Here is a 119,594-nt window from a genome sequence, read left to right on the forward strand (position 1 = left end):
TGAGTTTACAATGAATATAAGAAAATAAGTTAGAATGTGACTTTATTTTAATGTTTAAATGTTCTGATTAGGTATTAGTTTATCTTGATCCGTTAGCTCCAGACTCTCAGAATTAGGGATGTAACCAAATAAATGGCAATTTTTTTGTTTATAGAGGGTTTGGACTTTGGTATCTGAAGTGTACTTGTGAATAACACATAACTGGTCAAATTGAAAATAAGCAGGTCCTGATATCACCTCTGGCTTGCTCATTAGGGATAAATTCATTCATTTAAAATCTATATCCTGAATTTATATATTTCTGTAAAGCTGAATTGGGACAATATCCATGTTTTATACCAATAAATCTGAATTTAATTAAACTGATGTTTGTTTTTATTTATTTATTTTTTATTTATATAATTAAACTACTAAACTGTAGTTCAGGCTTACAGAATTTTTGACTCTATAAGACTTTGAATAACTTTAGTTTCATATGTGTATCATGTGATATGATGCATCATAATTACTTTCTATTTTAAAAAAGCAGAAAGCTACATTGATTAACTATATTTAAGAGCAATACAAAACTTTAACATCTGGTGTCAAATAGACCTGAAAGCTACAGCAATCTACTTTCAGTTTTTCCTGATGGATCTGCTGTAATCCTCTCAACCTCCAGGATGAGAGTCTCAAATTAGACCCACATTTATTCTGTTCTTTAGAGAAGGAGAACGCTAAGCATGCATTTATATATGACTGTGCTATCCAATTTCTTTGGAGTGTTCATAACCATGGTCCTTTCTACAAAATAATATGAGTTTGTGATCAGGACCAGGGTATTATTCAACTGTAGATGACTGTAGGCAATATCAGGTGATTGTTCACCTGCACTAGATACATGCATAGTAGACAGATAGATAGATAGACAGATAGAAGTCTGGAACAGCACCCTCCTACCTCAACTCTCTCCTGAAGGCTTACGTTCCCTCACGCAATCTGCGATCAATCAACGACCGATGCTTAGTAGTACATACTCAGCGTGGCTCAAGGTCCCTTTCAAGAACATTCAAACTAACTGTTCCTCATTGGTGGAATGAACTTCCAACCTCAATCAAGACCACAGAATCTGTCACTATCTTCAAGAAACAGCTAAAGACCCACCTCTTCCGTGAACACTTAACCAACCCCTAAAAGAACAAACAAACAAAACAAACAAACAAACAAAAAACAAACCTTTACTCTGGCACTTACACCTCTACTCTGTGCACTTTGCTTCTTCTGGAACTCAATTAATGGATCTTGTATGGTAGCACTACTTGTATTGTTCTCTGCTTGATATTGCTTTGCTTGTATTTTCTCATTTGTAAGTCGCTTTGGATAGATAGATAGATAGATGGATGGAGGGATAGCTGGATGGATGGATAGATAGATAGATAGATAGATAGAAGGAAAGAAAGTCAGTAGAAAAGCTAATTGTCAGCTAGCTTACTTTAAAATGGGCACATTGAATAGTGGGTGTGAATGCTATGATGCTGTGCCCTCTGGCAGTCCTGGTCCCTAATGGCTGCTCTCTCTGGTTCAGTTGCCTGTATGTAACAATATGCAGTTTCACTTGAAGACTTGGCATCATAGCGCTAAAACAGATTATTTTGTGTACTGTGAAAGCAAAGCATATGCTGTGTGATTCACAGGAAATTACTGTTAGGAGAACCTCACCCCAAGCTGTTTAATTTATTACACTGGCTGGGATTTTACTCCTAGATTGTGAAACTATGTCCTCAATAAATGTGAGGTATTATGTGTTTAAGATGTACTGTAGTTTTTAGAGCAGGTAAGGCTCCCAAATGGTGTAGAAACTGAATCGTTTCAACTGAGCATGATTCAATTATTGACTAGTATTATTTAATAGTTTTTCATTAATTATGCAAAACTTTGTAATATGACATTAACACAATCATTTTAATAATCTTAATTTTATCACAGAACATCAATATTCAGTTACTGTGTTGGAAAAAAGTTTATTACTTTAAAAATATATGCTTTTGCAAGAGCATGCACATGCAGTATGTGATAAGAATAAAGCACCTTTTCTAGAATATTATTGGAAGATTGGTGCAATTGGGTGCCATATAGACTTTCTAATTCTTTAAAAAATAAAATAAATAAAGTAAAAAGAAAAGAAATGTGTTAAGACATCTCAGGCAACAGTTTCATTTTTACAAGGTTTCTTTGCTGTCAATGGCTGCATTTTGAGATTTTTATCATAGAATTGCCAATTAAACAAACTGTGGTTAAGTAGCATACATGCTAATAACATGAAAACATGTAGGACTTTGTTGAAATTCTAAGATTAATAATGTGTTAATATTAATAATGTACTTTTAATAGATAATGAGGGTGACTTGGGTATAATTTCAAAGTTACCTCATAAGTTAATATCACTATCATTGGAAATAAAGGGCGAAAATTATTGAGCTTTTCTTCTTCCCATGATCTTCATGAAATTCAGGTGGTGCAACTTCGACTGGAACATGTGACAGGGTAACATTATTGAGTGAATATTATGAGACTAAAATATACATTTTCATAACCTATAATGTATGAGTCATGGAAAAGGTTGTTTCAAGCATGATATGCTAAATGGATTCACACATTACTGCACAAACTGATTTTCTTGTTGTACTATGGGAGCAGGTCTGACCAGGATTCAGTAGAAATGGAAGAAGTGTGGCTAGTTGGAAACATTCCCCAGCAGTATCGACAAACAGAAACATAATTAAAGCGAAAAAGGCTAATGATAATGGGCCATGACACTTTTTAATGGATTCTCATTAGGACTATTTCTGTTCATGTTAGCAGCTGAGGAAAAAATAATGATAATGTTGCCTTCAGGCCAATCATGTTGGTCAAATTTAAACAGTCTTGGTTGGTCTTGGTGTTTTCCACTCCCTCTGAAACTCTGAAATAACATGCTCCCTTTGATATGAGCTGCATGACCAGATGTGAGGTTGTTCCATTCATTTGTTATGAGTCCTTTTTGTTCTAAGGGCTAATGTCCATGTGTGTTGGACTCTGCTGTGCTGTATTTAAAGACTATTGGGCAAATGTGCTAAAAATTGACACAGTGGAGCAAAAGAATGATGGGCTCTGAGTTTGCATTAGTTATGTGGTGGTGATCCTGCATAGAATATTCCTAAATAATACAGTGAGAAAATGTCAGATTAGATTTTTGTCACAAAGAGATGAATAGATCAGAGGATTGTTGGAAAGTGGAAGAAATCAGGCTGCGGATTATTGAGGCAGGAAAACCAATAACCTGTCCTGTCCTCTTGCTGTGTGTATATATAACCATCCTTGTGTTGGGAAGACTGTAGAAGATGGAAGACTGCTGGGCATACAGTATGAGGAATAGAGGTGAGCTTTGCTGATTTGGATTCAGCACAGGTTCTCTTCAAGCCTGTCATGCTGGGCAGTGGAATTAAATGTTTGCTTCCCTGGTGTGAAAACTACACAGTGCTACAGGCCGGTCTTGTCCATGGCTATGCCTGTAGGGAAGGTTTGCATTGACTGTTGGGTGCCAGTGGGAACCTGAGGACTTCTGTGCTCTAAGAATATAAATGAGGATTCTATTGAAAACCTTTTGTTGTTCTGCTTGGAATGAAGTATTTGTTACTCCAAAAAAGGAAAAGCCGGAACAACATATAGATCCTTATTTTGTGGATCTGCACACAATACAAGAAATGCATAGAATTTTAAATATTAGTAACACTTTCTTAAAGACAGTGTTACATGATGCCTACATAGACCATTTATGACAACTGATAAAACAAAGCATGTTCCAACAGTCTTTGAGTATAATAATTACTGTTTTTCCCCATATCAAGCCATATTTAACCAATATCACATGGGCAAGAGTGTGGCTATACTGAATATCGTCTATTTGTAAAACAGCATGATTGCAAGTGTGATACTGCTTGTATACAACAGTTTTTTAAGTAAAAAATTGTTGGCCTCCTGGTTGGCACAACAGAAAACCATTTATCCTACCTTCCGAATGATCATAAGTGAAACATTTACATTTCAACACAGACGAGCGGAGTGATCCCGAGGATCCAGAGTCTATCCTAGGAGCACTGGATGCAAGGTAGGAACACTCCCTTATTAGAACACCAGTCCACTACATGGACTAAGCCTTTATAAATATTTATTTAGGTCTATGTCACATCTATGTCATCAAGGGTTTATGTAGGAATTATGTCTAAATTATACACCATTCAAAATCATAGACTTTATCTAGGCCAAGTAAGAGCTTCATTTTAATAACTCTGATTGATTTGGCAAAAAAAAACAACAAAAAAAAAACACTACCACATACTATAGCTCGAAGCTACACTGTATGAAGTTTAATATTATGTGATCTGGGATTCAGAATGGGATTTGGGATTTGGGGCTCCAACAAACTCAACACTAAATCAGGATGACAAATGAAAGGAGCATGGAGCAACGTGCCGTTCCTGTTGAAAAGTGGCACCTAAATCCCTTAATCTCTCCTCCAATCACAAAACTTTCCATAACCAGTGAGGCAAATTAGTTTTCGTTGGTCCCCCATCTGTTTTCTCAACTGTTTATGCTCAGGCACAGCTTATTTCTTTCACTACAGCACTGAAATCACAAACAGGTCAGTCAAATTGCAAGCAGGTGATTTAGCTTGTGATTTCGAAATAGTAAATAATTTCTGAGCTAGTTTGGAACAGCAACAGTTTACAAAACACTGATTTAATAGAAGACTGCATGGATTGTATAAGAATGAATGATGAGGATGTCGAAGATCTCAAAGAAGAATACCTTTACAATTTTTTTTTAGTAATTTTTACTAATACATTTACTAATGAATTACAGCATGGCAGTGACAAAGTACATGAAGCACTTCGGGTTCGTTAGAGTCGAAGTGAACCCCGAACAATATCAGCACAGACATTTTATACTCTGTTTTAAACCAGGTTTTCTGTATGTAATGTAAATGAAGTTTTATTCTAAATGTAAATTAAGGATAGCATTTGATGTGATCACTTTCCGTTCTCACAGTACAGATGTTGTTACAGGTGTGACCCCAAACGGTGAGATGATAGGATTATCGAGACAGATTCAGAGTCTTTCTGAATGCTAATTACGGTCATGTAGCCCTTTGTTCAGGGATGGTTCTTGATGTCCCACTGCTGCTCCCATGCTATAAGTGAGTGAATGTCACATTAGGTGGTATTATACACATATTGCTGAGACTGAAGTGAATTATCCCTTTGATAATTCGGCCTTTTTGGGGAACAAGCTTATCCAAACTCATTTCGGGGTGGAATCTGCTGAGACGCAGTCTGTAATATCTTACAATTAACTTGTAAAAAGCTTCTAAGTTCATTAGGCATGACATTAGCTAGTTGATTTCCCAGTGTAAGCTAACATTACCTGACTGGCTACTATAGTATAAATTTACTGCTCTGCCACATGAGTCAACTTAAGAATATTAATGATTGGTAGGTGATCTCAGTCAAAACAGGCCATGACTCACTCTATAGCTATGTATTAAATATATATAGCCATGATTTTTATGAGTAAAAATGACTTGAAATGTGTTTTACCCATTCTTTAAAAAATAATAGGACCTTTAATTAAAAGTCTGTCCTTGTTTACAGGAGCGTTTGATTATTTTTCTGCTCTGACACACTCAATAAATCTGGTAATTAACTGGTGAGGTGAACCAGTATTAGTCAACAGTGACACTTTAATCACAGAAATACAGTAAGTTTGTCTTGGCACAAAAATGAAAAACAGAATTTTCACAGAGTTTGTTTTATTAACCCATGAGCATGCTGCCTGTTTACTTTGATTTTCACACCTCCTTTGTTTTGGTTGGTGTACGGTGGTGGACCAGGACCTTCCTAATTATCACCACACACAGTGTGGGTTCCCCATTCATGCTGGCTGACATTTTGATTCAGGAGCAGGAAAGAGAAAGCAATCAGCAACCAGCCTGGAGCATCCAGCAGTGATCGCCATCCATTTATGACATGTTTATGTCACTTCCCCACACTGCCATCATGATGCAGGAGCTGCTGTTCTGTCAGAAGCGAGCCTCTGCCTTTGCATGCTTCACTGGGTTCTGAAGTGCGCTTAAGGATGCTACCACACAGCAGGCCACTACTTCCTGTGTGTGCATAGCCTTTAAAAATGTCTGCAAAACAGCAAGTTAAATAAAGAGCAAGTTAGCTTGGGTGAGAATAAGTAAGAATAAACAATGTTGCTTATTCTCATGTGGAATGTTGAAGCTCCACTGCAACTAAACAGAAGATTAAACTTTGGCTTTGGTAGAGAATGGGTCCCTGCTGTAACACCACCCCTGGGACGACTTAACAAATATTTCTTATTTTACCAGCAAGAGTGTAAAATTAGCTTGCAAGACCCTTTGTCTCACTTTGACAGTGAAAGCCTTTTAAATTGAATAGCAGTAAAAGCTTGAGGTAATACAGATGCCATTATTTCCATGATAGTGAAGAATATGCTATTTGGATGCAATTTTACTCACTGGTGAGTTAAGTAATTGGTAATTGTATAAGAAACAGAAACTGAATGTAGAATACAATGCAAAAGCTGAACAGGATAGTGCTTTCAAAGTGTAAAAACAGTTGAATAGCCTGAAACATATTACATATGTTTATATTGAAGTATTTGTGATATGCTTAGTGATTATATCTAATAATAATTTCACATTAAGTTGACATTATTGAATAATAAGTTGACATTATATATTTTTTTATAACATTATATGTTATTCCTGTGGTTGTGTGCCATTTTTCCATTATTGCTAGTGCAGTTACAATGCTCTTTAATGGCCATTTTTCCCTAAAAATAAAACTGTTCTCACGATAGACTCAAAGTTTCAGAATATAATATAAGTGTATGAATTATGGCAAATATTCAGCTCAGCTATTTGAAGCTTTGGAATCTCATTTGTTTTAGCAGAGTATGCAGATGAGGAGCTGAGAGAGCTGGACAGACTAAAGGAGTGCTTTATCACTTTCCTCAGGTTGGCTAAATCCCACCTGCACCACTATCAGCATGTACAATGGTATTGTAGGTAATGTAAGAAACCAAAGTAAAAAAAAAAACAAGACCCAATGAAATAATTTTAAACTAGAAAAATGAACTCAGAATTTCATCAATCCATCCATCCATCTATCCATTTTCTGTACTTCTTATTGTGCACAGGGTTGTGGGAGAGCCTGGACTATATCCCAGGAAACTCGGGGCCAAGGGTGGGGGACACCTTGGACGGGATGCCAATGCATCGCAGGGCACAATCACACACACACCCATTCACACACTACAGACAATTTGGAAATGCCAATCAGCCTACAATGTAGGTCTTTGGTAGGAAACCTATCAAATCTGTGTCTGGGGTAGGAAACCAGAGTACTAGAAGGAAACCCCCAAAGCATGGGGATAACCTGCAAACTCCACACACAGGGCGGAGGCAAGAATTGAACCCCCAAACCTGGAGGTGCGATGAAAACATGCTAACCACTTACCCACTGTGTCCCCCTCAGAATTTCATTGCAAAGCAAATTTTCGATGGCACTGATGATAACGCGTTAATTGTAAATATTTATATGCATATGCAAGTGGTTCAGAGTGGATTTGTCCTTTAAGGTCTTATTAAAATATACAGAAACTGCTTTTAGATTATATTTCTATGCCCCTGAACAAATAAACATATTATCATTGACGAATGCACTGGAGCATGAGTGGTGAATAATCAGGTTATTAGGCTTGTCCTTCATTTGTGGAAGGTGACAAGCTTTATGCCACACTCTAAATCTGGAGATTGCCTTAAAAATAACTTGCATCCCATTAGATGCAGTATCTCATACAAGCCTGAGTGATGACCCTGACAGCAGGAAAGCAGAATGCTGTTTCTATGCTGTTCAATACCACAGGCTGGTTGAGAGGAGGATGCATCATGTGATATTATCTATATATATTATCTATATAAAGTGAAGAGAAGATGAATTCATAGATATCTTCTTCTCTAGTCCAGCAGATATGACATGAATGATGAGCCATTGTGTCCATCAAAAAAAAAAGTGAATATAGCATATTTTAATGCAGTTAATTATGTGTAGCTTTTATGGACACAATTATACACAATATTTTAAACGATTAATTGTTTTTACATACGCTTTTCTATTAAGTTGCATATCCCCAGCCTAGTAATCTATGGTGTGACTAAATATGTCTTCTGTATTTCCTAGAGTTGAGGTACTTGATCCGGTACTCGGACTAGAGTCCAATTATGAACGAACTCAGACTTGTCAACAAAGTAAACAAGAAACAAAAACACAAAACACAGAAACAGAAAAGAAAGTGCACCTGCGTCTCTCTCTCCCTCACAGGCACTTCCAAGCCACTCCTTTATCTCAGAATCAGTGCCAGGTGTGCATCCTCACAGCCTGGCTTCTCCCTCCTCCTCCTCGTCAGGTTTATATTTATATATCTATCTTTATTTATTTTTATTCACAATTTTTAATGGTCTTTTGACCTGGAGTTATTTAGTTCTTTATTTTTTAAGTTTTTATTGTTCTTTGTATTTATAGTTTGAAAATTGTACTAATCTGAACATTAGAAATAAATACAAAAGTTTAGATTGTGTACATTTTTGGTTGGTGTCAGATTATTTATAACATAATAGTGATGAACGCTGGTTGGAGGGGCCCCCTGAGAATTTTTACCTAGGGCCCCAACAGACTCTAGAATCGCCCCGATAACAAGAAATTATTGAATGACTCCCTGCCTGACCAGGGGCTTTCTGTGCACACACACACTTGAAACATGCACACAGAAAGCCCCCTCATCATGCGAGTACGAAATTGAGTACTCTTTAGTGGCTTATTATGCTCGGACGGTCAAATTAATACACGTACATCAGGTTAAAATGCAGGTCTGGCCAAGTATTCATGCAAACGTAGTCGGTTGTGTCTCAAGTGAATGTTTACAGTTGTGGAAAAAATCAGAGGTGTCTCAATACAGTATATTAAATCTGTGTGTAACGTGACAGCAGTCTAATAAACTTGCTGCTGTCTATGTCATTAATGTTAATCAAACAACAAAAGACAGAGAAAATCACTCACTAATTTGACTGAATGACTTCAGTAAATGTAATAAGAATCACTGTATATGTCATTCACTGAAGTAAATTTACTGTACATAATTGCTTTATTCAATTTCCATAGTATTTCTAACTACTGATTGACCTACCTGAGAAAACGTATCGTTATCGGGAAATAAGATCGCCTACCCCTAAACATAAGCATTTTGTCCAGTCTTGAATTACATGCAAAATGTGAAATGTAGTAAATATCACAAACCCTGCTGATAGGGATTTTTTTTTTTTTCATTTTAGAAATTAACATGAAAAAAGTTACAAGAACAGAGCTGTGTTCAGAAATGAGTTTGTTGTCATTCATAGACAGATTAAAAGCATTAATAAAGCATGAAGCTTGTTGTTATGACATGCTGCTAAATGTAACACTCTCAGCTTATATAACTGTGGAGGAGAGACATCAAATAACTGGAGGGCAAACACACAGTTGGAGGTCAGAAGAAACAGTTCAGAGACTGCCTGAAAGCCCCCTCAAAGACTTTCACATTGATACTGGCAGTTGGGAGGCACGTGTTCCCAAGCACCCAACCAGCAGCAAGCTCACCAAAGGAGCACGTGAACCGGAAGCCAGATGATTCATGGTAGCAGTACAGAAGTGAACCATGCACAAGCGATGAACATCAGCCTCCACTAGCACACTGTCATCCTAGGTGGCCTACATGTAGAAGAAGGTTCCTGGCTCAGATTGGCCTCTTGCACCACCCTGTCCCTAACTCAAAGAACTCATGGCCATCTTTGACTCACGAAGAACGAACAACAGGATTGTATACCTGAACTATCAGCAACCTTTGGATTTAGAGCAGTGTTGAACATAATCATCTTAAGTGTTGACTCAATCATCACTTCTTTTATAAATGTATTTGCAAGGCTCAGCTACTTCAATTCCCAGTTCATTATTTAATTATTAATCTTAAAGCATGTTATTTAGTAACTACTATATCATAACAAGATGACATGTGGTTACAAGAGTGAGGATTGTAAATCTGGACCTAATCCCCGATTTGTCACCTAATGATGATGGTTTTTGGCACTTGTTTTGTTCAGAGGTCCTTGAACCCCCCCCCCCCCCCCCTCCTCACACACACACAGCACAGTTTTGTGTTCATTTTAGATCAATTCCTTATTTGAATTGATTCCTTATTATTCCAATATGTAAAGCCAAAAGATGTGTTGAGGCAAGGCCTGTGGGTGTTAAATTCCCCTGTAATATGAAATAAAATTCTCATGCCATGTTGGTTCATTTTTTAACATACTAAATGAGTAGACTGACCTTAGTGTAACATCTTTACTTTTCTCTGTGTTTCATCATCAATGGCTTTCTGGAGCGGTTAGAGGTCACACTTGAATTTCTATTTTCTCTTTAGTTCTGAGTCTGCAATAGCAAGAAGAGTACTTTTGTTCTTTTGATAATTGACCAAGACTTGAACTAATTGCCTCAGAAAAGATTTGGTCATGGTGTGCACTGTCATACTGGGATTTTATATTGTTAGCAGTTTCTTGTAACTCTGTTTCAGTTCCTCTCCAGACATATGACACACACAGGATGTTTGCTTCACAAGGGCCATATCAAACGACATGTCTTCTGTATAATTAATCCAAATACAGCTCTACAGTCTTAATTTTTAAATTAAGCTCTTCTCTTTCAATTGGTCTGAGGGGTGCCACCTGATAACAATAAATCTTACTGAATAATGAACAAACTGAAGGCGAAATGTTATAGACGAGCCTGTTTCATGAGTCATCAGAACAAATTTGAAGTATTTCTTTTCTGACACCACCCCAAGCCTAAAGGTAAGTTATACATGGGTACATAGATCAGGACTGAAACAATATAAATAGACACCAAATGTGTCTATAGTTGATAGTGTTGACAAATTGCAGGAACTTTTAAAATGTGCTTTTATTCATTCATTCATCATCCTTAACTGACAAGGGCCTCAAACACATGTTAGGTAATGTGCCATATTACACTTATCAATATCAAAATATTCACCCTTTTGTACACATTTTGTAGTATTACAACTTGAAACTGAAATGCACTTAAATGGGATTATATTTCACAGATCTACACAAAATAACCCATAATATTGAAGTGGGTTATAAATAAATTTTACAAAATTATTTACAAATAAAAATGGTCAAATTTGTAACTGCACAAGCATTCAGCCCAGTTGCTGTGAAACCCCTAAATCAGGACCGTTTCTATTCATAGGTGAACTTGGTGGTCACCTAGGGCCTCACCAGCTTGGGGGTACCCCAATGCCCCCCGCCCAACTCACCCACCCACAAGAAAGAGAGTATCTGGCCTTGGCATTCAGGGCTGTAGTCCTGAAGATTTTTTCTTTAGCCCACAATAGTTCTCCACTTGGAGCGGTTGGTCACTATGTAACTGAGCTTCAGTAAAAGAAGACCATCTGTAATTTTATATCTTCAGTGAATGGAGGCAAGACCAATCAGACAGGATTTACAGGAAAATATGTGAAAGTACTTGTGTCTTATTGACTGACAGTCTCTCAATTCTGCCAAACACAGTCAGTGTGAGGGGAAAATGGATATATACTGATTTATTGATTTTTTTAAAAAGTAAAGGGATTGAAACTGTAACACTAACATCCTCTGATTCTGAGCAGGAAAACAAGGTGTGTAAATGTATATATGAGTTCCAAGTTCCGTGAGCATGATATAGGCAGAGCATAATGACAGCTTACACACTCTGCATGGTATTGTAGCAGCTAAACCTGTACAATGATAACTTAGTTATGCCTCCCTATGGCTAGCTACACCAAACTAGCCTAGTCTCATTTTAGATTTTTATCTTTTTAATATCATTTATATAATTTATTGCTCTGGTAATCCTGCAAATAGTGATAACACCTGATACATTATTATTATTTTTTTTTTATAAATCCAACTTTTTGTCTGATCATGTCATACAGTGACAGTTAAGTTACCATAGCTTCCATAAAACAAAGCTTTACTAGCTGAGCTGAGAACGTTGAGCTGGAGAACTGTCCGTTATTTTTCTCACATTTTACTACCTGTACCATTGAGATGGGAATTATGGTTCATATCAAATAGGTCCATCAGCAAGGATTTTAAGACCAGATTATGAAAGTTTACTCATTTACTTTAGTTAGCCGTTTTCAAATCTCATTCATGAAACTGCCATTGTGTTATGGATTTTGAGAATTTGCCATCATGTAGGCCTAGTAATAAATGGTGCACTTATATAGTGCTTTTATCCAAAGCACTTTGCACTGTGTCTCATTCACCCATTCACACACACACACACACACCAATGGTAGCAGAGCTGCCATGCAAGGTGCTAACTTGCCATCAGGAGCAACTTGGGGTTCAGTGTCTTGCCCAAGGACACTTCGGTATGTGGAGTCATGTGAGCTGGGAATCGAACCACCAACCCTATTATTAGTGGACAACCCGCTCTACCACCTGAGCCACAGCTGCCCCAGTAATGGAACTACTAGCCTTTGTAATAATGGAACTACAGTAGGTAAATCAAATTCAAACCCTTCCTTCTCCCGTTTTCACATTTTTTAAGCAATTAGCCCTCACACACAAGAAAAAAAATGCATGGAAACTATTTAGAAGTACGTTTTCAAAATTGTTTTATAGAGACGAATCTGGGCTCAGCCCTGAATGATTAATAGTCCAGCTAACACCCCTGGAGAGTACAATATGTTGTTTTAGGGGTGCAATGAAATTTTGGTCTCCAAAAATTTTTGACAGAAAATGCCATTTTCGGTTTTTGGCTGAATGAGAAAAAAGGCTGAAAATATGAAGGGTGATCATGTCAGCAGTTTGGAAATACTTTAACATTTCTGATAAGGACATCAAATTTGCCATCTGCAGTGCTTGTTCCACAGAAATTTCAAGAAGGGGTGCGGTGCCGAAGCACTTCTCTACAACAATTTGTACACCACCCGAAAACACAATATCCCGTTCAATATGCAGAGTACAGCAAAACAACAACAATAACAGAGTAGAGGCCCTCTGCCATTCTATGTTTTGCCTGTTGTTTTTGTTTTGTTGTGTTAATTTCAATAAAAATGTGATCATTTCATTAGTTTGTAGTTTTTCAATTCAGATTCATTAAATTCATGAAATAAATTAAAAAGTCTGTATTAACAAATTATACAAAAATAATATTTTAAAATGGGTTATTTTAAAAAATCATTTTCTGTTTTCGGCCAAGAATTTTCCTTTCAGTGCATCATCATTTTTATTATTACTATTACTATTATTATTATTATTATTATTATTATTATTATTATTATTATTATTATTAATAATAATAATAACAACAACAATAATAATAATAATAATAACAACAACAACAACAACAATACTATTAATATTATTATTAATACTATTAATATTAATAATAATTAGTTTGCATGAGACTTTCTGGTATCCCTGTTGATAGTGGGCACTGCTGTTAGAAAAAGAGATAGAAATGTAGAGGGCTTTCCCATGGTGGAATCAATAGGAATCTCACCTAGGGCACCAAAATGGCCAGAAATGGCCCTGCCCTAAATCAGTTCGTTTGGAACAAGACATGGTTACAGTGTCAAATGTTTAGGTTGCTAATCATTAGCACATATTTTCAGTAGTTGAGGTGAGGGAAAAAGCAGTGTTTGAATATTTCAATTAAAGACCATTTTAATTTAAAATACAGGTTTAAATTCATTTGTTGGACCAGATTATAAATGTTAAAGTTCAGTTTCACCCTGTGGGCCATATGTTTGCCACCCCTGCTGTAGGATATTAATCAGGCTTTTTAGTACTTTTTAGTACTAGACACAAGCAACTACAGGCATGTATAAAAAAAAAACACTATTGGTGCACATGTGCTCAAACAGAGATCAAAAACATGAGGAACACATAAAGAAAAAAGGAACACAAAACATGAGGATAAAATGATGGATTGCTGGGTTGACAGATTGAATGCATTGTCTTTGAGTTGAGAATGGGACTTACTATTCAGAGGTTCATAAATAGTCTTGAACAGGTGTGGTGTAAAACAAATGAGCTGAAGAATGGTTTGGTTGCAGGGCACAATTCGAGAAAAACTGAAGCAATAACAATCATCTATAAACTGAGAAATCCCTGCAAGACACCAATATTGCATGAAATACAGCTTGCCAAAAACATCTCCAAATGACGTACTGCTTTACTGGTGATTTATAAAGCACCAGTGGAAGAAAACAGTTGGCTGTTGTGAGACTCGTAAATAGAAACCGACACATCATGGAAAAGATTCATTTTATACCTAGATATTTTTAAGCCAAGCTCTAAAGATGCTTTCACTAATATGATTTTTGAAATGAAGTTGAAAGCATGTAAATGGGCCATCAATCACATGCTCTGTTTTTGATCAGGACTTCAAAGTGCATTGTGGTAGTGGCCATTTGTCTCCTCTCTGTCATCTCTCTCCTGATGATACAGACTCCTTCATGATATACCCCCTTTGTGGCCTTGATAGCCTGTGACAGCTTTAAAGTTTGCTGATGCACTCTTTCTGTATGCATGGCATGAAGGATTGCAGTGATCGAAGGTACATTAGTATTCTGTTCACCTCTGCGTGCCGTGTGTCGGTGAGTTAGGGTTCAGAGATACTGTGTTTATCCCTGCACACAAATAATCAGTGTTTCTAAGAGTTTATAGTATCTCTAGTTGTATTTTCTTTAAATATAATAAATATTACATTAAACTGGTGTATGCAGAAGAACTGACATATTACTCCAGTCAGTGCTGGCAGTACTTCACTAGCTTTCAGTTCAATATAGAGTAAATTTTAATGTACTTAAATTTGTTTTGAAAGCTATAACTGGACTAACACCTACCTATATAACAGAATATGCTAATATGTTTAACTGAATATGCTGCTGTCTAAGATAATCAAACACAGAGCGGGTTTATGTTCCAGGAAGAAATGCAAAAGAAGTTGTGAAGCTGCTTTTAGTGCAGTTTAAAACATAACTTTAAATTGTAGGTTTTCGCTAGTTTTATATTAGTTGTGTCATTTAACAGTTTTTTTTATTAGTGAAATTGTTTAGAGAGGTCACGAAATGGAGACGAAGACAGAAACAAGTGCAGGTTACGTAGTTTAATACCAAAAACAACGAGTCCAAAGGGTAATGCAAAATCCAGGTGTCTCTAATTAGAAATGTGTTTCTGTGTGAGTTTGGGAGTTCGGTCATGTTTGTAGTGCGCGGTGCATTCTGTAAAATGGGGTCGCTGATTTGGTGTGATATGACACAAGAATACAATTCTCTCTGAAATTCTCTTACACTACTATAATTTTTTAAAAAATAATTATTTATTTTTAAAATTTGTTTTACATTTTTACTTTCTGCTTCTTCTTTTCTGTTGCCTTTTGTTAATAAAGCACTTTTGAGCTGCATCTCAGTATATAAAAGGTGCTATATACATTCAGCTTATTGTACTATTATTGTTGCAATTAGGTTTATGGAACAGACTGGACATCTGCATGCTATTTAACAGACGTGGAGTATTAAACACGGCCCATTTATAATTTAGAATGCCATGTTTGCCCAAGTCAGTTTTTTAAACTCATTGCTGGTTACTTGGTTTCTCTGTCATGGGGTGGAATTCAGTAGCTACAGTGTTTTCTCAGTACTGTGTTTTTCTTTCTTCTTTTTCCCCCCTCTGCAGTGGTGCATCAGTTCTTGCCACCTGAAAATGATCTGTAATATTCTCAGGCTACAGGCAATCAATATTAAACTGACTGGTGTGTTTTGTGGAGGTTCATATTCCTCAGCTGCCCTTTTTCTTTTTCCTACATGAATTATCCATAAGTTATTTAGAAACAAACAAAACAGAGAATGCCTGTCTTTCAGAGAAAATGTGTGTGTGTGTGTGTGTGTGTGTGTGTGTGTGTGTGTGTGTGTGTGTGTGTGCGCATGCGTTTGTGTGTATCCCAGTGGAGTTTGTGAAAGGTCAAGTTAACAGCAAGAGCTGGAGATGGGTCTGTGAGTGTTATGAGTCGAAATGTCCTTTCACTTCCAGTTCCAGAACCCTGTTCTGACATGAGGGAGAACTTCAGCACACCATGATTTCACTTAAAAGATGTTATCATGCATGTAATATCAAAGTTTGAACATCCTCACACAAGAGATGTGATTAATTAGTGTTTATTTAAAAGACACATTGTTCTCTCTTTCACCTTTTAATTATCATACCAGGAGGGAATCTCGCCTCCAATCCAAATACCTTGGTATAATTACTGTATCTTCTTTTTTTTTGTGTTTTACTGAAAGCAGAAAAATTATTCAGGGTCTGGATATTTGAGGGATGGTATGAATGAGCATCAAACCTTCACATTTAATAACTAGTCACACATGTGCTATTTTCTAGTGCCTTTCTAAAAAGTTTCGCAATAAACTTCTGTTGACACAAGTAATGGGCCATAAAACATTGTGTAGAAAGCTGTTGACAGTTCAAAACAATGAAAGCCTGGTCTTTAGCAACAAGGCAACAAGTTTAGACTTGAGTTTTGAACAAAAGTAACCTGTTCACACTGAAAATGTGACATGGTTAATGCAGTGCATGTCGGGAAACCATAAACATATCACTAAAACACAGTTTCAAGAGACCCTCTGGGGTCTTCCAGTTCCTGTGCTTCCTCGCTTAAAAGAGTGAATTCTCATTAGTGCTTCTGAATTGCATCATTTATTAAGTGAAATATGAGATACACTCGAGGTTATTCTGAAGAAATATAAGGCAAATATGTACTCTGTACAAGATTTACTACTAAACTGTGGGAAAAGTGGCATCTAGTGTGTGTGACATTTGCCTATTCAAGGCTCTCATTTCAGACACACACTGATGAATCATACAGTACATCAGACTAACATTTGTCACAATACTGAATCTCACTACTAACATATCACTATGTCATTGTTCAACCTCAACTGTGACCCTGCCTCTCCACCTGCCGCTCTTCCTGCTCTGTCTGAACTACTACCTACCAGGACTGCTTCTGTCACCTGACCTGACAAAATAACACATTGAAGCAGGCCATATGAACATTGAGGAAAAACATTTATGACTTAGTTAAGTATTATTACCATTATTATTGACTCTACAATAATGTAGAGCATTTTAAGTGATTTACACTTTGACTTGTAAAGTACCTCTTAATATCCACTTGTGTGTGTGTTTGTGTGGTTATATATGAATATATTTTAATTGTTTGATCAAAATTAGTGCTAGGGACAATTCAGTAGTTACTGGATATTAGTAGGGACATGTTCCTAGCATCCCTACTAAATTTTATGCCCCTGGTTGGAATCATTTCTTTGAGAGTTGGCCCATGTTGTCATGATTGCATCACATAATTCGCTGCACATATTCATGCTGCAAATCTCCCTTTCTACTACATCCCAATCATGCTCTGTTAGATTCAGATTTGGTGACCAGGAGGCCACTGAAGTATACTGAATTCTTGTCATGTTCATGGAACAATTTGAGACAACTTGTGTTTGTGACATGATGTATGCTAGAATAAGATAAGTAAATAATCGCCATAGATGGATACCTGTGGTCAGTAACAATACTCAGATAGGCTGTGACAATCAAGCAATGCTCAACTGGTATTAAGGGGCCCAATGTGTGTCAAGAAAACATTCCCCACATCATTACATCACTTCCACCAGCCTGAACTGTTGACACAAGGCAGGTTGGATCCATGGATTCATGCTATTTGCACCCAATTCTGACCCTACCACCTATCACATTTCACAGCAGAAATCAAGATTAATCAGGCCAGGCTATGTTTTTCCAGTATTCAACTGTCCAGTTTTGGTGAGCCTGTGCCCTCTACAGCCTGAGATTTCTGTTCTTGGCTGACAGGAATGGAAATGGATAAGTTATTTTGCTGTTGTAGTTCTGTTGTGCATTCTGAGATGCTTTTCTGCTCAGCATGGTGGTAAATAGTGGTTATTTGATTTACAGTTATTTGATATACCTTCCTGTCATCGTGAAGCTGTCTGGCCATTCGCTTCAGATCTTTCTCATCAAGAAGGGGTTTCAGCCCACAGAGCTGGCACTCAGTGAATGTTTTGTTTTTCACACCCTGTGTTTTCACATTCTGTGTAAACTCTAGAGGCTGTTGTGTGTGAAAGTACCAGGAGATCAGCAGGTTCTGAAACACTCAAATATAAGTTGTGATTGCATATGTACAGTATTTATCCTATTGCTGTGAAATGGTTTTTTTTTTTGCTATTGCCAGGATTTGAGGTTTCCAAATTCCAAATTGTCTATCTATTGTTTAGTGATAGAAATTTATCTTAGGTAAAAAGTCTCACATACAATACACATCACATATATCAAACAAAGACATGATAGTTCTTAAGCAAACACCTTTAAAAAATAAATAAGTAAATAAGTAGAAGATAATGATCAATGTAAACTATTTAAACTTATTTAAAATGGATATTGCAGTGTGAATGAAATAATTCCTGTAAGCCTTTTTTTGGCCAAAGGTGCTCTCAACCGGCAACCTAATGGAAGTAACTGAAAAAAACAATGAAGAGGATGAGAGGGGTCTGTAGTAATGGAAACTACTTAACTCTTCACTGCACAATTATAAAGCTCTGAAGGTTGAATCTGTGAGCTCCAGATTATTTTAGATCCCTGCCTGATTACCCTTGTTAGTTTTTTCTTGTTATCATCTGAAAGTAGATTATACCAGGATTCAATATTAAATGTAATACTTGATTCAACAAGTGACTGATACACTGCAATCAAGATATCTTGTCTCACATTAAAACCTTTTAACCTTCTCAAGATAAATAAGCACTGTTGAGCCTTCTTATAGACACTATTGACATGTGAAGGATAAATGATTATCAATCTCAGTGCCCAAATATGTACAGGACTCAACCTGATTCACTACTTGCCCTCTCAGCCTAAGTGGTTCAGAAAAAGGGTGTAAGGTGTAAGGGTGTAACACAACTCTTTAGTCTTACTGATATTCAGCTTCAGGGAACTTTCTTGGAACCAAAGGACCCTAGTATCAATGTATTGCCTATATGTAACTAGGGATTGTTCATCGGTCATAGAAGCCACCAAGGCCGTGTCATCAGCATATTTCAGGAGTGGCATTCCATTGATGTCACACTTGATTTCATTTGTATATATGGAAAATAAAATAGGTGATAAAACACAGCCCTGTGGGACCCCAGTATTTACAATGATACTACTAGATTTGAATCCATGCATGTTGGGATCTGTCTTTTAAAAAGTCCTTAATCCATAACATAAGAGTTGCATTAACTTGTAATCTCTGAAGGTGGTCCAATAATAAATAAATGTTCCGTGTGTTAAAAGCAGATGTAAAATCCATGAATAAAATCCTAACAAATGAATTCGGAAGGTCCAGGTACCTAGTCGCTGTCTTCAAAAGATTTAAACTGGCACCCTCAACGCCTTGTTTTAATTTGTAAGCAAACTGGAGCTGGTACAGAAACTCTTCTATATTGGTGGGTAGCTCCCCCGCTACCACCCTCTGCATACATTTACAAAGACTCGCGGTGAATGCCACAGGTCTAAAATTTTCCATCTCAGTGGCATGAGGTTTTTTTTTTAGGGATGATGGCAGTCTCCTGCAATGCTCTAGGGACATAACCACTGTTCAATGACAGGTGGGCTCACCATCCCACCTAACTGGGCCGAACACTCTTTCGATATGCGGCTCTCAAGTCAAACCGGAGGATTGATCTTGAGGGGTCATCCAGCCCAAAACTTCTGGCATTACCTGAAACAGGGCTCATCATATGTGTGATTTCAGTATGTTACACACATTTTGTACAATCAGTTCAAGTACTGATTTGTCACGATAAGAACTAAATGTTGCACACTCCCGTACACACCCCCCTCCTTTCAGTTGAGTCTGTTAGGGCTAGTGTGAATGCAGGGTATTTCTGAGGAAATATCTCTTTTCATATCTAAAGGGGGAATATTGTTGAAGACAGACATCCTACCATGGTAGAGGCTAAGGGCCGGGGAATGGAGTGGTTAAGGCCATGTCTCTTTCGAGCCAACAGTGCTGCGCTCTCTTGCCTGTGGCGCATTGGGTGTGCACTCAACTCTCATGCAGTGGACCTGAATTTGAATCCTGATCCTGACTACACATTATCATACTTATTTCCCCACACAGCCCAGTATCCTTCAATAAATCCTATTTACCTTCAGTTCTTGTGTGTATGTTCTGTATTTGGGTACTCTCATTTCTGTGTTCCCCATAACAGAACGATCTGGCCAACATGGACCCAGCAGAACCAGCTCCCCCACAGTCAGCCCTGTCCCATCCAGGCAGCGTTATGGATCAGCATGAACTACAGCTCTGTGCACTCACTGAAAGCCACCAGGCCATGCTTGAGCTCCTCACCCAGCAATTCATCAGCATCCTCCCCAACCAGTCCAGATGCCCCCTGGCCCACAGCCCAGTAGGCATGTACTGGTGGTCCAGTCCTCTCCCAGTCCACCGTGTCATGAAGCCCACCTTCCAGACCCTGAGCCCTATGCAGGTGACCTAGGAAGATGTAGGTCCTTCTGAACTGATGAAGCCATGGTGCCCTAGCCTGGGCCATTGCCATGTGGGATAGGCAGCCAACTCTGGTTCTCTCTCTCTTCCTTCACCGCAGAACTTCAAAAGGTTTTTCAACCACCCTGTCCAAGGGAAGGAGGCCCTTTCAGTACCCGCTCATCTGCAGAAGAACCCATGCAGAAAGGCCAGGGCTGGCTCATCCCGGCCAAGCATGACCACCAGTTCCAGGTTGGTGTGTTCAAATATTGTGGCCAATCAGGCCACATCATTGCCACCTATCCTCTTCGTCCAAAAGGGGGGAGCATGCCAGTAGAAAGGGAATTACTGGTGAATCGAACATCTCCGATCTCCCTCTCCCATCTTCAAATTCCAGCCACCCTGCACCACAACCAAATCTCCATCCCCCTACTTGCACTGGTTGACTAAGGCACAGAGGACAGTTTTCTGGATCTGTAGTTAGCTTCCCAGTCTGGCCTCCCCGTGGAACTTCTGGACCCCCCCATGACTGTTAATACACTGGATGGGAGATTCTTGGCCAAGGTCATCCATCACACCGTTCTGTTGCTCCTGGTTCTCTCGGGTAACCACCGTGAGCAGGCTTGTTTTAAACTCATCTCCTCCCCAAGTACTTCCTTGGTTTTGGGCCGCTCCTGGTTAACCAAACACAACCCCAGATAGACTGGTCAGCCAGGAGAGTTATCAACTGGAGTCTTATCTTCTTCTCTTCCAGCTGGATGGCATCCCCCAGCACATTGTCTCTGACCTGGGCCTTAGTTCATTTCTCAAGTTTGGAGGACTTTCTGTAATGCTCTTGGGGCCACAATAAGTTTGTCCTCTGGATTTCACCCCCAGACCATTGGCCAGTCTTAGTAGCCAATCAGGAACTGGAAGCTGCTGCGGTGCATCATTGCCAACAACCCCACCACTTGGAGCTCCCAGCTACTCTGGATTGAGTATGCCCATAACTCCCTAACTAGTACCACCACTGGCATGTCCCCCTTCGAGTGCTCCCTGGGCTATCAGCCTCCCTTGTTCCCAGACCAGGAACATGACACTGCTCAAACTCAAACTCCCCAGGGGCCTGTAAGATCTGGTTGAATGGGAAGGATGCACTACAGTGGAGTGCATCTGGATACCCTGATCCTTCATCTTGAACCTTTCTCCCATCCGCAAATTACACAGGCCCATCCAGATAAATCTAGCCAGTTGCCTGGAGGCTCCCATTGAGAGGGGGGTACTGCCATGATCTGGGTTGGAGCCCTGTGTATTTCCTCTTGTTTCTATTTGTGTGCGTTTGTGTGTCCCTGGGCGTAGCGCTCCACCTCCTGTGCTTCATTAGACTCACCTGCTTTTCATCTACTCACCTCATAAGCAGCATATATATATAAACCCCAGTTTTTCATCCAGATCGTTACGGCTTTCAGGGAGGTAACTTCTGGCACTACTCGCATTTTCTTTCCATGTAAGTGTTCACAGTTGTTTTCCATCGTCCCTTTCTCTGTGCTCATCGTGTTTGTCTCCTCGTGTTCCAGGGCTACGGCTCATGCTTCCTCCTGTTTACTCCAGGCTCACTTCCTGCTACTCCTGATCCTCCATGGCTCTCCTGCTCTGCACTCAGCTCTCATACAGTGGACCTGAGTTTGAATCCTGACTACATGTTATACTCCTTTCCCCAGTTACCTTTAATAAATCCTGTTTACCTTCAGTCCTTGTGTGTGTGTTCTGCATTTGGGTCCCCTCATCTCTCTGTTCACCATAACAAAATGAAACATTTTAGCTCTTATCTGGTCATAAACATCTACATCACTTAGGTACGCTCAGTGTTTCACTAACGCTATTTTGTTAGTTAAATTGCTTTCACTCGGATCCCATTGCCACACACACACAGACGCACACACACACACACACACACACACACACACACACACACACACACACACACACACACACACACACACACACACACACACACACACACACACACACACACACACACACACTCAGAGAGACAGAAAGAGAGAAAGAGCCAGCATGAATAATTTAAATAAGGAACACTTTGATGTTTCATCGGCAGTGAGCCAATGATTCCCTCATCACATATTCCAGAACACCCCATCCACTTTTTCCCCATCCAGATATGGCCTTCATCTTGACTGACCTTCTTACTCTTTTCTCTGTGTCTGAGTCCCAGTTTACCGTAAAACCCTGACCTCTTATGTACATGTTATGACATCACGTGCCCTGTGTAATGATGTCAACTCAGGAGAGGTTTGTGTTTAATTAGCTGTGACCCCTGAAATCTGCCTAGCACTGCTACACAGGATTAAAGTCCAAAGGAGCTTATAAAGCCTAAACAGGTCAAAGTAATGCAGTAACACTTTCATGTAGTTGCCTGAACCAGCAATAATCACTTCTTAAAAAGAACAAACTGAATCGTTGTAATCTATAGTTCAGAACTGAAGCTTTGGAAAGCAGGAGTGAAACTGTGAGCTGATTATTCATCCCTTGATTTAAAGCAGAGTGCAAAAATGTGCATACCCTTACTTGAAAATGACTAACATTTTAATGCAACAAGACAAGTGAGGTTTCTTTCAGATGTTCCTTCATTATCACAAATTTACAATTCAGTCCCTCCAGGATTTTGCGATCACAGAAATTAATGCAAAATCAAGCAAACCCAAACATTTTGAGGCACTTGCAATTATTCAAAATCACAGCAGATTTTCTGCAGATTTGGGCCAAGATGTGTCATATGACGTAATCAAAATGCACATTCAACCAAAGCCCTCTTCAGTTCACATGTGTTGAAAATGAGTACAGCTAAAAGTTATCATTTACCAACCAACATCACTGAGAAAGACCGTATAAAATAATTCCATGCAATTGCACTTTTGCCAATTCAAGTAGTTTTCCACGAAAAAAGCCAAAAAAAAAAAAACCTCTGCAGTTGCCTAGCAAATTTAAAGATGCATTTTGGTCACAACAATCATGGAAACTCGTGTATGGACTGATAACTGTATAAAGTGAAATATATATATATATATATATATATATATATATATATATATATATATATATATATATATATATATATATATAGATATATAGATAGATAGATATAGATATATACATACACAAACACACACACACACACTACACACTATATATATATATATATATATATATATATATATATATATATATATATATATATATATATATATATATATATATGACCACCTCTCACAGTGTGAAGCTGTGAAGCTCACGCAACATCTTGTTAGCATACAGTAGTGTACAAGAGGCAAGAAGACGCAGTTCAGTTGCAGTGGTAAAGAATGAAAATAAAGAACTTTTCATTCCACTTTATTAAAGAGTGTGAGATGATGTATAGCCGGATGCAATTAAAAGTTCAGAAATATGACCCATTGTATATACACATGATAGGCTTTGAGGTTTTTAGTTTAATAGAAATAGAAAACACACAGGATGCAAGCTATGGGGGTTGTGGCATGTGTAATTAACGTTAACCTCTTAATTAAGATGTTAACCCCTTAAAGAAAGTAAAGACTAAAGGTTTAGAAGGTTCTTAGAAATGAATTGATTCCTTCATTCATTCACATCAGCCTGGAACACTTCAAATGTATCATGCTGTTGCAAAGTCTTGCCATACATTAGCATCTGAGTAAGTTACAAGTTTTACATAATCTTACTGATTTTCTTATTTTCAAGCCTTTCCTTGATTCTTGACTAATCTTTGGATTCTACCATTTGTTTTGATATCGAACCTATTATGTTCTGACCTTTGCATATGTCAACAACCCTGACTTTAGATTATGTTAATAAAAATTACAGGTACTAAATTATTTTAATTGTACCCAATATTATATGCTTTTCCAGCCATGTCAGAAAGACACAAATTCATAAATCTTACACTCTCAAGCACCCCTACTATGGCCATACTATTAAAAATATTACTTATTCTTTCAGTGTGAACAGAAATGCTCACAATGTATCTAGTAAAAACCTTTTTGTGAATTAGCTATGTATTTTAGGCTTGCAATTTAAACTGAATTATTTTAACTGAAATGAATTATATTATACAGTCACCCTTGGGGGAAAGGTGACAGCTCTATTTCAATATAGAAATGTGTGCTTGTTACAGGTTTTTGATAGTAACACCACATAATTTATTTAACTCCAAACACAAGCGACAGAATTGTTGCTCCAGCAAAGGACCTGCAGTCCCAGCAAGAGACTAATTTCAGTTTACCACATGTCACTTAGCACTCATATTTACATTTATTTATTTATTGCACACTTTTACCCAAAGCAACATTATAAGTGAGGCAGAATCCAATCCATGCATAAAGCTGTTAAAGAAGCTGAGTGTAATCCCAGTGCTGAAGGCTTTTCCATCAGTTGAAGTGTGTTTTAATTTCTATTTCCAGTCCATCTAGCATGAAATGTGCAATGATACCAAATTACAACAATGATATTTGCCAATAACCTTTCTTTCCATTTCTTTAGCCAGTGAAAATGCATATGCAAATGTTTATATCAAATGCTGCATTGTTTTACTCATAGTAGGTTCTATTGTGTAAATTTTGTATATGAAAACTAGAATGAAAATATTCAATGACTTTTTTCATGATGAAATTTTTTTATTTTTTAAAAATCACTCTTGTATCCAAAATCCATGAAGAATACTATATTAGGGCGCACGGTGGCTTAGTGGTTAGCACGTTTGCCTCACGCCTCCGGGGTTCGAGTCCCGCCGAGGCCATGTGTGTGCAAAGTTTGCATGTTCTCCCCGTGCTGCGGGGGCTTCCTCCGGGTACTCCGGTTTTCTCCCCCAGTCCAAAGACATGCATGGTAGGCTGATTGGTGTGTCTAAAGTGTCCGTAGTGTATGAATGGGTGTGTGAGTGTGTATGTGATTGTGACCTGCGATGGACTGGCACCCTGTCCAGGGTGTACCCCACCTTGTGGCCGATGCTTCCTGGGATAGGCTCCAGGTTCCCCATGACCATGAAAAGGAGTAAGCGGTAGAAGATGGATGGAATACTGTATTATGTTTTCCCTCAACAAAACAAAAGTAGACAAAAATGTCAAAACAGTAGACGTTTGTGCACTCACTTATATACAAACAACTTGAAGCAATTATAGAATTGCCTAAATCATACTGTCCAGTATCACTTCTCTACTCTCTATCTAAAATTCTTGAACATGCTATATACAATTGCCTCTCTTTCTTATCCACAACAGCATCCAGGATTCTATCGTTTGGTTTCAAAGTAGCACACTCAACAAAAACTGCCATTTTATCTGATACAGAGAAGCTTCATGCCACTAGATCAACCAAACTATCATCAATCCTCATCTTCCCTGACATCTTAGCAGCCATTGACACAAGACTCTTTTGTCCATCCTCACTAGTCATGGAACTAATGGCCTAGCATGGCAGTGGATTGCCTATTACTTGGAGCTATGGTAATATCAGGTGAGTTAGGGGATCCACATCTGATCTATCCAGTGAGCCACAAGGCTCAGTGTTGGATCTTCTTCTGTTCTTCTCCTATACCTGCTTTCTCAGTGAGGTCATATCCTCACAAAATTTTCATACCACTGCTATGGTGATGACATTAAGTCATCCACTGTTGTCCTCTCTCAGACACTCCTGTTTTTGTGTGGATCTCATCATATCTGGCAGACATATCGTCAGGGATGGCAGATCATCACCTGAAACTAAATCCCAGCAACACTACGCTGCTGTATATCCCTAGAGATGCAACATCAAGATCTTGTTATCTTCCTGGAGAACTCTTGGATCACACCATTTGGCAACTCGTGCAACCTTGGGGTAATTCTGGACCACTCTCACTCTGCATGCCATCTGATACCTGCAACTGATCCATAAAAGCTGCAAGGCTTGATTTACATCTCCCCAAGTTCTCCCACATCACTCCATTTCTGCATTCCCTGCACTCCCTGTAGCTGCCTGCATCACATTCAACACACTGATGGTTGGCTATAAAACAAAACATGCACCAGTCCCTACTTATCAGACCCAAACTAAACTATAATCAACTGACTAAATATAATCACTAGAATGTATTTTTTAAGTCAAACTTGCCTCCCATATTTGACAGTAGTGTGTGAATTAATGAAATGGTTAATGAGTGAAATAAAAACCAATATGATCAGCTCTGGCTACTTTTAAATCCACACTGTTTCAATCCTGTTGCTACAAGAGTGTTTTTGATACAGTGTAGTTGATATGAAAAAGCATACCGTTTTTCATATCTATTGTTACTGTTCCACTGTAGATATGAGAATAACCTCTCATAAAGCTTGTCAATCAGATCCCTAATTTTATTGTGCATTTTTTCCCATATTTAATATATATTTCATATTTAATCTCATATAATAATAATATAAAAATGTTCATAATGTGCTGTAATTCCTACTTTAATTCCCACCAGATTTTTTGTGCACTATTTTAAACAGATTGCCTAATATGTCTTCATACACTTAATGAAAGTCACCTTGCCACAAGACTGAACCACATTAACATACTGATGAGACATTTAATTCCATGTGTACAGTATAAATGCTTTTTGGTTAATATAGTATGTGATCTAGTGTGTGCAATAATATGCTGCATTGATGCTAATGAGCTCATGGAAGAAAATTCATGCTCTAAAACAGGTCAACATTTTTGGGTGCATTACCCAGGGCAGGTCAAGCTGCTACAGATTACAGAGTCAGCCATTTTGACTCTACTGCACTAAGACAATTGAGCTTGTATTTCAATGTTCTTCTCATGATTTTCTGTGACCCAGAAAGCAGTGCATAACTCACAGTTTGAAGCTAAATGCAGAGATATAGAAAAAGCAATGGGAAATGACAACAACGTGGGAGCAATGGTAAACCTGTGCTGGTGGCAGTGACCAGTGAAGATTAAAAATGGGAACAAACATGTAGAAAATAAGAACATATCTCAAAATCACATCGTATTTTAGGTAAACAGAGAGTTCTGAATTAATAAGTTAAATAAAAGAGCCTAAATTTGTTTCATGAAATAGACACCGATATATAAACATTTATAAATATAAACATTTCATACAGTATATCATTCCCAGTGCTTGAATCTCCTCTAATGTCTAAGCAACTTCAACTAGACCACTCATCTACAGGGCCACTAGGGCCACCCATCTACAGGAGGTTTTAAAAAAGAGTGTTAATGCCCTATTTGGATAGTCTGCTTTTAGACATTCCACAAACTGTCAACAAACCACCAACAGACTGTCATCAACCTGCCTATTAGTTGATACTTAGCGATATATTAACAGATGTTTATCTCTATTTCAACATGTCAAAATATTTAATTAAACTAATAAAAACCAACTGATACTGGCAAGTCTTCCTGAAACCATTTACTTAAATGTACTTAATCACTTTTACAGGTCAACACAGACTCAAAGTGATATGTGGCTCTTCTGTGTCAGACAGGGACTTTGATGGATGACCAGTATTCCTTGGACTAAGTTACAAGGCTTTTGAACGGCTGTCAAAGTTGACAGCTCTGTTCCATGAAGGCTCTCTCAAGTGTGGACAGTCAGAGGATGCTGTCAGAACAAAAGTACAGCTCATCCAACAAGGAACTCCTACCGAAAGTGGTACCCTATCCTCCTGTTTTAAATCAAATTGTTCTGTTCTGTTCATTTCGGTCATTAGCCATTTCACCCAACTGGTAACAAAGGAAATTGCACAGAAACCAATTTTTTCCCCAGTTGGATTTGATGTTTTAGATCAGACCATAAAACACCTTTCTGTTGGGAAGTAAAACCTTTTAGCTATTTGTTTTTTCATTATTAGATTTTTTTTTAATGAAGTATTATGAGACAAAGAAAGCTATAAAAAATCTATTTCATCTATTTAATCGATCCTTCATGACTCCGACTGACAAGAGGAAACTATAATGTATTGGTATTAGCTCAAAAACAGATAATGTTGCTACTATCTCACAGCTTCAATGTCGCTGGTTCAATCCTGACCTTGGATTACTATCTGTGTAGGGTTACACATGCTCTCCTCCCTGTGTTTGGGTGGATTTTTTTTGGGTTCTCCAGTTTCCTCTCACCTTCCAAAATCATGCTGTTAGGCAAATTGGCTATGCTAAATTGCCCCTAAGTGTGAATGAGTGTTTTAATGTGTGCGCATGTAGGGTGTGTCAACCTACATCACACCCAATGTTCCCAGGATAGGCTCCAGATTCACTACAACTCTGACCAGGATAAAGTCATTGCTTAAGATGAGTGAATGAACATACATTCTAAAAAAGGATCCATCATCAAGCATCAATTGGTTTGTCCGTCTGGAGGATGCTTTAAACTACCACAGAAGGGTTTCAGAAATGTTTCTAATAGAAGAATAGTAGAACCAATTTAGAATGCAATAACCATTATCCATCTGAGTAACCCTCAAGGAACTCCTTTTTCTAAGAGTGTACCACAGTTTATCTCACTTTAATGATGTTCTCCAACCAATTTAGTTATATAGTGGCCACTTTATTTTGGCCTTCATGCCCTGACTGCACTCTGACATAACCTATAATGTGAACCTAGATTGACTTCCTGGCAGATGCAGGAGCAGGTAAGAGAGAATAATTCTTTCCTATTACTCTTAAATCCCTAAGCTTGAGCATGGAGACAGCTTCCTGTGAGCCAAGCTGCCATCCGTCACATTTTTTTTTAACTCAATAACTCCTATTTGCTGCAGTGTTCCTCCCACCTGTGGACAGTTTGATGATGCTTGTCCAGGCCAACAGCTCCTCATTTCTCTGTGTATTCACAGATATATGCATCCTAGGCATTATATTAACCCTGTGGCTTTATTATAAATCTATTAGTTTGTTACTTTGTATGGCAGAATTCAGCCTTTCAATCTAAATAAGATAAAAGTCAGAGGCAAAGTGCTATATGAAAAGGCAACAAAAAAGTGGAATTGTGTCTCTTTTGATTTCAGTTATCTGGCGAAGTTCGGATGTTCCAGATGTTCAGGGCATGTGAGGTTATTATGCTGGGCTTCTGTTAAATTAAGTTGATGCTTTGTCTCTGGTTTCTATTTGCTCCTGGTTTATATATTGTTATATTTGTGGCAACCTGGGAAAACCCTATATATGGTCATATTTTGACATTTTCTGACATTTCTGCATATAATTCTGAAAACTATACTGAAAGCTGAAATGTATTTCTTTCTTTTCTTTCTTTATCTCATTACCCCCCAAAATGGAAAGGAAAACTGTATTTCATTCCAATTCCATTGAAAGACACCAGGCCTACCTCTATATTTATAACTTGATGTACTTATGGAAAACAACATTACTGACCAATTTTTAAAGAATTATTGTAAGTTTAAAATAGGAAAAGAGTTTGATTATCAGCATCATGTAGATCAGTACCTGTAACTCACAGCATTTAAACACGAGCCTCATTGTCGTCTCTGCACTTGGCTGGTCTCTGTTCATACTTACAGCAGTGGGAAATTATTTTTTATTTGGTCATTTAAACGTTTCGTCTGCTGTCATCTGTCCAGAGTGTGTGCAAAAGTATTTTTCTCTACTTTGATGATGATGTGACGATGCAGGAGCATCACAGAAATTTTGAGAGTCTGTATTTGATTACAAACTGAATTGATTGGCCTTATTTGGCTATGGTGTGTAACTATCCTAAAATGTGATCAAATCTTGAGAAATTCACACTTGGCTAGCAAAGTTTTAGACATCTTTAAGCAAACTGACCACACTTACTGCAGTGTTTTTTAAACTCACTCCGTACACATTGTGATCTTTGCAGGCGGACACCATTACAAGGTTACAAAGTAGCCTAAATAAAAACATTTCAATGTCACTTGGAAAAGTATATTTATATCACTAAACTGCCTTATTCAGTGACATTATCATATTCCCAGTGATAGTAATTCATTAAGAAAATGTCATTGACTCTAAATAAAACTAGTAATGGCACAAAACAATGATAATACAGTAGGACTCCTGTGTCTGTGGGGGATAGGTTCCAAGTCCCCTCAGTAGATGCCTGAACCTGTGGATAGTAGTGAACACTCCACAGTAAAATCCCTAGTGTTGAATTAACACCCAGAGTGTTCATTTGTATCCAATGGACTTATATAAACACTGTAGGGTATCAACACTATGGGTGTTAAATCAACACTGGGAATTTTGCTGTATATATACTGTACTGTACATACCCATGATAAAGTTTAGTAATAGCACACATTTATTTTTCTTTTTTCACAATTTCATGGATAGAAGATTCTTTCTTACTGTACATCCTGTCATCCTTTTTTTTCTTTCCCTATTAAACTGAGAATATTAACTTTTTCATTTAAAGGAAGCACTTTACAACTTTTTTTTGGCACATCCAATTTGGTAGCAATTCGAACATTGGTTACTTAAACACAAGCACTGAGATACTGTGAGAGTTGAACTGATAACTGACGCGGCTACTAAGTAACGGCTGGGTAGCATATACAGCATGAATACGCTTTGCAAAGGGATGATTAATGTTCTGGGCAGAACTGCAGAATATTTCATCATGTTATTCAGAACAGTGTGCCATTTGAAATTATGAAAGTTTACTGTATTTCTGGAATTTTTTATTACTTTTTTTTGGACAGCAGTTAACTGCGGTTAAGTGTAACTGAAACAGTGTATATGTGGGCTTTTACTGTACATGCATTTTAAAATATATAATGATTACATGTTTGTATGATGCTGCAAATCCAGTCAGCTGACCTGTATGATTGATATTTTACTGCAGCCACATCAACAGCTGTTCTTAGGAAATACAAAATAACGTTATTACTTCAAAGGGGTGAGATTGTCTATTCTTGTGGGTTCACTCTCTTCATAATAAAATATATTCCCCAGAACAGTCTCTTTTATATGTGTACACAAATCCTTTCACTTGCTCTGCCTGACCTATGGGAAAGCCAAGAACAACATGCTTTATATTGCTGTACTCCCCAGCTCAAGGATGAAATGTGAGACTCGGAAAAAAAGACAAAAAACACTAGACACTTTTAGACCCAGGAAATAATTTGAAAGTACTTTTGTGTGTCTCTTGGAAGCACAGCTGTTGTCTTGATGCTAAGCAACGAGGTTAGGGCTGGAGTAAAGAAGCTCTTTCATTTCTAACTCACTTTAATCTCCTCAAACACTTCCAACTATTCAAAGGGTTTAGGGAATCAAATCACATTTTTATCCCAGGGAAGTGTCGTGTTTTGAATTCTCTACTTTATAAAAGTCTCAAGATGAAAGATACCTGGGTTGCACTTGAAGGAAACTTTATAAGCAGAAGTGAAATGAGGAAGGCATACAGGGACTTAAGAAATACACACAGCATTGTTTCTTATAGCAGTTAGAAGGTATGCTGAGGGCCATGCTCTGGGCAGCTATGGCACAGCACTATCACTTACTGTGAGGTCATACTGGAGCGTTAAGTGCACAGTCAGGGGGATTAGCTGAGGCACACAGAACTTGATGAAGATGTAGCACTGTGTCCTCAGCTGCCACATGGAAGTCAAATGACCACCATTTCACAATATCGCTGCTTGGCCACTCTGTTTCCAATGATCCAAAGTGATTCCTCATTCCACCAAAGCCTGTGTGGCATCCAGAGGGGGAAATGAATCAACAAAAGTGGCAGGATTGCTGGTTGTTAGTGTCACCACCATTTCCAAGAGAACCACTAGCCTACTTAAAAATGAATGGCTCTATTCACATCTATTCCGCATCTCATTTTTGTTCCAAGATTAAGGGCACATTGAATTTTAATGCCTGTGTTGAGATTGAGGAAAGCCATAACTATTGAGCTTTTCTTTCTTTTTCTTTATTTACAATTTATAATCATGTATAATTAGTTTTCTTTTAAAGCTGGATTGTCCTTTATATAACTGTTTGGCAAAAAAAAGTAAGGCAAAGCAAGCTAAAGATTATTGTTACACTGTCATGAGACAATTAGTTTTGTTATTTCACATCTATCTTGTAAGCAAATTACTTTTTAGGCAACCCTTCACACCAGCTGTTCCATGAATTTCAATTAAATTTCTCAGAAAGCTTGCATCCCCAGAGTCTAAAAGAAATAGGTTTAATATTTTAATATTTCAGGTGATGGCACACCGAGACACGTGCTAGAAGCAGGACTGGTTCATTTATCTTGTACAGGTGATAAGCAAGCATAAAGTTATGTGATAATCATACTGAACTAGATGAAATATCATATGTTTTTTGGAAATCAGGAACAAACTGCAGCTAGAGTTCTGCTCAGTAAATGTTCAGTTACATCTTTTCTCTAATTATGCCTGTTAACCATTTACTGATAGATTATGACTTAATGTATGATGGTTCTGATTTACATTTACGTTTAGTCTTTTGATAAAAATACAGAAACTCCCTGGTCACTTTAATTGGGACATCTTTACCTCTACTCACTCATGCAATTATCTAATCAGCCTGTTTCCACTCCTATCAACTAAGAATGGGAATGTCTTCTTCCAATTGTCAACTGTGCAGTTGTGGTGAGCTTGTGCTCTCTGAAAGTTTAGATTACTGTTCTAGATAGGCAGCAGTGGAACCTGATGTGGTCTTCTGCTACTTGTCTGAAGTTTCAATATGTTGTGCATTCTGAGATGCTTATCTGATCACGGTTGTTAAGAGTGCTTATTTGAGTTACTATAGCCTTCCTATCAGCTTGAACCAGTCTGGCCATTCTCCTAAGACCTCTCTCATCAACAAGGGGTTTCTGCCCACAGAGCTGACACTCAGTGAATGTTTTTTTTTTTTTTCACATCATTCTGTAAACTCTAGAGACTGTTGTGTGTGAAAATCCCAGGAAATCAGCAGTTTCTGAAATACTCAAACCAGCTCATCTGGCATCAACAACCATGTCACAGTCAAAGTCACTGAAATCACATTTTTTCCAACCATTCTGATGTTTCATGTGAACATTAACTGAAGCTCTTGGCCTGTTTGCATGTTGTTATGGATTACGCTGCTGCCACATGATTGGCTGTTTGGATAATTGCAGGAATGAGCAGGTGTATAGGGATAACAAAATACAATAGGTTTAGTCATATTTTACTCATTCAGTTGTTAGCTTTAATCTAGAATTAGTTAACAATTTAACTTTAGTAACTCAACTGTTTTAGTGTTTATTTCTCAAAATTCCCATATATGATCTTTTTATGGAATAATTCCCTTACTTTTATCCTCCTTAAAAGTCATGCCATTTTACAAAAGCATATTGGCTAACTGCATTTCTGCAGTGGCTTAAACTATCATATGGTTATGGCTGTATATCTTACATGCCGCTAGGTATGCTAGTAATAGCTACTAGAGGCATATTAGTCTAGTAATACAGACTACAAACGAGTTACAAGTATGACAGCATGTTTCATTAGAAGACTTTAGTGGTATCTTCAAGCCTCAATCTCTGAGCCTCTTGCCATGTGTACCTGACAATATATCACACAGCATGTTTTAATTAAGTGTCCTGTAGAATAACCTTTGCAAAGTACATGTGCAAAGATGAGAGGGAAAACCTTTGGCAAAAAAAGCTGATTCTAAGGCAAATTTTATTTATTCATATATTTTGAGTATAAGGGTAAATTTATTGCTTGTCAAAGTTATTGTTTAGTCTTCATTATGAAAAAAAGGGTTGCTGGTGAACATTTTTGTCTGAGCTTTCATCAACAAAATGAACACTGATGTAGCATGATAAATGTTTATATCAGTATCAGTTTAGTGCTTCCATGGAGAGGCTCTGTACTCTAGCTCATTTTCAGGTTTCATTGCAAATTGCACATGTTCTGATTTTATTTGAATTCAGGCTATGGATTGGATTGAAAATTGTATCTCATAAATACATAATCCTTATCAGTTAATTGCAAATTTCCTGCTCCTATTCTATTATAAAGCCCCAAGTTTACTTGTTACTATGCAATTTACATCCTCAGTTCAAAATCTACAGAGACAGGAATGGCTTTGAAACCCTTTGGTAATGATAATAATCTGCTATTTATTTTGCAATTTTCACAACCTTGTGTTTAAAACCTAGAGAGACAAGAAAGACTTTATAAATGTCTTTGATGAAAGATGTTAGGTACTAATCCAACAACTGTTTTGCAACCTGACTCACAGTACTAGATTTTAGTTTGTAACACAGCTGTGATCACTGCTGCCATGTCTGCACATTTCAGATAATAATGTAGAATCAGGGACTGATTTTATTTTTCTTTTCAATAAGGGAATGTTTATGAGTGAAGGCTTATGCATAGCTCAAGCAATATGTAAGGTAACTTATTCAGTGAATCAACATTTCTTTTTTTAAAGTAAGGTGTTGGTGGTTTATTTTCACCATGTTGGATCTAAAGAGTCTTGAGAGATTTGACCAGTACTGAGAAGAGTGCATGAAAAGTTTTGGCATCCTAAAATCCATCGTCAGCACCACTTGGGCAACATGGTCTCACACTTGCAAGTATGTTAGCTAATCAGTTGCAATATTGGATTCAAGTGAAATATTTCTTGCTCATTACAGTGACTGAATCACATGATATTACTTGGCAGTCACATTTGAATCTAGCAAAAGAAACCTTTACATATCATTCTTTCCAACTACCGAGACAGTGTGATGGAGTAATCAATCATACTGTGATGGCGGACCTGCAGCCCTCACACAAGGAACACGCGCTCCTCGCACAACTGCCAACATGGTGCTGAACGGACAGCGCCACTTCAGCACCTTGAGTGTTTTGGACATCGCAGGAGCACATGGCTGCAAAGCGCTGCAGCAGAAACCCACACAGCTGGCAGAACATGAGTGGCACGGCCATGCTTCACTCTTCTTGCATGAGCCAAGAGGATATAAAAGGGCACAACCCAGTAACATGTCTATCTCTCTATGTCCTCCAGAAGCAGATGAAGATAACAACAATGATGAGGAAGACAACGCTCCCCAGCCTCCCTGTGCTCTCTGACTCGATGCTACTGCAGCCCGCATACCACCCCACATCCACTCCTTGAGCCCAGATGGACAAAAGGTCCACATCTCCAAAAGGTGGCTTCAACTGGAGTGGCACACCGCCACTGAGCAAGCAGCTGGCAATGGATCATTTCATGTGTGCACAGAGATATTAGGGAGGTTCCCATGGATGAAGTCCATCTCACCATCCAAGCAGGGGAGTGGCCCCTAGTCGTTGGGCTCATCCCCAAACTCCTCGTCCCCCTGCTATTTGGACGAGACTGGCCTGGGTTGCCCACAAGGACCAGAGACACTGCCACAAACAACCAGCAGCACAGGCATGGGTACTGTGGGCCTGCAAAGCCCAAGGAGAAGAGGACACCGATGCCAGAGCTTCATCAGTTGAGACACTTTCTTCCTCTAACCATGTTTTGTTTCACCAGGTCAGCCAGGAGGGAGACCTTGGCCACATACAGAAGGAGGATGACAAGTTGAGGCACTGCTGGGGCCAGGTGCGGCAGATAGATGTGTTAACCAATACCCTGACCAGCGACTACCTGCTTAATTTTTCCTATCAAATGGAGTGCCAAGGTCAGATGTGCAATCTGCTCATGATGCCCCACTCCAAAACTCTGATCTTAATACATCTGGCCCACACACACCTGCTGGGAGGACACCTGGGTTCCCAAAACACCCTGGAAAAGCTGTGGGACAGGTTCCTCTGGCCCAGCATAGATGCTGAAATCCGGACCTTCTGCAGACAGTGCCCTCAGTGCGCCGAACCCTGGAAACTGCCCCCAATGCCCCTCATCCCGCAAGGGAACTCGTGCTGCTGTTCAGCCACTTCAGGATTTCCAAGGATCTGCTAACAGTCCAAGGTACATCATTTGTGTCTAAATTAATGGGTGATCTGTGTCGGCCGTTGCAGGTGAGACACCTGAGGATCTCTGTTTAATACCCCCAGAAGGATGGCCTAGTCAAAAGGTTCAAGTGGATGCTGAGGGGGGTGGTGGATGAGGAGGGACAAAAGTGGACCGACCTCCTCCTTCCCTACATGCTCTTCGCCATCTGAAAGAACCAGAAGGCCTCTACCGGCTTCACAACTTTGAGCTCCTCTTTGGGCGGTGACCCAGAGGACTACTGGATGTGGAGGTGTGGGAAGAACAACCCTCCCCCTTCCGCTTCCTAGTCAAATTTGTCCAGGAAATGCAGGAGTGGATCAACAGGGTAAAGCCAATTGTTCAGGAGCACATGGAAGCCACCCAATGAGAGGGTCTACAACTGGCCGGCCCAGCCCTAGGATTTCCAACCAGGCAACCAGGTGCTCCTTCTACTTTGAAACACTCCTGAAAATTCCTGGCTCGCTGGCAAGGGCCGTACACAGTCCTGGAGAAAGCAGACCCAGTGAAATACTGCCTGCAACAGCCCGGTAAGTGCACAAACACTCAAATATACAATATTAATCTATTTAAAAAGTGGATCCAGCCTGCTCCTGTAGTCTCCGCATTTTCCACTGTTTCTCCAGGTCCCCCCGAGCATGCCTTGGTCCAGTAGGGTGAAAATCTGAGCCCGGCACAAAAACAGGAGCTGATAGAATTGGTGGACCAAATTGCTGGCATCTTCTCCACTGTGCCAGGCCTGACACACCTGGTGTAGCACGAGATTAAGACCCCTCTGGTAGTAGTGGCAAGACAGCAGCCCAGAGACTCATCATCAAGCTATTGAGGAGGAGGTCAGCCGAATGCTTTGAGACGGGATCATCTAGGAGCCTGCCAGCCCCTGATCCAGCCCCTGATCCAGCCTCATCATGGTAGTGCCATAGCCTGATGGCAACATTCGGATATACAATGACTTCCAGAAACTAAACTAACTAAACTAAACTAACTAACTAACTAAACAGTTCACATTATGGTGGAGTGGCTGGGGAGAGCCTGATTTCAGTGCCCACTGGAAACAACAACTTCTTCAGCTTCCATGGAGCCCCAGCAACCTTCCAACATCTGATGGACATTGTCGTGAGGCCACACCGGCCATTCACGGCCACGTACCTGGACTACGTCATCATTCAATCCACACCTCAGAGAGGTACTCAGAAGCCTCTTGAAAGCCAGGCTGACCGCCAACCCAGTGCCACCTGAGCCTGATGGAGACACAGTACCTGGGGTACTGCATTGGCCGGGGCTTGCTGAAACCTCAGGAGAAAAAAATAGAGGCCATGAAATGCTACCCCCCGCCCATGTCCAAAAAACAGGTACATGCCTTCCTGGCTGGCTGGGTACTATCCAAGGTCTGTACCTAACTTCTCCTCTTTAGCTTTCCCCTCTCAGATCTCACTAAGAAGGACCAATCAGACCGGGTGCGGTAGACTAATGAGGCAGAGCAGGCATTCCAGGCCCTCAAGAAGACCCTTACCAGCTCCCCAGTTATCAGGAACCCCGACTTTGACCTGCCATTCATGGTGCCTCAGAGACAAGGCTGGGAGCCATTCTGTACCAGATGTTCGATGGAGAGGAGCACTGCCATGGAGAGAGAAGCCCTGGCAATCAAATGGGCCATAGAAGAGCTCAGGTACTACCTGGCCGGGCACCACTTCACCCTCATAACTGACCACGCGCCCCTACAGTGACTGGCCCAGGCAAAGGACTCCAATGCCAGAGTGTCCACCTAGTTCCTCTCTTTACAGGACTTCTCCTTCCAAGTGCAACACCGGGCAGGGGTCCACCACAAGAAAGCAGATGGCATCTCCCATAGACACACCCTGTGGGCCCAATGCCTGCCAACAGTAGGCCCAGAATTGAGGAGGGGACTGTGATGGCGGACCTGTAGCCTGTGCACAACGAACCCAATGTGCTCCTTGCGCAACTGCCACCAGGGTGCTGAATGGACTTCAACACCCAGAATGTTTTCGACAGCACGGGAGCCCATGGCTGCAAGGCAAGGTGGCAGAAACACAGACAGCTGGCGGCAAATGAGTGGAGTGGCCGCTCTTCACCCTCTTTCCGGAGCCAGGAGGATATAAAAGGGCACAACCAGTGCATGGAGGTGAGCAAGGTCTCCATTACATTACCTAGTAACAAATCTGTCTCTCTCTCCTCCAGAAGCAGATGAAGAAGACTCCCCGCCAGGACCCATGCTCTGCTTCCATTGCTCTGGGCACTGCCTTGATGCTGCTGCAGCCTGCATGCCAGTTCCCATGCCAGGAAGACTGTGCCCTGCACCTGCACTCTTCACCTTCACACCTCTCACCTCCATTCACTAATTTCTTATTAAAAGGAGCACTTTTCCCCACATCTGCCTACTGTGTGTCTGTGTTCTGCCCTGCCTCAGCTCAGAGCCACACATACAATTTGAGATAATGTAGGGAGTGCGTCTCTATCAGCAGACATCAGAGTTGAATTATTACAATGTGAAAATCTGCACCAGTGTCATTCTGTCTCAGTCTCACACTAGGTGTATGAGGCATGTAAGGACAATGACTTTATAATTAGGAGTGCATGAATGTGTTTCTCCCTTGACAAGGAAATTTCTAAGGAAAAATGATCTGCTTGTTACAGATGATTGTTTTACTGCACCACTTAAAACAAACAGCAAAATGGGAAAATGAAAGAAACAACATATACTGAAAAGGCTATAGTTTCAATTAAATTAAATTCAGTTTATTTATATAGCCCTTTTAACAAAGGATATTGCCACAAAGCAGCTTTACAGAAACCTGGATTTACATTTAAAATTTAGCCCATACTGAAACATGTTTGCATAAAAACCTTTATTTAAAAAAAGGTCTTTCCAGATACATGCAGTGTATGATTTTTTTTTTTCAAAGTTGCTCAATTTCATACAGACTAATCAGTTCTGATGACCACATTTCTTTCTAACATGTCAAGAGTCACATGTGTCAGCAGTCAAGACTTCCTGCTAAATATAAGATGCCACCACTGCTAAATATAAGATGCCACCATCTTGGCAATGAACTGTGGTGATTCCACAATTGAGGTGCCATTTCTTTCCCACTAATATTACAGTTACATACACAGTATGTATGTATGTAAAGTAACATATCCTTCATAACATTCTATTGAATGATCAGATTTTAGATAAATTCATAATACACATGCATATATTGCACTTAATACTCAACATTTCTTCCTGTCAATGTCTACTTTAACATCCTTTTCCATCATATCCATCCATTTTTATGAAAAATGTCGATTTTAGTTGTGTTCACTCATGACATTTAATCAGCCCTGTTAGCTGTACACATTTACCTCTATCAAATATTTGGAATATTCCACACATTTTGAATTCTTTGATTTTCTTGAAGAGTGTCTAAGTTGAGACTACTGTGTAAAGGAACATTCCAAAGGGAGGCTTTTATTTCCATGTGGGAGATGAGGGAGTTCTCCACTTCACAAGGATCAGTTGCTTTATTTTTGTTAATATGAATTTATCATGGGAAAGTAACTGATCACAGACTAGCACTCCTTCCTATTTACACTCGATACTCATGGCCATTCCAGAGAGGAGACTTCCTATGCTGGCTTCCTGCCATCTCTTTGATTGACAGCCTGAGTTTTCTGCTTGATGCATGAACCCTGAAGATCATTGCAGTCTTTCTACCATAGACTTATCCACACTCAATAGCCTGGCTACATAGCCAATTTACTGCACACCGAGACTCCACATACTGTAGACCTTAAAGAGTCACCACCATGGTTCCATCTTATTCCTTGTTGTAATTCCCATTAAATTCTATGGCCAAGAGTCCAAGAGACCAAAAGTGGCCATACTTTGTCGGTTGGAGGAATGGCATTACTCTCTCTCCTGTCAAACTCTGAGTTGCAGTATGAGCAGAAGTTTTAAATGATACAGTGGCAGACTTTACCTGCATGAGAAGAAGCACATGCTAATGCAGATAACTAAATTGAGAAGATTAAAAAAGTCAGTACATTTTAGGAGCCTCACATGAAACACCTATTGCATCCCCATGAAATTTCCATAAAAGATGACAAATAAAATTCTCATAATTATCAAACCTGACCCTATAATAAAAGTCCATATGACACTCAGATTGCATGTTTCACAGTTTCACAGTAATGACTAACCTTTAAAAATCCAATAGAAACTCACATAGAATGACAGTATTCTAATGGGTAACCCAAAAAATCCAGTTTCATTAAGAGATAACATGAATGTAAGATGAACTCCCATTAAGAATCCCATATTCAATGTGTTCAAATGTACCATGAGAGTTCACCTGTATAACCATTGGTGCTTCTTATGGGAATTCCATGGGAATATATCTTAAGAACATAATAAGAACAACAGCTTTCTCCCATTGAGCAGCATGCAAATTTCATAAACCAGTGGCTTAATATGGGCATAATGAGCGTGTTCTCAGTTTGGCTAGTGTAAATATGGAACTGCATGGCTTGTTGATGCTGCTTAGATGGTTATGACAGCGACTGAGTCATGGTGGCAGCTCCCCAGGGAATGAGAATACGGGTGCTATGGTGTGAAACGACCCCCTACCTTGTGTCATCTCTTCCTGTCTTTGTAAGAACGTGGGGCAACATATTGAGGCTTGACCCAGAACCTTGTCAAGTCTCCACACAAACACACACATACACAGATACATGCATATATATTTGTGCATTATTCCTTACTTCTCTCAGATCACCTGAGATATAATAGCACATGGGACAAACATATGGTACCAAAACAGGACACAGGGACACAGCTACCTATGAGCAGGTTTTACAACCTTAACTGCTGGATCCTGTAGACTATTGATCCGAAACCCATTACAGCACTGTTTGCAAAAGCATTTCCTTGTTTACTACTCTAGACTCACTAGTAGTCTGGCAGGCTGAGAGATGTGGCACTGGGCTTTGGCTTTTATTGATATCCTGACTGTGCTAAAGGAAAAATCGCCTGTGATCTCGGCAGGATTTGATACAAAATATTTAGGACCTTCTCCAGCCTAAGCCATTCTAATTAATGCACCTTACCATAATTAACATTCATCCATTCATCTTCAGTTATCTTCACATATTTTCATCTTCACATCTTCGACAGGGTTGTGGTGGATCCAATCCTTTTCCTGAGAAAAATGAGCATGAAGCCTGCAGCTATGAGGCAGTTTTAAATATTAAATACATCCAGTAATTTTATTATATATTCACCAATCATTTCTCCAGCAGTTCTAGGAGCTGTTCAACCCATGCTATGAGAAAACCATTGTTACTGGAATCTACTTCAGCGAAGTGAGTGCACAGATGGACATGCCTAGTCTCAACTCTTTCTACAATCCAGGATTTTCTTGTCAGTAAGAGCAATTTGAAAAAATAAAGATGAAGACATTGTGAGGTGCACAATGTACATATATATTTTATTGATTGGTCAAGACTGAAATTCAATTGGGTAGACTTCATTGTAAAGCCTTAAACACAAAGTACAATACTTTTCTCCTACATGTCCCCTGTGTCTTTGCGTGATTGTGTGTAATCTCGTGAATTTTAGACACCATCACAAATCCGATCATTGTAGGCAATATCTGAAATGTAACATTATCAGCCATACTCATTTGATATAGCAAACTGTGTTGTTGGCTCTTGTTCTGTGTCAATATTTCTTTACAGAAAGCCCAATTCCCTCAGCAGAAGGAAACCAGAGATGTTACACAGTCCATTCATTGATCAAACATCATGGCATCCTTCTTTGTCTGCTGCCTTACTGAACACTGTGGAGGTGCTGGTGCATAAAATTAAAGTAAGTCAAATTGGTGCTGGTAATGTATTGATCGAAGACCTCTAGACTGCTGTATTCCATGAAAACACAGAACATAAAATAGAACAAATTTGTTCTCGTACTTAACACACACACACACACACACACACACACACACACACACACACACACACACACACACACACACACACACACACACACACACACACAGAGTCTCTTTACCATTTAGCACTTTATGTTCAATTGACTCAGGCCACCTTTACAATTTAAAAAAATAAATAAATTAAAATTCAATTTAGAGTACCAAATACTTCCTTCCAAAATGCCTAAATAAATGTCATAGTAATATAAGTGTAAACTAGATAGGTAAAGTTCACCATGACAACATTTGATGTTGGCTTGACAAAGCCAGTCTGAAAGTTTAAAATTGATGTCAGTTAGAAATCTTAAGGTAATGTGCAGTTTTAAGAAAGGAAGAGCGACAGATAGATAGGGTGCCAATACTTGTAGAGTTGATTGGATAGGGTGCCAATACTTGTAGAGTTTATTGGATAGATACTGACTGTAAAATACCACCATTGCTATTGTAAAGAAAGAATAGGAAATGCAGGAGCAGTAGTAAAAATAATTATCCCATTACCTAAAAAAACAACAACTGGAGAGTAGCAACATCAACGCTTAAAAGGCCACAATTGTGCTGTGTATTTCTATATACTGCTGAATACTATGCAATTACTCGGTTATACCAATTTTCTTTAGAATTTACAGCAAGCTCAATGACCTTTATTAAATTTAGAAAAAGTGAAATTTTCACTCGACCTTCACATGTCTTTGTAGCAATTGTAAAAAGCATCAGCTTCCTGTCTCTCTTGGGGAATGGCTTTGTCTGCCTGAGTGGAACGAACAGCTGAAGGTCACGTTGATGGCTGACTGCCTCGAGGTTTGCAAGTCACTCGAACTATCTAGGCCTAGTTTTAAGCCCACAGTGGAAAAAAAAAAAAACCTTTTTACACATCTGTCCTATCTATTCCCTGTAGTGTGTGAGTGCTCTCTGGCTCAGGAACAGAAACAGATATAACATAGAGGGCAAAGCTAGACAGGAGAAAAGAATAAAATAGAAAGAAAGCAAAATAAGAAAGGGAAAATTGATTCACGCCAGTCTCTCATTCCTCACTAGTAGTCCTGTTCATCAAACCTGTACCTGAGCTAGGAGGATGGAAGGATGCCCTCAACGCTATCCTGACTAACAATGTACAAATATGCACTCTTAGGGGATGTGCTGTAGATTGAGAGAGATAGAAGAGTAATATGTCTATGGAAGTGTTTACTTTGTATCTGCTTGTGTAAATCATTTTATTTGCTCACATCTGCCATCATATCTCACTGTCTTGCATTTGCAGTCTAAATGATGAATGAGAATCTCAGCTCACGATTCATTTTACTGCTATACAGAAAAGATGTCTGTCCGGAATTCATTTGTGTGTGAGTTCTCAATGCATCTGTTAGATCAATAAATTAGATATTTGCAGTAAATAAATTATAAATAGAAAGGTCCCCCATAACTTCATAATTTATATCAGATCTGAATATTTAGGAAGCCTTTTCATGTGTCACATTTCAGTGCAGTGCTCAGGAAGGAAGCTACCGTATCGATTCAGTCACTTGACTGTGTCACAATTCAATTACATTTCTTTGTTCTTCAGTTGCCTCCCATAAGATTGCTTTGAGAGTTTCTCCTTAGGGAATGGTTAATTTATGCGTAGAGAAATAAACTCATTCTCATCCTAAAGGTGAGCTCTGTCATTAATCTCACTCTTTGCATTGTTCTTTTGTAATCCAAATGAATAATTAAATCTTCAATTCTGTTACTGTCATCTGGGGATCAAATGCAGTGGCTGTATGGTTCCTAGTTAATGGTTAAACAGTGAGATACTGCAGGATTTTGAGCTGCAGCGGTCTTTTCATCAAGTCTATAACCGCTTTGAAGGGTCCCACATGCCTTGTTTAGCTGCTGGAGTTCCTTGCCTGCTCAGGTTTGGGCTTGTTTTTTCATTCTCCTCCACTCATGAACTTTTGCTAGCTCTGTGAAGTGTGTGATTAGAAAAAGTGGGTGGCCCTTTCAGAAGTTTTAAAGCTTCTTTCCCCCACACAGTTCCCCTCAGTAGTGATCTATGTGAAGTTCTGCCAGAAAAATCCACAGTGGTAGACGTTGCAGAGTGAATGTTCTCTCTCTCTCTCTGTGTGTGTGTGTGTGTGTATATGTGTGTGTGTGTGTGTGTGTGTGTGTGTGTGTGTGTGTGTGTGTGTGTGTGTGTGTGTGTGTGTGTGTGTGCTCGCACAGAGAGATAACTAAAAAGTGTGCTATTAGATCGAGGTCACAGTTCAAACTGACTGCTTTAGCCTCTCTGGTCCTGGATCAAGTGAGTTCTGTAATGCCATGGAGAGTGGTGTGTGTTGTATAAAATGCTGGTGCAGGTGGACAACTTTAGTATTCTGCCTGCCTTATAGCTTCATTATGAACTCTATCAGAGAAGAATTGACAGCAAAGAACCTTTTAGTATTGTACTCCAGGGTTTAATATATAATGCATGTTTTAGGGATTTTTTAAGTGTGCATTTGTGATGAGTTTAACACTGCGGGTGATAATATAACACCACTCTCTGCACATTGTTAGGCTATGAATATGCCACATTGAGCAAAAGCAAACTGAAAGTGTACAAAGGTGATATATCTGAATGGTTTCACAGGAATGTTCACAGCTGATAATTAACACCATCTTCAAGGAGTATCCCTGATTACACAAGTAATCAGTGTGTAATGTTACTGTATTTTACATATTATGTAGTATTCTGTAGTCCCGCATTGAATATCTCAGTCTTATCTTTCTGACAATTCATGATTTTATATAACTGCTTTCACTTGCATGCTTTACACAACTATGTCATACAACAAGTGGGAATCTTTAGCCCCTTTCACACATACACTTTTACACAGGAAAGCAATTGCAGTTAATCAGGAAGGGGTTATGTGTGAGTGCAAGACAGAATTGAAATCCAGGTAAGATTGATGCATCACTCTAGTTCTAAACAAGAACTAATACAATCAAAGGGAAATTTTTGGACAGCAGGAAAGATGAACTGACACCTTTTGAGTTTCTGATTAACATTAGCAGACGAATGCAACAGCAGCCATACGTCAACAGTGATAAATAGAAATGTCTGGAAATCGGAGTGATTCATAAATACTGAAAATAATATCGTTAATCAGACGTCAAAAATGTCATTTAATATCGAATCAGCAGACACTGAGAATGTGGCATAAAGACATGAGAAGACACAGCTTATAAACAAGCTCTAAATTAAGAGAGACCAAAAGCATCTCATGCTTGCACAAATGGTTCAGGGTCTAAAAATACTATCAAGCTAAAATCTTTTAGTAAAATTATGTGTAAATGTTTACATAAGCTAAACTGAAGAACAGTTTTCTGCTGGATGTACAAAAGCTTCAGAAAGGCTGAATTTCTTTATAGTCACAGTACACAGTACATGTGTACTGTATGTTGATCACTCATACAGTTCTAAGTGTGTTCCCAACACAGCTCAATTGTTTTTAGTGATGATGCTCACAAAACTCCATAAAAAGTCAAGTGCACAGAGGGCTGGGAACATGAAATGCCTACTAAATGGTGAGAGAAAAGGAAGAAATGGAAGGTATTTTGACTCACTTCTATGCCAATAAAAAGGTTTTGCAGTATAACAGCACCTGAAAAGGTCAAAATCTACACACAAATAACAGAAAAGGTGAATTACGTTTGATTTAAGAGGGGTGAAAAGAAAATGGTGTGACATGAAATTGGAGAAGAAAAAAAGATCTACTCTGTAACCAGGTAATCAAGTGTTTCAGTTGACATGCTGGAAGTGTTGCACAACCTTAGAAGGAGACACTGTGGCAAATGTAACATTTACAAGACAGCTTTCAACCTCTAAAAAATATCATAATGTTGTTTATATATCATTTACCTCATAAATGTGACCTGCACTGAGACCTTTGTTATGGCTTATGGCTACGCACAGATAGACTGATCCAACCTTCATTTATAAGCTGATATTTCTTTTGCCATAATTGAATTAATAGTTTTTTTCAAATTGTTTAAATAATGCCAACTTTGTTTCGCAACATTTTCTTGATGGTACTCTTAGTACCTGACTTAGTGAACTAGCAGGAGCAAAGCTGTTCTGTAAGATGATCTAGATGGGGCATCTACTAAATGTTGTAAACATAATTTAAAATAGCATAATACATATTTTAAAATGATATTCTATATATAAAAATGGAGAATTGCAAATTATATGATTTGAAGTCAATCAAGTTGCAGCTCCTGTGTAAATTTACATACTTAGGGGTATGAGTAGGATACAGATGTTTTTTTTTTGTTGTTGTTGTATTTCTGAAATAACCAGATAATCATGAATACCAAATTTCTTGTGTAAATGCTCCTATGAATGATTTCCAAATAAATCTGTTCATATCCAGCTAGATAAATGAGGGCCATTGTTAGGAGGGGATAATTCAGAAAGAAAAACATGCATCAGGTTTTGTGTTTATTTATTTATTTATTTATTTATTGGATAATGGGACCTTTATGGCAAATGAGAATGTAAAATACAGTTTAAAGGCTGTAAGTGTGAATGGCAAAAAGCTATTCAGAAAATGAGAAAAGATAACAATGTCTTAATAAATTCTAAGAGCTAACAATGTATCAGCTAATATTGTTGCTATCTAGCTTTAGTGGTATACTCGCTAACCTTAATTGCCCTGCACAAGTCACATTACAAAAATTGCAATATCATGCAATTAATTAATTAATTACTTAAAATTATTATAGTGTATCGTCTCAACAGCTGGCAAACCCTATTTTTTTTTTACAATTTTTTTTTAAGGTTTTTTCTTGTTGTGAGCCCTGTTTCTCAAGAAAAGCAGTGTATACATTTTTCTTAATATTTAAGATATTATTCCACAGTCTGCATGCAGTACTCTTTCAGTTGTCTGTATTTCACTGGCAGACATGTCACTTCCTCTCTCACTCTTTCTCTTATACATTCTCGGAGTGAGAGAGAGTGGTGTGGTAGCACTGGGATTTCCTCAGCGTGATGTAAGGCACTCTGGCAGCTGTCATGCGTTCACACAGAGAACAAATGAAATGTGGGAGCTTGCTTCTCTAAAATTAATAAGAGACAGGCACACATTAAAGGCTGAGTGGTGGGCTGTGTGGAGGTTGCACTTCTGGAGTCTTGCCATAAAATGTCAGTTTTAAATTTCAATTTACATCAAGAGAGAGAACATAATGAACGTAGCATTCTGAGAAACTCCAAAATATTTAATACTTTCATGGCACATAATACATTCATCAGTATAGTATACATAGTAGTAATCTTTATGTCGTCAATTTTCCTTTGAAAATTGCAAGGATAGGAAAAGACGTGGCATAATTACTATGATGTCCTTCTCGGTCTCCAGGTGTTGTGGATAAAAAAAGGCTTAAAATGAGTCCCAGAGAGACAGTTATTGTGGACTTGTAGCATGGCTTCTCTCACATGAATGTTTCAAAATGTCCTATCTCCGTTTCTTTGCTCCATAGAGACAGGTTTGAGCACTGGTGGACATACGATAAAGCTTTCTAAAGGCAGCGCAACAAGAGAGCTATCGGAGGAGACGGATGAGCTCTGTGAACACAGTGTGGGTGAAAGCAAGTGAACTGGAAAGAGTTAGCTTTAAACATCACATGATAAAATGTATGCTTGGCTTTTTTTAATCAGCTGCTTCACCCGATTGTGTAGGACTATTATGTGTGTTTAACAGATGTGCCAAAATGATTTAACAAAGCTTGATATACTGCAGCAACATGAAAGAATTTCCATACTAGAAACTCACAACTGACTAAAATGAAATAAAATTAAATGAAATTAAATATTGGTAAGCCTTAAGTTTGAGAGGTGACATCAACTACATGTATGGTAATTTCATCCATCCATTTTCCATATTCTACACAGGGTCACATGAGAGCCTAGAGCATATCCCAGGAAACTCGGGCACCCTAGACAGGATGCCAAGCTATCAAACCTATCACACACACATTCCAGACAATTTGGAAATGCCAATCAGCCTACAGGGCATGTCTTTGGACTGGGGGAGGACACCAGAGTACCTGGAGAAAACCCCTGGAGAATGCAAAACTCCATTGACACAGGGTGGAAGTATGATTTGAACTCCCAAACCTGGAGGTGTGAGCCAAACGTGCTAAACACTAAGGCACCGTGCCCCCCTGGTAGTTCCACAAACAATAAAAATTTATTTAAAAAAAACCCTACTAATGAACTCAAAACGTTCTGAAGCACTCTGTTTTATATAGATTTTCCAATTCATCTATTAAACAAACAAACAAATATAAGATGTGGAAGATGTAGTACATGAAAAATGTAATTTTGGAAGTTAGCTAGCTAATAACATTTTTCTAACAGGCTTTAGCTTGATGGTATTCTGAGGCCATTTATGCTAGGATTAGATATTTTTTCAATAATAAACCACTTCTGTAAGTTGCTCTGGATAAGGGTGTCTGTATATGTATATAGACATACTGTAAATGTTCACAGTAGTACTAAGCTTTTGTACTATGTATTGTCTATGTATTGTGTTTTTCATAATATCAGTGTTTACAGTAGCTGTAACAAAGAAAAGAATGTAAGACAGGAGAAAATATCTTAGGCTCAGAGTGTAACCAGCAGATATTTACTTCTAATCAACCGAAGATAATAGCTTCCAATCAGGAGTTGTGTACAAGTTATTATCTATGCAAAAAAATGATTATAACGATAAGATTAAATACAAGTGTGATAATAAGGCTCAAGATAATTATAGATGTTTAATATATATGTCATGACAACTTTATCCAGAAATACACTGAATCTTATAGAACCCTTAGGCATATTGTATTTGGACTTATGAACAGGGAAGAGATGTCTGTGGTTACATAATCCCCCAGACTAAAAAAATAAATACAATTAAAGCAGTTTTTCATTTTACCAAGAAACCAGAAAATGCAAAAAGTCTTCTTTTTTTTTGTGAAGAGTGAAGAGTTTCCTGTGGCAGAAATGGACACTGGAGACTCCTATAAATATTTAATAAAACTCTCCTAACAGAAAACTTCACCATATAATGATTATGTATGATTATACATTTTCTTTAGAACACATTTTTAAACTGTTTATTATTAGGTTTAAGTTATGGAACATTTTTCTTACAAGTCCCTGTGTAGGCTGTTGCTATAGAAACAATTATGTATTAAAAGCATTAGGGAGCATCAATATAGGGTCCTATTTGATTTACATTTGATTTACAACCAGAACTACAGGTGCATTTCAAAAAAATATTGTGGAAAAGTAATTTTTTTCCGTAATTTAATTCAAAAAGTTGAACTTTCATATATTCTAGATTCATTACACATAAAGTGAAATATTTCAAGCCTTTTTTTTGTTTTAAGTTAATTAGCTGATTAGAGCTCTCTCAGGTTGACATTTCTGTATTATAAATTCTTTATTCTAATATTTTGTGATACTGGATTTTTGATTTCCATGAGCTGTAAGCCGTAATCATCAAGATGAAAACAAAAAAAGCTTGAAAAATTTCACTTCACGTGTAACAAATCTAGAATATATGAAAGTTCCACTTATTTAATTAAATTACAGGAAAAATGAACTTTTTCATGATATTCTGATTTTTTGAGATGTACCTGTAATGTTAGAGTTGTGGTTGTAGAAAATTAATTAACCCCTTCTGATCAATTTGTTTTAGGAATTCAACAATACTGTGGTATAAGGAATGTAAAGATTCCATATATAATATAAATAAAAAAGTAATTATGTGCTTAAATTTTTGCAATGGGCCAAATCAGTTTTAGCTTAACATCAGTGTATACTAAAAAACTTAATACATATCAAAGCATGCCCTGAAATTATTGTTCAATGCCCTAAAGCAATGTTGTACAATTTAATCAGTTTCAAATGATGAAGGCGGAAAACAAGTGTGATGGTGCAAACGAGACAAGTGACCCCTGAGATTCATCTGAAGTTTTTAAGAGATCCAATTACATGAGAGTGATAAAAAGACAAACACTAGCGGATGAACCTTTGTCTGGTGTTCCGCCTATACAAAACGCTATTTGCTTACTGCAGTATCAAGAGAAATAAACCTGAACCCTCCTTTAACTAGTATTGAGGTTTGATCATGCTTTTTGTACTCAGGCTCGAAGTAAACACAGACTGTAGTGATCACAAAAGTGCTGAATGCTGAAGGGCTTATCACATCATTCTGTTTTCAAGGAGTTACAATGCACATTTTCTTTGCAGGTAACACCGTGGTGGGCACAGCAAATCCAAAAATAACACAGTGTGTGTAATTGATTCTCCACAGGGTTCACCACAGCATGCATTTGTGCATCCTGAATTACACAAGGATAGGCCAGAGAGAGCCCTAGTCACGAATCCCAGCAGTTAGCATGCTAGCAACAACAGAGGCTTTCAAACAACAACAGCAGCAACAACAATAACAACAGCAACCTTACAAGACCTTAGAAAACCTTACAAGACCAGAAGTGAACTGTGTAAACACCTCCAATAACACTAAAGTTCTGAGAGGGTGAAGGTCAATACTTGTAATTCAGCATGCTACAAAGAGAATGCTAAGCATTTAGATACCTAGCATTCTACATAGTGACTCAAAAGATTGGAGGCTGCTGTGTTTTCCTTTTTGTAAGAATAAAGCTGATTGCATGGACCCTAGGTGTTGCATATCACTGTGTGGACTCAAACTAAAAGTAGAGTTATTCTCTTGACTCCACAGTGGTCTATTTACTGAGCACACAGCAGTGAGAACCAGATATAAAACATTTCCTCTTACCCTAGGATAAGCTGACACTTCAGAAGCTGTATTGAAGCTAACTCGCATAACCATAATCTGGCTAAGTGGTCTCTACTTTCTTAAAATTCCATATGATCCATAGCAGTGCCAAGAAATCCATTACTGTGAGTCCCTGTGACTTTATTGTTTTACAGTACACAAAACCACTTTACATACTTTAGCAGTTATATCTTCTTTGTACATTAGTAAGCATGCATTTATGGATACAACATGGATCTAGATGTGGTTCACATAACCTTTTTATTTCAACTGTAGATATAATTAAAAATGTGGTTATATAATACTAGCACCAAAAAAAATGTAGTAACGTGTCACAGAAGTTAGCATGCTAGCAGCAACAGTGGCTTTCAAACAACTGCCAGACAAGACTGCAACTAAATTAATGGCATGAACACAAAAATGGGTAAGATCAACCCATATAAGTAAATGGTCTGCACTTGTATAGTGTCTTTTAACCTTAGTGGTTCTACAAAGTGCTTTACATTGTTTCTCATTCACCCATACACACCAATGACAGATGCTAGCCTGCTATAGGGAGAAACTTGGGGTTCAGTGTCACTTCGGCATTTGGGCCAGGAATAGAACCACCAACCCTGTGATTAGTGGACAACCCACTCTACCACCTGAGCCACAGTCGCCCAATATAAGTCTCTTGGGATTGGTGTTTCAGACACAGGATAAGCATAGTTTCAGACTAAACAATGCTAACATTAATGTTCTTAGTGTAATGAGAAAATAAGGAAAACCTTCAACCATCTTTTTCTATAGCAGTAGCCATCCATGGCTGGGAGATGAGAGAGCAAAACTGTCTGTGCTGTCTCTTATACTCTCTCTTACCTGTCAATCACAGTGGCACTAGTCATTTGTGATAAACTGGGAGCTCATCTATGCAGAAGAGGGTAGATAGAGATTTCCTCCAAGTGTGTTGCACTGCCCTTTGTTGCAGTATGATTAGCAGTTTGAAAAGATACGGTTGGATAGCTTCATGTGTCTTGGAGGAAGCACATGCCAGCCTTCACCCTCCCCAGTTGGTGGCTGTGGTGTGATTGAGGAGAGCTGGCTAGCAGATGGCTATTGACAAAATTACTAATTTTTTTTTTAAAAAAGTTTGTCTTTTATTCTTTCCCTTGTTTTTGTTTTTTTTGTTATTTTTTTTGGTGTAGGACACTATGTTTGAATGTGTCCTATTGTAGATGAATGTACAAATGTGCAAATTAGTACATCAGCGAACCATTTGCCACTTTGTTTTTGTTGGCATATCTGAGCTTAGTTTTGTAGTTTTGTTGAAAATCCTAATGCATGAAGTGTCAATTTATGAAAGGCATAATTTACAAAGGCGTGTAGATTGTGGAGAATGGATCTGTTTTGGAATGTAGCAAGTAGAGAAGTCATTACCTCTATTCTGAACTTATATCATATGTTGTTACATTTACTTAGTATAATTAAAGCATTCCACCTCAATTATTTTAAAATGTTACAGTTTTTCCCAAATTCTACACAGACAAAGTCTAGTCTGGAACTAAATTAACCCTATAAACAGTTTATAAGGTTAGAAAACCTTTAGACTGTGTCTGGGAAACAAGCTTTAAGTATATCACTCTGGGAAGTTTCTTATGATATTCAGTGAGGGCTCTAAGTTCCTAATGAACCCACTTGAGGCTTTGGCACTAAAGAAGATCTGCTAACTCTACTCACTTTCAAAGCAATTTATTTACCTTGAGTTTACTCTCTGTCTGTGCAGATAAATCTCTCTCGGGCACTGGATAGTAAGACAAATGAGCATCTTATATTCAGTCTAAAAAAATGAGGCAGTCTACAGTATAATATGTAATTAGTATCCTGTATGGCTAGGGACTGGACTAATAGTTTAGGCAGGTGTGGGTGGTTGAGTCTTCAGTTGAGATTGTGAGTTGAGTATCCAGATGTTTCATCATCCAGTTGGATAATAATAAGATATCAAATAGCTCCTGTGGGATAGCGGTGAAGCCCTCCAGCTCCAGCTAAGCTCTTCAGTCTTTTTTCCCCTCGCTTGTCTTGCATGCACTAAGCTTAATAACCATGAATGGCTGAATTACTCAACGCTGTGCCCTACAGTAAACTCTCAGGGAGAGAGACTTAGAAAGATAGAAAAGGAGAGCGGGAGAATTAGAAAGAGAGAGAGAGAGAGAGAGAGAGAGAGAGAGTCACATGTCAGATTCAGAGTTAACTTCAGTTATCACTTTTCAATACATGGTTGGCAGTTCAATTTTGCAGCTCTGAGCTTAATCCTAAGATGTACACATTATGAAGGAGGAAATGGGGATTTACTCTGAGAAATTTTCTTATGGTAAATGGCTAGAGGGGTTATGTGGATGAGTGTTCAGCACAATTAGCTTAAGCTACAGGACCAATAATATGGGCTTATACAACCATTTACAGTACAGCTATGCTAGTCTGCTTTCATTTTATCGTTATGTTGCAGCAACAGAAATGGAAAATTTAATTGCATCACTGGGAAATACTATGCAGATGCAGGATTTTTGTAAATATCTAGATAGAGGCAATTGGCTGATGCAGTCTAGAAAGAACATGTACCAACCGAGGGAGTGAAATATTGTGCTCATTACTGCACTAAACCATTTAGCAAAGTGCTGACAATATTGAATGTAGAGAGAATGTGAAGCTTTGTGAAATGTATTTCATGTTATGCCGTATGCTTATCTTTTTTTATATCTTCCTGCAGCTCATATCCCATAAGTCTCCTTAGTTATATCACATAGACTCACTGAGGCTGAGATTTTATATGGCCAGTCAGTACAGACTAAATCACTGAGAATTCAGACCTGTTAATTGAGGATCTTTGAAATGGGACTTTTTCAATCTTGCTAGACCGCGATCTCTTTCTCTTTTTAACGTACTGAAATGGAAAAATAGTCCAGCATGACCTCTGAAATTAAATGGCCCATAATTTCACTGATATGTGCCAGTGCACATCAGAAGGAAATGGTATTTTGTGAGAAAGTGGAACGTACCATGCCCACACCTGCCCCTAATTTCAGTAGAGTGATCAGATTCAATAATTACTTCCATTAGTGTTTCGTCTTTGACTGCTAATCTGTTTCCTACATGTGTCAATCAAGATGGTGTCCATAGTAATTGTGTTCATTGTGTTCATGATGTTCATTTTCCCACATCTACAATCTGTGGCTTTCATTCTTTCTTCAAAGCAGACATACCTGCAAATATAATGAAATGAAATGTTTCTAAGTATCAAAATAATTACTATATAGAGAAGTAAACAGTAACACAACCAATATTTTTTTTTTTTTATCAAATCATTATATGTCTTTATGTTTAAAACTGATGTGTGAAATCAAATGATGACTTCTAAGGAAATTGTCTGGTGTGTCGTTTCAGTCTTCCTGGAGAACTTGCTACAGTTCTTCGATTTCTGAAGGTTAAACCCAAGATGGATATATTTTTTTTAAACCAGAAACAAGATATTTTACTTAATATAGTTCATTACTTAACAAAAATACAAGACATTTTCTGACATTTAAAAAATGTCTCTTTATAAATGTAAATGAATAACTTGTTTTGTAGATAGCTAACTGTTTTACTTAACAGTTATAAGAGTCAGAGTTGTGTTTGTAGATTGTCAGATTGAGAGATTTGTAGATTGTTGTTCAAATTAACTTGCCATCATAAAAAACCTCACAGTTCATGTGGCTATGATACTGTTTCCCCTTCCGAGTTGTTTATCATTACATGAAGACATCCATGTATTCATATGGTCTATAGTCTATGATATTATAGACACTATAATGGTCTTCTTAGGCATGGTTTGGGGTGTTATTTTCTTTCTTGCCTGTTTAAGGTAAGAAAGAGCAGGTAGAGTTCATAATTTGGAAGGTAACACTATGGCAAAATGATTAGCACATGTATATACAGTAAGTCTAAATTCGAGCCATTGTTAAAGAGGTTTATGGCTCCTAAATGTCCTGGCACAGGAGCTTTATGGAAAAGAATCAGATTACAGGTACATTTTGTAAAAAATGGGAATACTATCAGGATTACATTTTTTTTTTTTTTAAACTAAAGAAATTAATCTTTTAACACAACACAATATAGATAGCTGCTTAATTACAGTTCTGGTTTTATCTTGCCAGTCGTGGCTCATATGAGCAAACTCCTGGTGCATGCACAAATAAATTTTGCACAAAATTAATTTGGTAGAAATGAACACAAATTGTTCTCTGAAATTCTTTTGTTAGGGGGACCATACATCCTCTTTTTCCTGGATAGGTCCTCTTGTTCGGACATTAAAAAAGTGTCTGGCAGGAATTTGAGAAAATGTCTGGGAAAATGTCGGCTTCAGTTTCATTATGACATGTTTATGGTCTAATACTGCAACATGTGTGCCCCTTCTTGCACACAAATTGGCCGATTATAAAAGACTTGCAGCAACTATTGGCCAAATTCCTGCCTCTCAACCATTAGCCTACCCTCAGGGAGTGTGCGAAGGTGAAGTGCTGTTGTGTACGCCGTCAAACAGTTTCTTGCAGATAACAGCAATGACAGCTGTCCTGAGTCGAAACAATGCCCATGGCCATACAAGGTCATTTTTAATTTCATGTTATCACATTGCTTCGTATTACATGAACATTCAGTTGTGTAAATGATGGCGGAAGGTACACTCGTGGCATCTAATATTTTATTTTACTCCATGGACATTCAAAGAGTGTTGGAAAAAATTTAAAATGTGGCCAGTAACACTGTATTGAACGCAATTGAGACAGCCCCCCCCCCCCCCCCCCCCCACACACACACACACACACAAAAGGTGTCCTCTTTTTGTATAAAAAATAAATAAAAGTAATCTTTTATTTATTTGTTTGTTTGTTTATTTATTTATTTATTTATTTATTTATTTATTTATTTATTTCATTAAGACTAATCCAAACATTGAACATGTTTTAAGCTCTAAAATAAGTTCTAAATAAAAGTATTTTCGATCACATTACTTTAAAAACAACTAACTTTATTCTTTTGACTTTATTTACACATGTGACCTTGAAGGAATACAAAAATAATCAGATTATATTACTTTCATATTGTGACACTTGGATTACGTTACTGATTATATTTTTTATGAAGTAATTTGTAACTGTAACGGAATACATTTTTAAAGAGACCTCCCAGGAAACTGTCGAGTTTGAAAAGGCAGAATGCTAATAAACCTAATATTTTGTCCCCCATCTATTTGTTCACTTGCCGTGAACCAGCTATCTGAAGTTGCTGTGGAGAGGACTATATAAGATACTCTTCAGGACTGAGATGTCACACATGAAAGTAAGGGGATAGCCATTTTTATGCAGTGTGAATTGTGTTGTGGTGGAAACTGGTGCTTTGTGATCACGGTGCTCATATGTGAGCTGTGTAGTTAGGAAAGATGTACCCTTGTGATTTCATCATAGCGGCACTTTTTGTGCAGCCAAGCAGACAGAGGTTTTCCGCAGCTATTTACTTTCATTAGAGTTTTGAGACTGTGGGTAGTTGCTTGCACCAGAGGCACTAGAGCAATGTTTTCCTTTCTGCGAGCTTTCTGATGACACTATCTGTATTGTGCAGTACCTAATAATCTGCATTCATGGAATAATTATTGTTAGAAAAGGAAATATATGGATACTTTTTAGATGCAATATAAATGCACATTGCAGGATTATGCAGCTGAGGCTAATCAAAGATTATTTATTCAAAGATCAGTTTTAATTTTTTTTCTTAAATTTGGTTCAGGAAAACCAAAGTTCCATTGACAAACAGCCATAATGTTGGTGAACGTAAATGTGCTTCTACATCTGAATCCACAAACCAGTCCAGTCTGAATGTTAGCCCACTCTATCGCACCTGCTTATTGAACTCACCTTTTCCCTGTTAAACTTCATTTACTTCCAAGGTCTTCTAGTCTACTGTGCATTTCTGAGCATTGTTTTTATGTTTGTTTTTCATAGTGTTTGGCTTTTTTCTGCCCTTCATTTTGATTGCCCTGCATTGCTCAGTTTGCTTGATCTTCTACCCCTGCCTGGTTTTGACATGAGTTTGTCTGTGATTTGGATTGCCTCTGCTTCGTGACACTGATGCTAAAACTACCCTTTTGATTGGGATGATGAGTCCAAAATGGCACTCACAAATTTTTACATATCTTTCCTCACAGTGAAATGATTAGCATTATTCAGGCCATATATTTAATGAATAATAACTTTGCATCAATGCCCAATATTAATTGAATGACAAAGTCTGGTAATCATACTATAATAATTCATGGCCATGTTCTGAGAAAACACTTTGTTTCATGACCACCCATCCAAACATTATCTTTAAAGCATCTCTATTTCTATTTATTTTCTATTTACTTCCTATTTCTTTTTTCTTTGCATTTGTTCAGTAAAACTAGAGATATTAAACTTCCATGTACAGTAACTTAAAAAATGAAATAAAAAAACAAATATATTGTGTACAAAAACATCGTATATATTTTTTCCCACTCAAGTAAATTGAGAAACAACATGCCCTTTTAAAAAAATTCTCATAAAATTGAAAAACAATATTGTCAAAGTATGTTTTGATTGAAGAGAATTATTAAAAAATTGTGATGAAATGAGTGAATTTGCTCTCAGGCTGTAGAAACTATGTTATTGATTACTTCCTGGTTCCTTGGGCTATTAACTTTATGATGTGAAATCCTTTGTCATCCTTCTACAAAGAAGCCCTATTACTCAGAGCAGCCCACAAAATGCAGAACCAAAATTGGTCTTGGTGGCTATGAACACTGTCTGTATGTTTGGGTACTGCATCCAAGAATAATGTCCCAGATACTCACTGTAAAATATGGGGCAGGATGATTGATGCTTGGGGTGTTTTGTGGCTGTTGGTTCAGGAGCTCTTGTAAAGATTCTGATATGTGCCAGGATATTTTAGTCCAAAATCTGGTAGCCTCTGCCAGCAGGTTAAGATTTGTGTGTACATCCATCTTGTATCCATCTTCCAATAGATGACAGAAACTAATAATAAATCTAAATCAGCAATGAAATTGTACTCAGTAACACAACATCAATGTTTTTCACCCACAGTACACAGACACAAATATATAAAGGAGTTTTAAGTGTTCTGCATGAAGGAAGGTCTAAGATCTTCAACAAGTGTCTCCAACATTGTTAGATGTTACAGTAAGATGCTCAGTAGTGTTATTCCCTCCAGGCTTCACAAATTGTTGCTGATAATTTTATATAACAGTGAGGAAACAGTGTTATAATAACAGTGAGGAAACATTTTAAAGTTATTAACATTTTTTTAATTAAACATCTTCAAAAATAGCATGAGGGAAATACTACTACTACTACTACTACTACTACTACTACTACCACTACTACTACTACTACTACTAATAATAATAATAATAGATAAAAGTAAACTGAATGATAGGATATTTCAGTCCAAAACCATGTTGCCTCTGCCAGGAGGTTAAGGGCATTAATATCAACTGTAATATCAAAGAAAAATCTAAGCTTATTGAAACTGTTTCACACATTTGGAGTCCCTTTATAAACTGAGAGTGGACAATGAATAAGTCATTAAATATAATGATTTAGTTTTTTAATGAATTTGTTTATTTATTTATTTATTATTTAATAGCCAATTTGTGGGTAACTATAATTTAAAAACTGGCTGTGTATGTTGTCTTTGAGCCCAAAACATCACTCATGAAATGTGTAATTTATTTTATATATTAAATTAGCTTTTTTTTTTTTTTTTTTTTTTTTTTTTTGAGGATCCCATAACTTCAGTAGAGTCAGAAAAACAGTTTTTCGTGCTATCTGGTGCATTGTCTGTGCTACCATTTTATATAACTATAGGCCAATTTCCATCCAGTATTTTCTGTTAGTCAAGTGTAGAAGTGGCTTGATGTAAATTTGAAATGGTTAAACAGCTCTGGCAGGACAGATAGTTATAGAGATTACTTAGTGTAGGCTTCACTAGCATGTGATCCCTAATGCTAGAGCCACAGCACAATATTAGATGCATTTAGATTAGACATAATTTGTTAATAAAAAAAAAAAAGGGACCCTTGAATTTCAAGTCTATTACGTACTTTTTAATTGGAGTCCCATGATTTACATTTCAATGAAGCTTGTGCTTGAGAATCTCTTTGACGCACAATTACCAGTTTAATCTTTTAGACAAAACAATCCTATCATCTTTTGAATGACACAGTACATTAAGTTCACAGCCCTTTTCACGTTTATTGAACTGATGCAAACTTGTTCGCGAAATAATATAGAACAAAAAAAAACTGTCCTCTATCTGAATTTAGGGGGGAAAGTGTCAAACAAGCGGCACACTGCATTTCTAAATCACAAACTATTTGTACATGCAGCAGTGTTTCTTGCTGAGATCCGGGAACACTGCTTCGCATCTGATTTCCATGCGGGTACAAAGCAGACTCGGTCTACAGAGCTTGTACCGCAGTGAAGCATGCTTCTCAGGGAATCCCACTTGCGAGACCGACTTTATGAGCACGACACTCGGCCGCTCTGGCAGCAGAGCAGAAACACAGGACCATGAGCAATTCTATGAAATCACTTTATTCTCAGTGTGTGGTGATTCCATTTTAGGGGGAGTGGTACACTGTTAAATCAATCTAAAATGGGCATGCAGTGGGGGCTAACAGGTAAAAGCGATTAGGAACACAGGAGACACACAGAAGTATCTTTAACAACCTTGCCTACAGCACACACCATATGCATGCATACAATTTGCCGACAAAGAGAAAGAGAAGAAAAAGAGAGAAGGAGAAGAGATGAGGAACAGTTTTCTTTTTCCACAGTTACAAAAGAATGCACAAAAAAGAGGAACAGATTTTTTTTTCTCTCAAAAATACAACACCAGAAAGACAGGAACAAGAAGAAGTTACAGACATAAAAACCACAGCAAGAATCATTTATCTTGTATCAGCACAGAGGACACGGATAAGGACAGTGCAGAGAAACAACACACATTTACATTTAAGTCACAAGAATGGAACAGCTCATAGTTTTCTGTCAGGCAGTTTTTCGATGTGAACATCTGAATGAAAAGGACACGCTGAAAGGTGAGGGCTAAACTCATAATGTGTGTGTGTGTGTGTGTGTGTGTGTGTGTGTGTGTTACTTGAACTGTATTTTGACATATCTGTTGGTTTGGAAACTGTCACAATGCCATTTGGATCACAGATTATTGGAGGGGGATCTGAGTGTTCAGCTCTTATGGTGAACTTGGATGTCAAAAAATGGAAGAATTTAAAAAAGCGAATTGTTGTCACATTCTGGACAGTAGCTTAAGCATAAGTATGGAGACAAACACAAGTATACAAACTGCAATACGTTAAATAATGCAAAGTAAAATTGTAATACGTGATTATGTGGTGTATTATATAATGGAAAAAAGGACTAAAAATATAAATAATTCTACATTAAAACATTCTGTCACGAACAGGCCCACTCTTTGGTTCAAGAAAACATAGTGTGAATGGGCGGTGATGGAACTTTTCGGGCAGTGTTCCTACTGTATTTTAATAATCACCTCAAAGGACATAATACGTGATCAACAACAAGGACTGAAGCTGAAGGCAGTTTATACACATATTCCAATAATACACAATAAGTGTTGTGCTCTAGACATAAGTATATTATGTTACACTAATTCTTTGTTAATGGGAGGATTTTCTATATTGCAATCATTTCAAACAATTACATAGCTTACTATTTTGTGTAAAATGGACTCTAAATGGTTAGCACAGTACAATCCAATATATTTGTTACTCTCATTGGTACATGGCAGGACAGATAACCATAGAGATTACTTTGCAGGCTTCACTACCACATGATCTCTAATATTAGAGCCACAGCACAGTATTAGATGCATTTAGATTAGACATCATTTGTCTAATCTAAATGCATCTCTGCTTTTAGCAGCTGCATATAAATAAATAAAAATTTAAAAATCTGGGAAATCAACCTAAGCCAGATGGAATGTTTGGAATTTTTGGAATGTTTTAAGCACTCCAGTGGCAGCTGATAGCTAACTACATTAGCCCTCGAAATGTCACGCATTACACATTTTCATCCGATAAGATTTTAACCGTGTGATGACTGATGAATTCACCTGAATATATAATAGCACATAGTTGTGATTTACTGTAATACAAACATCATCAGTATTATTTGAAATGTACTGTAAGCCTGTTTCCATACATTATTCAAAGCCACTAAACTGTTTTTTAAATTAAAAGAAAGCATCACAATATTTCCACATTGGTCATCCCTGATATCTGATCTCTCATCAATGAGGAATGCAGACCCACTCTTTTTTCCCCCTTCTAATCAATTACTACAAATACATCACCAGAAAAACACTGACTGACAACAACTTAAATAAAAGGCGCAAAAAATCTTAAAAACACAGACTGAGGCAACATCAAAAGAGCACGGCTCAGCAAACCCAGCTTTCAGCCCACACTGAAACTCAAATAAAATGAAATTCTCTGCTCCCTACTTTCTTCTGCAATATACATTTTCTCTAGATGCATCTCAAGTCTTTAGTTTGACTGACACTACTAAGACAACACAGCATCTGTACACTAACATTCTTGAATTAATTATTAAGCTTGAAATATACAATGATGAAGATTGTCTGTTATTGCTGATCTGGGACAAGATTCCCGTAATTAACCAACGGACACAGGACATCTTCATTCAAAAAACAAATATTGCACTGTTGTCACTGTCTGCTCACTTAAAGTGTACACACAACTGAGTTGTGGGTAGAAACACATATGTAAACACTGAATTACTATATTCATTATTGTACAGAGATAACAATGAAGATTAAATATATGGATTTATATATATATATATATATATATATATATATATATATATATATATATATATATATATATATATATATATATATATAATTTTTCAGAGCCCTATTGGTCCAATTGTAGAATTGTAGTAGTATGCGCTCTATGTCATCCTTGCATTTTACAGTAGGAGCTAAGCTAAGCTATTTTGATTCATTATAGCACCTAGCTCTATGCTTTCACTCATCATGACTACATTAGTATGCTTGAATCCACATCAACACACTTTTAGAGAGTGGTACAATGAGTTTACACACAAGGGATGTACTGTCATTTCTAAAGGCAGAGCGTTACATATATATGGTAGCGTGTATGAGTCAACGAAATAAAAAAAAAAACAGAGTTATTGCCTTAAATATCAGTGTATTTCATCTAAAAATTCAAATGAAGTTGTACACAGTGCATTCACAAAATCTTCATGCTTAAAAAAGATTATTTTCTTTCCCTTGCTTATTTCCATTTTCCAGGACTTCCAGCCATTTACAACAATTTGAAATAATTAAATGCTATGATAAATGGTATTATGATACTTTACATACAATTATACACTTCTACCACATGAATTTAACAATAATATCTTTAACAGAACAGCAAACTTTAATCAAAAATACGATATGGATTGGAGGACTTTCTCCAAGTTAAAATTATGGCTTTTACTCTTAGTAATTGTGTATATATTGATATATTCTGGTATTCATATATATTCTTTTTATAAGCTATTTACAAACAAAATATGTGCTGCTTGGATAATTACTGTTGTTGTTCCATCACCTGGACTCTGCCATTAAATGTGTCTTTAATTTGAAAAGGAACATATATTTGCGAATTTAGTGCACAATTTTAGGCATGATTTCTGGATCTGACACTCCAAATTAAAGACTACAGTCATGGCACGTTCACTGAGTCCAGTAAGTTTGGAACTAATGAGTGAAGAGTAGGGAATAAGGGGGTGTGGGGATGGATGTTATGAAATTTATGACAGGTTTAATAACAACACATTCTTGACTGTGTTACTTCTTATTGAACATGTCTAAAAGAGGACCTGGGAGGAACTTCATGACTGTGTCCACAATACTTTCTTCTTCATCCTCATCATCACCGCAGCCGGCAGGCACGGCTTTCTTTGGGCGAGTGAGACTGCCTTCAGACGCCTGCTCCATAGCAGCCTGAGCCTCAGCCTCCTTCTCCTCCTTCTTCTTTATACCATACTAAACATCCAACAGACAGAAATTAGAGCAGTTTGAATCTAAATTCCTTCATGCTGGTGAAATGTAATATGGCTTACACCAGGGGTTCTCAGTTTTTTTGCAGACAGGGATCCCTTTAACTCTGAAATAATTTAGTAAACCGATTTATTTTATGAACATAATCCAACTATTCAATTATTAGACTCATTATTTAAATGTATACAGTAATTTATTGGTGCCAAACTTTCTACCAGCTGAACACATTAGGTCTAAGTTGAAATTATTAATAGGCTAGTAGTTTTTAAGTTGTTGAGTTTTGGATTAAACTCATTTGATTCGAGTTACAAGTCAAACAGGCTAATATCTATAATAACTCAATAATACATTTAATAGCTTTAATGACGGTGAGTTGTACTTTCTATGACTGCTAAAAAAAAAAACCTCACAGACCCCTGATGGTCTCTGGACCCCCCTTTATGATGATGGCTTAAACAACCAATGTATAACTTGGCAAATTCATGTCCATAACTGTAAATGCATGACTTCATGCCTACAACTGTAAGCCCATGACTCTAAGTCCATGACCAAAGCCTGTGACTGTATGTCCATGACTATAAGCTCATGATGTTGGCAGACTGCCACTTGGCAAAGCTGCCCAATTCCTCCACTGTTCTCACAATTAGCTTAGTGGTTCACAGAAATTAATTTATACTACATGCATTTGTTAATTTTAAATAAATGTTCTGATTAAAATGCTATGCCAAGTATTGGCAGGGAAGGCCACTTCATTATACATGTGTTTTAGATGACAAATGGTCCACTTGCTCTCTGAGAGTCAGTGGCTCAAAATGAAACCTAATTTATTTTGGCTTGCCTTAGGTTTTAGTGTTATTACCTTTGGGGGATTTTGTGTGCATAGATTTGTGTATATAATATCATAACTGGGATAAAACATTTAGAGATGACTCTTAGGGATAAAACATTTAGAGATGAATTTATTTACTTTGCTTGTTTTGAGACATTATAATATATTGTATATTATATTTTGCTTACATACAACATATAGAACTGTAAGGCAGGAGATAGGGACAAACATTTTTATCAAACATTTTTATCTATTGTGCCTAGTATTTGATGTTTTTAATGTTTTTAATTAAATTATACCTTCTGAAACTGTTGTATAGCAGCAACTGCTGTCCTTCCTGATTGATGTCTGATTTCATTCCACCCAAGTGAAAAATAAACATGACTCTCCCGTGGTACACATAACTGTATATTAAAGACACACACCTTTTCTGTCAATGACTAGTATTTAATAAAATTTTGTTTGTTCAATGGTCTAATAATTGCTTTCCCATTAATACTGTAGGGGGTGAGCCTTGGCTTTTAAGCTCTTGAGAGTTATATTAAAGCAGATACCTGCCAGAACCTAAAGTTCAGCAAACTTGGAGCTTCCTCTGTATTTCAGTCACATCTTCAGAAAATGTCAGGATGCAGTCAGAATCCTTGTGACAAATTAGACCCATGGGGTGAGCCAAAGAAATGCCTTCATTTATCCTCTAGATGCACACTATGAGGCTTTGCATATAAATTTATCTGTTCTAATCAAACTCTGTTAGCTCACAGTAGGAAATGATTCACCATTTCACGCTTCCATGCACATAGTCCATTAACTCTAAAAACCAACATAACAAAATCCTCACCAATTAACAACTGCTGCTAAGTTACTCTAACAGATGATACACACAGTATTGGGCCCACAACCAGTCCAAAGCCTATTATTGATTTAACACGTACACTTCCTTCAACCTGCAATGAGACAGTCACCACATTTGAAAGTGTGTTAATGGGAAGTGAGAAGCCTAGTATAAAAAGAGTGCACATCTATTCAAAGTAGGGAGTCTCACTGTTGGCACACAGTGGGAAGCCTATTTAGCATTGTAAAAACTGACTTCTCTTTTTTTTTATTTCTTAATGTTTTACTGTTCTTGCTCTTTTTTCTAAGGTATTTTATTTCTCCTTCATTTTGTAATTGTTTACTGAGTGGCATAAATCCAATACAAGTCATCAAAGTACAATATATGGCCAGTTATATTGACACCATACAGTATAAGGCTCTTCCCCAAACTGTTGCCACAAAATTGGAAGCACACAACTGTATATGATGTCTTTGTATAGTGTAGCATTGCAATTTCCCTTCACTGGAACTAAGAGGCCCAAACCTGTTCCAGCATGACAATGCCTGTGTGCACAAAGCGAGCTCCACCAAGATATGGTTTGGCATGGTTGGCGTGTAAGAACAAAAGTGGCCTGCACAGAGCCCTGACCTCAACCTCACTGAACACCTTTGGGACCTTTAGGCCTCCTCGCACAGGATCAGTGCCTGACCTCACTAATGCTCTTGTGGCTGAATGAGCAAATCCCCACAGTCATGCTCCAAAATCTAGTGGAAAGCCTGCCCAGAAGAGTGGAGCTTATTATAACAGCAAAGGGAGACTAAATCTGGAATGGGATATTCATAAAGCACATTTGAGTGTAATGGTTAGGAGTCCACCAACTTTTGGCCATATAGTGTATTTCACAAGAATATAACTAATCATGAAAAATGACAGAAAAACTGTCTTAAAGTCTTACTCATTTAATATTATACTTGAGTGAAATTTATTCAAAGAAAAAAAACAATATTTTAAACAATGTCTCATATTTCACAATTTGCACTTTTCTCACAACTCGATTTGTTTGACATTTATGAAGTTATGAAGGTTAAAGTATGAATAAATCAAACCAACCAGATCACCAGTTTAATGTTGTTTAAATCCATACTAATTCATCACAAGATCATTTTTTTAAGTAGGCAAAAATTTATTCTACAAAGATGATTAGTTGTAGTATTTATACAAATTGGTATAGATTTGATTGGATGTTTAAAATCAAATTAATAAATAAAGTTAGAATGAACAGAAACTCAGTTTGGACATTTAACTAAGCATTGCACTTATGTGAATATGTTGGTTTATTGTGAATCTAGACATACTGTGTAAATCCATTAAATGAGAATAATAGCATTAACACAATTTTTAATTTTTATTTTTTATTTTTATTACAGATATATTGCCACACACACTGAATGTTAGTCAATGTTTTCATCTGTTTCTATACTTTGTTTTGGTTGTGCATTGTGAATATGTATAAATACTTGTATGTGAAATGATGTGTATTTATTCTGTATATTTAATATTCTGTATTCTTTGGCTACTCCAGCACCCAATTAGTGGATTAAAAATGTATCTACAGAATGTACTACTGAAAAATTTAGGACAGTATGGGAAATAAAAACAGAGGAGTGATTTGTAAATGTAGTCTGACTTGTATTTAAGCAAAAATCGTATCAAAGACAAGGCATTTGATGTTTTACCTAATCAACTGCATAGTTTTTTGAAGGTAAATATTTATTTTGAAAATGATGCATGCAACATGTTCCAAAAACATTGGGACAGGGGCAATTTAGGACTAATAGTGATGTGACAAGTTGAAAAAAGTAGGTGATGTGAAACAGGTGAGGTAATCGTCTAATCATAGTATATAAGGAGCCTCCAAAAAATGCCTAGTCCTTCAAGAGCAATGATGGGTCGAGGCTCGCCAATCTGCCAACAGCTGCGTCAGCGAATAATCCAACACTTTGAGAACAACATTCCCCAAAGACAAATTGGTAGCATTTTGGGCATTTCACCTTATACAGTGCACAATATAATTAAAAGATTCAAGGAATCCGCAAATCTCGGTGCGTAAAGGACAAGACCGAAAACCACTTCTGAATGCACGTGATCTCCGAGTCTGTAATGGATATCCTGACATTGGCTCGGGAATACTTTGGTAAACCTTTGTCAGTCAACACCATTCGCCACTGCATCCACAGATGTAGGTTAAGGCTTTACTATGCAAAGCAGAAGCCATACATCAACACTGTCCAGCAGCGCCGCCAACTTCTCTGCTCGGTCTCATCTGAGATGGACAGTAGCACAGTGGAATCATGTTTTTTGGTCCGACGAGTCAACATTTCAAATAGTTTTTGGACAAAACAGCCGTTGTGTTCTCCGGGCCAAAGAGGAAAAGGACCATCCAATCTGTTATCAACATCAGGTCCAAAAGCCAGCGTCTGCCATGGTATGGGGGCGTGTCAGTGCCCATGGCATGGGTAACTTCCACATTTGTGAGAGCATCATTAATGCAGAAAGATATGTAAATATTTTGGAGCAACATATGTGCTACCATCCAGAGCAGGACAAAGCCAAACCACGTTCCGACTGGATTACAAGCGCACGATTGCGTAAGCAGAAGGTTTATAATGTGTTTTTAGTACAGGGTGAATTGAATTTTCAAATTTTCCTTTTTTTTTTTTGCAATTCCATACTGTCCCAACTTTTTTGGAATTGGGGTTGTATTCATCTCAGTATTAATACAATATAAAAAAGGATTTGTTGATAATTGACAAGCTAGGGCATATATTTTTGAAAATGTGTGTCAAAATAGCTAATCTATGGCCAACTTTAGTCAAGTAAAGTACTGTCAGTGAGAGAAGAAATTTCTATTTCCATCTCTGAAGTCATACTGTAAAAAAAAAGAGAAAAAAAACTGTGTGGCAGTTTTACAGAGGCGGTCAAGGACAGTCAGTCTCTTTGTCTACAGCAAAATGCTCAGCAAGGCTAAGCTGTCACTTTTCCCCTCCTCTGGATCAACACAAGCATCCCCAGGTCCTTCCTACCTGATACACAGACTACCACTCAGCAAATATTTGTATGCTTACCTCGGCACATGTCTCTCTTTAGCAGCACAAACATATCTATATGTATGAGTCATACTGTGCTGGTAACCTTGAGGCTATCATATATCATATAGAAATGCACTGTACTATATATTATGTGATGCTAGCATAATTAAGCTATGTCAGCTATGGCCTTAACTGGTCCTCAAAGTATTGTCTTTTATATATAAATTATTATATAATTATTATCAAATATTATCTGAGACACATAATACACTTGTAATGAGTTCCTTTTTGGCTCTTACCTTATCCCTGATGCCCTGTCGGAGTGATTCCCTCTCTGCCTCCATTTTTGCATATTTAGCCTTCCTCTCTTCCTCTTGCTGCCGGAGAGCCTCTTGTCTTTCCTCTTCCTTCTTCTCAGCATCAGGGTCCTTCTCTTCCTTTTCTCCCAGCATTTTGCCCATGTCTTTGGTTGCCCCTAACAAAAGAAAAAAAAAAAACCCTAGATGAATCAAAGGACTTCAGATGACTAGAGATCACAAAGCAATTCATCATCCTGTGAGTTCTCTTTAACACGATCTGGATGGGAAAAAAAGAAAATAAATGAGCTACATCGCTTATTCTGTGTCTTTTATAACCCCCCCACTGTGGCCGCTGCTGTCTATTTCAATGTAACGGTGGGACAGAAGGGACAATGGGTCACAACAGTACAACGTTAACACAGTGAGAGAAATTGCAGGATGTGGACCATGCAGATAATAAGTTCTGATTATCTCAACGATCCATTCATCACAGACGCAGCCAGCGCTTGTTAATGTCCCTGAATGTGCACATTAGCAGCAGCTGTATGTGTTTCAGTGCAGTTCTCTACTGATGCTTGGACTGCATTAGTGGAACGTCCAGTCTTTCTAGGCTGCTGACTGTCTGTACCAAATCGCCTGCCATATTCAGTTCTAAATTCAAAGCTGTATATTGTACATGACAGAACATTTCTGGATAAATGGAAGCTTTACTTTTCATCTATCACAGATCACAGTCAATGTATTTGAAGTTAATACGCATAGTACAGCACACAGCATCAAACCTTTTGAATGTAATTTAATCAACTGATACTAATGAGCAAGTTATTAAAATAATTCAAAACAAGGTCATAACGACTTTCCTCAATTTCACACTTCTATATCCATAAATGATAATGGAAGCTGATCAGTGTGGCAAGAATGGACTCTGAGGAAGAACACGTCTTTCATGTTAAAAAGTATTTTTATTTTGCATCAGTATAGAGATGGTTGAGAGTTTCCTCTGTAATCGTCGTCTGAGGTACATCACAGCAGTGTGTGGAAGTCTGCCAAATATCTCTCAGAATATCAGAACAATTTTGTTAAAATACTTTTTGGGGACTTTAGCCCATTTTTTCAATTTGGTCATTTGCCAATTCTCACAAACTAGATAATGCTCTACATTGCAACAGGGAGGGTTAGTAGCTGAGGGTTAGCATACACAGTACTTCCTCTGAGGCATGTGAAGCCAGCCACCATATCTTTTCAAATAGGCTGTTCAAGCTGTGCAGCTGAACACACTTGGAAGAACGTGCTAACTGCCCTGTTCTACATACATGAGCTCACTAATGCTCCTGATTATTAAGTATCACTCTGATTAATAGGGGAGAGAGTAATGCAATCCCTTGTACACCAAGAGAACACAACCAATTTCTTGGACTCTGAGCTATGGATGGCTCATAATATGAATCCTTTTCTGTTGTGCCACCTGGCAGCCATTGCTGAAATACAATACAAGTGTAATAGAATCCAAACATAAACAATGCCACATTGTCACAAACTCTAAATCATTGTGTATCGGAGCTGTTGTGGGTCAACATAGTAATCCTGTAATAATTCAGATTCAGGCCTGTTGGTTTCAATTTGGTGGGAGTCTTAGGCCTCATTTATCACACACCTCTCAGATTCATCATCATGTGCCAATTTTAGAAAAAAGTCCAGCTATAGTATGCTGAGAGGTTTAAGTGGAGCAACCCCACAACAAGACAGTGTGATTTAGCTGGATAACATTAGCCATATAGACCAATCTTTTGACTCCATGCTCTGTGTTCGGATTCAGCAGCACAATTACACCATGGAACCAGCGATCAGGTCATGATGGACGGACACACAGCTTACAGATCAATAGCTTACAGTCTTCAGAGCTCACAGACCTTTCAGAGCAAGCAGCAATAGTGCTTAAATAGTGCTTCATTTTACACCATATGATAGCTTATATATCTTTGGATTTTTCTATTTCAAGTCTAAGCTGGAAAAGACGCATTCATAAAACTTCAAAGATGTCCTTGAAGTTTTGCTTGCTGTGTGTTTGCAACTGGAAAATGTCCTGTTACTCAGCATTTTATAACATGAAAACCACCTGCCTAATATTGTGTAGGTCGCTGTTGTGCCACCAAAACAGCTCTGACCCGCAAATGCATGGACTCCACAAGACCTCTGAATGTGTGCTGTGGTATCTGGACCTAGGATGTCAGCAGCAGATCCTTTAAGTCCTGTAAGTTGTGAGGTGGGGCCTCCATGGATCAGAAATGTTTGTCCAGCACATCCCAGAGATGCTCGATCAGATTGAGATCTGGGGAATTTGGAGGCCAAGTCAACTCCTTGAACACTTTGTCATGATCCTTAAACCATTCCTGAACAATTTTTGCTGGGCACATTATCCTGCTGAAAGAGGCCACTGCCCTTAGGGAATACCATTGCCATGAAATGGTGTACTTGGTCTGTAACAGTGTTTAGGTAGGTGGCACGTGTCAAAGTAACATCCAGATAAATGCCAGGACGCAAGCTTTCCCAGCAGAACATTGCTTAGAGCAACAAACTGCTTCCACCGGCTTGTCTTCTTCCCATATTATATCCTGGTGCCCCCCTACAACATCTGCCATTTTGGAGATGCTCTGACCAAGTCATCCAGCCATCACAACTGGGCCCTTGTCAAAGTAAATCAGATCCTTACGCTAGCCCATTTTTCCTGCTTTCAACACATCAACTTTGAGAACTGACTGTTCACTGGCTAATATACCCCAACCCGTGACATTTACCACTGTAATGAGATAACCAATGTTATTCACTTCACCTGTCAGTGGTCTTAATGTTATTGCTGATCAGTGTAAGTCATTTTCTCTTCCCTGACCACACACACTCCTTCACCATCCACGCCACCACACCCCATCACTGCAAAAGTCCAACCAAGCAAAGTGCCATTCTCTCTGGAGGGAGTGCTGAGGACAGGTCCACCTATACTTTATATTCACCGAAACTGCAAATAGGAAGATCTAGCTGTAATGTTTCAACAAACAATTCAATTTAATTCAATTTGTATACAACAATATACAGTCACAAAGCAGCATTTAGATCCCTTATGAGCAAGCCAAAGACAACAGCAGGAAGGGAAAAACTCCCCGAGGAGACACAAGGAAGAAAACTTGAGATTCTAAAAATGAAACTTTCTTCTGGGTGACACCAGATAGTGGGATTATAAATCATTACAGTATACAGTTGTAGCAAACATGTCAGAGCTGATCAATGTAGATTTATTCAGGCAACTCGTATCAAACTGCAAGTGTTTCAACAGAGTCAGGAAACATAGCTGAACTTGGTAATATTCAGTACCTGCATTTCAATGAGTTATGTGTTTATCGTATCATAAGCACTGCCATTTTCTATCACTGTAATGAAAAACTAGTGACACTGTTGAAACTTCAGATGCTGTACATTTTATAGAAACACAAAGCTATTACTGTGCCTTATATAGCACAGTGGTGCCTGTATTAGTGTGACCGATGGACTGGAGAAGAGACACCACAACACTATTAGAAATGTTTTTTTTGTCTTGAGGGACAGTACAGTTACAAAGACAGAAGCCTCTTTCACACTCAAATTCCTCAACGCTGTTCCCTTTACCAGTTTCAAATGGTTTCAAATTCTTGATATCATAGAGCTGTTAAATTCTCAAATCTGATTAGTCAGAATGTTTCGATTAATTTTCTATTACAGCACAGCTCTGACAGTAGTGCCCAGAAATGTGTTCGTGCTAATACTTTGTTTCTATAGTAACAACAAACACCGCGATTTGTATGGAGGATGCTCCATATGAACAGACATGTGTAATTGTTCATATGGTGACATTTTCTATAAGAAAGTGATTATTTAGCATTTTTGGAAGAGGTCTCCAGTGGCAACACTTTATAGAGATGTTGAGATTTAACTTTACATTTTCAAACATGGAAAAGTCTTTAGGATAGAGGACTTGTTGGTTTCTTGGTAACATGACAACATGATGTTTTTTGTATTTTTTGTCTTATTAACTTCAGGAGAGAAATAAAAGAGGCTTGTGCGATAATGACTGTTTATAACTCTTATAACAAGTGATAATGGGAACTAGTTTGTTTCATGAATGCTCCACAACGTTAAGCATAACTATAAATGGATCAAATATATGACATGATTGTTTAATTAATAGGGAATTGATGGTGTTTGGAAATTGATGTGAAGTAAGTGGAATAAAACATTATGGGGCATGCTGATGTTGGAAAGTATAGTTACAAAGACTGAAATATTGTGTTGTACTTGATAAAGGCTGGATGTGCTGGATAAATGTTGAAAACACATGGTCCTTAGTAAATTAGTACATTTATAAAAGAGAAACATATGTGTATATTTTGTATTCAGTCAGCCTTAGGAGCAGTTAGGCACAAATAGAAACATCCTCAAATCCTGAGTGACACCTTATTAGGTTGTTTTCTTATGCTATTGAATTTTTGTCCTGAGTAGCATCCTGAATGCCGTTAGCAACCTCTGGGTCTGAAATGTCGATATTCATTGGAGAGTATTCCCTGTTTTCCACATTTTGCCTGAGGAGTGTCAACTACTATGAATTATACAGCAAATAAATAGGAATGAAACTAATAAGGCTGGGCGATGGCTCCTGGGAGTTAAGTGTCAAGGGTTAAACAAAAAACAAAAGTAGAAGGTGCCTCTTTTGCTGCAAAGAATAATGTATAGCTTAATTTTTGCTCTTGCCTAAGCTTTGTCAAACAACCAAACCAAATTGACTTCGTTTAATGAGAAAAATCCCTTCACACACATAAACCGTGTGTGTGTGTGTGTGTGTGTGTGTGTGTGTGTGTGTGTGTGTGTGTGTGTTTATACACCAAACTGATTGTGTGTGTGTGTATGTGGGTGTGTGTTTGCTGTTCGCAATACATCTCTGCGCTTACTTGCATTACTGATGATTACATTCGCACTGCAGTTTTCTCCTGTCTGAGCTCCTACGTGTTTCATTATCTGTTTTTAATTAAGGCTGTTTTCTCCTGCATCGCTATCTCTCCACCGTGCAGCGCTGCTAATCTGAGCTCTTAAGGCTAATTAGCTCAAGTGATCGTGACAGAGTTGCCATGCCGCCAAGTGAGACAGCTGTGTCCCAGAAGTCTTTGCGACATTGCAGTGGAGATCTGTGCTGCCAACTGTGCAGGAACTCAGCAAGTGGTTCAGCCAGGCACAGTAAGATCACCCTGTGATCTGTTTATAGCAAGCCGCTAGCTGGCTTAAACCTAAAAAGCCTGGGACTGCTTTGCTAACTGTACCGCAGTTAACACAGATGGGAGCATGCTTTGTTTTGGTTTTTAAATGCATTCAGAGAAATTAATTTGTGTGCATAGATTGGAAAAGGTTATAACCAGAGTTGGGTATAATGCATTACAAAGAGTCCTGGACTTGTAGTTATGACAGTCACCTGAAAGGACAAATCATGACTTTTTACATTGCACAGTAATGTAACACATTATATTTTAAATTTATGCAATTTGATTATAGTTACTGATGTCAATAAAATTATGTTACTTGCATTACAAATTTATTGTTAAGAAAACAATATTAAATAAAATGCATTGGTAAATAAATCATGTTTTGTGCAGTTGCCAGAGGCATAACCTGGCCTGGGCTGTAGCCCTGAAGATTTTTTCTTTAGCCCCGAATAATTTTCCACTTTCAGCGTTTTGTTACTATGTAACTGAACGTCAGTAAAAGAAGTGTTGTAATTTTATATCATCATTGAACAGAGGCGAGGCCAATCAGACAGGGTTTACTGGCAAATATGTGGAAACACTCGTGTCTTATTGGCTGATAGATCTCAGTTCTACCAAATACTAGCTTACACAGTCAGTGTGAGGAAAAATGGATATACGCCGATTTGTTTTTAACCAGTAAAGGTGTAAATGTCTATATAAGTTCCAGTTTAATATGATCTGAGCAGAGCATAAGGAAGGATAATGTACTTTGCATGGCACTGTAGCAGCTAAACCCATACAATACAACAGCTTAGTTGTGCCTCTCCTTGGCTAGTGACACCAAACTAGCCTAGTTATTAAAGTTTTATATTTTATCGGTCTGCTAGTTCTACAAACAGTGACAACACCTGTGGCAAGTTTTATGATAAATCCAACTTTTTCTGATCATGTCATACGTTGACGCAGCTAAAATTACTGACAGAACTGAATTTCACTTCATTGTGTATTTTTGTAGGTTTGATAGGTTTTGAAAGTAACGTGAAAGTAATGTAATTAGTAATATGATTACTTTTTACATGCAGTAATCAGTAATGTAATCAAATTACAATTTTAAAGTAGTAATTAGTAATCTGTAGTAGATTACTTTTTTTGGAGTAACTTATCCAACATTGGTTATAAGTGATAATAATTTTTATTTTTATTTATTTATTTTAAGAAATGGAGGGCCTGAAAATCTCTTGGAAAAGTCCAAAGTGTGCTGAATGTGTGACTGACAAGAATTAACACAATAATATAAAACTTGTGAAACTGTAAAAACCTGCAGACACTGTATGGCTTATAGAGCTATTACTGTGGCTTATGTTGCATGGTTGTGCCTGTAGTCATGTGATCAATAGCTGAACAAGAGACACCTCTGCACTATAGATGATTTGTTTGTCTAGAGGGACAGTGCAATTACAAGGACTGAAATATTGTATTATACTAGATAAAGATAACTTTATCCTAGATCAATATTCTAAACCCCCAGACCATATCTCATGCAAAAAGGTGGCTCTTGGGTATTGAACTGTTATCATTTTAGGCGGAACAACCATGTGGAGCAATTTATTATTCATTCTTTCATTCATTCATCTTAAGTATTAAGCATAGATAAGCTTTATCCTGGTCAGGGTGGCAGTGGATCTGGAACCTATCTCTGTACTACAGGAGCAAAATAGGAGAATTAACCCCAGAGGGGATGCCAGTCCATCTCAGGGCACACAATTTATTATTCAATATTAAAAGTAAATCCGTTTTTAAAACACCTAATAGCCATAGAAGGATCCAGTTGAGCCTCTTTCACATGGTTTCCTTTACCAGTTTCTAATGATTTTAAATTCTTCATATCATAGAGGTGCTGAATACTCAAATCTGATTGGTCAGCATATTTTGATTAATTTTCTATAACTGCACAGATTTGACAGTAGCCAGTAATGTGCTTATGCTTATACTTTATTGTTTCTATAGTAACAACATAGACAGGGATTTTTATGGTGGACACACCACATAAATAGACCTGTAAAATGTGTGTAATTGTTGATATACAAGTTTTCTGTAAGGAGATGCTTATTTAACATTTATGAAAGGAGTCTCCACTATCAGCACTTTATAACAGTCAAAGGTAGAGCTGTAACTTAATTTCACACATGGGAAAGTCTTTAGGACAGAGGACTTGATGGTTTCTTGGTTACTTGACAAGCTGGGTTGTTTGTTTTTTTTTTACTTCAGGGGAGAAAAAAGAGAGGCTTGTAAGAGAATGGCAACCATATGAACCATAACTATAAATGGATAAAATGTATGTCATTTGTTAATTAATAGGAAATTGATGGTGTTGGGAAATTGATGTAAGTGGAATAAAACAGTACAGTAACAGTAACTCTGCTTCATGTCCGGTTGTATCACACCACCCAATCATTGATTATTTATTTTATAACAGCATGCCCAATTGTGTTTGCTTCTGTACATAACAGTCTGCTACTGAGTTGAAGCTTCAGTCACTGGAATTCTTTCTCTATGCTCAATCTAAATAACAACCATGGAGCAGTGTTTATATTGTCAAACTCCAAGGGTGTTCTCTACAAGATGACGCAGGTCCGTTTATCAAGACTCTAAAACAGCTACATGAGAGTAAGAGATGCTCCATTTTGAAAAAGCTCTGACCGTGACTTAAAATGGCCTGCATTATGTAAAAAGCTGCAGTGTATGTGTTACAGTGTGAAAGAGGATGAAAGTAAGAAAGTGATGGAACTGGTATGCTCAATGGCTTGCATGTCCTTGAGCCTTTGTGTGTGTGTGTGCGCGCATTTGTGTGTGTACATGCGTGTGTGCGCATGTGTGTGCGTGTGTGTGTGCGCGTGCCCTCCCAGAGCGAGAGTGTGGGTGGAGGAGAACAAACTGTGCCACTCTGTGTGAGCATGTGTGAGAAAGCAAGAAAAAAATTGAGCGACAAATATATGCATTGGTGAACACTACTTTGCTTGCAAATGTGTCCATGCATTCCAAGTGTGTGTGTGTCTGCAGGATTGTGGGTCTCTGAGAGTGTGTGTGTGTGTATGTGTGTGTGGTGTGTGTGTGTGAGTGAAGGTCATGGCTAGTATACTGAAGGTCACTGAAAGGTGCAGTGGAATCCCTGTGGAGCTGAGACATGCATGTGGAGCTGCAGGAGAAGCTCAAGGACTCTGTGTTCTGTCTTCCCCATCTGTCATTTAGTGACACCTGCTATAGGAGCTGAGCCCAGCGCCCCACCTTGCCCTCCCATAGAGACATCAACTTCCCTCTCTGTAGAAAATAAACCACACCAAAAGTGCCTGCAGCACGCCCATGTTTTAGGCACCACATAAGAAAAGGCGAGTTTGTCTTTCTAATCTCGATATAACATCATAGGCATAAATCTGTTGGATGTTGCTGAATGTCCTTTCATTGTCATATTTGTAGTCAATTCATATATAGAACCTGTTACAATAGAACCATTCTAGCACTTGTAGCATAACTTGCCAAATTAACATTAATGGTTAGCTAGGTTAGCTTTATATCCTTGACTCGTGTTAAGGCAGGATGTACTATGAGAAGGAGATCTTATTACAACCTGACTCTTGTTGACCGTGGTGTATTTCAGGACAAGCGATTACCAAGTGTTAAAAGACACCCTTAGCCTGTTAGGGATCTGTCCAGTGTGGCACAGTGAGAGAGCTGACCAGCAGAAAATGCTTTAATGAGTGTTTTATGTGAACACAGAGACTAGACTACAGTACATATACACTGTAGCTTGTCTTACTAAATCTCTCTAGGGGAAATGGAATGAAATGGCAAGAGGTAAGTCATTGTCATCCACAGCCAGAACACAAAGTGTAGGTAATATGAAAGTGATGGCAGGGCCAGGAATAATCTTGCAATTAAAGATAGAAATAGTGAGTCAAAACTATACTGGGTGAATGCAAATATACTCAAAATAAATAAGTTTACATAAAAACAGAAGTTCCAGTTACTAAGGTATAAACTGGAATGTGAAAGGTTACAAAGATTAAGAGGAGGTTTGAGGCAAGGATAGATCTTGTACCTTTTTTAACTACTTCACATAACAAAATCCAAACACACTGCCATATATACATTTTTCATAAGATCAAATTCTTTCAAGTTCATTAAAGTTACATTAACACATGAAGCACATTATCCTCTACTCTAACCTAGAGCAACATGCTATTACTAAATACTTTCCACCTCTGTTTATTAATTTCATGGATTTATGGTTTAAAACTTTGGTAAAAAAAAATTACAACGGATAACTGCATTTACCAGCGTAACTCAAGCAAGCTATAAGTCTTCATAGTGAAAACACTACAATTTATGAAGAAAAAGATTGTGTTTTGTTTTGATTCTAAATATTGTACTCTGCACTTATATGTATTTTTTCTGCTGTTGGATCACCCTGAATATTGAATATTAAATTTTGAAGAGGGCTGTTCTTCTTTCCTTGAATTTGCTAGTACTAAAGCTCTGGAACCAATAGACATTACAATAAGTAATCGGTCACACCGCGCTAGGCGAATCGATTTCATTACTCAAACCCACTGCATTTTACCTTTTTTTTAGAGCCATGTTTTATGGCTGCTGTTGCTTCCTGGGTCTAGAGATAAGGATGCTCGAAAGCCATGTGTGCAGAAAGTGCTACAGTCACTCCTAGGACAGAATGGTACACTTGGTTGGGTACCAAATATTGTGCAGGGCCTCGGTCGACACTTACAGCCCATTTACAGCTCACATGTCGCTGGCTGTGCGGGACGATGACAAGAAAGCAGAACTGCTTGTGGTTAAGAAATATTTCAAGTATATAAAATTAATACAAATTCAGAATGCTGGCATTCATGCTCCCTGATTGCTCTTCACTTGACTGGTGGCATAGTGAGATATTTTGAGCAACTGATGGAGATGAAAAAGAATGAGAGAACAGATATTGAGGGGCCTGGCAGGTAAAACCCAATTTAGATTCAGCTGAAATACTCACAAATGCTGTGTGTCTATGTGAGGACACACTGATCATTAGCATTAGAAAATTCACATTTTCTGCATAAAAGTGCTCACTGAGTAAAACCTTTATAGCCATGTATACCTTTTATCTGGAGAGACCTAAAGTTCTCTCTAAAACCTGTTCTCTCTTTCAAAATTATCTCAGTGTATCATTTGGACCTACTGTGACTTATTTCAGAGCTCCAGCACAAAAAGTGTATTGTGGTCAACTAAAGCTAATGATGATAAGTGTAAAAAGCGTCTTTAAAGGGAAAGAATCCAACATGATCACTGTAAAATAAAGTACACTGGGCTTAGACAGCCAAACAAAAGAGAGATGTAATACAAGAGAGCACAATGATATGGATGGATGGGTGGATGGATGGAAGAAAAAATTTCACCACAGTCTTGCAATCTTTTCCACCATAGCTTGTCAACTGGTGGGCCACAGTGTGGATGCAGACCCAGCAAAGTATTTCAGCAAATTGAACCGAATGAACTGAAAAAATTACCATAGTTCAGCAACATTAGTGGTGGCTTTGTGTAAGTGTGCATTTGTGTAAATGATTTACCTGTGTGCTGATCATCCATATAGGAAGGAGTGCTTTCATTGAGTTTTCATCGATTTTCATATTTTAAAATAACTGACGTGACAACATGGCTTGTTAAAAAAATTTTTTTTACATAAACAAATTAAACCTGGTACCATTCATAATAATGTGTTTGGAGAATGATGAAGGTTCCTCTGCTTTGAATAAAAATTAATTAACAACAGCTTTTCCAAGGACCAAAGTCCATCACAGACTGCAGTCTTTCAGAAAACTGCTGAATACTGCACATATAGTACTCCAGACACTATATCCTACATACTGTCTAAATAATTCTATGTTGTCCTGTCATGTTATAAGAAATAAAATCTGAATGATTTGATAGTTTCTAATTATAATAAACCTCATAGAGGGAATATAATGTGATAAACCTTTTCATTTGCATACTGTGCTCATGCTCCCATGCCCTCTATTATGTATTCACCTGTCACGTGGCAATCTTATTTCGCAGGGGTCATCCCAATGGATCCGGTTTTTAATGACTCTCTTAAACAGCTGCCTGTGAAGTTGATCCAACTTAAAAATACTTATTAGCCATTAGGCTCAATTACAAATTACATAGTGCATGTTTGGACTGTCTGCTACTGCAATTGTCTGTCTCTCTCACAAATAAACCACAACATTGTCTACTATGTTATTTGCATTCCACTGAATCGCCTTGATTATTTAATTCCTGTTATCCTCATTTTCACTCAATTCTTTAAGATTTTCACGTATGAGATAATTACCTTAACCCTTTAAAGTTTTAGCTTGTTGTTTAGTTATTCATTTCAAAGCACATTCAGCTTCTATGGTGAGATTATCAGGAATGTAAGGTTTAGATGTAATGGGTCAAAAATCTACTCGTTCACAAGTAGTGAAACAGAAAAGTGTTTGCCCTATTATCTGGAAATCACGAGTTTGACTCCTGATGATGCTACGACCTTGGCCAGGAGCCCAAGAGAGCTCTCAGGGAGGGAGGGGTGGCATACTTATCACTCTCAGTGACACTAGCCAGTGACACAGGCATTGGTGAGCTCATACATGCAGAAGGGGACGGATAGTGCTTTCCTCAGAGTGTTCATTGTCATATACACAGTAAAACAGGCAGTGACTCTATACAAATGAAATAAGGTTCCACAGCTGCAGCTATCATGCTAATACCATCATACTTGTCATCTCATTGAACACTAACCAGCCAATCTGCGATTCTGACTGAATTCATACAACTGTGCTGTATAGTAGTTGTATTGCATTCTGAGTCTGATGTTTGATGTCTCCATTAGTTCAACACTGAATTTCTCATTATTATGACTGAGCATCAATGGGAAATGGTTAGTGAAAAATAAGTTTTTACTCCTTTGTTTTTAGAAGCTAACAGAAAAATCTCACTCATGCTGAGATCACAGAATTTTTTTCACTTGTATCTGCACTAGCAATGACATCAGAGCAGAACGCAAGCACTAACTTCTCATAGGAATAATACAAAAAAACAGCACCAACTAACAAATTAGCACCAGAATCACTAAGCACATAAAAAGTATTCCAGTATAAACATATTCCATGCATTTCAAGGTGAACCCCACCAAGAGAGATTCACTTTTGCCTACACCTTCCAACCTACACCTACTTTGTCTTTCATAATATATATTAGACATATTAAACTGTTCTGTGGTAAATACTGATCACCTTATGAAATTTCAAGTGCACATCAGTTTATGCTGCTGCTGCCTCTGATAGTTCTGAAACATGGTTATAGTGTGATCCACAATGTTTTATGCTGAAATGCTACATATGCTGAAGGCAGTACAGCGCTACAGTTTTGATTGGCGTTTGATAAAATTCGATTTTCCTCATGACTGGAGGTCAAGTTGCACTGATGCAGTTTTCGCTGTCATGGGAAGAGTGTTGAAATGTCATTTTGTATGTCCATTTGTTAACGTTATTCTGAAAGCATATTAGCGTATAGTTTTAGCACTGTCTAGTCTGTTCGATGTATAAATATATTTAATGTGGAAACATGTCTTTCTTTCTTAATTTAAAAGCATCATCTGTGATTTTGGCGAGAGTTACCTTAAGCTAAGGTTTTTTTTTTCTTTCTTCAACTTAAACTTGTCAGCCATAACATTAAAACCACTAAAACCACCACCTGCCTAATATTGTGTAGTTCCCCCCCTGTGCCATCAAAACAGCTTTGACCTGTTGAAACCTGGACTTTCCAAGACCTCTGAAGGTGTGCTGTGGTATCTGGCACCAAGAGGTTATTAGCAGCTGCAAGTTTGGACTTGTTTGTCCAGCACATACCACAGAACCCCATGACCCTGTTGTTGGTTCACCAGTTGTTCTTTCTTGGACCACTTTTGGTAGGCACCTACCACTGCATACTGGAAACAGGTGCTACTGTAACAAGCTAGTCAATGTTATTCACTTCACCTGTCAGTAGGTTTAATGTTATGACTGATGTATATACAGTAGAAATAATGTTTCCTCCTAAGCCATGACCCCAAAACACAAACATATGTTGCTTAGGCTAGAGCACCTACATGATTTCTGAAGGAAAGTAGAAATGTTGCATTGTTTGTATTGGTTGGATGTCAGTGGTCCACATTTTTTATTTTCTGAACTGTTGACACACCTGGGATGCCACAGAATCCAGAGTCCTTTGTGACATTAGGGAGTTAAATTCACACAACCTCAAAACAGAATTCAAAACAAGAAATGCAACCTTATGTTCTTTGTCTCTGCTTGATGCAGTGTTTGTTTTTTTATACCTCTTGTAACCTGAGACATTGCTCAGACTCAATCCTACAATTTCTGTGGCAACAGTGGCTCACCGCAGCTCTGTCTGTCTTCTCTTGCAAAATCACTCCCGTCGTCCTCCATGTGACGCCCAGGAGTTGGCCATCAATCACACAGTCAATCTGATTCCACAGATAACTAACATCATTATTCAAATGGGGCTCACCCACATTCTCCTCACCCTCCACTCCAGTTTGGAGAAATCTGTTTGGCTTCACTTAATCACACAATCGTGAAAACCCATTTTGGGGCAATCCCATTCCCAGCATGAGGCTCCTGAGGGGTCAGAGCTGCACTGCTGGGGATTTCCTGCATATCCTACTGGTATGCTATATTTAAATGGCTTCTCTCTAGTGGTTAAATTCCTGGATATTTTTTTCTTAACCCATTCTTTTAAATGCACCCGTCACAGCCAAGCAGAGCCATTGCTGTTGGTGAGTGAAAAATCACCCACGGCTTCAGAGAGATTTGTTCAGGCCAAGGACAACGTGGTGCTCTTCAAGGTTCATCAGTTCCCACATGCAGCTAAGGAGTCTTCAAATGCGTGACTACTTTGATCTAATTTAGTAATGAAGTGGAAAATCGATGCATTAAGGAACCTAAAGACTCTGCTGACAGTGTGTCTTGGTTTTAAGAAAACATAAGAAAAATGTTTATTCCAACTCAAATTGCTGTTCTTCTTGTATCTCTTACATATATCATTTCATAAAATTTACATCCAGCCATGTGGCATAGAGGAATGATCACACTCATTTCAGTATTGGCTCAATTTTGTTTTAGGTGAGGGACCCAGCCTGACATTCATGGGTATTTTCCTCGCTGGATCCCTTACTGCACAGGTACCAGCACCTTTATTGTCTTTTTATTTGTAAAGAACTCACATTTCAAACCACACAGCTCCACTGCTGATTCTGTTTGTTGGTCCAGTAATAATATAGCCTCCGTTTAGGCTCTAACTAGCTTACATCCATTGTGCAAAAATACTCCCAACCCTCTCTTTTGGTGAGAGTAGTGTGTTCAGTCACTCACTGAGGTGACCGCATGCAAATAACACACTTCAAAACTGACAAACTGAGCCACTTCACAAAGGACAGACTGGAACACTTCAGAAATAATAGACTGGGACATTTCAAGTCTTACAGACTTGAACTTTTTTTTTTTTTTGCATCCATTTGAGTGGAGAAATTACTACACTGAAACAAATACATTTGCTGAGGAATGTACTGAGGAATTTGTCAGATGCAAATACTGTGTATACGGTATTAAATGTAATATATAATTTGTGAATTCTAGTGCATGAATTTAGCCATTGAAACCTCTCAATGCCTTCAGTGAAATTAGTGCTAGACCTCACTGTGGAAATTACAACAGCTGGAACTGAGCCTAATTTGGCAGTCATGGTGAGTGGAAGCTTACACACATCTATTTCTTACAATTCTGATACCAGTGAAGGGGTGCCATGCAGAAAGTGTTGATCCAAAATATTAAACACTGAAGGCTTTCAGCTTTCACTCAAATTGCTAAAAACAATAAATAATTTAAAAAAACAAAAAACATTTAAACCTTTGTGAAAATGTTTGTTACAGAGTAATTAGAGTCTTATCAAATTCCAGAGTGACTCCAAAGTTGGAGTTCAGAACAGTTTGTTGTTGTTTTTTTTTTCTTCAGGCACTGTTCTTTCAACAAAGTCAATTATCATCTGTGGTCCAAAGTGTACATGGACCGAAGGATGCTTCCCAATGCTCTAATTGATTACTTCTTTTCTTTCTAGATGCTACGTCATTAAACCCATGACCTGGAAAATTGAACAAAGTCTACCATCTATAAAACATGTCAATTCTCAATATGTGCTTAAAGGAATCAAGGAGTAAAAAGAGAAAAGGGCTGAATGTGCCAGAATTAGCTGAGGCTTTCTATGCTGAAATCTTTTCTTATTTTTTTTAAAAATAATTATTATTCCATGCATGCATTGCATAAGGCTTCCTAAAAAAGTCAATGATGTCAACAATGAGAAAGATTTAAAAGAGTATTTTTTTGTATTTGAAGAAAAAAAAAGGCCAATATGAGAATCTTCTATAGGTTAAAATAAATCCATGCCAGTTCAGATTGTACTCACGTGTTGTGCACTGTGCTCTCCACTAATATTGGCACCCTTGGTAAATATGAGCAAAGAAGGCTGTGAAAAATTGCATTTATTGTTTAACCTTTTGATCTTTTGTTAAAAAAAAATATATAACAAAAATACTCTGCTCTCATGGATATCAAACAATTGCAAACAAAACCCAGGTTTATCAAAAAAAAAAAAATCGTTGTTAAATATAGGGGTGCAACAATTATTGGCACCCTTTTTGTCAATACTTTGTGCTACCTCCCTTTGCCAAGATCTCCCTTTGCTTGGAGTCTTCTCCTATAATGCATTACAAATGCTCTGAGATCATTCCTCCATACAGAATCGCTCCAGATCCTTCAAACGCTGGTGGACTCTCCTCTTCAGTTCACCCCACAGGTTTTCTATGGGTTTCAATCAGGGGCTTGGGATGGCCATATCAGGACCTTGATTTTGTGGACAGTAAACCATTTTTGTGTTGATTTTGATGTATGCTTTGGATCATCGTCCTGCTGGAAGATCCAACCATGGCCCATTTTAAGCTTTCTTGCAGAGGCAGTCAGGTTTTCATTCAATATTTGTTGATATTTGATATTTGAGTCCATGATGCCATGTATCCTAACAATATGTCCAGGTCCTCTGGCAGAAAAACAGCCCCAAAACATTAAAGAGCCACCGCCATATTTAACCATACGCATAAGATACTTTTCCATATGGCTACCACCTCTGTTGTTTATTGTCAAAAAAGCTCTATTTTGGTTTAATCTGACCATAGAATCCTATCCCATTTGAAGTTCCAGTAGTATCTGGCAAACTGAAGACACTTGAGTTTGTTTTTGGATGAGAGTACAGGCTTTTATCTTGAAACCCTTCAAAAAACTTGTGGTGATGTAGGTGACTTCAGATTGTAGTTTTGGAGAATTTCTGATCCTAAGATGCAACTAACTTCTGCAATTCTCCAGCTGTTATTCTTGGAGATTTTTTGGCCACTTGAACCATCATTCTCACAGTGAGTTGAGACAATATAGACACACATCCTCTTCCAGTTTGTTCATAACATTTCCAGTTGACTGGAATTTCTTAATTATTGCCCTGATTTTCAATGCTTGTGCTATTTTCTTATAGTCGCTTTCCATTCTGTAAAGTTCAACAACCTTTTGCTACACATCACAGTTATATTCCTTGATCTTTCCCATTGTTATGAATGACTAAGGGATTTTGGCCTGTGTGTTACCTCATATTTATACCTCTGTGAAACAGGAAGTCATGGTTGAACAATTTCCTGTTCTTAACCATCCAGGTGTACTAAAAATTTTAAATATCAATGGGAATATACTTCAAATACATTTTTCTCATATGAATTCATAGAAATGCCAATAATTGTGGCACACCTATATGATTTTTTTTTTTTTTATATAAACATGTGTTGTTGCAATTGTTTGATATCAATGAGAGCAGAGGATTTTTGTACATTTTTTAACACAAGATCAGAAGGTTAAACAATAAAGACAATTTTTCACAACCTTACATTTATTTATTTACATTTATTCATTTAGCAGACGCTTTTATCCAAAGCGTCTTACAAATGAGAAAATACAAGCAAAACGATATATCAAGTAGAGAACAATACAAGTAGTGCTACCATACAAGATCCATTAATTGAGTTCCAGAAGAAGCAAACTGTGCAGAGTAGAGATGTAAGTGCCAGATTAAGGTTTTTTTTATGGGTTGGTTAGGTGTTCACGGAATAGGTGGGTCTGTAGCTGTTTTTTGAAGATGGTGACAGATTCTGCAGTCCAAGGAACAGTTAGTTTGAAGGTTCTTGAAAGGGACCTTGAGCCATGCTGAGTAGGCACTGCTAAGAGTCGGTCGTTGATTGATTGCAGATTGCGTGCCTTCTTTGATCATATTTACCAATGGTGCCAATATTAGTGAAGGTCACTGTATATGTACATTTTATGCCCAGTGACAGACAATAATACTTTGCAACAAGTCAATAAGTAATGTCACTTGTATAGTTGTGGCTCATACATATAACTACTGTACATCAGTTGTTCAACAAAGTCCTCATTCACAACTGCATTCATTTTAAAATTCTGTTGAAATAATAATTACCTCTTTCAAATGACAAACCAATAAATAAATTGCGATTTGACAGGTATAAGCTGATGTTCTATTGATTTGATTGCATTTCTAGATGTTTGTGTGCCCATGTAGCATCTATAGTGTTATCATTGCGCCTAGTGGTCAAAAATTGGAACTACTACAAGCGCTAGTAGGGGCCCAGAGGGGAAGGAGTCATGCCACCCCATGCTGGGGGAGGAGCAGGCAACAGCACAGTTATTGACAAGGTTGCCGGATATGGCAAGTCAAAATATACTCTGCAGCTGCCAAGATCTTATTTTAGCAAATAATCTGAATTGTATCTAACAAATTTATGTAAAAAACAAAAATAAAAAAGGCAAAGTGTAAGTGCATATTTTGCAAAGATTGGGAGAGGGAATGGAGGATTATGGAGTGGATATTGTCCGTACATCAGAAATGTGTATGCATCACGGTGACATAGTTTCCCACACAAAGGCTGAGAAAAGTCTCCTTCTTTTCCAGTGACAAATTTGTTTGGACTGGTTTCATGTCTTTTATGTGGTTTTGAGATATACTTGGGCTGGAAGTTTTGGTGAAACAGGCAAGCCTGGTTAATAATATTCATGAACGTAAACCAGGAATTATGAAAATGAGAAGCACCTAAGACTTACTGTACATCAAGATATTTTAGTGTTCAGATAACAGTGCTCTCAATATGCCATGACAAATAGTGTGACATAGGATTTCATCTGATAACATAATAATGTTCTTCTATGAAAGGCTCTAAACTCTTACAAATATAGGTTCAAGGACCATTAAAGGGTCTATGTAGAACCCTATAACAGAGGGTTTAATTTCAGAAAAGGTTAAAAGTAGAACCTTTTACCATTTACAGAACCATTTATCATACAAAGAACAATTTAGACATCTTTTTTTTTTTTTTTTTTTTAAATATTGTGGGGTGGCTAATAATTATTTATCCATTTTAATATTAACTCAATGTTAAACACTGTCAGTTCAGACAGCAAATCAAACTGTATTACAGACAGAAATAACTTATATTTAGAACCCAAAATGGTTCCTCTTTTTAGCTCTCTGGGGGAATTTTTAAAGGATCAACAGTATGTAGAATATGTGTTTCTAAGATGGTTCTCTGTAGAACCTCTTTAGAACATTAATAACACTTAACCATTGACAGAATCCTTGGGGATTCATCTTCTCTAATGATTTTAAAAATACAAAAATAAAATAAGGGCGCACAGTGGCTTAGTGGTTAGCATGTTCGCCTAACACCTCTAGGGTTACAAGGCTCCAGTGGCGCAATCGGTCAACGCATGGTATTTATAAAGCAGTACAAGTGAAGCAATGCCGAGGTTGTGAGTTTGTGAGTTGTGAGCAGTGAGCATGGATTTGGGGCGACTGTTGCTCGGGTGGTAGAGCGGGTTGTCCACTAATCGTAGGGTTGGTGGTTCGATTCCCAGCTCACGTGACTCCACATGCTCTGCATCCTTGGGCAAGACACTGAACCCCAAGTTGCTCTCGATGACAAGTTAGTGCCTTGCATGGCAGTTCTGTTACCATTGGTGTGTGTGTGTGAATGGGTGAATGAGACACAGTGTGAAGCGCTATATAAGTGCAACATTTACCATTTACATGTTCTCCCCATGCTGTGGGGGTTTCCTCCCCCAGGCCAATGCATGGTAGGCTGACTGGCGTGTTCGTAGTGTATGAATGGGTGTGTGAACATGTATGTGAGTGTGCTCTGCAATGGATTGGCACCCTGTCCAGGGTGTACCACACCTTGTGCCCCATGCTCCCTGGTATACTGGGTCCAGGTTCCCTGTGACCCAGTAGGATAAGCATATAGAAAATGAATGGATAAATAAAATAAGATAAAAATAAAATTTTTGAGACATTTATTTTTTCCCATATCTTGGGCTTTGACTTGCTTAACCCTGTTCAAGTAACTGTATTAATTATTTTCTTTGAGATGGTAAAGTTTAACCATTAACCATTAACCATTTATAGTGAATCAGAGATTCAGCATATCACAGAACATGCTCAAATCATTGGAAAAGGAGTATAAATATTAGGTAAAGATTAGTTTGCTTTTTTTTCAGCATGAATGTGCAGCATGATGAAGTCATCAATTTTTTTTTTATTTGGCTTAATTGATCCAACCATTTGCATGTGCATCAGTCAGGCGTGTATTCATATCAGCAATTATATATACAGCACACCCTGTAGCCTGGGCTGCAACCACACTGCTCACTGAACCATACACTCAACCATACTGCAGTTGTTGTTTGTGATATCTTTAGCTGCTCCACTTATAACATATGAGATGTGGTGTGTATACATACTGCCTTTGCCCCATTCCATTACATGAGTCATTACTAAAGCACATCTGACAGGAGCTACTCACTTGGAAAATTAACCTTTTATAGCCTAGAGGAGCGTGACATGGCTCGGGCTCTCCAGGGCTTTCTAAGCTTTATTCAAAAAGATTCAATGTGATTGCCTAGGTGCCAGATGTTGATTTTCATACTGTCAGCCAGTGAATGAAAAGTATAATTACAGCATGCCCCAAAAATGCCCATTGTCTACAGATATGGATTATTGTAACTGGCATATTGGGTTATGTAATGAGTACTATTTTAGAGGAATGCTGTCAAAAGAACAACAACAATATAAGACATTTTGAAATCACAATTTAAAATAAGAGAAGCTGAAATCACACTTGACTCAACACTTGAAGCACTCAATTACAAAGAATGTACACCTTTGATTTTGGTATGAACTTTTTAACTCGTGACAAGACACACTATCGTATTTAAGATCCTACCCCGAAAGAGCAGGCGCCAATTAATCAGCCTGATTGCATCCTCCTGGCATTTCTCCTCAATCGCAGTCATTAGTCATTAGCAGTGCTAAGCGCATACCATCCCAAATGAGTTCCTTCATGCCCCCTTCAAAACTCTGTGTTTCTCTTGTACTCTCATTAGCACAGACCAGCATGACACCAATACGACTTAGAACAAGGCCCCAGAATGCCATATGCATGTTATGTGTCTGGGTCACATGATCATGATTTTTTTTTTTTAATAGAATTTCCTAGGCTTTGCTCACTCTGACATGTTGACATGGTGATTCTTTTTTTATGTTGAAATGAAATGAAGCATCCTTTGAATAATTAATCATCTTGTAGGGATTTATTAGTGACATAAATCACTATGAGCGCTCAACAAATATGTTCAGAATGCATGTGTCTGTAACGAAAGTAATTACCTCCAAAAATTTGATATACTATGTGGAAAGCAGGCAGCAAATGTCATAACCTCTAATGAATGCTAAATTTGACACCCTACACTAACTCCTGCCATGCTAGACCAAATGTCTTAACCTGTTATTTTGCAACTGTCCTTTCTCAGATAACAGATGATTTGCATAAAACTTATCAGATTGTTTAGTCTTTCATTTAAGAAAGGATAAAGCCTCTGACCTGTGGTGTCAGTGCAATGGAAGGGAAGAAATTTCTAACCTTTCCTTTCAACCATCCGTTGTTAGAGAGACAATGGTTTCTATGTCAGCCCTCATTTAGAGCCATTACAGTGCTCTCGCCGTGCATTAGCCTCAAATGGGGCACTAATTACATGCTGAGAGTCTTGCTGGTCTTGTTTCCTCTCCCACTGTCTGCCGTGACTTAAATAACAGCGTCTGACATTAATGTTGGCCCTTCTTGCTTTCCTTTAAAAAGCTCCCAGTTTAACAGTGTCTGCTGTTCTGACTCAATGTTCTCAAAGTGATGTCTTTGTGAATGAAATGCTGAATATTGGTGCATAAACTTTCCTTACGTGTGTGCCCTTTTACGTTCAAATTATCCACCTGCAGTAAAGTTTCATTACAATTGATTTTGCTCTTGCTGTTAATCTCCCCACACCTGTCTTCCTCTCTCTCCCTCTCTCTGATTGCTCATTTATCATACCGGACAATACTTTCAAGTGGGGAAGAAACTGTAACTGAAGCAATGGCCTATCTCTCAAACCCAGGAGAGAGCTTTTGGTCCAGTGCCTTTTGGCTTGAGCTCTCCTAACAGAGAAAGAGGGTATGGATGAGTTAGATATGCAGGCCTGCTGTTTTCAGGACAAAGGCAACCTACTGTTTTCTGATCTTTGCTATGTGCATCTAATAGCTGGTCAAGCAGAAAATTGTTGCATTTATCACAAAAAGGGGGTTCGGTAATTTCTTGGTGACATCTATTGCTTTAGTCACTTTAGAGGTCAATTGTGGAAGAAAAACCTATTATAATGTAAATTTATCCAAGATTCCTACTGAACCAGTGTATATTTGAAGCAAATTAAATGGCAAGTTTACTTTTGATATTTATACTTTTGATATTACATTAAATATAATCTACACATTTACTTTCAAATGTACCTCTAAAAATGTAGCTAGTAATGTTCTAATGTGTTCAGCCTTAGGTTGGGCGATCGTAGATCACATGCTTGAATCCCAGCAATCACTGTGTTTTATTGTTAATGTAAAACTAGTGTACTAATAGTATTTCCAAATGATTCTTTAGAGTAAATTCAAAAACATGTTTTTGTCCCAGTTTAATTTGAAGAAAATACAGAACTTGAACATGTACAGTATATTTTCATTCATGCAATTATCCAATCAGCCAATTAAGTAGCAACAGTGTATTGCATAAAATTGTGTGGATACAGAGCAAGGGCATAAAGTTAAAATTCCCATCAAACATCAAAACGGGGAAAAATGTGATCTCAGTGACTTTAACCATGGCATTGTTGACACTCACATAAGTGTGCAATAATAAAACAAAACCCAAACACAACAACAACCTGCCTTAATACAACAAAATGCCTTATGGTTGACAGGGTTCAGAGGAGAATGACCCGATTAGTTCAAACTGAAAGAAGTCTATTTTAACTCATATAACCTCTATTTACAATCGGTGAGCAGAAAAGCACAAATCACAGAATGCATAACATGTCAAACCTTAAGGTGGATGGGCTACAACTGCAGAAGACCAGTTTTATTTCTGTCCACCAAGAACAGGACTCTGAGGCTACAGTGGGCACAAGATTAAAAAAAACTAGGCAGTTGAAGATTGGAAAATGACTAGGAAATGTCTTAATAAATAAATTATCTGCAGTGTGTACTGCAGAGTGCCTGTAAATTTTGGAACATTTTTTTCTTAGACATAATCTATGGGATAGTACGCTGTCATTGATTTGGTTTAGTACTTTGTGTTGGTTAGTTAAGTTTTACTTAATATATGCCTCTTCAATTACAAGACTGTTGTTTATGACTTCTGCTTATGATTGAAACCATGGACATTTATTTGAGCAAACACTTGCTGTATTTGTAATCATGCCAAGGGACCAGCTGGAGCCATGATTGACTGTTTTGGTTTAGCAATTTTGTCCTCAAATAACACAGAAACCTCAATTATAAAATGGCCATAGTTGCTGTATCAGGTCAATGACTCAGAGAGGGGAATTTTTTTTATTTTTTTTTACTTTATGATTTAGCCATTTATTTAAAAGGCACTTGGTATCTAATGTTAAATTTCTACTGATAGGAAAATATAACCACAATAATGTTGCAGAAATATTTGCAGACATAGAGAGGAAAAGAGACTTATTCTTCTATCAAACTGACAGATAAACCCCTGTGAATGATAACTGTTTACATTATGCTATAACTCATATATCAAAAAGCCTGGCATCTTCAATGAGGAAAAAGAGCTCTCTGTAACTGCTTTTCATTCCACTATGAAAACTATACGATAACAAAAGAAGCATTTTATTAAACAGTGAAAGCCCAAAATCTAAATATGCAAAGACAGTTTAAAAGGCTAGTTATTTAACTAAAAGTCAAACTCGTGAGAAAGGAAAGAAAGACTTTGATGTTCTTAGCCTACAGTAATGGGTTGACCTATTTGTTTAGAAGGAGGTTCCTCTTTTAGGCCCTCTTTAGGGACTGCCGTAAAGTGATGGTAGATCAACAGAGGTCTTTCTGATCGCCCACATCCTTTGCGTAGGTACTGCCACTGAAAGCATACAGCACCACAAAGACATTCACCTCACAAAAACCCCTCTGTGTGGAGGTGGAGGTTTACTTTTCCTCATCAAAGTAATTTCCAAAGGTCATGCAAGTGGAGGGATGTAGGAGGAACTTGATTTTTTTTTTTTAATTCTCAAGAACATGTTGCAAGTCATATCTACTACTAATAAATCCAGTGCTAAGGCAATGCATAGCCTCTTGTAGTTATACTGTTTACATATACAGCATATATGCATAGACTTGAAGTTTTAATTTCTATTTATTTATATATACAGACACCTAGAACTACAAGAGACAGCAAGTTTTTGCCAGTTTCATCTGCCATTAAACATGTGGCTAAAAATACTCTGTTCTGATAAGCCAGTGATTGAAATCAATTGCTTCTTTGTCCCATTAATGCCTCTCCCTTCTTCAGGATATTACCATTTTCACAAGGAGGAAAAGGAATCTCCCCTCAACAGATGGCAAGTGACGCAGCCTTCTGACAATCACGGTGAAGGCCAAAGGCCAGGGGCAATGCTGAGAGCCAATACTCCCATCACTGCACCAAGCTGCGTACACATGCTCATGCCACCATACCCTGGGAATGGAGGTGCTGGAGGCAACATATAAGCACTACAACATATTCGGCTCCATCCAGTTGTCTTTCATCCGCTTGAGTTGAGCTAAGAGAGTCCCACTGTGCACCATATGGATAACATGTAAAATGTTGCATGAGTCTGAGCTACAAAAAAGAAAAAATAATTTATGCACACTGGTTTAAATGCTCCCAAAAGGTTTGGTCAAGTTGAACATTTTTGAAAAAAATAATTTTCAAAATTCCTTTTAAATCTATTGCCACAAAGTTTGAAGCACAAAATAGCATTAAGATTTCCCTTCAGTGGAACTAAGAGGCCCAAACCTGTTCCAGCATCATAATGTCCCTGTGCACAAAGTGGGTTCCATAAAGACAGAGTTTGCCAAAGTTGAAGTGGAAGAACCGGAGTAGCCTGCACAGAGCCCTGACCTCATCCCCATTGATCACTTTTGGGATCAATTGGAAAGCTGACAGCTCACCAGGCCTCCTCACCGATCATCAGTGCTTGACCTCACTAATATTCTTGTGGCTGAATGAACACAAATCCCCACTGCCACGCTCCAAAATCTAGTGGAAAGCTTTTTCAGAAGCGCGGAGGTTATAACAGCAAAGGGGAGACTAAATGTGGAATGAAATGTTCAAAATGCCCACATACAGGTATCCACATATTATTGGCACATCTGTGTCAATAAAGCCTAATACTACATGTGTAAATCTTTGTTATTACTACTATGCAATTTACTACTGTGCAGCGAGTAGCATTGGCACCTCACAACTGTTGCTGTCTGTGTGTTTGTGGTTTGTATGTTCTCCTCAGCTCAATGTTTCATCCAGGTTCTCCTGTTTTCCACTTTTAAAAAAACGTCATTAGGTGGATAGGCTACTCTAAAGAGGGATTAAATATGTGAATGTGTCTGTGCAAGGTGCCCTGTGATGGACCAACATCCCATTCATGGAGTATTCCCACTTTAAGCCCATTGTTCTTGGAATGGGCTTTGGATCCACTTTGACCCACACCAGGATAAAGAGGCTAGTGAAGATGAATAAATAAACTTGTAAACTCTCTCTGTCTTTCTCCTCGTCATTTATGCTTTGCTGTGTGGAGAGTTTGTTAGGGAAACTGAATCCATCCATCCATTTTTCATATCGCTTATCCTGTACAGAGTCATGGAAGAGCCTGGAGCCAATCCCAGTGAACTTGGGGCACAAGACGGGAGACACCCTGGATAAAGCACCAACCCATCAGGGCACAATTGCTCACACATTCACACACTATGGACAATTTGGAAATGCCAGTCAACCTAAAATGCATGTCTTTGGACTGGGGGAGGAAACTGGAGAACCTGGAGGAAACTCACAAAGAACAGGGAGAACATGCAAATAACACACACAGGGAAGAGGTGGGATTCGAGCCCCCAACCCCAGAGGTGCAAGGCAAATGAGTTAACTACTAAGCCACTAAGCCACCATGCTCCCCTGCCAATTGAATCACAATACTGCATTGCATTTCATTGAATCAGAGCTGTAAGTTGTATCATTTTTAATCACTGGATGCTTTTATTATTTTTTACATCAGATCATTGGCTGCATATTGAAATGTGTATGGTATTGTCTTAAAAGGAGAGACACCCATCCCTATTAGGTAGAGTACTAGATATTCCTGAACACTAAAACTAATTAACAGACTGAGTATTTACAGTACATTGTTCAATAAGGCTAGATTCATCCTTAAAGGTCAAGAACAATATCTGTGAAATGAAATTACTGGTCAGGTGCAAGAGCACAAATGCTGGAAAGTTATTGATGGCTACCTGTTGAGAGGAAAAGCGAATTCAAATTAACAAATGGCCACTTTCACAGTAGGGAGGTGCCTCCATTACTTGTAAGAAGGCTGTAAACCCATCTGTATGGAAATAAGAGAATGGAAATAGGTGTAATAAACTGCATGACCTTGAGCTGCAGACAGCAGAGGCTTGCCTTGATGCACACACACACATGCACCACCCCAAGTACCAAATAGCCAGGCTTTTTTGAGAGACCCCCTCTGATCTTCATGGGCATAAATGCTGGATCTCTATTGAAGACAATCAGAAGAGAAAAACAAGGCAGTACCTGGAGCTGTACTAAACTAAAGAGAGCAGCTCTCACCTTCCCTGGCCTGCAGGAGGCTGTGCCCTGCCAGAGAGAAACAGATAGGGAGAGAGGGGAAATGTCCAGACCTGCCAGATCTGCATGCTGTCTAGGCAGCCATTTTGGACACAAGTCAAGGACGTGTGATAGAACAGCCAAAAGAGCTCATTTCTGATGCCAGTTAGTGAAGCAGTTATCTCTGAAGGACACAGGACACCAAACTGAGGGCCCAAATGCCGATAGGGACACATTGTGGTTACCTAACTGCTGATGTCATTAACCTATTTTTGCACTTTGAGTTTCCTTTATGTAATTGGTACTTCAAATACTTATTTAATTTGGTGAGCTTTCATTTACTATTATATATTTTGATCCTAATATAAGGTTCTCTCTGCCATTTTGGTGTAACCAGTGGAATGTACTTGGTTAAGCCTTTCATCCCAGATAGGACTAATGTCTAGACAATGTTGGCACAATGTGTTCAAATAAGATCTCCAAAATGTCAGCACAATGATGTTTTAAAGTGGATGTTCTTATATTGTACTTGTTTGTTGTTGTTGTTTTTTACAGCTGTGGATAAGTATTTTTATATATAAATATACAAGAATAATTGAATAAGAATATTTATTCAGTTGCAGACTGTAGTCAGTGGTGAGTTACAGGGAAAATAATGACCCCAAAAAGTATGTTATCTTTAGATTAATCATGCAAGCAAAGATGTGTGAAAGGAATTTGATTTGAGTCTGCTTATCAAATGGTCATAGTATAGATTAAATACATAATGATCAAGAGGGAATGCTTTCATACAACACTGATTGGATTAAATCACATATTATGCTCAAGAATGCCTGGTGAAAAATCACATTGTGCCGATGTCTTCCCAATTAGCAAAAAAACAAACAAAAACAACAACAACAACAAAAAAAAAACCCCAAAAAACATTCAACATCTCTGAGATGGAAATTGTGCATGTCATATTAGCATACGAGTACTATCAGGGATAGTGCTGGATCAATAGGCAACGGAGATTTCACATAATAAAATTACGGTGACTAATTTTTAGTACATTTAAGTAATAATTGTAGCAATGCTAGTATTAAATATTAGCTAAAAGCTCTAAAGAAGTGTTTTTGCACATCTGAAGCAAGCACACATACTAAATAATGGCTAGCATAATGCAGTATATAATATTTATCCAGCTGCACCCACTACACTAGTACTGCTTTATTTAGCTAGCTAGCTAAAAATCACAAGTTAGCATGTATGTCATGTAATGAGGGTTAGGATGGATGCAAGTGCAGAAAAGAGCATTATTAGAGGCTTTAAGAGAGGCACACAGACAAATACAATATGTGAATCAGAGTCGTGGTCAAAAACAGGCAGATGGTCAAGTGATCAGCAAACTGGCATAAACAAGTCTAAACTGGAATCAAAGAACAAGGTCAACAACAGGATCTATGGCATAGAAACACGAGGAACAAAGGTTTGGCATGGTTATAACATCCAATACTTCGCAACGCATATAGACACATGAGGGGTTTAAATAACAAATGTAATCAGGGGTGAAACACAAAACAGCTGAGAACAAAGGTGACACATACAGGAAATAACCAATGACAATACAGGGGTGGAGACAAGACAAATCATAATAGATGCAGAAGTACAATGAAAGTCAATGTCACTGAAAAACCGGGAAGTGTGTACTAGCACTTCGAGCTTGTGCTTCGGGTTTCAGAGTGCGCTGTGAGCTCCAATGCTTTGCACGAGGGGAAATCATGACAATGTAATGTTAGCAGCTAGGTAATTTTGCTTTAGATGCCTAATGATATTAAAGCAGGGCTAAGCATAAAATTATAACTAAAAAACCCCCCAAATATCTATGAAAGATAAGGTGATATGTTACTTATTTGGTTACATTGAGTATTATATTATGTTTATATTGATTGTATTGGATTTCTCTTAAAGGGTTCTAACAAGATTTTTTATGTTTTCCTTCTTTTTGGTAGTGTAATGTATTGTGCATGCATAAGCTCTGCAAAGTCCCAAAACTCGTTTTCCCATAACAGGATTTATTCTGTCTAACAGAAAACACTTCTACAGACCTGTCTGAAACACGTCATCCGAAGATTTACTTCCGTAATTTCTCTACGTCACAGCGTGCACTACCAGCATAATTCCACCCAAAGGCATTCAAGGATTCAGTCAATGATTCAGTGAATTTAGTCAAGGCTTCAGTGAATTCAGTCAATGCTTCAGTGCATTCAGTCAAGGCTTCAGTGAATTCAGTCAAGGCTTCAGTGAATTCAATCAATGCTTCAGTGAATTCAGTCAAGGCTTCAGTGAATTCAGTCAATGCTTCAGTGAATTCAGTCAAGGCTTCAGTGAATTCAGTCAATGCTTCAGTGAATTCAATCAATGCTTCAGTGAATTCAGTCAAGCCTTCAGTGAATTCAGTCAATGCTTCAGTTAATTCAGTCAAGGCTTCAGTTAAGTTAGGCACCATGTCACGGAGATGCTGTGTGTTTCGGTGCGAAAGCAAAACCTCTTTTTTCAGCCTTCCAAAAACAGACCAAATTAGGAATCAGTGGTTACTGTTTATTTATAATGCTGTTCCTGACAAATACAACCCAAACGTTTGCTTGTGCACAGCGCAGCGACAGCTTCCTGAACCTGGGCCAGTACAAGGCAATCTACACACAAAGGTTACTCCTGAAAAGTGGAGCAATTCCCTCCTTGTTCAGACAATCTTGCACTTCTGAATCAGAACCTGTAAGTGTGTTTGATTATTTTATGAAGTATCTGCTATTGGCTGTTCAAATGCAGAGTTTTGTGTTGTGGCTCAGTTGTAGACCTCTGCTGATGTGCTAGTTAAAGTTTGCTAAGTTGCCTCAGTATTTGTAAAGAATTTGTTTTATATATGTTGATGGTCTGACAGAGATGTTGATTATGGCTGCTGTTGTGATTGTATTTTAATGATAATGAGTCTTTATTTTTCACATATACAGTATTTTCACCCAGTGAAAATTGTTTTCTTTGCATACCCCAGCCTGTCAGGATGCTGGGGTCAGCCTACAGCACCCCTGGAGCAAAGAAGGTTTAGGGCCTTGCTCAAGGGCCCAACAGTGGCAGCTTGGCAGTGCTGGGCTTGAACCCCAACCATCCAATCAGTAACCCAGAGCCTTAACTGCTAAGTTACTAAGTCACAACTGCCCCCTTTTGAAAAGGTTTATATCAATCGAATCACAAGAATCCTAGCTTTCCAAAGATATATTGCACAAGTACCTATATACAGACAGAGGCTGTGTACATCTTAGTTAGTCCTGCCGGCGGGGTCAGAATTTACATTGTATCTGAAAGGTAAGAGTGTTATAAAATAAAAACTTACCACTGTGAAACGTTCTGCTCAAGTCATGTTTGCAAAGTCTGCTCCGCTTGATCATCATTTTCTGAATCTGACTCGGGCTCGAACCGATATGGTAAAACTGACGACATGTTGTTTAGGAGCTTAGTACTGCATTAGAAGCCTTGGAGGCTAAATCTAAGGGGTGTTACATTTCTGATACACGCAAGACTTTTGGCCTATCACAACGCAATGGGTCAGCTGGCCAATCAGAGCACTCTGGGCTTTTCGGAAGGAGGGGCCTTAAAGAAATCGGAGTGTTTTAGGCAGCCTGGGAATAGAGGTACTGCAATAATGTACATTATTTGACAAATAATAAGTTTTTTGAACATTAAAGCATGTTATCCTATTTTATTACACCCAGTAAACAACATAATGTTTAAAAATCATATGACCCCTTTATCTGAAGTACTTTACCTCAAAACACATCTTCACCTGAATACATCCCATAATACTAAAGCTATGATACTGTCCGCATCTATTTTTATAAAAGAATTTCCCCAAATTAGGTCACACTTGCAGAAGTGTGACTGTGCAGCTGAAACTGTTATGCAAAAATTGAGTTTATTGCACAGCAACTCCATCACTGTATGTTTGCTTTTGTGTGTGTGTGTGTGTGTGTGTGTGTGTGTGTGTGTGTGTGTGTATGTGTGTGTGTGTGTGTGTGCACATCCTATTCTTAGGCAAGGTGAACAGCACCCTCGTCTCACTAACCACTGTGTGAGCTAATCAGTATCCAAGCCGAGTGTCTTACTGTATTGATTGTCCTCTTAAAGGTTTTTGTCGGAAGGACAACGAATTCAAGCTTTACCCTTAACTACAGAAAGGTCAAGCAGATCTAAATGTGACTGCTGAGATGACCATGAGGAAGCAGTATAATCTCATTAGACATACATGCACAAAATAGGACTCATAAGCAGATGGGTTAACTAGTTCGCATACATTAGCTATTTTTGTAGTCAGTGTTAGCTCTAAGGAGCTTTAGCCACAGAAATAATGTGAATAAACATACTGTAGGTAGTTTAGTCAGTAGATTATTTTGAAGGAAAAAAAGAGTCTCTCTTAAGTTGTGTGCAATCAAGCCTTTTCTGATAATCTTATGCACTGATATCTTAGTATTTGTAGACTACTATATCAACCCATAAACATGCATTGATCAAAGGGTGTGACAACCAGACTTTTATGTGGATGTAACATGAGAACATACCTGATAGTAAGAGTTAAAACCTTTTGAAGGCAGCAAATATAAAGGCTGTATCTATAAAGTTAGTAGATTAGATGCTGCTGTTGTTTACATTATATTTTTTACTGTTGTAGATTTTTATAATTATTTGTTTAGACTGATGATTTTTTAAATGCATTTGATAACTTTTTTATGCTTTTGCCATCACCTCTCATGCTGTGCCTAATAACAACCTACACACTAGGACTTCCACATAAATAAGTTGTGTCATGTTCAATTGCCAGTAGAGAGTAGACAGAGGAGGGGTGAGGAAGTTCACTGGTGTCAAGGCCAAATTCAACACTCAATAGTGCACATTAATGGCTACAGCGTGATGAGTTATCTAACCGTGCAGTCACATGAGTGGGGGGTGTTTGCGTGCGTGCATGTGTGTGCCAGATGCTTGTGGCAGTGTCTCAAGAGAATTAAAGGATTTATTAATCTCCGACTGATTTACATGTAGAATGGGGGCTTGCAACTCCGGGGTTGAGGGTCTGATTTCCACCTTCACCCTGTGTGCATGGAGTTTGCATGCATTCCCCATGCTTCTGAGGTTTACTTCGGGTACTCCAGCTTCCTTCCCCAGTCCAAAGACATGCAGGCTGACTGGTGTCTCTAAAATGTCCGTAGTGTATAAGTGTGTGGGCAATTGTGTCCTGAGATGGGTTGGCACCCGGTCCAGGGTGTCCCCCACCTTGTGCCCTGAGATAGGCTCTAGGCTCCCCTGCGACCATGTGTAGGATAAGTGGTACAGAAAATGATGGATGGATGGTTTAAATGTAGAGAATTATTTTAGAGCAATTTATTCATTCATTTACCTTAGTGAGAACATTAACCTGTTTCGACTCATGGTGGGTCTGGTGTCTATGTCGTCTAACACTGGGCTTCACCATGTACACATACTTCACACACTTATTCACACTTGGGGGCCAATATATATATATATATATATATCTCAGAGTTTCTACTCTGAATCTTTGGTGACGGTCACGATGTCCAGAAACAATGCAGTTTACCGGACAAATGATGTAGTACACCCCTTGATGGCAACAGTATTCCCCAGTGGCAGTGGCCTCTTAGTAGGATAATGCACCCTGCCACACTGCAAAAATTTTTCATTTTGGGCTATACAAGAATGACACCAAGTAAAAATTTAAGTTTAATTAACATTTTTTGCATTCAGTCAACATTTAAATAAACATAAATAAAATATTCAAAAGGCAGCTTCCTTGAGTTCCATAAGGAAGAGAAAATTTGAACTTAGGAATTGAGTAAAGTAGTATCTGAGTGAGTGAATAGAGTGTAGATGACTGGGTGACAGGATTTTGAAATTCTGTATTTGAATAATGTATCTGGATTTTCTGTGCATTTCTGTGCAAATCACTGTAGCTGTGATTTATTAGAAAATAATGGTTACGCAGAAGTGGCTATAAGAAATTGATGCTAGAGCAGGTAATGATACCTGTGGCAGTGGCACCGCGCTTAAAGACCTAGATATAAAAAACTGTTTTTTTTCTTCAGCGTATCATCTATACTAATTTAAAGAGACATGCATTACTGAATAAAAGGAGGTGTGGAAAACTAAAAAAGGAGGTGTACTTACTTTACTTGAAATTAAGTATGTTGTTTAAGTGAATATTTTTATATGTACAAATGCTGGTATTTACCAGCTAATGGAAACCCTGATATACACCAATCAGACATAACATTAAAACTGGACAGGTGACGTGAATAACAATGATCATCTCATTACAATGGCACTGTAAAGGGGTTGGATATATTAGGCAACAAGTGAGCAGTCATTTCTGAAATCGGCAGCATGAGGATCTGAATGACTTTGACAAGGGCCAAATTGTGACGGCTAGACGACTGGGTCAGAGCATCTCTAAAGCGACAGGTATTGTGGGGTGTTTCTGTTATGTAGTGGTTAGTACCTACCAAAAGTGATCCAAGGAAGGACACCCAGTGAACCGACGACAGGGTTATGGGCACCCAAGGCTCATTGAAGCATGTGGGATGCATGTGAAAAGGTTAATGCTGGTTATGATAGAAAAGTGTCAGAACACACAGCCCAACGCAACTTGCTGAGTATGGGGCTGCATAGCTGCAGACCGGTCAGAATCCCCATGCTCACCCCTGTTCACCTCCGAAAGCATTTACAATGGGCATGTGAGCATCAGAACTGGACCATGGAGCAATGGAAGAAGGTGGCCTGGTCTAATGAATGACGTTTTTCTTTTACATTATGTGGACAACCGAGTGCATGTGTGTTGCATACCTGGGGAGAGATGGCACCAGGTTGCACTATGGGAAGAAGTTAAGCTGGCAGAGGCAGTGTGATGCTCTGGGCAAACCTTGGGTCCTGGCATTCATATGGATGTTACTTTGAGATGTACCACCTACCTAAACATCGCTGCAGTCCAAGTAAACCCCTTCACGTCAATGGTATTCCGTAATAGCAGTGGCCTCTTTCAGCAGGATAATGCACCCTGCCACACTGCAAAAATTGTTCAGGAACGGTTTGAGAAACATGACAAAGTTGAAGTTGTTGACTTGGCCTCCAAATTCCCCAGATCTCAATCCAATCGAGCATCTGTGCGATGTGCTGGACAAAGAAGTCTGATCCATGGAGGGCCACGTGTTGTGTGTAATAGCAGGTTTTCTCTTGCTGTGTGGACTCCAGTGTGGCACTAAAAGGGCCATAGCACACATGTACTGTAAGTCCTGCAACCCGGGACCAGGAGCCTGCAGCGTGGCCAATGTGTCCAACCACATGTAGAGTATACAGCTGCTGACCCTGCTAATGTGTGTGTGTGTGTGTGTGTGTGTGTGTGTGTGTGTGTGTGTGTGTGTGTGTGTGTGTAAATGTATGAGAAACAACATGCAAAAACATGTTCTAGACTGCCCTTAGCAAATCCTGCCGACAGGAGGAGATAATGAGTACATTACATCCTGTCGGTGCACACAATCCCAAGGAAGTGTAATTCCTGCTGTGTGTGTGTGTGTGTGTGCGTGCATGTGCATGTATGTGTGTGTGGGTTGGGGTGTACATGTGCGTGTAGTATATTTGCACATTTTTAATTTCACCACTCATTGACTTCCACAGTCATTTCTATGCTCATTTTCAGTCTCTCTTTCTTGATCACTCTCGCTCTCTTTCTTTTTATCTCTGTTTCTCCCTCTCTCTTTCTCTCCTTTCCCTTTCTGTCATCAGGATGTACAAACCTCTCTTTCTTTTTCCTTAACTATCCATATTTTACTCTCTATATAAGTGTCTTTCTCCTTGTCTGACTTACTGTCCAATATGCTGCGTCATTCACTTACAATAACACAAAGCTCTCGAGCTGCACAGACTCAGGTTTCAACTAAAAGCAGGAGTGTTATAGGAGTTGCTGCTCTAATTCCTCATAATGGTGCTATGATCGATTTTTATTGCTTCACTGGTCATAGTCATAACACAATATCCACTTCCAAGCCCCTCCCTTAGTGAAGAGATCACCACCTGGTATCACCGTATCTGCACATTGATTTCTTTCCCCCAGGACACATGTTGCAAGGAGCAACTTGCTTATGGATCATCTCGTTCAACAGTTAAAAATCCTGCCTTCTCAGCATCAGTGATCAGTCCTTTCGATCAATAACATATCAGCTTCCACATGGCCTAGCAGTGTGGTTTCTGATCCGTGGGCTTTTCTGGCAGAATGAGATGCACCCTGTTGCTGTGGCTCTGCTAGACAACATGAATAGCATGAATGCTTGATTTAGCCAGAATGATTGATGTTTATTAAAGTTATGGTAATGCTATTAATGAGAGCTCCTTTCATCTTTTGCTTATACTTTTAGTTTTAAAATAATAGAGGTGTACTTGCACCTACTTTTTCACCCCACTCCACTGCAATTAAGTTCGTTCTAAGTCACTTTCACTCTTGCAGATCTTCTAATTATATTTGATTGGTTTGTCCATGAGCAGTGACTCTCTGATAATCTAGCCATGACCCAGCGAGGGTTTGAGAGCTCTGGTTGGCGTGATTGTGAAGCAATGAAGCAATGGTGATTCAGAGTGTGGGCCATCGGTAATGAATCTGTCACTTCAATGGCCATCACTTCACTGCAGCTCCACTTGACCCAGCATATGGTCTTTAATGCTGACAGGAAGTAGTAGCTGCAGCATATTGACACCAAGTGCAAAGAACAGAAAGAGCACAAATCACATAGATCTCCTGGTGCAGAAAAATGCTCGTAATCTCGTTAAAAAACGAAAAAAGTTAATAATCCTGAACATGTTTAGCATTTCCTGCAAGAACTGTGACCATAATCAAATATTTCTCATTTGGGGCAGGTTGAGATTAAACCCAGTTTGTTTCTGATGGTGGCAGCAAAATGGTTAAGGATCCAATTAGTGATCAGAAGTTTGTAAGCTTGAATTCCAGGAAGGCCAGAGAACCATGTTGAGTCTTTAACAAAGGCATTGATTGTATCCTCTCTCAACTGTGATGCTTAATTTTATTTTTTTATGCCCATGCCACAAACTAAATACACCCTTGAGACATTTTTGACTCACTACCTGTGTAAAAACCAAATGTTCCTGTAATGGTCCACAGGATCTGTCAATCTGTCACGCTGTGCTTCCTCTGATATAAAACAAGCTTCATCCATCCCATGTAAAATGAGGAAAGGGCAATTACAAAAAAAGAAGGCAAGTAAGATGGTCCTTGTGTGGAAGCTCATGTGAAGCTTGCTTTTCACCATTTGGCAACAATCCGTGTACCCAGAAACTACATACTGTGCACTGGAGGATGAACTACAAAGGTTCCTGGAACTAAAACCAGCTGTGGTTCATCCAGTGGAAAAGTTCCTGGATTCCCAAAAAAATGTATATTTTTTATGAAAGGGTTGTTACCATCTATACATGTCTATTATCAGTTCAAGATTGAGCAGGTCTTCCAAAAATGTGGATTTCATTGCATATGACACAGGCTCTTTATCTTCTTCATACAACAAGTCCTCACCACAGATGAGGGCTGAAGTGCACATATTTATGGGATGTCTGTCTAAACCATTGAATTTAGAGAGCCATTAAATGGACACAACCCTCTGCTTTGGGTGAAGAGAGGATTTTTGAAACAGCAGCCTACCATTACATTGTATTCATAACAGGCTACTGTGAAAAACTTGTGAAAAGACACCTTGTAGACATCTTCACTGTTCTTTTTCTGCTGTGAGCTGCTATCAAGTCTTGAATATTTTGATTGTGTCTAAAAAGTACTGCACACAGAAAGTTTTCTCGATTGTGAAAATGCCATGTTTGTCAGCTTCTGTCTATCCACCAGTCTGGATTTAGACTTCAGGCTCTCGTGCATGCCTGCAGCACATGCTACATTTCAGCCTCATTAGCACTGTGGGCCTGGTATGCTTTTTCCACATCACAGGGTTAGTATCAGCGAGAGAAAGAGACAGTATGGAAAAAAACAAAGCCAGTGATGACTGAGTGAGTGTGTGTGTGTTGGTGGAGGTGGGGGGTGGCTACTCTGGGGAGTATAAGAGCTGCTGTCTCAGCTATTGATGTGCACACTTTACAGGATTAAGGGTACTGTAGGTCAGACAGAGAGAAAGACAATGTTTTTTCCAGGGAAAAAATGTGTTTGTTTATATTAACAGCAAGGTAAATGCAACTATGTGTGAATATGAGTGTTAGCATGGCTGACTTCTGCTTTGCTCCTGATTTTGCAATCATGCTCTGGAGATTTTTTTTTCCTCGTGAGTGTGTGATTGTGCCTCTACGGTGGCGCCTTGGTGGAGTGAAGTGCAGATAGTGTCTCCACTGGCTGACCTTGGGCCTCTAAATCTCTTACAGAGACAGGCCCATTATTTCCCCTCAGCCCGGTTTTATTATCTAATGCAGGTCGGGACTGCCCAGTGGCTGCTATATGGAAATTGCCTGTGCGTTGATTTACTGTACTGGTCAAAAGGAGAGAGTGTAGAGAGACGAACAAAGGCTCCTAGAAGCTTTTATATGACCTTTTTTTTTTTTGGTTTTGCCAATGAATAAATTTTCTCTTTTTATTTTGTCAAATACATTTATTTATTTATTTGAGGAAAGCAGATAGCATTGCTTGTATATTAAAATAAAAATAAAGAATAGTGCAGTCTATTCCTTTACTGTTTGTGGAAAAACAAGTCAGAATAAAAGGGCTGGGTGCTTTAGACCATGGAGCAGCTCTACTTTGTCAAGTGGTTATTTTTTTCCACACTGTTCAGTTGCTTTCACTCATTTTTGTTCATTAACAGTGCTGTGTACTGGACCTGACTGACACACTGCCATCCCCATCAGTGGGTTAATCACATGGATCTCATCACCCCCTCCCCCGTCTGTTTTTTTTTTTTTTTTTTTTTAGATCAACCACCGTGTGCTCACAAATCCATTAAAACAAAACCAGCTTGTGTCAGCCTCTATTAAAGCAGTTAGCAAAATCCATAGAATAGTAGCCTTTTCTTTAGAAAGCGATGGTTAAATCTTTGTATTAAATGCAAGATGATTAATCAACAGTACATTCTACCCTTTAAAGGTTTAGTGTTTGCAACACTCTATTCGTTTTCATTTTTCCATAATCATGAAATCACAACTTCATGACATCATAATTATGCATTCCAATATTTTCTAAAATGTGCAGTAATTCCCCATGCACTTAATTAAATGCCTATTTGTATTTTAGTCAATTTATTCCATTTTCAAAAAACACAAAAAGTACATATTGTCTTTTAGTAAGCACCATAGCAAACTTAAAAATACAGTCACAGACCCACTTACTTGTTCAGATGACCTCAGAACAAAATTTCTATATTTTCATATTGAAAAAAAAAAGCATCTATAAAGTAAAGCAACACTTATTTCAATTCCATCTGCCCACACAAATCAAGCAGTGCAGTGAACCTCCAGGTCCTATTCGATTTCATTAACATGGAGAAGTGGTCATGAGTAAATCTGCATTTTACACAAATTCTTTTATAAAGAGCTCAGTCTCTTCTCTGAAGTATCCCCGTAGGACTGTGTGTGACTATTACGTGCCCTCATGTCTGGAAAAACACGACTGTTGGGAACTTACCTCCCAACGCTTGCTTCATAACAAAATTCATCTTGATGGCTTTTGATTCCTACTTCCTTCACAGTCAGATGTTACATTTACTTCAAGCTTCTTTATGTTGTCCCTTTTCACCAGATCTATGAAACACACACACACACACACAAACACACACACACACACACACACACACACACACACACACACACACACACACACGCACGCTACGTAAGGGGAGAGCTCTCTCATTGCTGTAGCATTGTTTGAAACTTGACAGTAACCAGCATAACAGAAACTATACACTTTCTTGGATTTGGGGTTTTATGTATTATTTGTGATTTCCCATTATCTCCATCTCTCTGGTGAAGTAACTCTGCGCCAGTAAATATCTACGTATTCACACTAGATGAACTGTGAAGGTCATTAAAGGTCAATGCAGCACATTCGGGTGGAAAAAAAAAAGTGTGATCCACTATAATTTCCATTTAAATTGTTTATCCAACTTACAAGAAGTGATATTAGCCCATGGCATGACAGATGCTTTTCTGTCCAATTTGGAGAACACTGAGGATTGCATGACATTGCAGCCTAAATATCAACCTGTAACATTTCCAAAAGACGTGCCTCCTTATAAACTAGTAAGATTGTTTTAAAATGTATAAATGAACAACACAAGACCCTGGAACAAACAGGTTAGGACTAATCCCATATACTCTGTTAATCATGTTAACTTATCTGACTAAATAATCTTGCGGAGAAAAAAACAGAAGCTATTTCTCAGCCTTGTATATCTTTATATGGCTAATATGCTCTCTAATGCATCTCTGAGCTCACTATGGATGTGTGTTCTATATATCTGTGCTCTACTGTCTTCTAAAATGCTTGCATACTCAAATAAAGATGCCCCAGTTCTTTGGTGATGCCCCTGTACTTGATATGCGAGGGGAAAACACCACAGAATCACTTCCTTGTTGGTGAGTATTTCAGCACCATTGCTACTGGAGAGCTCCGGTCCGTCCCACTCCACTGGGCAAAAACCAAACGCCTCGCTTCTCACTCACTCACACACACACACACGCCGCGCGCACACATACATCGAGAGGTCGTAATTACCTGCCCGGTGAATACAGGTCGCTCCGACACTCGACGATCCGCCTCCAAGTGAAGTTCAGGTGTACTAGCAGTGCGGGATTCTCAACTGCAAGTCCCTAGCATCTCCGGCTTCCGGGTAAAGGAAAGAAAGGACGTCCTTGCTTTCACAAGCAGTGAGTGTGAGTGTGTGTGTATGTGTGTGCGCGTGTGTGTGTGTGTGTGTTTGGGAGAAGGGAAGCGCAGCTGCCGCGGATGGAGGGACTCACTGAAACGTCCCACACTCTATGTGAGTGGAGCGAGAGAGAGAGAGAGAGAGAGAGAGAGAGAGAGAGAGAGAGAGAGAACAATGATTAACACCGCCTAGTCTTGGGGCGCCCTTCCTCCCTGCTCTCCTCTCCTCTGCTTTCCTCTCCTTTCCTCTCCTGTCCCTCCCTCCCTCACTCCATCCCTCACTCCCTCCCTCCGCGCACGCTCTCTCCGGAGCGGGACTGATAGTGCACCTTCTTAAGGTCACCTCGGTGTCTCTCTGTATTACTGTTTAGACGGGCTCGCGAGGAATCGAGCGCAGTTGTCAGTGTGCATGATTGTTTATTTCGTGTACAGCGATATGGGCTAATGCAAAGACTTAGAGCTGGTTATGAGGAAGTGATGAGGCTCAGGGACGCGTTTTCACCTAGGCATGTCCTTGGAGCGCGCGGGCTTTTTGCGCCGAGGAGATTGGTCACGCGCGCTTCCCCACGATAGCTGCGTCCCAAACCGCATACTGCCGTACTAAATTGCCTACTATGCTTAAACAGCACGCTGCTGACTGCAATATGCGGTTTTGGCATGGATCCAGTGCGTGTGTGTGTGTGTGTGTGTGAGAGAGAGAGAGAGTGTGTGTGTGTGTGTGCGCGCATATGCTTATCCCGGTTGCTTAGCAGAGCGCGAGCACTTATATTTCGTGGCTTGGTATTTTCGAGAGTGATTCTGCTGAAAACTGCAGCTATGTTCTACATATATACAGGTACAATACATACTCACTTCCCATTTTATCAGGTACACCGTGTACCATATAGGTACACTTTATTGACTGTAGCCTCCTGTAACTTCTCAGGCCCCCTCAATCATTGATAATTCAGAGGTTTTCAGACTTAAAGCAGATTTTTCAGCCAGAGACCTCTTAATAAAATACAAACACTGGCCACTTTTAATAGGAACACCTGTACCCCTGCTCATTCATGCAATTATCCAATGGTCAATCATCGTCAGTCAAATGCAGCAGCAATACACAAATCAATAGCTTCAGTTAATGTTCACATCAAACATCACAATAAAGTAAAATCTCAATGACTTTGACCATTGGTATGGTTGTTGCTGCCAGATGGGCTGGTTTGAATATTTCAGAAACTGCTAATCTCCTGAGATTTTCACACACAACAGTCTCTAGAGTTTATACAGAATGGTGTGAAAAACAAAACCATCCAGTGAGCAACAGTTCTGCTGGTGGAAATGCCTTGTCCTTGTGAACAGATGAGCAGAGAATTCAAATAACCACTTTTTGGATCCGTGGTGAGCAGAAAACCATACCATAAGGCACAGCACTTCAAACCTTGAGGCAGATCGACTACAGTAACAGAAGACCACATTGTGTTCCACACCTGTTAGTCAAGAACAGGAATCTGAGGCTACAGTGAGCATAGACTCACCAAAATCTGGGCAGTTAAAGATTGGAAAAACGGCATCTGTTGTTGTATTTTTTTTTTCCAAATCTGCCCAGTTTTGGTGAACTTCATACAAAGAGAACACATTAGGTGTTGACATTATTCATAGGCTACTTGTTTTCCAGTTAGCAGTCAAATAGTGTAATGACTATAATAACTCAACAATAAATATAATAGGACTGATAATGGTTGGTGGTGATTTCCCCCACTGTAATTGAATTTTTAAAAAATCACAGACCCCCTGGTTATGTTTTATGGACCCCTGGTAGTACCTGAACCCCTGGAGAACCACTGGATCACAATAAATCCATAAGAAGATACTCTTTAAACAACTCTCATCACAGTAGTGACGCTGATTAATGTTTGGTGCTGGTATATGTGTATGTGGCTCAGAAGCATTTTTGGGGTTTGTAAACACTTCGTATACTTACAGCCACTTTATTATCTGACACCTGCCTTGTTAGTTTACCTTGTAGGTGTAAAATCAGGAACATGAACTGTTTGTCTTAATCATTCTGTAGCTCTTTGTTGGTGTCGGTTTGAATCCACAGTACCATTGATGCCAGATTCTGATCTGCCCAATAACATGATGTGATTTTTTTTTTTTCGAGTCATCCAATTAGGCTACTTTTTTCTACTTGTATGATTTTTGCCATTCTCAATGGATCCTGTATTTCTACAAGCTGTTTTCATTCATATTATCACTGATCACTGTTTACTGTTCACACTATTCTATATAAGCACTTGGACTGTTGTATGAAAATCCCAAGAGAACAGCCATGACTAGAACAGGCATGCCTAGTGCCAAACATCATGCCACAGTCACTAAGGCAACTCATTTCACTCAATTTAATTCTAACTAAAGCAAGAAATGCTGGTCTGCCTCATTTATATCACATATCACATTTAGGTAACAAAGAACTTAGAATATACAGTACATGTTATTTGAAGGTGGGGAGCGAACCTAATTTACTGGTTATTCAGTTCAAATCAACTACATAAGTGACATAGATTACCAATTGGACGTGACAGTGACTATGTTTATATACACATCAAATTCCATTTAAGGTCTATATTCGGGTTGCAACCATATTCCGAATATGATGTTTATATGCGTACAGGCATCAGAATAAACCTGTATACATGGTTTATTGTAAGTATGCCTGAGTTGTCATTTCTAAATACCTAACCTACAGCTAAGCATGTGTTCTGAGCATGCACGCATATCTCCTTTCATTGGATTTTGGAATAAGGTGTTTATGTGTAACAAATTTCCGATTAAAACAGGCATATTCCAGGAATGGGAATCAGAATTTGGGGAATTAGAATATTGTCTTAATCTGAATTGTGCAGTCGGACTGTGCCATTTACATGACTCAATACTAATTAGAATATAGCCAAATTCCGATTAATATCAGAATAATTATGTGCATGAAAACGTAGTCATTGTGCACCTATTTCGGAACATGTTTTTTTTTAAATAACATTGGATCCAGTAATGCCTCAATGCTTTATTACGTAGTTTTTAAATGTTGTGCTGTTTTCAGGCACAGGTGAATCCTCCACTGAAAATGCCATGTTTTAATGAAATCTTACAATGTCTGATTATATCCAGATGAACTTACCCATATGCATTAAGCCTTAATTGTATCTTCAGAATTTAGCTGTTAGCTTCACTAAAGTTTACTGTATAATTAATATACTTGTACTAATGAAAACAGCTCCATCTAACCCTAAAGGACTATAAAGCTTTACTATAAGGGCTCTGGTGGTCCTTACTGTTTCTTTTGTGTCCAAATGAGTTTTCAGTCACATCATGTTTGCAGTAATTGCTGAAACGCTCAGCTTAATATTGAGTAATATTCAGATATATTGAGACAATTTAGTAACTATAGTGAAACTAATAGAACTATAGTTATGAAGTTATGAAAGTGAGGAATGCACATCAGGGTTAATCAATCTAAATTACATTAATGCAGGGTTTGGTTGTCTTAGTGACCAAGGATGTCTTAGGGAGATGTGTCTTGAAGGTATTTATCAGTATTTATCCTGTCCTGGGTACCCACATGCTGCACCAGACTGTATGTAAATGCCTGAGGTCATGGAGACTCACTCTTTATATTACACAGCAATTTGTAAAGCTTTGTTTTCAAATGCACCTTTTGTCCAAATACTAGGCATGAAGATGATTTATGTATCAGAGAGCAAAGCTTGGTAATAAACTCGGATTATGAAGTGGAGTGGGTGGAATTTCTGAGCTGACATTTGGAAATATTTCAGCCACACTTGTTGTCTCCAACTAAGCCTGAGCCCACATAAAACAACAATGGCCAGGACTGAGAGTGCCAACCCTGAGAGAACTCAAGAAGAACATGATATTAGGGAGGATGATGATTATTGTGAGGTTCATTATGAAGCACAGGCTGTTTCAACATAAGCAATGGTAGAACCAGTGGGAATAATGATTCTTATATTTATCTGCTTTTGCCAATTCTTATACAAGAGTCTTTTCTGGTAAAAGTTTACTTCAAGGCGGTGTTTATAACAGTTGCAAGTGTTTGATGACAACTGATATAAACCCACATAAACATTTATATAATTTCCTTAGCTGTTATAAAGACTTTTCATTTTATTTTGATGTCAGTTTGATGTCACACCCAAGTCACGTGACTATAATGGGGCATTTGCTGTCTTATGACATTTTCAGGCCTGACGTATATTAGTATGTCATGATAACTGACCTGTAGCTCAGTGTACTCCGTCTCTGAGAAGTTCTCATAAGTGACATTTTCGTAAATACTTACATTAATTCCATGCCATTTAACATAATCACATAATGTAATCACTTGGTATTCTAACGTAAATCAGCTAAAAAATAAAAGTGTTATAACACAGTCCTATGCCAACAAAAATTGGTTTTGATAGATATACAACTGAGCAAAGCAGAAGAAAAATATATATTCAACGGGATGAATGCCTATGGTTAAGATTAACAGTAATGAAACCATCACACTCCAGTGCACCATTTGAGAAATGTTACATAGATATATTCTAGAAACGTGAAGGGGGATAAAAAAAAAAAGCTATTACGCTATTTTTTTGGATTATATTGATCTGGTCAAAAGCTTTAAAGGGAGGGAAACTGTTCATCACAGAAATACAGACTTAGTCAAATTAGAAACTCATGCTTAACTCATGCGTAACACTGGCACTTAGTAATAATCCTTTTACCACTTGCCTCCATCTCGCTCGCACAATTTTAGTTCAGAATTATTCAAAAAAGATTGCTCACAGGGTAAGATGATTCATATGTATATATAGTATGGCTCTGAGGTGAAAAATGGCCCAATCTAGATGTTGAAATTGACTAAAGCAACCATAATTAACAATGCCTCAAGGTCAATAAAGTAGCTATCAGAATCTCCCGGTGTGTATTTTAAAGCACAGCAGCCATCACTGAAGTATTACGTCAATGTCGGAGTCATAGACAGCTAAAAGAACAACCAGAGTTTACATTGAGCATTAGAATAATCCCAAGCCGTAAATCTGGTTAAATTATGAACTGCAGAAAACCAAGCCTCCCACACAGTGTAGTTTATAGCAAGTAATTCAGTTTCAGCCCTGGATGAGGAAATGAAAAAACGAGAGAGGGAAAGAAAGAGAAAGAAAGAGGGAAGGTGAGAATGCATGAAAGAAAGAAAGAAAGAAAGATGGAATGTGGAGGGAGAGAGCGAGGGAGGCAATCTGAATAATGGTTCTCTGTTATCTAGTAATTAAATGAAATTACTCAGAGCCTTCCAATCTAAATATGAAAGCATGTTAATCAAAAGATATTTTGCCTTTTTTTTTCCAATTGCAAGCTTTCTTGCTTTGTTTCCTGTGTGTCTTCATTTAAACCAAAATTAGAACTCGAATGCAATTTCTGTGAATTATTATGAATCCCCATCTACATGTGCTGAACAAATCCTCTGACAGAACAGTGTAAACCGTCATAATGCTCTTACATGGGAAGGAAATTGAAGCAATAAAGAACATCAAACAGAAAGCAAGCAACCAAGCACATACAGACACACAGTCAGGAATATGAATAGGTTAAGGTCCAATGAACTGTATCTTCACTCCATAAATATGTCACTCCATTTGTACACATTTCTCCACGCAGTGTGCAGGCTAAAGGTAGCTGCTATGGAGGCACAGATCCAAAAACACTTGGGAAAATAAGGAATAAAGAAAAGCAGTGCTTTGTTTCCTCTGCTCTTTTCCCATGCCCTGAGTAAGAATTCGTCCACCTGCTGTGCTTCCTGACTAATGGATATGTTTCTCATTTCACTGTGCAAACCTGTTCTGCCTCTAAGTGATAACTATGTAATGGAGCTGAAGTTGCTGCTGCTTGATTACAATGTGTTTAAAGTTTCATTAAGTAGCATAATGCCATGGTGAAAACAGCTAAAAAAAAATAATTCTCCACATCAATCAGTTTTGAGGAAATTAAGCGTTGTCTTCTTAGTACAGATAATTATAGCCTGAGAATCCCCATTGATCCTCAATGTTATGAAGTACATCTTCAATATATGGTTTCTCATACACTCACCAGCCACTGTAATACAAACACCACTATGCCTGCTTATTCATGCAATTATCTCATCATCCAATCAGGTGGCAGAAGCGTGATGCATATCATCATGCAGTTACAAATCAAGCACTTCAGATAATGATCATCAACTGAGCAGGTGAAGTTTGGTTATTTGAGGTATTATAGTCTTCCTGTCAAAGCAAACCAATCTGGCCATTCTTCTCTGAACTGTTGCCTTGTGTTTCCACACCATTCTGTGCAAACTCTAGAGACTGATTTGTGAAAATCCCATGAAATCAGTCATATCTGAAATACTCAAACCAGCCCATCTGGCCGCAGTCAATGTCACAGACGTCACACTTTTCCCCATTCTGATGTTTGATGTGAACATTAACTGAAGTTCTTTATGAAGACAAATGCCTTCATAACGAATTCTCAATTCTGAACCTGATCTCATGAAAAGTCCATACAAATGGGTACAAGCGATGGTTTGATTACATGTGAATAAAGTTGTAAGAACAGACATGACTAACCCCTCTACATAAACCCTAATCTTTATAGTTTTTTTTAAAAAATATGAATTGCAAGTGTAAGACCATGTGGTCAGATCTCCTCTCTTGTAGTACAAACATGACACTGACAATCCACCATGTTTCTGCCTGTGATCCCACTCTCATAATTCAGCTTTATTCCAAGGGTTTACAGGCTAAAGAAAAGACTTGTTCTGCTTCTAACTTGAATGAAGGCATATGAGGATGCACAATTATATATAATGTGTACAGGAGTGGCTTTGGGAGACAAAAATACATCAATATAGGTTTGTTTTTTGGCATCCATATCAGATGATTTGCAATTAGCAAATGGCTTAAGGGTGATTAATCTTAAGGTGGAACCACATCAACGGTCACAAGAAAAATATACAGAAAGGTATGAAGAAGTGATGCTGTGGCCGATTTCTTTCTCTCCCAGACTGTACAGTAGATTCATGCAGCCATATTTCATCAGTCATAGTCATATCAGGTGAATTGCCCTTTAGATTTGATAGATCTTCATTTGGCCAAGTATGATTTAATTTACAGGAAATTTCATTTCTAGTTTTCATTTCTAGTCTTGGCAGTCTAGATCTGTTACAGTGCTGCTGCTGCTGCTGCTGCTGAGCAAGTACGAATACTTGGTCTGATAGACATAGACAGACATAGAGAAGTAGGGAAGTAGGATGTGAGTTATTCATAGAACCGTGGGTGATAGGCTGCACACTGGTGTTGAGGGAGCCAATCAGCAGATGGATCAATTTTCATGTCTGAACTGGACATATACTGTATGCAAATATAAATAAAGATGAGTATAAACAACTTTACAGTGTGTGCAATCTGAAATGTACAGATGAGCAGTGTGTATCGTTCTGAACATGTCAGTATGTGCTATTGTCACTTTGCACTAGCTCTGAGGATACTGTGCATTTTTTTAGCAGTCTGTTTGTGTTAATTATGTTTAATTAATTTTATGCAATTGATGAAACTTGATATAACGTAACAATCAACCCTAACAGTTTCATTGCTTAGCTACTGATACAGATTAGATTTTAGGTCTCCCATCTATGATCACAACTAGCCATTACCGCATCTGTAAAACAAGCTTGCTTAAGGTGTCTGATGCATCGTCATTCACTCCTACTCTTTTCTCTTTCTGTCACTTGCTGCCTGTCAGTAAGTGAATCATGACCTGCCCTTTCAAGCATTTCATGCAATGGACTGTCTATTTCAGCCACCCTGCCTCATCACAGCCAAATCTATAGGGAATACGCCTATCAGGTTATGCAGTAATGAGTTAGTCACCATTGACTCTCATTACCACAGGCTTCCTGGTAGATCATAGGGTACAATCCCACACTGGTAAACTGTATTCTCTAACATGGTCTTCTTGGACATTAATTGCGTCTTTTTTATTATTATTTATTTTTTTTATTATTATTATTTTATTTATTTATTTTTTTACAATAATGCATATCATAGCAGGGGTTGAGCTCACATGACTCAGAATTAATTTATACTCTCTTCTGCACTTCTATCGAGCCTTTCTGTCTGTCCCTTTGTTCATTATTTTGCTATCAAGATTGATGCATTTATGGAGATATTGAATTATTCATAGTGATTAACCTTGCCAAAGCCCTTTTAACTTTCTAGCTAGAAAACTGTCCCGTGCATTGGACTGAAGATTGCATTTTTCTTGATGTTTCTATAAAATCTTAACATAAATTGGTGGTTTTCAGTCTATACTCTTGAAACCTTATGTATTGCATATTTTCTGCAGTTTGTTTTAAATTCATCAGTTAATTGCCAAGTCAATGAGCATATTTAGCTGTGGCTTCAGTAAGTGTTTTATCCTGGTCAGGCTCACAGTGGACTCGGAACCTATTCTGAGAAAACCTGGGGGAGAACATGGTAGACAGTAACCTGAGCTCATGAACTAAAACCGAGCTGTGAGCTACCCATTGTGTCACTTTGCCAGCTTAGATCTTATGTATAAACATATCACATCACTCATGATGTTACTGCACTGCCTATCCTTACAATGTGCATAGTTTCCAAATTATTCCTATTATTTACCCTGGTATAAACTCAGCAAAAAAAGAAATGTCCATTTTTAAGAAGACTATATTTTAAAGATAATTTTGTAAAATCAAAAAAGCTTTACAGGTCTTTATTGGAAAGGGTTCAAACAATGTTTTTCATGCTTGTTCAATGAAGCATAAATAATTATTGCACATGCATCTATGGAACAGTCCTGAAGACACGGGCAAGTTACAGGCGGTAGGCAATTAAGGTCACAGTTCAATAACTTAGGATACTAAAGAGACCTTTCTTCTGACTCTGAAAAACACCAGAAGAAAGATGGCTAGGGTTCCTGCTCACCTGCGTGAACATGCCATAGTCCTGCTGCAGGGAGGCATGAGGACTGCAGATGTGTTCAGAGCAATAAACTGCAATGTCTATAATGTAAAATGCCTAAGACAGCGCTACAGGAGACAGGAAGGAAAGCTGATCGTCCTCGCAGTGGAAAATTACATGTAACCATGTGACCCCCAGACATGATCGAGAACTTGCAAATGACTTGGTGGAAGAGTGGGGTAACATCTCACAGCAAGAACTGAAAAATCTGGTGCAGAGTCCATGAGGATGAGATGCACTGTAGTACTTAAAGCAGCTGGAGGACACACCAGATTTTACGTTATTACTTCGTTATCATTATTTTTAATATTAACCCCACCCCCCACCCCAAATGTTCAGGGACTCATTATTCCATTTCTGTTCATCAAATGTCTGTGAAACTTGTTCAGTTGTTGAATCTTTTTATGTTAATACAGATATTTACACATGTTAAGAAATTACTTGGAAATAAAAGCAGTTGAATGTGCGAGGACATTTCTTTTTTTGTTGTTGAGTTTATATGGTTACTATACCTTGCTAACAAAAAATAATTGCATTCCTGACTTTTGTAACTACATTACATCTCCCTGTTAGTTGCATTCTAGCTACTGACATGGTATAGGTTTGTTTTTAACATTTGTAGAAGCCAGTAGCACTAAATGAGCACTGAATGTATTAAATAACCGTCAGCTCATCTGCTTCTCCTTCAGTCTGCTCTACTACTGGCCTATTTCTATTTTCCTCTCCTTCTGTCTCTGTTTGATTGACCTTTGATAACCCATTTCTGTGTTATCATTGACCTTTGGTAATCCGTTTCTAGTGTGAAATAGCTAACAATGATATGCATGATATTATAGTTAGCTAATGAGCTAATATCAAAGTTTCTGATGCCACTTTGTCACTGGAAAACATAGCTAGCAATTTCTTACTTAAACATTACTTGGAGTTTTTTTTTCACCTTTTCAAAAGCATTTGCTTCAATGAAATTGCCAAAACCTAACTATGTGTTTGACTGGAAAACCTAGCTAGCTATACTTAAGGAATAGCTTAATAATAATAATAATAATAATAATAATAATAATAACAATAATAATAATAATAATAATAATAATAATAATAAACCTCAGTGTTAAATCATATGTGGTAATTGACTGAACAGTATTTTTGTATATATATTTTTATGAACATTTCACCATTGTGTATATGGTTTGTTTAATATAGCTAAACAATACTAATGGGAACAATTCAGTACTTCCTTGAGGTAGGGACGTCCTCTAACTTCCATACCAAAATGAATAATCCATAGTAGTTATTAAATAAGAGGTTAAAGTCAATTAACAGTTTTACAGTTCATAATAAGTTTTATAGCCAATTCATGTGCATTACATGGGAAATGCATTTAAAAACAGAGTATGTGTTGTTGTTGTTTCATAAGATAAGACTTTAACTCCCTTTCCTATAGTTGCCACTTGAATCTGTTGACAAAGCAGTTTACTTAAAGTAATTACCTAATTTAGGTCTAGGATAGCTGCTCTGGGTAAGGTTTGCTTTCTGCTAAAGTCAGCTATTCTTTTTCATCCCTAGAAAGCATAACCTCTGCCTTCAAATTGCCATGGTAAAGACACAGACACAGATGTTCCCTACTTCTAAAAAAAATAGCTTATAAAAATATATACTTATGAAAAAGACCTTTTGCCAACATGCATCTTCCCCAGGAGTGTTTTTGTTATGAAAATGAGTGGGCATTGCTCTGGCTGACAGTGATAACTCAGGGCAAGGTTGATAACCAATACCTCTCCAGTCAACCACAATATGCAGGAAACTTGTCTACAGGTGACAAGACTGAGACACCATTTTAATTCCAAGCCACCTGCTTTGTGTGAGCCACTAAACCAAAAATAACCAGATGGCACTCAGGTAATGAAGAAGAGAAATCAAGGCCGTCACATCCATGGGTGAGAGGAGACCTTTATTCCCACCCCACATGTTAAAATTCAGTATGGTGGTGTAAATTAGCCTAGTACTTGGCTGGGCCACTCTCAATGGTGTTAGATTAATTATCTTCCTCTAATAGGAGTAAAATAGTAACAGTGTCACTGTTCATGTTGTAAAGGCCAGTAGGAACACTGCCTAAGCCTAATGTAAAAATGGCAATTGTTATGCTATGGTTACATGTG

At 38.2% G+C, this 119,594-nt stretch overlaps 1 protein-coding gene and 1 long non-coding RNA gene across 2 annotated transcripts; one reads left to right on the forward strand and one right to left on the reverse strand.

Annotated features, from left to right (window-relative positions):
- Positions 1-60,476: 60,476 nt before the first annotated feature.
- On the forward strand, positions 60,477-65,010 carry LOC108274426 (uncharacterized). Its single transcript, XR_001814468.3, has 2 exons — positions 60,477-60,676; positions 63,526-65,010. It is a non-coding gene; the product is annotated as an uncharacterized LOC108274426 (long non-coding RNA).
- Positions 62,536-108,571, reverse strand: LOC108274425 (complexin-1). Its single transcript, XM_017484589.3, has 4 exons — positions 108,236-108,571; positions 107,147-107,262; positions 68,743-68,918; positions 62,536-63,696 (listed from the first exon to the last, which is right to left on the reverse strand). The coding sequence occupies exons 2-4, from the start codon at positions 107,175-107,177 to the stop codon at positions 63,499-63,501; spliced, it is 405 nt and encodes a 134-aa protein (XP_017340078.1). The 5' UTR covers positions 107,178-107,262; positions 108,236-108,571; the 3' UTR covers positions 62,536-63,498.
- Between the last annotated feature and the right edge of the window lie 11,023 nt (positions 108,572-119,594).

This window comes from Ictalurus punctatus, chromosome 14, assembly GCF_001660625.3.
Source record: "Ictalurus punctatus breed USDA103 chromosome 14, Coco_2.0, whole genome shotgun sequence".
NCBI lineage: Eukaryota > Metazoa > Chordata > Actinopteri > Siluriformes > Ictaluridae > Ictalurus > Ictalurus punctatus.

What these genes read in the sequence shown, in the direction of transcription:
- LOC108274425 (XM_017484589.3), bottom strand. Translation starts at nt 107,177, where the DNA reads ATGAATTTTGTTATGAAGCAAGCGTTGGGAG. An exon ending in TATGAAGCAAGCGTTGGGAG is followed by an intron (nt 68,919 to 107,146) that starts GTAAGTTCCCAA and finishes TTCTTTTGTTAG; the next exon opens with GGGCAACCAAAGACATGGGC. An exon ending in GACAGGGCATCAGGGATAAG is followed by an intron (nt 63,697 to 68,742) that starts GTAAGAGCCAAA and finishes TTGGATGTTTAG; the next exon opens with TATGGTATAAAGAAGAAGGA.